Source organism: Pteropus medius, unplaced genomic scaffold (genome assembly GCF_902729225.1).
Source record: "Pteropus medius unplaced genomic scaffold, Ma_sr-lr_union100, whole genome shotgun sequence".
NCBI lineage: Eukaryota > Metazoa > Chordata > Mammalia > Chiroptera > Pteropodidae > Pteropus > Pteropus medius.
The window spans coordinates 6,703,574-6,847,752 of NW_024350926.1; the positions used below are offsets into that span (position 1 = coordinate 6,703,574).

A 144,179-nucleotide genomic window follows, 5' to 3' on the forward strand; every position below is an offset into this window, starting at 1 on the left:
CATTTGTATTTACAGAGGGAGCCGGGCAGTCTCCCCTCCCGGGTAAACAGGTATTACAGTGGCTTGTATCCAGTCATGAGGCTGGCTGTCCTCCAGGAGCAACCGACTTCGTGTCTGGGTCATGTGTGGCCATCTGTGATTGTTCAGGAGTGAGCCAAGCATCCTGTATGAACCCTAACATGCTCTTCCACCTGCAGCATTCAAAACCAAAGACACGCCCCTAAATTACGCTCACAGCCCATTTTAATAAGGGTTCTTCAAGAAGCCCATGATAGCGATCCACGAAATGAGACTCTGCCACACTGCGCTCCCTGCGGAGGTCACGTCAAGGTCGGTGGGAGCCGGCGCTCTCTTTTAATTTCATTCTAGTTATTACGATGACAGTAACCCAGGGATTGTCTCCCACCTTCTACTAATTGGTTTGCATTTCCTCATGCGTCCGGTGAAGCAGCCCCTCCCGCCCGCCTCAGAGAATCCATCCCTAATTTCCATTCGTAATGTTTACTTTTAGCAACCGAGTGCAGAGCAGCTGCTGCTCCGTCCACGTCCACGGTGACCACGCGGCCACCCAGGAATCAAAGGCTCCTGGTCCCCAGCCCTTGTGTCCTTTCTCTTCCCAAAGCGCGAGTCTCCTCAGCCCGGGGCTGTTCTGTCACATCCACTTTGTGGCACCAGCTAAAGGGAAACATCTTCTCTATTCACAATGCTTCTGACGCCAAACTTGTGAGGGTTTTGCGCACAAGAACCAATTCACCAATTCCCTGGACACTAACTGACTTTCCTACAATTCAATTCGGTTTTGACACTAGCTACCAGGAGTTAACGCAGACCCCGCAGCTTAAGGGCTCAGCCCCACAAGACTGTCCAGGCTGCAGATGCCAACCACAAGTCCCAGGCCTGCTGACCAACTTGGCTACAGATGGGGCGTTCCCATAACCTCCTCCTTGGGTTCAATAACTAATTGGAATAGGTCACCCGACTCAGAGAAACACTTCTGTTTAGCAGTTTATTATAAGGGTCCCAATGAGCCGCCCCATGAGGAGGTACCCGAGGCGAGGTCTGGAAGTGCCCTGAGCGTGGCGGTCCCTGCCCCCGTGGAGGGGGGTGTGCCACCTCCCAGCATGTGGATGAGTTCTTGTTCACCAACCCAGAATCTCTCCGGACCCCATCGGTCAGGGTTTTTAGGGACGCTTCGCTATGCAGGCATGACTGATTAAATCATTGGGCACTGGCGATTAAGTCGACCTCTCCCTTTGCCCTCCCCAGAGGTGGGGGGTGGGGGTAGAGGAGCTGACAGCGAGAGACTGAGTTCCACCCTCTAGCCTTGTCTTGGTTTTGGGGTGACCAGCCCCTGTCTTGAAGCTATCTAGGGTCCCCAGCTACCAGTCACCTCATTAGCATACAAAAGACACGCATCGCTCTGGAGATTCTAAGGACCTTAATATTATAACAAAATTATTATCTTAAATATCATGACAAAAGATGCCTCTATCTCCTCTATCGCTCAGGCAATTACAAGGATTTTAAGAGTTCTGTGTCAAAAACTGGAGGCAGAGACCAGATGTACATTTCTTACTATGTCACCAATGCATTTACGGAAAAACTTTAAATGCACCTTCTGGGCGGACACAGCTCCATAAGCCCAAGGGAAAAGGAGTGAGCGGCAGAAGCCCTCCTCACCCCTCGGAGGCGGCTTCAGGAGCCCCAGCCAGCCAGCCCCTTGTCTCTGGATAGTCCCTTAAGCCAGCTGGTGGTTGACTTAGCGCCCATGGGTCAAAAAGGCTCTCGCCACCACCGTATCCGGGCCACTCAGCCACTTCCTCACAGGGAGCGTCTGTCGCCTCCTTATCTGGTCGGGTCACAGCTTTCCCAGCATGTCCTTCAGCACCGGGCTCCCCGAATGCCGTCAGAATTATCCACACACCCCGCATTCAGAACACAGAGCCAGAGCCAGTCTCGGGCGGGACTCGCGACATCGAGCTTGGGGACTTGCCCCTGAGTATGCTCGAGGCCCAGACCGGAAATCGGGCTGACCGGAGTCTCAGCTCCTGCGATGCCACAGGATGGTTTCGACGGACATCCGCAGACAGTGTGCGAGGAAAGGATTCTTTGATCAAACCCTGAGTTCAACAAAGTTGAAGAAGCTTCTTTGCTGTGGAACTTCTCCAAGCCTCCCCTCGGCCAATACGGATGGAGTCTCCGAAAAGGGACAGGATAGGCTCGGTCCCCCAAACTCGCCTGACTATAGGCACTTTGGGGCAGGAGCACACCCTCGGCGGATGTTTTGGGATACAGTTAAGCACAGGTGGCTGTCAAGCCGAGGGACTCTGCCTGCAGATGGAGCCACAGGCTCCGATTCTCGGCCGGGAATCGAAAGATTTCCGGTAAAATAAAAACGGTCATTACGTTGCTAAATTTTCCCTATATTTTCAATCATCGCCTGATCGTTTCTTAAAATAGACTTAATTTTCAAGTAGTTTTAGGCTCACAAAAGGATAGAGTGGAAGGTACAGAGATGTCCCATATAGCCCCGGCCCCCACACACGCACAGCCTCCCCCTTGATCAGCGTCCCCCACCAGAGTGGGACACTCGTAACAACTGACAAACCTACGCTGACACGTCATGATCACCAAACGTCCAAAGTTTACAGGGTTCCCCATTTGTGTTGTAATGCTATGGGTTTGACCAAATGTATAATGACATGTATTTGTCACCAACTCATCATATTTTCATAGGCTTTAATTTCCATCCTCTGGTAGCTCTATTTTCTTAATTCTAAGACCCAAAATGCCATCTGGAAAGGGCCACTGATGTCCCAACGTCTAAAAAGATTGGTTTTAGTGCTTTAAACCCGGTTAGCAAACTGTGGCCTGTGGGTCAAAACTGGCCTGCTGGTTTTGCAAACGAAGTTTTTTTTTTTTTTTCAAACGAAGTTTTTTTGTTTTAAATACATCCACATTGTCTATGGCTGCTTTTATGAGTAACTGAAAGAGTGACTGTTGGAACCCCCAAAATCGAAAATATTTACTGTCTGGCTTTTTATAGGAAAAGTTTGCCAGTCCCTCTTTAAAAGAGAAATGAAAGGTAATCACAGTTCTCTCTCTCTCTCTCTCTCTCTAGATATATATATATATATATATATATATACACACGTATATATATATACACATATATATATAGTCTTTTCCAAGTTCAATTTCAAATAATCTTGCTAATTTAAGCTTGAAACGATGCAGTTAATTGTGTTTTGTGCCCTTTAACCGTCTGTGTTCAGATGCACCTCATCTCATTGTGCTTTGCGTCACCGCGCTTCAGATATCACGTTTTACAAATTGAAGGTGTGTGGCAACCCCGCATCAAGCAAGTCTACTGGAGCCATTTTTCCAACAGCATTTGCTCACTTTGTGTCGCATTTTGGTAATTCTTGCACTATTTCAAATCTTTTCATGGCTATTATATTTGCCTGACGTCCAGGCAAGAAACTAAAGATTCTTCTGGAGAACCCGGCTGGCTGCAAGAGAAAACGCTGTTGGAGTTACCGGCCAAGAACAGCAACGACAATGAGGCTGGCTATCACAGCACCGTACATCCCACACACCAAGCCGCCTGGGCCATGCGCCGGGACCTGGCAAATTTCAATAACATCACGTTTCCAGGGGTATCGGTGCCTCCCAGGCACAGGAATAAAGCACCTAGCGTGAAAGACAAAGACCAAAAGTGCTGTAAGCCAACTATATATATATATATACATTTTTTTTTTAAACAAAAATGAAAAAAAAAAAGGGAATGAGATGAGAGACAAACGCAAAGACTAAGCTGAGTCGACCCTAAGACGGCTGTATGAACACTGGAGCGAGGCCCACGGCTGGAGGGGAGCTGGGGTCTGGGGTCGGGAGACAGAGCAACGACTAATCTTTGCGTCCTGCCTCCAGCGACTCTGAAGCCAGTACCAACCCTCGACTCTCCGGTTTTGTAAACCAACATAGTTTGCTTGCAAACAAAAATAACCCTAATACAAGGTCCAGGTCCAGCGTCAAATGTGGAGAAATGGGAAGAATGTTTACGAACGCTAAAAATATTCTAATCTGAAATTTCTTTTTGATGACTGGGGAAATTTGTCACTGGTCTCAAAACAATTCTCTCAATTAAAATTCTATATTTTAAATAAGACTTGTATTTCCTGTTTTTAGTTATCGGTTTAAATCATTTCCCCTTTCTGCAAGAGAATAAATTTTTGTACATTTTGCTGTCATTCCCTTGCAGAATTCTCCTCTGCAAATATTTACACTCCTGGTACTGAGTTACAGCTGAGAATTACTGTCTTCCAGCCTCCTGGACTGATGTGTGAAAGCGAAACTCCATTGCTTGTAACCTAAGAAATCTGGAAGTGAGTTACAACAGCCATCCTTGAACCTGGCTCTGCGTCAGAATCATCTGGGGAAGCTTTATTCCCCTAAAGTATGAATTCTGGCTCCATTTCAGATTGTACTGTCAGGAGACTGAGCTGAATTGATTTACCACTCAGCAATGCTGCATTGAACGGCCATGTATTTTTCTTGAAAAGACAGAGATGTAAAACATTCTCTCTTTGCTTTCTGTCACCGGCACATGTAAATGAGGTCACAAGTCTCTTTTCAGCTTTGTGAATACAGGAAACAGTCTGGCCAGGTAAAAGTTTGAGCTAAAGATGTCATTTCAAGAATAGCAAAATGAGAAGTTCGGAATTTTGATTAATAACTTAACATTCACTGGATTCTTGATTTACAGCAGGCACGATGCAAGCAACTGGGATAAAGAAGTAAAAAGACATTTTTTTCTTCAAGCTCAAAGTAAATTTCAATAACCTAAAGTTTCCAGGGGTATTGTTATTTTTCTGTTCAATTGTATATGTTGACACTCAATTCTTCTTACTTACAGACGGCAGTGTTCTTCAAAAATGTTCTTCTGATATAGAAACTACACTCAGACCTAGGAATTATCACTAAAGAACTTTAATATTACATCTTGGGGAAAAATAAGCTCAAGCCGAATTAGAATGTACTCTTCCAGTCTAAATCCAGGAGACTGCTTCGAGTCTATTCAGGACTCCTGACGTGGGTATCGGCGCCGATTACTCATCAAGGTAGCCTTCTTCCCGGCCTGTCCCTGCTTACGAGGAATCCAAAATGCTAAGACAGTAGCTATAACCTGGAGTACAGTGGGACTCGTGCTTTGACCCCTGGCTGGAATGGGGTACGTGGTTTCAGGGCCCATGTAGTCTCCCTATTGGAGACAAACCCCAATATAGAGGTCTCTGTTTCAAGTGCGTGTACATCCTGGAAGATAGCACCCGCCTTTGCAGATCATAGCCTCCAAAGTGACACATCAGCTATCCCTCCAGCAGGCTGTTCTAATGCACTCTCGGGCCTATTACTGTTGGGCGGTGTATACATGAGATGGCCAGCTGACCCCTCGGTCATGGGCCCAATCCCACACCTCCTTTGTTGTGACGTGGCCAGATAGTCAGGCACTCCATGAGACCCCAGACAGCGATGCTAGCTAACTGACTCAGTCGGCATAAAAGGGAAACCAATACCCAGAATGCGTGCTATTCCAGTGAGAACAAATTGCTTACCCTTTGTATTAGTTTGCCAGGGTTGCCAGAAAAAAGCACTATCGACTGGGTAGCTCAAGTAAGACATTTATTCTCTCACTGTTCTGGAGCCACAAGTCTAAGATCAGGTGTCAGCAGAATCATGCCCGCTCTCTCCGCAGGTCCTGGGGAAGGACTCTTCCTTGTCGCGTCCAGCTCCTGGTGGCTCCCGGCAATGCTTGGTGTCACCTGGCTTGTAAGATGGCTCCACTGTTGCACAGTGTCCTCCCCTCATGCACCTGTCTCTGTGTCTTCTCCAACTCTTAGAAGGCAAGGCCGCCACTCACGTTGGACTGAGATCCATGCTACTCCAGTATGACCTCACCTCAACTAGCCACATCTTCTGTCTCTATTTCTAAATACAGCCACCTTCTGAGGTACTGGAGGTTAGGACTTCAACAGATCTTTTTAAGGGACACAATTCAATCCATAACGTTTCAGGTCGAAGAAATAACTTTATGATAGCAAGATTTATTCAAAAGTGCAACAATTTTCTCTCTGAGTTAGGTTAATTCCCCCCATTAGTGAAGGTGGTCAGGGGTGATCACTTCGAAGATGTTGAAAAATAATCAATCCAGTGGTGAGGTTATTGGACAAGAAGACATAAAATTTCTTTCCAACTGTTAGTCAAGAGGCAATAAGCTCATGAGCTAAGTAAAATTACATCACACTAAATATTTCATTACCGTGGCCACCTAAAAGCTTCAGCTCACATCTCCACTGACTGACTACACAGCTTGGTGCTATGGGGGAGTACAACCCATCTCCTCTCCCCAATCCGCTTCTCTTTCGTTTTGGTGAGTCATCATTCTCCACTTGCTCGTCCGGTCAAAAATATGGACATCATCCTGAGTATAAGCATATTGACTTTGAGTACAGATTTTGGAGTCAGTCACACTCAAGTTTAAATTCCAGCTCCGTCACTTTTAAGCTGTGATTACTTTTAAGCAACTTGATTACGGCTGAATTTGTCCACTTCAGGTCATTATCATCCCTTGTCTTTATTACTGAAAGCCTCTTCATTCAGTTTGAGGCATGATGCTCAATAAATTACAAATATTTAAAGTGTGCAATTTAATGAGTTCTGATATATATGTACATCTGTGAAACCAAGATAAAGAACATATCTGCTACCTCCAAAAGTTTATTCGTGCCTTTTTCCACCACCCCGTAACCTCAGGTAAACACATCTGATTTTTGTCACTATAACCAAGTTTGCATTTTCTAGAATTTTACATAGATAAAGCCGCTAGTTTGTGCTATCGTCGCCTTGGTATTCAGCAGAATAAAAATTTATCATTGTTTTGTAGCAATGACATGGTTCGTTCCTTTTTTATCGCTGAGTAGTATTCCATTGTATGGATATTCCGGTGTGATCCAATCACCTACTGATAAATATTGGGATGTTTCCAGTTTGGGCATTTTATAAACAAACTTGATAAAGCGTTTTTGTATAAGGCTTTGTGTGGACACATGCTTTCTTTTCTCTTGGGAAAATACCTATGAGTGAAATGGCTAATTTGTACAGTAGGTATGTTTTACTTCTTAAGAAGCTGCTAAACTGTTTCCCAAATTGGTTAAACGAGTCTACATCCCCATCAGTAGCGTGACAAGTTCTCGCTGCTCCACATCCCTGCCAGACCTCGGTGTGGTCAGTGCAGAGGGTGTGCAGTGCTCTCTCAAGGTTTTATGTTCTTGACAAGTAATGATGTTGGGCAGCTTTTCATGCACTTATTTGCCATCCTCGTATTTCCTTAAGTATCAGTTCAAGTCAAAAAATTCGTAAAATTTGCCCATTTTTAAATTGGGTTTTGTTTTCGTTATTGAACTTTACGTTTCAAAAACATATTCTAAATACAAGTCCTTGTTGATCAGATATATATTTTACAAATGTCTTGCCTTTTCAGTCTAAGTGTATTTTCCAAAGCCTGAGTTAAATTTCGAGTCCAGTTTATCAATTGTTCTTGTGTCACAGCTATCTTTGACAAATCCAAGATCTCAAATTTTCTCCTGTTTTAAGTTGTATAGATTTTGCTGTCAATTTAGGTCTAGGATTCATTTGGGTTAATTTTTTGATGTGAGGTACAATTTCTTTTTTACAGATGGCTTTCCAAATGCTCCAGTCTCATTTGTTGAATAGACTATTCTTTTCCCCTACAAGTGTCTTGGCATCTTTTTTGAAAATCAATTGACTCTATTTTTGGACTCTCCCTTCTGTTCCATTGATGTATATGGATATCTTTATGCCAATACTTTATAATAAATTCAAGTCACTATCTTTGTATGAAATACCAATAAAACCTTTCTTCCTTCCTCCATATTTGACCCTTCCAACAGGCTCTCCAGACCACAGCCAAGTTCATTTTTCTTCAAAGCAAATCTGATTCCAATAGCCCCTATTGCCCAGGAGATAAAATCACAACTCTATAACCTGGACTTTTGTGTTCTAGCTCCAGTTTTCTCTTTTGACTTTTTTTTTGACCTTTTATCTTTTTACCACCCAAATTCGATGCTACACACACACCGTTGTCTCACTGCAGCTTCGCACCTGCTCCGTGCGCCCTCCCGCTCACTCTCCCGGTGTCTGGCGAATACTCGTCCCTTACTCTGGACTTCTTCCTGGACTCCCTTTGATTGTTCCTGCCTTGATGCCGCTCGCTCAGTGCTCTGGAGTTACGCAACCCCACCAAGTGTCACACTATTTCGATTACCCACTTGTCTTCCTTGCCAGACCGTAAGCTACTTGGGATCCAGAAGGCACTCAACATTCGATGCGATATAAACGAGACAGACTCTGTTCCTCAGCAGCTCCGGTGTGGCACGCAGGGCAGTAAACTGCATCGGATCACATCACTTCCATCCCAAAACTCCAGGTCTGCTGTTTCTGCTGGTTCTTTATCATGCTTTCTTGCTTAGAGTTATTTCCTTTGTGTACTGGCCACTATTGAAATAAATCACTTGCACAGATTATTTGAGGCCAAGAAGTAGCTTCTTCCAGAGAGGGCTTTCATTAGCTTCTGGTCACCTCCTGAGGGCAGTGCCAGTCAGGGACCTCACCTTAATCCAAGTCCAAAGCTTGACATCCCCCAAAACACTGGAGGGTGCAAGTCTGCATTAGGGCTGTTTCCTTCAATAGAGCGCTACTGGACTCATTTTAAACCAGTTTTGATGGGTGGGATGTTGGCATAGTGGCTGACTCATTCGGGGCATATCCCGCCCAGGCTTTGTTTTCTGGGCAATCTTCCCTGTGATGCTGCCCACAGTGGCGCAGTTTCATAATATCCTATTGATAAACGTCCTCAGATCAAAGCAGCTTTGACTGCTAGGCTCACCTCTGAGTTTAGGGAAAACCGAAAGACTCACTTCTTGCCCTGACTCAGGAGGCCTTGCATCATTTGGCCTTTGGCAGCTGTGCCCCCGCTGGCCACCTCTGAACCAGCCACACCGTCCTCTGGGCCGACCTCACCCAAGTGCTCCCCAAGGGCTTTTGTACTTGTGATCCTTCTTGCCTAGAACTCATCCACAGAGTTCGTAGCTTCTGAGCCATGACAGTACTTTCTTCAAACTCATTTCTGTGATTTTGAGGAACTGTCATTTATCTGCACCTGTTAGGGCTCATCACTTTTTATACTGTAATCTCATCTTCTTTATTACATGGACACTTTGAAGATGTTTCATCTGCTATCCTTCACACAGGAGAGGTACCAAGTACAGATGCTCCCTTATGACTGGGTGACACCCCAATAAAACCCTACGAATTGGAAATCTCGAAAAGTAGAAAATGCATTTAATGCATCTCCCCTACCAAGTCACAGCTCAGTCCAGGACACCTTACCTGCCCTCGGGGAGCGCACCTTAGCCTCATCAGACAAGGTCATCTTGCTGCCGCCGCCCAGCATCAAACACTGTACTGTGTATCGCTAGCCCAGGAAGAGATCAAAATTTGAAGTATGGTTTCTACTGAATGTTTTTTCACACCCTCAAGTTGAAAAATTTAAGTTAGAAACTGTACTTTTTCAATGTCCATTTTTAACTTTAATGAGTGTTAGGTTTATCTTCATGATCTCGGAGTTCCTCAGATGTTTTTAGTTTAAAACAATTATATTCTTGATCTGTAAATAAATTCAAGACAAGCAATTTACCTCAGAGATAAAGCAAGGGTATGAGAAACATCTTTTAATATAAAGAGCAAAACCAGTGAAGAATTTACTTGAATATTTTCTAACTCACTGGGACAGGAAGGGTAAGGTGTTCTGCTATAACATGTCACAGATGGTGATTTAGATGTTTCAAAACCGCTGGAACCTGAATAACATTCTTTGTAAAAGCTAGGATAAAAGACAAATGCAATCCAGTTAATTCAACAAACATTTATTATTAAAAGCTGTTATCACAGGACCATGTGCTCCAGAGTTCAGGATGGGAGACTGACATGGGGGAGGACAAAGACGGTAACTTTGTAGCTACTTAACGGTAGCTATTTAACTGGATCTTTCTGCTAGAAAAGCAGATGGAATGTTCTAGAAACAGGGAAGAACATCAGCAAAAAAGGTTCCCCCGTTTTGCTACTACTTACGGAACAAGGTGTGTGGATAGTGGAAGAGCCGCCTCACAACACCAGGACCAAGCAGTGAAAAGCCACCATGGCAAGGGGACTGGAGAAAAGGGACATTTTAAAAACAGGCCCAACAGGACTTAACCATGTCAGAAAAGGCCGGTCAATAGTGGCAGACACTTCATCGGGATAACTAGTTGCAAAGAACGCCATGATGACAGGGAAGATAAGAGAAAGACATTTTGGGGATGAGCTTGAAGATAAAAAATGTTCCTGTCAGGCTGGAGACCTTTTCCGCAGGGTAGAGCCATCTGCATCGGGTTCTCGCCTGAGGCTCCGTATGCACGCACACTAGGTCACTGAAAGCTATAGTTAAGAGAAGATACTTTCTACCTTAGTTTCTCATTTTGACTTTTCTTATTAAAATATTTTCATACTCCACTGGACTGGAAAGGGCACAAAGGTACTCTCCCACTTAGAGAGTCTGCCTTAAGCAAATATTAAAAGGAATCTCATAAGCAATTTAAAAGATGTGTTGACGGATTCCCAACAGGACAGATACAGGACCATTACGGCTTTGGACTATATTATACAAGCACAGAAAACTCTTAGCTGCGTCATGTGACCCTGCAACTCAGTTCATGTTTAATTCTGCTACGTGTTACATCGGTGTGAAGAGTGCTAAGCATGCAGGGCAGGCTCCAACAGAAGCACGTATCCAAGTGCTTAAACTAGTGGAGAACGTCGTACCTGCTACGAGAGGTAGAAATTATTTGAAGGATTATCATAAAAAGAGAGAATGCCACCAAAGTACAAAGGAAGATGGATCTTTTATTTGCCCAGCCAGCTATGAATCGAGCTGGTTAGGGGTTAGGGCTGCAGAAACGGCTTTGTGGCAGTATGGCCACCCCAGTAAGACGCTCCTGGGGCGAGCCGACCCTCTGTGGAAGGAAGCCAGAGTACCAGCAGAGCACACTGAACCCCTTCCTGCCGGAGAAACTGAGGTGTGGAGATGTCCCCTTCTTCTGCTACGTCCTTCCCTCTTCTCACAAGTCCCTCGCTAGGTCAGTCAGCTGATGGGTCTGTGCACTCAGAGAGGCACCCGCAGGCTCTCTGCAGTACATCCTGACTGAAGCGCAGCACCAGGCTCAGGTGACTAAGCCAGTGCCCAGGTCCCAACGTCCACGGTTTCGGAAAACGCCGTCTCTAACCAGACTCACTGAGTGAAAGCATGAGAACCAGGACACCAGGCTACACTCCTACATCAGGCGACCCGCCGCACGAGCGAGCGAGCGGCCCTGGCGGCTTCTTTCCGCTGCGCTCATTTTTGGAAATGGCAGCTGGCTGTTCCCACAACCTTTTAAAGACCAGTCTTTTGAAAAGAGAAACTGCTATTTAAAGAAATTTTTACATTATTATGGGGTTTAATATCCGATTCAGTATTCAAGTCTACAGAAAAAACGTCAAGGACAACTGCTTTATTAAAAGTTACTAAATTCCATAAAGCACACAATGTAATTTATATTCAACTAACAAAAGTTTGGTACATGTATTTAAAAATATATAATATATAGATTTATGTCTTAACATTTATATTCGATTTAAAAAGCAGTAGCTTTACATATTTTACAAGTTGAATTTATAAAATATATACATCTACCCTATTCAAATCCTCAAGCACGAACTTCCATTCCTATTAATAAAATGCACAATCTTTAATTCTGAATATTGAGAGAAAAATGGTACCAACTAAAAATAACAAATCCATTTTGACTTAAACATGCACTTAGTTCTTGGCTACGAGATAATGAATCTAATAATCTATTAAAATTATTTTACCTCAAGCCTGACAATCAATTTGCACTTTATATAAATAATCTATGGTTAACTATGAAGACTTGCATTTTCATGGTTATCTGACACAATCTACCAAATTCCTTACTAGTCCTGCTTCAGGCTTTAAAATGAGAGGCAGGATTATTTAATCTTTCCATGTACCAGGAAAGCTGACAAGTGACGTCACACTTTACAAGCCAGGCCCAGTCAGTGTGAAGCCACGCTCTGCCTTTCAGAAGACAGCTTACAAGTACTGTAGGAGCACTTTCTTCAAAACCCTGACACTGTATGTGCCAAGGAAGAGAACAAGAGCTGTTTTTCTTTTTCCCAGTCAACTGTACTCAACTTGCAAAACTGGAGATCTTTAGGTATGCTAAGATATGCCAGCTTCTGTTCTGGCATTCTTTCCATACATTCAAAATGACTCTGGATATATTTTTTAATCGACAAAACATTTTTCATAAAAAAGATATTTGTATAATCATTCTGGAGATTCATCCCCAAATATAAGTCCCAACACGAACATTTGAGAATTAAAATCACAATAAACACCTCAATTAACCAGTACCATTGTCAGAACCAGAACTTCAACTTGCAGGAGATCTAAGTTTGAAGGACATGTTTAGATTCCATGGGCCTCAAATGATAATGATGTAAAAAAGCCCATCTTTAAATGAATGCATGATTTATGCTGAGAAAGCAAGTCTCCCATAAATTATTTCTGAAAGAGTTCCAAATCTCAAAAAGGCTTAGAAACTTAAATGAAAATAAGTGAAAATAAATGAAAATTAATTTACCAAGTAATTTAATTCAGCTGGCCAATAATTAGGTTTTGGGAGAGTCACCACCCAAAAAGTAAACAAAATTCTCTTAATATTAGTAGTTAAGAACTAAATTATAGTTAACAGCTCATTTAGCCAATTTAACAAATTTTGCCACCTGCTGATGGACTGAAATTATGTATCTGAAATTATGTATTTTATTTGTAGGCAGAAGTCTTTTTATTAAAAAAAAATTCTGATGAGAGGTAGAAATTTTAAAAATCTTCCTTCCTCTGGATTCCCTAACCCCAAGAAAAGGAAAAGGAAGGAAGGGGAATGGGAGAAAGAAGAAAGAAAGGGAGGGAGGGAGAAAAACTGAGAAGTCAGTCAGAAATAAAATGCTGAAGGCTGATACACTGTACATGTGTAAGAAGACAGACAGGAAAACAAATAAAAGAGGGATAAAAACAAACACAAACAACAAAAAAGGACTGCGAAGAGGATTAGATTAGGGCTGGTTGGTGCGGCTTAAGACACTTCACAGATCTCAATCATGCAAAGGTATTAACATAACACAGAACAGTGCAGCAGCTGGTTTTGAAAATGAATCCTCAGAAGAGAAACATATGGTGAAGCCTCAGTTCTTCATAAAAAACCAACTTATATACACAATTATCAATCTGAAGCATTCAGCTAAAATATGTACAAAAAACTAAATAAAAGTGAGATCAAGAAATATAAGCAGCAGTAACCATAAAGGCCTAGTGACACCGAAATCTTTATTTAAAAAAATTTTTTGAACACACAGTACCTCCTCTTCTCTTCTATTTTTAGGAAGAAGCTTTAACAAGTTTTAAATATCTCAATTCTCAAAAACAATAGGCTTTTTAAAAAATAAGACTCAAGTACCAGAAACAAGTAATATGTGGTTACATACCATTTTCATATCACTAGTCATTTCCATTATTTGTCAATTCATCTTTGATGCAATCTGGGAACAATCAAGCAGTCACTAGAGACCTGTTTTAGAATCTGAAAAAATTATTATCCACCACAGGAATCTAAATATGCATATATTTAAAATTTCAGAAGGGAAAAGTAATAAACTATTCTAGTTACTTTATACCAAATATTTGTGTACCTAATCAAAACAACAGAGATTAAGAGCTTTCTCCAGAAGAACTGTATAGAAAAGCGATTTTTAGCATTTGTTCCCTAGGGATTAAAAAAGGCTTTATTTCCCTGCTAGCTTAAAAGGAGGAATTTACACATTACAAGTGAAGTCCTTTAGAAGTGAATATTAAATTCCTTAAGAGAACATCCATAAAATTTATTTTTAAAAATTTATCTTAAAAAAACTGAAAACCATTTAAAATCTATGGCATTAATACCTACTTGACATAAGTTTTTTTGAAAGGGCACCAAGTTCCTGATCTAAGCATGCAAAATAAGGACTTGAACGTATCAATGTCAACGGAATTTGGCAAACCAGAAGAATGGCCTTAAAATAAATAAATAAATAAATAAAAAAGGAAGTTCTGCTGTCTAAATACAAGAGTATAATTCGCAGGCCTACGCAGCAGAGCGCGCCCCACAGAGGGAATGCAGGCAGGAGGGAAGCAGCGTGTTCCTATGTACATTTTCTTGGCATTCTGGTTGTCATCCAACATGATTACAGAGAAATATTTTTTTTATTATTACAAAGCCACTAATTGCCCTCTCTAGAACAATGACTCAGGTAAACGTCTTATGTCTTTTAATCATGTAATTTACATTAAAATTAACTTATTAAATCCAAGTGCAAGGAGTTTTCAGAGATTCCTAAGTTCAAGGGAGTAATGAAGAGGTGTTATCTGATTGCAAACTTTGAATGGTTGGTATGTCTATCTTATAGGATATTTCATCTTAATTTCTTCTCTTTAAACCATAAAATGTACCAAAATTATTTGGTTTTCCTTTACTTTCCTCCACTTCATTTTAATTTATTTTACGATATCTCTATGTAGAGAGAGAGAGGTATGTTAAAATACTGTTTATATTAAAAAACTCAACCGAGGTTATATATGAGCTATTAATCTATAGTATAGCATCGTTAATCTTTGACCTGGTATATCGATTCCTTTGGTGAATAAACGTCACAGGTCATTTTCTTATAAAAGGATATCGGTGAGAGGACCAGCGGTATGAAGACTCCCCCACCCCAACTCCAGAAAATGGTCAAGTCAGTCAGGAGGTTAGAGCCATTATGTAAAATATGGGGGGGAAAAAAAAACCCACATAATTTACAGCTACAATTTTCAAATTAAAAAGCACTTAAAAACTAAGAGTAATTCAAAGCATTCCAAACAACATTTTCTGTCTTGGTTAAACAGACCAATTAAGACGGATAGAGACTAGTGTGAAAACTTAGGTGTATCTAGTAAAGACAGAACGAAAATGTTTTTAATTTTCAAAAGTGGCAGTTGCTAACTAGCCATATGAACAGTGTCCACAATTTGGTAGCTGGCCGTAGTTTTAATTTTTTTCAAGTTATTTCTAAAGCAGACATATTTTGAAGTCTACCCACCCTGAGTTCAGCAATTATACTTTAGAGTGTAAAATGACATGCCCTTAATTAACATGTACAAAGCTACAAAATGTCATCTATACAGAGATTAAAAACAATTTTTAAAATAGTCTTTGCCAATTATTGATTGGATGGTTTTGCTGGGGTACATATTTCAAACCTTTGAGCCAACTGGCTTTCATTTTTAAGTTCAAATTGATTCATAAATTCATTGTAGGATATGTCAAAAAGAGTGCAACAATAGACATTAGTAAAAATAACATTGTAGTAGAAACAGATTTTGCATATGTGAAAAGGTAATTTATAAAATACAGTAATCACTTTTTAAAAAGAGAATCTACTTGCAGTTATCATTAACTTACACGGTACTGAGAACTGGACCTTTCAACAATTTTTTTTTTCTGTAGAAAAATTTTTATCTAGCTGGAAGCAAAGTCTTTTAAACAACAAGAAAACAAGACAAATCCCTCAGAAGTAACTGCATGGTTGTGTGAGACAAGTAAGCAAACATACCATTCTACGGTGTACTTTTGCCTAAATTTTAAAATAAAAATGTCCACACTCTTTGTTAAAACATTAAGCCTCTGTCAAAAATGTATTTCTTATTTTAGGGTACAGGATTGAAGGACAAGATGATACTTACAAGTAAAGAAAATTTACAAGAAAAAACTTGACAAAAGTTCTTCAATTAAAGTATTGTAACATTCAAACTTGACTTAAAACATAAAAGAAACAAAATTGCAAACAAAAATGTTTATGGATTTTCCAAACATAAATAAATGAATAGTGTTTAGGCAGTAGGGCTCATGCTGATGGCTAGCAGGAAGTAACAGAGTGTAATCTACTTGGAAAAACCGTTAATGTACAAATAATAAGCCCAAGTCATGGACTGCAGCAGTTTAATCATCACTGCCATTTTTCTTACTTCCAATATAAAGCCTTGATTAAACCACTCATACCCTATATTAATCATACCTTTACTTCAGAGATCGAGGAACTATATACAACAAATGAATTTATTTTCACCATAGGGATAACGTATTGTACCTCTCTGCCAATGTTACTTGAAAACCTTTCATGTCAAAACAATTTGACAGCAGATATAAACAATTCAATAAATACGCAATGATCTTTCATTACAGTCCTTTAAAGATGCATGTTAATTCATGCTGTTAAACCTTAGGATCACAGTGCATAGAATCCAAATATAAACAGTTGGGGTGACCTTCAAAGTAATGTTGGATCCCTCACTTTATTTATAATCCCACGATAACCTGTAAATTCATTTCATAGGCCCTATCATGCATTAATCACTGGGTGGCAGGAGTTAATGAAAATTTTTCCTATTATAACGTCCATTGCCGGCAATGAACGTCCCCAAACCGTCAAGGAAGTCATTGTTATTGCACAATACATGAGGACCTGGAACTTTTCCAAAAGCTTAAAAAAATAAAAATAAAAAATGGAATTATATTTGACATTTCCTGACACCTGCATTAATACTGTATGACTAATAAAAGCATGTCAGTTGCCCGGACTGAACCAGCGATCAACATGCGCCCAGAATGCACACGAGTAAAAATGCAGTAAAGGAAGTAGTCTTCATTGCCTATAGGTCACTTCCAGTCAAAGGTTAAAGTTCAAAGACTGAATGATCAAAGTGCTCATTTCTCAGTAGGACTATCTTCTGCTAGGAGGATGATAACAGTGGCATCAACAAGTATCATCTTTAAGAAAAGGAGAAAAAAGAGAAAAGTCACGCATGTGTAAGTCATCTGTGAGTCAGTCTAACACAGAAACAATCCCAAGCAGCAAGAACGGGGTTTACATGTCTGACCTGCCTCCCCCAGTCCCTGCAAATAAAAGGTGACAGACAAATCAAGCCAAGTCCTAGTCTTTCAGGGAAATGGTAGTTCACACAAGTCTTAAAATGAAGAATTGTTAATATGTTAGTTCTATTTAAAATAATTAATTGATACATGTTAGCGTACATCCAGGATTTATCAGTCTTAAGAGAATTCTTTTATGGGCAATAATTTTAAATGGTAATGAGACAGGAATTAAACTCTTGACCAACACTGTCATGCTACTTAATACAGAATAATACAAGTCATGTTTCTAATCTATGAAGGAAATCACTTTGCAAATGAGGTACAACCTCCAAGTCAATCAAATAATGTCATTTTCTTTAGAAAATGAGTTTTTCAGTAAGTATAGATATATATATGCAAAAGAGGTAATTAAAAAAAAAACAGAATTATTTAGTGACGTCTTCTGGTAGCCTCAACACATAACATTTACATAACACACAGTATAATCTTTTGGGTTCATGACTTATTTTACAGAAATTATTTCACAAAACATATCTGAAGGATTCATTCTGAAGACCAGTTATTCTTCAGAAAGAAGTCAGACTAGTGGCAACTACCCAAAAAAGTTGTGAAAGCTCTCAAGGAGAAAATTCTGAAAAATTGCCCAAAATATTTTACATCCATCCCATGTTAGGATCGATGTATTGCTTATAAAATTCCCGTTCATAAAGGCTCAATGAGAGCTAAAAAACAGTAAACTGACTTCTGCTCCGGGCAAACTAGTAGAATAGTCCATGATCCTACACTTTAAGAGTAATCTAACGGGTGAAATAGACTAGATTTTAAAAATAAGTCATAACTGAATCATCAGAATCCTTTAAATAAATAAGAATATCTTTAAGAAAACAAGTAGATAGTTTATAGCCTTAAGTGTCATGTGACACTATGTTTCTTAAATCACTGTGGAAACTGAAATAAAGAAGATATACAAGAATATGAATAAGTTCTTTAAAATATCACTTCTCTAGCAAAGTATTTTGTAACACTAAGGTCCTTGAAATTAAGACTAAAACTAATCAATACTAAAACTTAAATCTCTATGCTAAGAGATGGCATTAAACTCTACTTAATATGTCAAACTACTGGAGATAAAGTTTAGTACCATACCGACAATGTATACACTAAGTGACAGATAAAATTCAAACTGAACACAATGTTAACCAGGAATAAGCTTTTATCTCCAAAGACATTATCATCTTTGATAAATGGTACCATCAATACATCTTTATCAGGTTGTTCATTCTGGAAGTTTCCAGTACAGCAGGCTCTTGTAGAATGTGCTACCAACCTCCAAAAGGGTTGGAGACCCACGTAAAGCTGTTCTTCCTATCTCAGCTCCCATCTTGGGTCGGATGTTAAAGGAAATTTAGGACTAATATGATACCACCTGCTTTGAATATGTACTCTTGAAGAAATAAGCATACTATAAGTTCTGAAGAGTTCGATTATCTCGGCTAGGTGAACCCACAGGAAATTAAACATTACAAATCTGTGATGGCTATCTGCATATAATCAAGAGTCTATGAGCAAACACTTGTGTATGAAGACAGGACAGGTATGAGCCAAAGCCATGGCCTCCTTTTCCCTAAAACAGAAGGCCATCATTAAGAAGCAAAAAATACATCTGTTAGCAGGAACAGCTTCCTGGCTCTACGAAAGGATTCTTGGATACTAGGAACGGCTTACAAAAAAAAAAGTTTTACAGTAAACTCATCTTGAACCAAGACGAATACAGGTCTATGAAAGGAGCTGTAATAATACAATGAATTTAATCTCTTGGCTCAATTATTTGTGGCAAGATGATGGCCTGAAAAAAAAAATATCTGTTAACTATTTAAATTTTTTTCTGGAACTGCAAAAGCCCCTATTAAAATTATACCCTCAAAGATAATATACAAATTACCAGTTCCAAAGAGGTGACACCTACCATGGCTAACTTCACGGGGCATCTGGGAAACGTGAATGAGAGAGAGCTACATTAGAAGAAGGTCACTTAGCATAAGAACCATCACATTACATGGGAAATCATCTCCCTGGATAGTCCCAGGGACAGAAGACTAGAAGAAAAGGAACACAGTAATAGGTCAGCAGATACGAAGTGGGATGCTACCTCGAGAAAGAAAAAAACCCCATCTTTACAGTTAGTTTTGTCTCTCAACAGTTTAGGGAATTAAAGTTTTCCTTTGATAAACCGATTCGAGAAAGATCTCAGAGTAGACAATGGAACTGTTATCCAGCAGGAAATAAAGGGCAAAGATCGAGTAAAAGTTTGGACTCATGAATTTAGAAAATGGTTTTGTAACCCTAAAAGGCAGCGCAAATAAAAGGTTCACAACTAATGTAGATAAATCTATGTATTTAAAAGGCAAGGAGAAAAGAAGTTTGTCAATACTAGTCTGAGATAATTTTATGTTCCTATCCTCTTACAATCCTTATAATTCTATAGGAAATGTTTCAGCTAAATGGAACCAGAATATAGTCTGCAGTTTTGTAAAAAAGGGATTCCTCCTCCCAAAATTACAAACTCATCAGTTTACTGGATATAACATGTAAACATTATGCCATTCCAATAAGCCGATACTCAACAGCAGTCGTAAGCTACATTGCTCAATTCTCCACCACTTTAAGGAAAATGCTTCAGGAACCACTGATCTGTACTCCCATCTGTGGAAAGCAATCATTTCTGAAACTAAGTTGTAAATGTTTAATATTGGTCCCAAAAAACAGATGGATATTATTAATGGATTCTAGTTGGCTATCTCATTGAAATAGTTTTTATAATCTCAAAAAAGTTCATCTTTTTCAAGAACAATTATGTCTGTTTTATGATACAGAACTCTGAGGCTCATTCATTCATTTGTAAATGAACTGGATATGGATCCGTTTTCAAAGGAAGATTCTAGCGCTGAACCAAAGGTAAATCCCTCAGCTCTTGTGTATGCTGAGATGAACTGTTTTTTCAAAGATCTATTTTGGTTAGGTCTCTTTTTATTTTTTTAATTCTATTCTCTCAACTCAATTGATTTTTCAAAGCATGTGGATCACAGCCTTAGTTGGCAACACAGAATACTTGCATTCCAATGCAGTATGACCTCAGTTAACTTCAAGTAAACCACAATAAGGAGTACATATTCACAAATCAATGACTTGCACGATATACACCTAGGCTATATGGTACAGACCATTGCTCCTGGGCTACAAACCTGTACAGCATGTTACTGTACTGAATACTGTAGGCAAAAATAACATAATGGTATTTGTGTATCCAAACATAGAAGAGGTACAGTAAAAACATGGTATAACAGATTATGAGGCTATAACCTTATGGGAACACTGTCATACATATACAGTTCATCAGTGACCGAAATATCATTATATGGCACGAGACTGTTAAGGTATGACGGACACAAAGACAATTAACAGCAGGTAGCAGTGACTGCCTACTTTCCAAGATATACTAAACTAATAATGTGGAAGATCACAAATTTAATATGAGAAAATCTTTTTTCCAAAAATCCAACCCTGGTATCTGGCAGCTCAATTTTGGAGTCAGCTGAGTTCTCTTCTAAAAGCAGGAGATGAACTATATTGCAGATCTGTTGTTTCTCTTGAACAGTGCCTCCACCCTGCACCCAGAAGCCCCTTGAAGTACACAGGTATCACTCACCTAAACCCCGAACCTCTCCTGCCTCTCCGATTACACCTGACGAACACCCTGGCCCAAGCGTGTCAGCTGGCACCATAAGGACGGACTTGATACCTGAGACCTACGATTCTGCCTGGTTCTAGAAACTGAAACATTGAGTGTTTCGGAGAGTTCTTCCAACCCCAAGCAAGTCTCTGTTCAGTTTCTGATCTTTTTGTTTAGCTTTGCAGGTCACACTTCATGATCCTTTCAGAATTAGATGACAAGATGACACTAAGAAATAACAAAAGACCATATTCCTTGGTAACTTGGTGTTATAAAGAGAACATGACCAGTGAAGACCTTCTGAAACTAAAGCAGCTAAGCAGAAAAACATTAACATCTGGAAAACTCTAAAACAAAGCTGATGTGTTCTACTTTGTATTACTTTTTTGATAAGATTTTCCAAATTCAACTACAACACCAAGGTGGGCTATTTTGCGTATCGCCTATAACCGTTATTCTAAAATGTATAAAGAAGGCAACATATGCTACACAGCTGAAATGCTTTAGCTTTTTAAAGGTGGAGGAAAAGTTCGAGGAAGATTCTCTGCATGAACCCATCCGTATTTATGATGGATCATCTGCTCTATTGTCTCAAAGTATAAACTATTATTATTCTGTCTTAATTTCATATGAGGCTCACTCATAGAGCAAAATGGATGACTTAAGGGAAAATGTGGGAAGGAAATGATTTAACCAGGCAGGGTTCAAACAGGAGCAGAAAACACTGAGGTAAGAATGGTTTTTAAGTCAATGAACTGAGGATGTTTTCAACAGAATTACCAGTAAAAACAAATAAAAAACTTGTACCTGGAACAAGAATACTGTCCAAGGATTAAAATTGTACTAGGCTAGTCATGATTTAGTTGAATCAGAATCCAGTGCATTTTATCAAAAAAAAAGGCTAATTTGTATGGAGGGGGATACTTTTAATCTGTTTATTGGGAAAATTCCTACACAAACCTTGGACCACTTTATATTAAGATGTTTTGTTTGAAAAGCCTCTTTTCTGGCAAACTTGGAGATGACCCATCCTCAAACTATTAAAAGACCTTTCCAGTTCAGTTACGAAAGTATGATTTCTCAGTAACGTAACTATTAACTAGCAAAAATGACTTCTATGAAATGTATTTTATTTTAAAGAATTTTTATATTTCTAGTATCACTATGTGACTTTTCTTTCTTATTCAAAAGCAGGTCATAAGAAATTCTGGAAGTATTCTTAGATAAAGGACTTCTCATTAAGTCCCTTCAACTATATAAGGTAGCACAGAGGACTTGAAAGATGATTACCTTTTTGAAATATCCCCAGGAGGGAACAAGAAAGGGAAAAATAGGAACATACTGTCAAACACTAGGGTGGGGTACAGGGGTAGAGAGGGTTATACTTTCAAAATAGATGTATTTTTAAAATTTATCAGACAATTTCTTCTCAAATTTTAAAATTTGGTTTAAAAGCGCTATAGAGAAGACAATGGAAGTTTTCTATTATTAGTGAGGTTGAGTGTGAAACAGAATGCCCACTATCTTAGGATCTTAGACACTTTTAAAAAGTGTTTGACTTAGCTGTGTTTGTCAATATTCTTGATCGACTAATCTTAATTTTTGGTGAATTTGAGAACTTACTATATAAGGTCTGTGACACTTATTGAATTATTTTTTTAAAGGCTCTTTGTAAAAACAGCAAGAGGATGTAAAAGAAAGAGAAGCCAGCAATGTAAACTGAAGTAAAGGGCCGTTTAACTAGAGTACGGTCTTGTTAACATTTAAGTGGAGTCTCAGTGCTCAGAAAGGACTCCTTCCGTCTTTATCAGCACATCCTATTTGGAAAGCTGTCCTTTTATATCTAAGAATCCGTGAAACAGAAGTTCTCACATGACCAGCTATATAGCATTACCTGGGAATATCCGAAAAACTAAAACAAAGCCAGCATTCTAGACACAGTACTAAAGTTTCCTAAAGGAAAGAGTGCTCAGCAAGGCTCTGATGGGAGTTCCCGAGACAGGAGGGTGTGTGTGGAAGGCTCTGCTGCAGGCACATGGCACATGCAGAGCCAACACCACAGCACAGAGGACAGGACTGGAGTGCGCATTACAGTAACGCTCCCCTGAGCACTTCGTGCATAAAATGTTTCTCGTTATTAAGCATGATTTTCTTAGGAGGAATTCTTGGAAGTTTAGTAACTGAGACAAAAGGTCAATCTTGAACTTTAAGCTTACTAAATACTGCTGAACTGCTTCCTTAAAAAACTACACCAAGTATGAAAATACTTTTTTTCCTACCTTTTACTCTCCTCTAGCAATGCATTCATTTTATAAAACTGCCATTTCACTGTTTCAAAACATCACATATGTAAATATTTGTGTGTTGTTTTCCAGCCCATGCTCTTAATTGTATTTGTTCTTAAGCAACTTTTATAAATGGTTTTTATTTTTAATAAGCTATGTTTCTCACAATTTTATTTTTTTAATTTTATAGTGACTGTGATTTGAGGGTTTCTGGTGCTTTTATAAAAGGTTTAAATTTTATAATTAAATGTTTAATTTGCGATTTCTGTTTAATTTTAGAAATTTTTCCTTCCTCCAGAGTTAATACCCAACTTTTTAACACTTTTTCTATTGTTCGATTTTTTAAAACTACTTAATTCAATCTACAGGAAATATTTTACATATGAAATAAAAATGTAAATGTCTCTTTCGCAAAATGATTACCAATTTTCTAAGAGGATCAGGTAGGTACTAATTTTTCCCTTCCCCCTGGTTTGTGTGTGACACCTTATTTGCCACATATTCAAATCTTATATACAAAGCAGCCTAGAGAAGAGGAATTCTATTTTAATGTCTTTTCTAACATTAATGTTTTGGTGTCTGGTAGACTAATTCTTCTTCATTTTCTTTAGTTCAAAGTTCAAATTGATCTTCTCACCTGTTATTTTTTCCCAAAATCTTTCAAGCAGCCACCCCATCATTCCACTGGATTTTTACTGAATTACATTAAAACTACAATTTGTAAAGAATATACATATTTTAATAATACTAATTTCTCATCAAGTATCTACTTTTCACAGCTCATAAGTTTTGTTATCTCTTCTCCTAGGTCATCTATATTTCTCACTAATATTATCCCAAATATCCATATTTCTGTGGCTCCAGGAATTCTTCTTTCTCTGTTTACAAATTGTAACTGCTGGTACAGTGCTACTTATTGACTCTACACACCTTTTATCTCGACACTTACAGAACTCCTAGAATTAATTTAAAAAATTTTAACTGGCTCAAATTAACTGAGGTAACAGGTTTCAAACTGGATAGAAAGGTAAGGGGATAAAAGGCCATATTCCTATTAGTTTTGTCAGTTCTAATTTCTTACTAGGTTAACATTAAAAAAAGCGCAAAACAAAGAAAATGCTCCTATGTATACAAAATCACAGGGGGTGGTTTTTGTTCTCTTGCTTTAAATGTACACCGAGGAATATAAGCTTTTTGTTTTTAATTTCAAACATCTCTTGGCAAAGCAGTAAGGTCAGTTTAGAAAGACAGCAGCTTTCATTTATAAAAGCTACTATCACCCTCTCAACAAGAATAGAAACTTAAAATTATTGAGAGTGCTGTATTCATAAAGCTACAATCAAAAGAACCTCAAATTGTTTGAGGAACAACTATTAGGATAGGAAAAGTTTTCTTTAATGGGTCACCTCTAACCATGCGATCTACTCCTCCCCTACCGGACAGGATGAGAACTAAATGAGTCCACAAGGCATCAAAGCTTCTATTTAAATAACAGGTTTCCCAGTAACTCATTCTAATCTGACTTAAAGATTATTAAGGACTTCTTCATTGTAATGAAATGGTAGAATTGCAGAATGTTAAAGCAATTTTAGATTTTATTTGTATGTTTTCTGTGCCCCATTAAAAAGCCATTCTAACTTATCTGTTAAAATACCTTAAAATATTTAAAAATTTTCTCCATGTTACAAAAATACAACATCAATTACATAGGCCCTTCTTTTTCTCAAGCAGATATGTAATCTTTCAAACCAAAATGCTAAAAACTGTTATTATTCTAAAATAAAACTGCTTACCATGATACCACCATTTTGTTTTCTTTGGATTCTTGTTACATGTTCGAACATAAAAAGAATTATCTGGTGGTCGTCTCTGAAACCAAAAAGAGTTTAAATAGATAAGAAGTTGTAAAACAGAAAAACATAAGGGAGAAATAGTTTTAATAAAAGCTTTAGCAAAACTATTACAGGATGCACAAAAATCAATATAAATGCTAATGGCATAACTTAATATAGTCAAGGAAATATAGACTCTTGACACTGAAATTGTTTTGTAAACATAAAGGGGCATGCCTGTGTGGTTTGGGCAGATTCTAGTAAGATTACTAGAGTGTGCCTAGCAACCAAAAGTGCGAGCATTAGGTTGTAAAGAATTTTGGTTTCATTTATCTTATCTCCCTGGAAATAATTTAGTTATTACTGTTGAAAGCTAATTTAAAACAGAAAAGTCAACCTAATTAAGTTTGTCTGAGAAATTACAGCAACTTATAAACCTCCACAAAGAATTAGGTTTTCTGTAAGATAGTATCATCAAGGACAGACCAAAGGATTAAGTTTCCAAACAACATATAAGAGGAAAAAAGGGGGAAAGATATATTGGCACTTCTGCCATACACGTGCCCTAACCAGCACCACATTAAAAACACGTGGCCGGTCTGTGAGGGAAATGCATCGCCAGCACTGATGCCAACAACATCAGAGGGAGGTAACAGAGAATTTTCCTGAAAACTGGTGGATATTAATCAGATACATGAAATGGGTGATACTACAAAGATCTGGAAACATGTCAAAACTGTATTAAAGCTCCTGAGGGCAGGTTTGTAGATAATATGATAGGTCAAACCAAAATGCAAAGGTGAACAGGACACATAGATAGCAGGAAGGAAAACAGACACTCCGCTTGGTCCTTCTAAAGCTCACATACATAACCATGATCTCAGGGGAGCTTCACAATGCCCCCATGGGTTAATGTTAATAACTAAACAAAAGGAAAGAGTAAAGGATTCGACATTAAACAAATATCCTGATTATGCTGTTAATACAGTGAGAAAATTTCTGAGAAATTAATATTATGAAATTAGATGCCTGACTACATCACAGAACAGATGATCTGCTGTTGTCTGTCTCACAAAGTCATAACTGGTGTTCATGCAGAATAAACTGCTACTACTATGGCAAATAACTTCATAAACTCGTTTTATCTGTATATTTATTAGAAACCAATTTTCAAAAACAATTATTTAAGAAAGAAAAAACCTTAGAGAACTTCTATAATTAATTTTTCAAAGTTTTCAATTGACTCAAACTATGTGCTTAAGTCAAGAATATAACCAAACTGGTAAGTGACCAAGGAGACATGATCATTAGAAAAATAATTATACAAAAAGATGGATTACCAAATATGCTTTAGAAATGGAATACAAGCTAAGCAGGGTAGGGCCTGGTTAGTACTTGGATGGGAGACCACCTAGGAAGACCAGGTGCTGCGGGCATAAAAAATAAAAAAAGAATAAGGGATTGTAAGCTGACAAGGTCCTTGCGATCTGTGAGGTCAACCAAGGGTTGCCTTGCCTAGAAAAGAAAAAAAAGAAAAAAAAAAAAGGAACACAAACTGGAAAGTTTGGATTATCTATATTATAAGGGCACTGAAAATAAAGGGACATTACTGAAAGGCCTCTGGCATCAATATTAGAAATTATCTCTATTAAAATCTACTGACGTGATAAATTTAAATACCTTCAGTTTAGGGAACTATTCCCGACCGTGAAAAAGAACACTGGAACAAAAGAATTGTGACTAAATCAAAGACCCCAAATGCCTACAGTAAAAATTAAAATTTGTATTCAAAGAGAGTTGAATTAAAGTGAAACTCAGACAACCATGTCCACCACAGAATAAAATTCACCTGTTTTAACATGAGTTTTCAGTGAGAATCTGAAACTTTTTAAAGCTTATCTGTATGTAGCCAGATTCCCCTCAATGCCAAAGCAAGTTTCCTCCTTATCTCTATAACCCAGTACTTAGCACAGTAAAAATAAATGTTTGCAGAATTTTATCATATGTTATAGAACTAATGCTGCCAGAATTGTGACTTCCAGATTATTACCTTTGTTAAATGTTATAATTTATATTAATACTGTAGTTTATCAATTCAAATGGAATGATTGGTCTTACACTAAGTATGTTAAGAAACATTAGTAGCAGACAACTAGAATGTGAAGGGAATGGCGAGGGTTAGAAAAGGATGAAGAATGTAAAGAACACAGTCATTTTCTAGTTTTTAATAGCAAATCATTACATTTAAATGTAAACAAAGTTAATCGACAGGCATAGTCAAGAACCATGTGCAGACATCACTGGTGGTCATAACTTTTCTTATTAAATCCTGCATTACTGCCTCACCTTTCTCTAGACATTAAACATTAGCAGAGACACAGAAGCCCTTGTAACTGCAAACCGCACAGCTCCACGCTTAGAAATTTGAGACTTGTATGTGTGCTGGGAGTGGCAGTGGCAGAGGAGAAAACATGGAAGCAATAAGACTTGATTCCAAGGCCCTTGGGGTTAATAAAAGCTCAAGCGTAGCTTAAAATGCAACTCAGAAAAGCCAACGGCAAAGAGGAAACTGAAGTTAAAAAGTGATATTAATGTTAATAACATGGACCCTATTTCATCTCTTCTAAGGTGTACATTTTTTCCTGCACATTTTAATACTCATGAATGGGGATACGTGTCTTTTAACTAACAGTGAGTCAGTTTATCTGTCAAAGTTAATTTTCTTTCTTATAAAGATAGTATATAAAATTGCATATTAAGGTCTCTTAATGAAACAATTAAAAAATACAATTTAACCCGTTATTTCTCATGCTTATTTGAACAAGAAAAATTTTAAAAACCTAACACCAAGAAACATGTTAGGGAATAACATTCCAATAAGTGTACTTTACAAGCTGGCTTACAGTTTGTAAATACAATAAAAATGATAGTTCAATTTGGAGAACACAGAAAAAGGCCTGCTAGAATAAATAACCCCACAGCCCTCTAATCTCTAGAAGTTTGTTTCTCCTTTCACAGAGTACCAGAGGAAACGCTCATGGAGAGAGGCTTTTAAAGTGTAGAAACACGGGCACAGGGTGCTGCAGGCACCCCCAAGCGGGCATGACGAGAGGGCCAGACATGCAGAGGACTTGGGTACTCTAAAAGGGGACCCTAAATTTAACTCATGTGATTTTTCTTTCTGGTTATTCTCTCCTCTCCATCGGACACAGAATCTGTGGACTGGTGAAGGAGAGGAAAAGTCCTAAACCCTGCTGGCACCCAGCCTTCCCGCTGCGGCCTCATCTTGTCACTGTGACGGGAGGCTCTGGTTCCCGGAAGAGCCCTGGCGGAGCCGCGAAGGTCCGGCCGGCACAGGGGAGCCGGGGTGGCAGAGGGGAGCCGGGGCCAGCAGAGTGGAGCCGGGCAGCAGAGGGGAGATGGGGCTGGCTGCCTATGACGCCGGCTCCGGGGCTTTCCGCTGGGGAATCTAGAAAGAATTTCTTGTACACCTTTGCCCTTTTGTGTTTACAAAAAAAAAAATTCAGATTACTTAAGAACATCTGCAGAAATTTCCTGTTTAAGAAATAGAAAACAATGTCTAACTTCTATACGGAATCAAAGATTATCAAACTAATTTCCCAATCTATTACTAAACATGACATTCCCTATAAAACTTTATCATAAAAAGCATTATGTCCTTCCTACAAATCAAATGAGTATTAAAATAGTTTCTACCTAACTAGAAGGAGAGAGATTACCTGGAAGAATTCTGAGAAGTCCTACCTTTTCCTTGCAGCTGGAAAGCATGCTAATAATGCTAAGACAGACTGACTGGACTGAGAGCGCTGGGGACCAGTCTTCTGTTAGAATGGACAGACAGATATGACCATTGCTATACACATGAGGATGAACGGGGATATTCTCACCAGTAAACATGACCTGAGAAAGAATAAAATTCCATTAACACTCAAATATTCTGTATTACCAAGGACACAAAATATTCTCTACATAACTTAATATTTTTAAAACCAAATCAAAAACAAATAAAATCAGTGCCAAGAACAAGATTAACGACTGCTTGTTGTTTATTGTCATAACTCAGTAAGCGCTGGCTTTACTGTACTGTAACCAATGCCCGCATCACAGTGGGGAAAACCCAGATTATCTATTTTATATTTCAGCTATTTTTCACAAATCCCCTATAAAACTTTCCAAATTACCATGTATTTTTAGACTAGTGAAAGACAACTCCATTTATAACAATAGTTTTTCAAATTCTATTCATTGCTCTCTGCATACAGAAATCGGTATACTAAAATTCCAAACATTCAATGTTGAGACAGTGTGAGTAACGTAGTGGCGACACCCCTTCTACCTGTTAACAATGCTATCATCTCAGGTGCTATAAGCAAAAGGAAATAACTACTACGTTACCCGCCTCCTCTAAACTCACACCTCCCTTATGATAGGCACGAATTACTATTTTTTAATCAGCAAATAACTACGTGCCTAGACAAAAAACAAAGATTGAATGAGTCTCCCAATTACTTGCTGTTTTTGTTTTATCTTTTACTCAACTCTTCTAACAGTTTTTCTTTTCTCCATCTTGTCTCACCACTATTATTTCCTTCCTTTGCCCTAATAATTTAACAAGTATCCCAATAGGAGTGTTTCTTAAACACAGCTACTCAAGCATCTGAATAGGAAAGAGAGTAAATTCATATACCCTGAGGAATCTGTAAGCATAGCCAAAAATAGGTCAAAGAAATTAGAAGTCTTATACTTAAGAATATTTTCATATGTCACTTCATAATATTTATTTTGATATAAAAAGTAATCCACCAATCTTTATGTGATTTTACATTGCAGTGAGATGTACCACTTTTATTGTTTAGTATTAATTCCTAATTCCTGACCTGGCCTTTAAAAAAATTACTTGAAGTCTACAGCCATACCACCCTGAACAAGCCCGTTCCCGTCTGATCTCGGAAGCTAAGCAGGGTCGGGCCTGGTTAGTACCTGGATGGGAGACCACTTAGGAAGACCAAATACTATAGGTGTAAAAAATAAAAAGTGAGGGATTGTAAGCTGACAATCTGTGAGGTCAACTAAGGGTTGCCTCACTTAAAAAAAAAAAAAATTACTTGAAGATCTTGCTAAAAATACAAATTTAAGAACCCCACTTCCATAGATTCTGACACAGTAGATAGTTATGTCGGGATTTTTATAAAGCCCAACCAGTAGTTCCCAAACCAGACTTAATAGTAGCTTTCTCAGCCCTGCAAACTGCCCTCACATTTGAACATAGCAGAATCTTAGTAAAGAGAAACCCTATTGTAAGTTATGACAGAAACTGACAGAATACATTTATTGCTCCAGGCACACCTCTTTCCCCACTTTATAGAAGAGAAAGGAGAGACAGTGAAATAAATGTGGCCACAGTAAGGTGTGCCATCTGGGATATGTTATAGGAAATTACCATCAGCTAGGTTTTTGCTTTTAAAAATCTAGCTACACATCTAATTTTATTTCAATTTTACAAATATTTACATTTTAACAAAGCACTCTTTCATAGAAGCAGGAGTCCTCTAATATTCCAAATACAATAACATATGGGACTCATTTCTTTGGTTGAAGCATATTTTTTTGTTCTTTAAATGGTGGACATCTACTCTCCATTCCCACTAAAGAGAGCTAAAATAAAGCTGAAAAATAAAGTCTCAAAACAAGAGATATCAAGTTGCTTTCCCTGTCCGATTGCAGAAGATCGGGAAGACTTTCACACAGCTGTGTTAGAAGCATACCATTTATCTCAATTTTATCTATCAGTGCTTTTGCCTTTTTCATCACTTTTTGCTAAAAAAAAAAACCGCTCTGCAAAAAGAAATGACTTGCTTCGATGGTCTTGCGGTTCCATCCTTTGAGTTTATCTACAATTACTTTAATTAAATTTTATTTTTTATAAATAGGAACTATAGTTTATTACACGATATGCATTTCTATTCCCACAATGTGTTACAGACTTCCAGGGAGGCACTTTATACATCACATAACATGCATCTGCCTTAGGGTATTCATTTTGCCACAAAATGCCACTGGACCAGTAAGATATATTCATTAAGAATGCAAGCAATGCCCAAATGGCTTATTCTCTGACCACAATTATTTTTTAAAGGATATTTCTTTTCCAGTAACATCTCTTTTTTGAGACGTCAAGTAGACTAGCGTCTGAACGCGCCAAAAAAAAAAGATGCCAAGTTATCTTCTTTGGCAAAAAAGAATCAATGTATCAGCAACCATCAAGGAAAATAGAGAGACAGCTAAATACAAAAATGACCATAGCATTCTTTAACTAGGAAATTCACAGAGCAGAAAGAAAGCAGTATTATTGGAGAGAAATGATATAAACTAAATCACTTGGCCTGGGAGCCAAGAAGTATGCTTGAACCAACAGGAAATCAGGAGAGAAGAGAAAGAAAAGGGAAGAGTAGCAATAAAAGACACCGACAGCAGAAGCAGCAGACATTCTACTAGCAGAGAAAAGAGCCAGAAATCAAGACAGAAACGGCTTTGAAGCCTGAGGAGACTGAAATAAAAATAAATCAAATCTCAGTAACCCTTAAAAAAAAAAAAAAAAAAAAGGAGTCTTTTTAATATGCTGCATGCAGGGCAAATGCAGCCAGCCTGAAACTTTTTGCAACCATAAAAACAAGTGAATGAATTAGTTGCACATAACATATTTAAGTAATCCCTAGGGCTTAACCCGCTAGATACAGAATTTTAGAAGTTTGTCTAAACATGGAAAGGCTGAGTTTACATGCCAGAGATGAATTCCTGAAATAAAAGAAAAAACTTTTTTCAACAGTTTATTCATATAAAAGGCTGGTAAGCAGTTTCCACAGACTTTTAATGGAAACTGTGCTACTCTGGTTCTCTGCATGTGATGGGGAGAGTAACCAAGGCTGAATTTCTTTAAGATCACTCTCTTAACCATTTCGTTTACTTAATACACAGCACAAGCCAAAGGAGGACATGGACAGTTCAATTATTTTAATGCAGCAAAGTAGGATCTGAAAACCTGAGGTGATTAAGCTATTTTTGGAGTTCAAAAACTTTTTATTTGGAGTCTCAAGTAACTGATAAGCTATCTAAAACATCTGACAACTGAATACAATGACTCTGAAACCAAAGGGAATAAATAAGAATGTTGCTAATTTATTAATTCTTAAAATAACTTATTCAGATTCAAACTAGTCATATAGATCCAATAGTCAGCAATGAAGACTGCACACATTCTCTATGCTATAAACTGAGTAAAATGAAATTACAAATTTTTAAGAATAAGCTGTTCGATGGAAAAAAAAAAATCACAATTTTAGAAAAGGATCTTAGACCTAACGCATGTGAACCACAGCCAAAGTCGAGTCTGCATCAGAAGCGGTCCTCACATGTCTCTAAATTCTCAAACATCCATCAGTGTGGCTCATTTTCAAGAGCAGGATCTATGCTTAGGATCGGTATAATTTTGTATGTATGCATATCCCACATCCAACCTAAAATTTTAAGCAAGCCAACCTCTTGGTAACTTTTGGGTACTAGACTATATACTATCTTTCATAAAAATTACTAAAATTTAAACTGAAAGCTACCAATAGTGACAAAATAAGGGATGCAGATTTGAATTCTAATTCAAATTGGAATTTCTAACGTGAAATTCATGGTACATACACAAGATTTCCAAACATCAAGCTCAACATCACAGTACTAAGATCTTATCACAAGGAAAGCATACTACTGTGTTCAGATTAGTGCACTCTAGAATTACAAAGTCAGACACCTGATGTGGTGTCAGGCTAGGTCAAAACACAGTATACACACAATGAGCAGTACAAAACACACTATAATTATAAAAGCATAGATAATATGGATATCAAGATTTCTCCAGAGACAATATAAATGTTTTTTTCTGATTAAAATTGTATATTGATGACAATACTTAATGTGCAACTATATAACTGAACATACAGGCAGAAAATTTATTGTAATTTAGCAGAAAGTCTAAATTAGGTAGCTATGAACAATGTATATGATATACGGTCTAGTGTAAATCACAAATTTTTGACAAAAGTGACTGGGGTTAGAACTTTAACATAGTTTTCAATTCAATTCTTTCCTTTCAGTCATCTAACATGTATCATCAGTGTCAATACTAACAGTTTTCCTGATCTTCCATAATTACCACTACCATGCAGCTATAGGTATACTACAAAGACAAAATTCCTGGATACAATGAAACAACCTGGGTTCCCTTAGAGGGTGCTTCTCTCTCCTCCACGCCCTGTGTTCCTCTAGCCTACCTCCTGCACCTCCCCTCTGCTTTACCTCTGAGGCTCCAATGAATGGGGTTGGTCACTGTTCACTTTCTCCTTGTCAGGTGTCCTAGATGCTAAACAATTTAAGGCAATAAAAATTGTTATTTAAGACTTTAGAAAGTTTAACCAACATCCCATAAAAGAGCAGGGAGAATCATACCACAAATAAAGGATGAGAACACGATGAAAATAGGTTCTGGATCTCTGCAATGAGGGAATTTTAAGCAACAGAACGAAATGGTCCATGTTAAGGGGGCATGCACAGAAGGGGGAACAGGATGGGAGAAATGATTACTCTTTGCCCTAGTGTTTCTAGAGCTTTATAACCAAGGCAAGTTTATTTTCAGCATCGCTCTCAGCATAATATGGTTTCAGGACAAAACAGTGTCCTCTTCTCCCTAAAAAAAAATATCTCCCCTCCTAACTAAATTTTCAACAAAAACTAGAATTGAAAAGCTTAAAAATAAGTATAACTAGGATGTTTACAAAATAATATAGATGTGTTTTAGATTTGTTTCACTGAAATAGGATGTTCTCACAGAGGAAGCGGGTGTTAAGAGTGGTCATTCGCAGGAAGAACTGCTAATGTGAAGGAGGTGGCAGGAAGAAAGAGAAGCAAAGCGGTTCAAGGTAAAGTTTGAAGACTTAGTTTTGATGGAGACTGACCACACCTCCCAGTTCCTTTGGGATACATTTTCAGCTCCCTCACATTGCAAGACCTTCTTTGACAAGCCCCAAAATATCCTTCCCCTTTCATCTTCTGTAGCCCCCTATGTACCTACACATAAAACTAGAACAGCATATGCTCACAAATCTCAGAAGAGGCCATGTCCTCTCGTGCCTTGTCCCACTTTTGACATAAATTCCTCTTACCCCTTAAATCCCAGTGCAAACAGGTTTTTCTTTGCTCCCTCATTCTATTCTAAATCCCTCATTTCTATTCTAAAAGAGAAAGTTGATGCTTTCTCTTTTGCTTCTAAGGCACACAATTCATACTTCCAGTTGCAGAGGCCAAAGATTGTGCAGTCTTCCTTGACTCCTTTCCTTCATTCGTATTTCACATTTACCCATCAGCAAATCCTGCTAGCTCAATGTTTAAAATAGTTCCAAAATATGGCCACCTTCCAAGACCTCCACTGCCACCCTTATGGTGCAAATCATCTCTCACCTAGATTACTGCAATAGCTTATCTGGTCTCCCTGCACCCTATGCCCCCAATAGTCAGTTGCCACACAGCAGCCAGATTTTATCTTAATTTTCAGTAGGACCATGTCAAAATCCTCAAAAGTTTCCCATCTCATTCACAGTAAAAGTCAAAATTCTTACAATGGGCTATAAACATCCCATACAATCTGTGATGAATTCTCCAGCCCAAATTATCTCTACCCTATGACCTACAACTCCCCTCTTGCTTATCTACAACTCCAGGGACCACCACACGAGCAATAGACTCCAGGCCTTTGCTCTGTCTTCACTGATCTTTCCCTCATCTTCCTCCTGGCTCACTCACTCACCGCTTTTAAGAGCTCCGCTCCAACGTCACCTGCTCAGTGAAATCTTTACTAATCACTCTTTCCAAAGATACAAACCCTCATTCCACTTTTTCACTTTTTCCCACCATCTTCCATACTGTTATGTATTTAACTTATGGCTTATTGTCTGTCTCTTTGTACAAGAATGTAAACTACACACATATAAAGTTTTTTGCTGTTCTGTTCACCACTGAATCTCTAATAGTAAAGTGTCTGTCTTATGCTCTGTACTCAATACTCACAAAATGAATAATGAATATCTACCTATCCAAATACTAAACAGATTATAAGCTGCTTAAAGGCAGGACGAATGTTTTTAATTTCTGTAGTCTTTCCTATCTCTAAAGTACACAGGAGAGTATTTGGCACACAATTCAAGCTCAGTATATGTTAAATTAGCCAACTATTTACCTGTATCCTAGGAGAGGAAAATAGAATGTATATTTTATTTTCTGTATGGCTGATGGTAAGCACATATTAGAAAACATTGATGAAAAGATGCTTCACCTTTGCTTCCATATTAACAAAAAGTTTTTTGTGGTTGTTATTGTTCCCTTTAAATCAAATGACTGGGTCAAACACTGTTTTTTAGATAAGTAGCCTTTTTCACTATAAAGTGAGACAGTGTGAGAAATTAATTATAACAATTAGGAGAAAAACACAGCAAACTATAAAGTTTATGTATGGTCTTACAGAGCTCACTCACAGATAAAAAGGTAATAATTTCATAATGAGATTGGTTTACTCAAGAGATATTTTCCCAAATTCTACTCTTGTAAGTAGTGGTAAATTCAGTAGTGCTTAGGAAAATGAAAGGTGTTATAACTGTCTAACAAGTGCCAGTGCTGCCAGGTCTCAACAAATAAAATCTGTGATGACTGGAGACTGTTATTGCCCTAGAGAGGTTCCGTTTCCTGGAGCAAGAGACCTCTGGGAAGTTCGTTAATGAAAAAATCTTGAAATCTATATGCACGTCAAGCATCTATTGTTAGACCCATTATCATTATTTGATAACCATACAGATGACGTGATTAATAAAATTTTTAAAATAATTTTGTATTACTGGACTCAGAGTAGCTATACCATTTTCTTAATCATGGATGTTAGAATATGTAACTTCTATGGCATGGGAGAGACTACAAAATTAACGTGAAAAAAGGAATCCTCGCATTCCAAAAGACTGGGAACAAGTGCCCTAGAACAGCAGTCTCCAATTTGTTTAGCACCAGGGACCGGTGCTCCTATGAGAATCTAATGCCTGATGATCTGAGATGGAGCAGAGGTGGTGATGCCAGCGCTGGAGAGTGGCTGCAAATACAGATGGAGCTTCATTCACTTGCCTGCCACTTACCTCCTGCTGTGTGACAGTTCCTAATAGGCCACGGATCGGTACCAGTCCGCGACCCAGTAAATGGCACCCCTGCTCTACAGCTTTCAAAGGTATCATTCCACATATAATTATTCACTTCTAGAGATTACATTACTGCATGGATAAATAAGCATTTTTCTCATGCTGGTACTCCTAATTGGCAATATGATATAGAAGTAAGTTGAGTTTGAGTCTTGACTGTTCTACTAGCTAGCTTTTAAACCATGAACAATAATTCCACAAGCTTCGATTCCTTCACTTATAAAATAGGGGTGAACCCATCTCCCCTAACCACTTCATTAAGAGCTGTGACAAGATAAAAGCAGAATGGATGTTACATCATAAAGTATGATATAAATATTACTATATAGAAGAATGCATGGAGGTAATGTGTGGCTGAAATGATTAAGTTTAGACTTGACCATAAAAGGACCTTACTGCTAAGCTAAAGAGTTTTTAGACCTGACCTCGAATAAAAAACCATTAGAGATTTTACTGAGGAGGGTGGGGATGGTGGCTGTGTGTATATGTGTGAAGATCAATGAGATAATTGCGCCGTCAAAGAAATCTAGTGGCTCTGTGAAAGGACGGCTAACAGTGGAAAGAACTAGTGGCTATTTATGATAGTCCACACGCAAGATAAAAGCTTGGACTATAGCACTGACAGTAAGATAAGAGTGGATCGACTTCAGCACTGCAAAAGGCTCTACATTTAAGAGAAAAGGAAGAATTTTAATACAAGCAGATAGGTGGACAATCACCCCCCCCCAAAAAAAAATCCCCCTAATTTTGTTATTGGAAAAGACTGAGTTTAGATGTGTTAAATTTGAGATGTCTGGGGGTATTCAAGTAGAGATGTCCAAGAAGGTATGCAATTAAACATCAGAAAGAATAGGTTGTATAAAGAGCTATAGATCTAGGAGTCAGCTGCTTGAGATGGCTGAAGACGTTAGAGAAAAGAATGAGAAGAGCAAGGGAGTGCTGAATAAAGAACCCGGAGAACATCAAAACCAGAGGAGTGGACAGAAGTATAACCAGAGAAGGAGAATAAAAAGAATATGAGATAAGACGGTAGAGGGAATTTATCACAAATGCTCCAACTTGCAGAAATATTAAAGATGAAATTCAAAGGATGCTTAAGTTTGATGTTTTAGAATTAAATACTAAGGATCAGAGGACACTTCTGACTTAGTTCCATGTTTACAGAAATATTCATTTCCTCTGAGGAAAAATTTGTGAGCTCCCAGAATAAGCCTCCACTATACTCCTAGGCAAAAGTTTCCTAATTGGTCAGCCCTATTCTTCCTTCACATACCTGAGACCCCACCGCCTTCAAGCACTAACAGTCAGAAATGATGCTGATAAGCCAAAGGGCAACGATAGAACGTGAAGATCATTTTCTGGAGAGAAAGAAGTCATTTGCTTTTGTTTTGGATTATAGCCAACAGATGCTTTTTATTAGAGGCCTTGAGGTCCTTATAACACATACCCCTTTGCTTTACTCTTGTGAAAATGATAAAAATTTGCCCTCCAAATCTTAATTTTCTGCTCAAATGAAAACTTAAGAACTCAAGGAGTCATTTTCCATTTAACCCGAGGCCTTAAAACAATTCTCTCTTTATCTATAGCACAATAAATGACTTCCAACTATACTCCTACATGGCCAAGAGAAGATTAAGCTATGTTTGAGATATTCTATTTCAAATGGCAATGAGATATGATTTTTCGTAAAAACAGCCTATTTTAGGACCTAACAAGTCGAATTTCAGATATTTGGGAAATTTCATCATCCAGAACACCTCATTACCTAGCAATACTAGAGACAGCTGGCATTAGCCTTATCATTTTGCCACCACTAGTAATTCATTTACCCATCTGACCAAGCCAGAAATCTGGAAGTCATCTTAGTCTCCCTTTCTCTAACCTCCAACGATTAATCATTCTCCAGTTAAACAGTTCTTAAAAATGGTCCTCTACCAGCACTATCCCTTGTCCAAGTATGAAGCCATTAACTAAACTGACAGTGCCTCAAATTATATTGGTCAGATTTGGGGCTGATGTCTTGATATTTAACATCTTGTAATAAATTCCTTCCTTGCATGTCAATGCAAAAATCAATGAAGTGACCTTTGAACACCAAACTCAACTCCTCGCAATGTTGCCCCATCACCTTACCTGGGAACGCGTGCCTAGTACTTCCAAAATGCTAGATTCTCCTACAACCACGGGCCTGGGTTAGATTTCCATCCCTTTATTTACTACCATCTATGAACAAGAAAGTCTTAAGTTCTTGGAAGTACAAAAGCAAGAAAGTCCTAATCTCAATAATGTAAATGTTGATGAGATCTTGATTATACTACAGGAAGATAAAGGAATAAATCTATTTGCATAATTATAATAAATTTACAAATTTTTACAGTCAAAAATCACTAATTTAGCATTCTGCTATGATCTAAAAATACAACAAAAGTTTTAAAAGTAAGGCAGTTACCTGAGGAGAGTCAAAAGGATATCGACTACTAAACTTAAATAGAAGTTGAAATTTTTCCCCTTCATATAAGGTACCTGGTGCACCTTCCATGTCTACAATCCACCTAGAACAGAAAAAAACAAATTTAAAACTTGAGATAAAAGGAAGTGGGGTGAGAAGGAGAAAATGGAACACCAAGTACTTCCTCTACACCAGGCACTGGCACAGGGATCATTCATATGTAACAGCACACTTTATCCTCCCAGCAACTATAAAAGTCGGTATATTAACATTCCTGGCCCTACTCCCTTCTCTGCCGCTCAAGGATAAAATAACTAGATCAAGGTCAGACGGCCAGTAAAGGACAGAGCCAAATTTTAACCTGGGTCTGGGGAAAAAAAAAAACCCCAAAACAAAAACCCAACTCAGGTGTGCTAATACCAAAGCTTGTACTTTTCCTACTCAATTTATGCTATCTTATTTTTTCAAGACTATTTTTACAATAACTAAAAAGATTTTATAGACAACATCAAACTAATCAACTGCCATTCTGATAGCAATTATTTTAGAACTGGGGAAGTAGGTATCAGTAATGACTACAGAGAATTGCAGCAGTCACTCTGCCTTTCTCATCAGTATTCTAGAGAAGACTAAAAACGGAAAAGGAAGTAAGCTGACATCAGTCCACTTCTCTGATGGGTATTCAAGGCTCTATATGGCCTTGCCTTTGTCTCTCAGTATGTTTCAATTGTTTAATAAAAACCAGAATAGATTTCTATGGCATCTATGCAAGCTGACTTTGTTTCCAAATATAACAATCATGAAAATAAATTTGCTTCTAAGTATATTTTGTACACTACTTCTTGTTCTCTTCTTTAAAAAAAAGGCGAGGGGAGCAGGGATTATGATAGCAAAAATGATGGGGCAGCATTTAGAAGTAAAAGTGGACCAAAGTCATAAGATTTGAGTTCCTCATTATAGCTCTGCCACTTATAGTTATTATTGTACATCTGGCCAATGTCTTTCATCTTATACTCTTCCAGTATAAAAATTTATCATTTTAAATACTGGGAAACAAAAAGAAGATTGAGAATACAGTTTTAGGGTTCTATTCATCACCTCACATATCTGCCCCTTAACTAGCTGTGTGACCATGAATAAGCTTTTTTACTTCTCCCGTTTTAACTACTTCAATTGTAAAATAGATATTAAAAAAAAAAAGATATTCAATTCAAAGTATTGTTGGAAAGACAAATGACATTACATATGCAAAAGACAGCACATTCCTGACATCAGAGCCAGAAGCAGTAAATTATGTACAAAGCAAAAGCTGCACTAAAAAAAACCCCAGAAAACTAAAACCTGTTCTCTCTGTAAACTAGGTAGGCCCTCCCTAGCCATCAGAACCCCTTTATCCTCCCTCCCTGACACCCACTACAGAGAGCAAAAGCGATATTCTGAGAAAAAAGCAGGATTCTCTGGTGCCCTTTCATTCTGTTTATAAGGTAATTTTTAGGGCACTCAATGTACCATAAATTTACATGCAATCTATCCAAACAGTTTTTAAACAATAGCAAAGCAAATATCTCAGTAATTCTTCAAATAGCTAGCTGTGTGAGAGACAGGTCAAAGGTGGCATAATTTTCAATATTGTGTAGGATAACCTTAAAAAACATTTTACTATTTAGAAAATAATGTATGTTCACTATAAAAAATTAAGAAAAAGTATAAAAAAAAAATCACCCAAAGATAACCACTATTAAAGTAAGTTCTTTGGGTACATTTCATTCTAGTCATTTTGCGGTTTCTATCAATGGTATCGAAGTCCAGTGAAATGCATTATGTGCTAACTTAAATTTACATAAATTCAGATCATCAGTGTTTATGATCCTAATCACGAGCACACACCCCAGAGTAAGAATGAGGTGGGAGCAGTCTCAGTTCTTAACTTCTTGTGAGTAGCTATTGCTCTGTGATTCTAATATTTAAACAGTATTTTTCAAACATTCATGTCTCCTAATCAAAGAAACAGCCATCTATTCTCCTTTGAAGGGAAAACTAGCTTAGTTGGGTTTATTAAGACAGGATACACACCAATATGGCCTCTCTAAGGGATTTTCAAAGGTAATTATGACTACACATAATTTTTGCCTTACCAGCTGACTACAGACTATAATTCAAGGGATGACATTTCCCAATACTACCTAGTGAAATCATTTCTCTATTACTGACATTTACATTGTTTCCAAAATGTCCCTAGAAATAGTAATGTTGAAATGAGTTCACAGTTGACCCTAGAGCAACATGAGTTTAAACTGTGCAGGTCCACTTACATGTGAATTTTTTTCGATAAATATATACAGTATTATAAATATTATAGTCTCTTCCCTATGATTCTAATAACATTGTCTTTTCTCTAGCTTAAGAATACAGCATAAAAATACATAAAACACTCAAAATCTGTGTTAATCTACTAATGTTATTGGTAAGGCTTTAGGTCAACAATAGGTTAAGTTTTTAAGGAGTCAAAAGTTATTTGTGAATTTCTGACTACATGGCGGGGGTGGGGGTCTGCGTCACTAACCCCACATTGTTCAAGGGTCAACTGTAGTTAGTTCTAAAATCAATCTTTCTATGTCTTTTTTCATTCCTTAGGATAGCACACGGGTTTATTAGCTCAAAAGATATGATAATCATATTTTTAAAGGTCTTAATATACATGCCACTGAACTCTTCCAGAAAGCCTGAGGTGCTTTCATCATCTTCCTTATCCATATCCACATCCCAGAGAATTCCACTTAAAACTATTTTAAGATCTGATATTTACAGGACTATTTTTATATCCTGAATGATGGTCCAAATATAATTAAACATTTATGACTTATAATAAATTATTTTAAAAGAAAAATTATTGCCTGACAAACATCTCTAAATGACAGATTTATTCTGCAACACAGATAATGTTGTTTACAAAAGAAACTATCAACAAAACAAAAAGGCATCTGACTGGATACGAGGAGATATTTACAAACAATTCCTTTGATAAGGCGCTAATATACAAAACATAAAGAACTCATACAACTCAATGACAAAAAAAAACTCAAACAACTCAATTAAAAAACGGGCAGAGGACCTGAACAGATACCTTTTCCAAGACATACACAGATGGGCAACAGATATAAGATGCTCAGCTTCATTAGTTATAAGGGAAATGCAAATCAAAACCACAATGAGAAACCACTTCGTACCTGTTAGAATGGCTATTATCAATAACAAGAGGTTAACAAGTATCGGAGATGTGAAGAAAAGAACCTCACACACTGCTGGTGGGAATGTAAATTGGTGCAGCCACTATAGAAAACAGAATGGAGGTTCCTCAAAAAATTAAGAACAGAGCTATCACATGACCCAGAAAGTCCTCTTCTGGGTATCTACCCCAAAAATTTGAACACTTACTCGTAAAGATATATGTACCCCTGCGTTTATTGCATCATTATTCACAATAGCCAAGACATGGAAACAACCCAAGTGTTCTTCGAATGATGATTAGGTATAGAAGAGGTGGTACATATATACAATGGAATACTACTAAGTCATAAAAAGATGAAATATTGCCATATCAGACAACATGGATGGATTGAGAGTATCATTACAAGTGAATTAATTCAGATGGAAAAGGACAAGAACCATATAACTTCACTCATATGTGTGATATAAAACAAAAAGCAACAAAAGAACAAACTCAGACACAGACAATAGTATGGTGGTTAGTGGGCAGGGGGGACAGTGAAGAGGGTAAAGGGGGTCAGATATCTGGTGACAGAAGACTAGACTTTGGGTGGTGAGCACACAATGGAATATACAAATGATGTATTATGAAGTTGCATACCTAAAATTTATGTTACTAACCAATGTTACCCCAACAAATTTAAAAATAAAGATAATGCTGTTTAGGGAGTTATTATTTGTGGTATCACTACTTATTTGTAAAAATGTAAAAAATTCCTTTAACAGTTTATAAATCACTGTGCTGTATGGTTCTCCCTGAATCCCTAAAAAGTAAAGGTTGAAAGAGGGAGCAACAATTACCAATTTCCTTGAAAACTGTAGGGCTAGCTGTTACAGAATATTCTGAGGTAGGTTAACAAAGAAAGAGAGGAAAAAGCCTACAGGGCTCTTTCCTCTCTTATTTTATAATTAAACAGGGCTTGCTGTTTTATTATACTGAACAAAAACAGGTCACTTGTTTAATTGTATAGAACAAATAACACTCTAAATGTGTGCTCCATTTTTAAATTCTGATATAAATGAAAAATCAATTGAGAGCCAAGAAAAGACATGGAAGAACCTTAAATGCATATTACTAAGTGAAAGAAGTCAATCTAAAAGGGCTACATACCATACAATTCCAACTATGTGACATTCTGGAAAAGGGAAAACTATGGAGACAGTAAAAGGACCAGTGGTTGGGGCAGGGAGAGAAAGATGAACAGGTGGAGCACAGAGGATTTTTATGGCAGTGAAAATACTCTGTATGATACTGTAATGACAGAAAATGTTATTATACATGTGTACGAATACACAGAATATGCAACATCAGTAGTGAACCCTAATGCAAACTACAGACTTCAGGTGATTATGATGTGTCAATGTAGGTTCACCAATTGCCACAAATGTCCCACTCTGGTGGGGGATGCTGGTAATGGAGGAGGCTGTGTGCGTGTGGGAGCAGCGAGTATATGGGAAATCTCTATACCTTCTACTCAATTTTGCAGTGGAGCTAAAAATAAAAATGCTCAATTGAGAACCAGCAATGTTTAAAGAGACTGCTACAGAGCTGGAGATGTGTACTATATTTTCAAACATTAATATATCCATCCAAACATCAATATATCTATGCTTAAAACTTGACTCCTGTCAAGTACTAACTCAAATGGCAAAGTCAAAAGTAACCAAAACTGTTTCTTCTGAAAAGAGGTTGTGTGAATTTTGGTCACTTTTGCTCTCTGGACCTAGAAAAATCACTAAATATTTGAATTGTCCTATTTGTGCTACAAGTTGGTCTACAGTAAACTTTCATCTTGTTGGTTCCTATTCTTTTTATGCTTTTGGAGATTTTTTACAAGGGTCAATTATTTTAAATTTCCGCCCTATTTCAAAACATTTACCCTGTCTAACGGGATTAGTAAATCAAAGAAGTGATAAGAATAGATCATACTGTGTTGTTAAGACCTTAGTATGATACTCTTGAAAACACTTCACGCTCATTTAAAAGCTCCTTTTTTAAGAGAGGGGACACCTGCATCTCTCTGCTCTTTTGGTGTCCTAGCTGGAAAGAGACTTCTGCTCCACTCCCAAAGAAGGATCTGAATTAGAATGCCTGTGTCCTCCTTCCACTCTTCACTTTTTCATGCACAGAATAAGCTCTGCTTACTGTATTTACCTCTTACTAGAAGAGAATGTGATGAATACAAAATTCTGCATTTAAAAAAATGAGTATATATTCAAACATTAATAATAAAAGAAACAAATAAGCACTTTAAAAATTAAATACTTACTGTGTAATTGAATTTTGAACACTCTTTTCATTTAAAGTCATCCCAGGAGGTGGGTCATTTTGCAAAGCCAACAGTTCTTTCTGCAGTCGTTTCTAGAATATCAAAAAAATTTGCATTTTTTTTTTTGGTTATGACATAATATATCCTACTAGTTATACAGTCGGAAAGCCTTGATTAAATTTCCTTCAAATGCTCCCACATTTTCCTTTACAAACCCCTTACTTCTATATAAGCCTAACTCTCAAATTTTTAATTGCCTGTCCTATAAATCACAATCTATTGTTAAAATATTTCTAAATGTATTTGTAAACACTGACACTGTAGAGTGGTTATAAAGAGCAGCCAGCTACCTCAAGAACTTCATAGCCACTCCACTGAGGTTTATAAGATCTCAGCCTAGGTTGTAAGTGCTTAAAGTTTTAGCAGTGCTTCCTTTACTGCCTTGTCAATTATAAAAACCATATTCCTCCATAATCCTTAAAGAATGTGTCATTTCAGACAGACAAGTGTTCCAGAGGAACTACACAAGTAACCAACCTGTCATGCAAAAGTATTTTGAAAAAGTTCTAAATAATTTTAGTTTACAATTTATAGCTCATATTTCTGTTTTCTTAAATAGTATCATCTGCACACGATTTAATATTTCGGCACCAGAATATAACATATCAGGGCCTGAGATATGTAAACTTACTTTTCCACATACTAGATGCCCCCAAAAGGATGTGTATTTTGCAATCTTGTTTATACAGCTTTTATTGTTCAACTTTTCTCTTATTATCATCATTAGTGGAGACATACTTTTTCAGGACAAAACAAAAACCACAGCAGCCAACAATTTATGGGTTTAAAAACCAAATAACCAATGTTTAATTAGAATTGCAAGCAACATTATAAAGATTCTTAATGTGCATCTTTTTTTGGATTAGACAAGCATGGAATTATCTGCTCAGAACTCAAGAATTCACTGCTTAAAAGCTAGTTTCTGCTTTTTCTGGACAATGAAACTTTACTATAAACACAGCAATGTTTCCAGATCATTTCAGTTTACAACACTTTTAAATAGGCTTAACATCATCAAACACCACTACAGATTAGAAAACTCTTCTCAAACACCACTACAGATTAGTGATTAGAGAATCACTAATATAACTTTAATAAATGGTTCTTTAAGTTGCCAAGAATGAAAACTTTTCCACAGATCTTGCAGTATTATAATTGCTAGTAACAATGAAAATAAGGTATCAACTTCTTGCAATTTCTGACCCCCCACGTTCTAACCCCAACTCTCATTACCCAGCAAAAGGGTTTATTTATTTTGGCGAATATATCACATCATTTTGGTGTAACAAATCACAACTCATCTTCAGTGCTGGCATTAATACTGCTAACATTTATTGCTTCACGTGCTCTTAAACTATATTATATATTGCCTCACTGTAACTAAAGAAATTAGGAACTATTTCTCCAAGTCCTCGTAAAATAAAAGCATATGACTCAAAACCTCATCCACAGATCACAATTTGTGAAGCACAGTGCTAAACCATGGAGTTTTATCCCAATGATGTGAGCTTTGCTTTTCTGGCTCCTGATCATTTTCACCAATGCCCATGCTTACATATCAGTTTTTTGCTTTTTCGGACAGCTAAGGATGATAGGGATGATTGTATAAAAAAGTATTTAGATGGCTGTTTTATCATGAACATTACTGTTTAAGTTGCTGACTACCAATTGTATCAAATGAAATGCTCCCAGTAAAAAATAAAATAAGTATTTTAAATAGCATCCTAAAAGGTCATTCATATACAAACCAGTTCAGCGCCTCAACTAATACATTTCTATAAGTATTATCTCACACTAATGTATATTGAAAGCAAGACACAAAAAATTTATACTCTTGTGGTTATAAATCAAAATCAGAATATATCCCTCTTAGGTACTAATAGTAACAATACAACAAGGAACAAAGTGACAAGATTTGTGGCCCCGTAAAGATTAAATTCTAGTGGAGGAAGAGATGGTCAATAAATAATAACAAAACAAATAAGTATATGGTACTTTAAAATGAGATGAAAGATGGAGCAAGTTAAGGTGACAGGGAGTTAGGTCTTCCATCTTAAGTTTTATCTCAAACTGACAGTTTGAGGAACTATTCTAAAGAGTAGAAATCTTTACTAAGCATCGGGAGAAATATCAGTGAGAGAGGGAAAAAACATTAAAAATGTAGAGATATATGACAATAGCGGCTAACGTAACAGTACATAAAATAGCTAACAATGTTTTCTCCAATTTCATCTAACAACCAACTAAAGATGGAAGGTTAACAATAAGGGTGCATAATAGAAAAAAAAGAATCCCATACACATTAACATCATGACACTAACAAATAACCACTATTTCCTCCCAACAATATTAAGAAACAATTATAACAAAAGCCATTTCTCTTCAGGGTGAAATGCTAGACCATGAAATTTTAGTTTAAAATACCGATACAGTAGGAAACATTTTCTTTCCTGCTGAATTCTAAGTACTTCTACAAACCTTAATTCCTAACAGTTACTTTTTGAAACTTATCCCCCTTTTAGAAAATGGAAAGCCTTCGACAAATGGAGGTATTCATTCTTATTTTAAACGAACATCTTCAACAATCAGGCTGGGATGCAAAAAGTGACAAGACTAAAAGATTCTTATTTTTAAAGAGCCTATAACCTAAAAAGAAAGACAAATACGTAAATAATTTCTACCTGTTTTCAGTGGAAGGAAAGAGTGGTCACAAAGGAGAACAACCAGGACTGTGGTATACTGAAGCCAAAGGAAGAATGTGTTTCAAAGACTGAACGGAATTTCATTTGCAGCACAAGGGCAGAGTAGATACTTTAAGTAATTCTAGAGAAAACAAAAATAAAGTGAATGCAGGAACTCTGAAACTTCACCTTGGGGGTTCCTACCAAACGAAAAAAGAGAAAGACCAAAAAGTGAAGAATCTAACAGAAGACCTACATAAAATAAAACTATGACCCCTCAGTGTAAGGGTGAACAAGGTAAGGACGTAAAAGGAAAGAACAATGAAATCTGCCAGTTTTTAACTTAGCAAATGGGTAGAAGGGAGAAAAAACTCTCCGTGAAATGTCATAACCTCAAGTGGACACCTACTGGATTTGCAGCCTGAATTCTTGCTACCTGAGAATCTTAGGCAAGAATTGAATCAAAAGTAGTCCATGAAGTAATGCCCCAGGCAACTGAGAGAAGCAAACAGAAACCCTGCAGGAATACAAGTTCTATTCTTTGAGGTAACAATTTCACTTTTCAGATTCTAGGAAGATACATAAAAAATGAATAAGGACCAAAAGAGAAATTATTCAGAAGACGACAGCATTCAATGCCTGATGTGACAAAAATCTATCTTTCCTAGCTGGAAAAACACCAGATCCTCAATTAATTCACTTTATGTTCTTGTCGCATTTATATAACTAAGAGTAACTCTAGGAGGAAATTATGGTCTATTTATCTTTGTATTCATAACATTCGAAACTGGGTCTGGGGCATAACAGTTTTTTGCCTCAGTAAATGGTTTTTAAAAAATTAATAGAGATATTGACTGGTCCACTATTTGCAAGAGAAAAATTCAGAAACAAAATATGTGTCTATCAACGGGTAAGTTACACAAATTATGGCATAGGAAAATAAAACTATCGCAGCCATTAAGAATTACGTGAATCTCTGTATACTGACAAAAGAACTCAAAACATACTGAAATGAAGAAAAAGCCTCAATTTCATTTGAACATAAAGGGAATATATATATATATATATTCCCTTTATGTTCAAATGAAAGCAAGAGATTTATTTACAAGCATTATGTAAGGAAGGAGACCAGGACACAGCCAACTATTCACAGCAGTCCCCTCCTAGCGGTGGAGGGGGAGAAAGAGCACAGCCCTATTTGCATTACATACTTTTATGTTACAAGTCTTTTACAAGCAAGTAGAAGTGTATTTCTTGCATAATTAAAAGACAGATTTAAGGGATCAATGGATAATAAAAACATGTCCACATAAAAACATGTCCACAAATGTTCACAGCACCGTTATTCACAACAGCCAAACTGTGGAAGCAACCCAAATAGCCATTAACTGATGAATGGGTAAACAAGATGTGTTATATCTATAAAACAGAAAGTCATTTGGCCATAAAAAAGAATGAGGTACTAATATATGCTGCAACACGGATGGACCTCAAAAACATTAAGTGAAAGAAGTGAGTCACAAAGCATGACACATATGATACCATATAAATGAAATGTCCAGAAGAGGCAAATCTAGAGATACAGAAAGTAGACTGGTATCTGCCAGGGGATGAGGGGAATGAGGAGAGCAGTGATGGAGAAAGCATGTTTACGGGCACAAGGTTTCTTCTGGGGATGATGAAAATATTCTAATATTTCTGGGATTACTGCACACCTGATTTACACTTTAAATGGGGGAACTGTATGGCATATATATCTAAATAATACTTTTCTAAAAATTCAATGATAATCAGCAGATTAAACATAGGTGAAGAGATCATTAGTACCTAGGAAGATGATCTGAAGAATTTACCCAAGATATAACAGAGAAACAGAGATGAAAATAAGACAGAGAGAACACAAAAGGGAATGAGAGGCAACATTTAAAGAGAGAATGCTTGAGAACGTCCCAGAATTGCTGAAGACATCAATCCTCACATCCAAAAGCCCGATGAATTCCAAAAAGCACAAATAAAAAGAATTCCAAACTTAAACACATCACTGTGAAAGTACAGAACACCAACTAAAACAGTGCTCACTCTAAAACTAGAGAGAAAACATAGATTACTTACAAAGATATAGAAATTAGACTAATGGCTATCATTTTTAAAAACTAAAAAAAAAATTTTCAATTACAGTTGACAATAGCATGTGTACAGCATAGTGATTAGACATCTATATAACTTAGGAAGAGATCATCCTGATAAGTCTAGTACTCACCTGACACCATACAGTTTATTACAATATTATTGACTGTATTTCCTATGCTGTACTGTACGTTCCCCTGTCTTTATATCTGGCAATCTGTATATCTAAATCCCTTTCCTTTTTTCACCCAATCCTATGAAAGAGGTAAAACATGCTGAGGGCATACAAGGTTAAGAAAAAATGCGTACAGCTTTCAGGACTAAGGCTATGGTGGACTCATGATCTCAGGTATAAAGTTGGAAAGAAATGAAGTGGATTTTGAGTAAAATATGAATTCAGAAAGTACAAAGAGTGGAAGGGCTAACTAACCTGCTAGATAGGATTTTTTTAAATATCCCAGGAACAATGAAAAGATGGGGGAGCTGTCAAAACTAGCCAGAATTCAAAATAGAATTTCAATATAAAAAGTGACTGAAAAGTGTTGCTAAGTGTTCCTAGCAAGTAAAGGATACTGACAGATTGCACATTTGCAGTAATGTCCACTTCAACCTAAGGACAAGCAAAGCAGAGGACCCAGAATCATAATAAACAACCTAACTCTCAGGGATTTTAATGGACTGAAAAAAGTTCAGCATAGGCCTTAGAAAAGGGAGATGCAGGGCTAGCAACGATGATTCTACGGAAGGCCAAGAGACTAAAAACAAGGGCTATTCATATTTTAATACAAGGCTCCTAAAACAAAGAGGACAACAGAAATCTCAGAGTTGTTAATTATTCATATCCATTTCCTGATGGTAGCTTTTATTCCAAAGATTCATGATATAAAAGTTTTAAGTTTGTCTAGGTACACAACTGGCATAGAGAGTCAGCTAATAACTGAGCCTAGAGAACCACCCAGCAGCCATATCTTAATGTAGTTTGTTCTTTAAGCCTCCGGCATAAAGAACTCTCGTGGCAGATACTTTCTTCGTGTAAAAGAGCCATGAAACAAGAGATTTCACTAAAACTGATAAGGCAGTCAACATTCGTACAAGAAATGGATGTTCTCCGAAAGAAATGTAATTATGGAGACAGCCAGGAACATAAATATAAACATTTTCATAGTCTCAAATTTGGTTCTTAAAGACCTCTTCAGAGGTATCCACTTTGGTATGTCTACATCTCCTGAATTCTAAATCTGGTACAAAGAGCGGTATTACATCTTATCGACTTACATAATGTGCACACCTGAATCTCCCCCTTGTAGTGAAGGTGAGCTCTCAAGTTGGGCTACACAGTAGAATTACCTAGGAGCTGAGAAAAATTCCAATACCCAAGGTGCATGTCAGACCAATAAAATGCCACTGGGGACAGTTTTGTTCTGTTTGTTTTTTTTTTTTTTTAAGATTCCCAGGTGATTCCCAGTATAATGACAAAATTGAAAACCACTAACTTGAATTTTCTAACTCCAAAAAAAAAACCAACATAAAACAAACAAACAAAAAAACTGGGGGAAGGTATTGATCTACAGTAGAAAATGGAAAAAAGAAACAAGGAACCTGGAGGTAGCAACAACATCACATTTTACCAATTTTAACATGGCTTCAATACATTTCAAATCCATGGTGGACTGATATTTAAATTAAAATAGTCAATTCCCAATATTCACAGCAGCTATGTTCTAAAAAGTCACAGCAAATTCCAAAACACTGTTCCTAGGGGAAATATAGGGTTAGGCTGCTGCGATCCCTTGGCCACATTCAATCAGTAATGTTGGTGGTTGTGTGTTTCTGTTTAAAGACTCTTTAAGGTAGACTGGTGATTCATTAATATTGAATCCAAGGCCAAGAGCACAGGCCTGAATGAAGGTTATCTAACATACATTTTTTGCATATGGCACATCACAGTCTTCTTGCAATTAGAAACACTAGACAGCGCTTCAGTACTCTGCTTTGAGGCCATTTTAAACAGTGAAATCACCAAAAACATAGAAGTGCAAAAAAAGTGGCCCTAAATAGACAGAGAAAAAGACACCTGTTGACAGCATGACAGCTGAAACAAGGCAAAGCATGACCTTGTTTGACCTTGGCTGGGACCGTGAACATTCAGCAACTCACATTTTTTTGTTTTTCACTGCTCTGCTGCACAGATCACCACAAAAGCATCACAAATATCAATTTTTAGAGTTACAAATAAAGTTTGCTGAGAGGCCGATTCACAAGTGCGGAATCCATGAATAATGAAGATGGACTGTAGAAGTATCAAATCAAAATTGTTCAAAATGTTATAAAGAAATGACTTCTATGAGGGTTCTACTAAGCAACACCAAGCAAACGCGGCACCTGTACGCCTAGCTATGTAGTTTTCTCCACCAGAACCCTTAAGCTGGTCTCCCTAGGAACGGAACAGTTTTTCTCATATCAAAATCTATATACTAAAAGACATCTATATACTCAATTTTTTCAATATATCTGCCTTTTATGCAGTAAAAAAGTAAACAAATTATATTTTATCAACTCCCTCTAATCACAAAATGCGGCAATGGTTTAAAGAAAAGGTATGGTGGGTGGACAACATAAGCTCTAAAATGCCCTATGGCTCAAAGTTTTTCTAAGTCTAAAAATTAAAGTTCATATGCCTATTTTATTACAGTAAAAGTCAATGTATGAATACATAAATATTCTCAGTTAACAGTTTATAGGCTTACAATCATATTTTATTTTTAGCAGTAGGGCTGCAACATAAATTCCCATTTGAAAAAACAGCTAACAGCTCCACTCACCTAGAGAAATAACTTGAATTCAGCAGGATACTATCAAACATGATGGACTCTCAGCTTGGACCCATATAACTTCAAAAAGAAAACAAGCTGACATATTAATGCTATAAAACTAAAAATATCTCACACCATATACAAAAGTTAATTCAAAATGAATCAAAGACCTAAGTGTAACATCTAAAACTATAACACTCTCAGAAGAAAGCACAAGTATAGTAAAGTGTAAATCTTCATGATCTTGGATTAGGTAATAATTTTTTAGATATGACACCCAAAGTACAAATGATAAAAGAAAAAACAAAGATAAATTGAACTTCATCAAAATTAAAAAATGTTGCGCTCCAAAGGATACCTCAAGAATGTGCAAACACAGCTCCCAGACTACGAGAAAATATCTGCAAATCACTCCAAGCAGAGGAAATAATAAAAGCAAAGGCATAAATAAATAGCAAGGAAGCCATTAAGGGGATAGGGGTGGAGGCAGGGGTGGGTGTGGGGGGATGCAGATGACACAAGATAGATGACTTAAGGCTTTTTAGGCCCTAATAGGGATTCTGGATTATATTCTGAGTAAAACAGGGAGACCACAGAAGAAATGTGAGTAAAGTGACAACTGACTTTTGTTTTGAAAGAAATCTAAGTAATGAGTTCACGAAAGACAGTAAGGGAACAAGGGCAGAAGCTGTTGATATAATCCAGATGAGAAATGATTATTTATATCAGGGAGTAATTCAGAAGAGTAGAAAAAGTTGGATTCTGGAAATATTTTGCAGGTGGAGCTGGAGAGAATTTGCTGATGGTATGACTGTGGGGTAGAATGAAACCAAGGTCTCTGGTCCAACAAAAGAATTAAGTTGCCAGGTACCATCATGGGGAATATTATAGAAAGAACAGGTTTCAGGAAGGAAAATCAGAAAAGCAATTTTATACATGTTTACCTTTCTGTTAATTTGCTTTTGTCTTGACCACTACACACTGATTTTTGTACAACACAGCTGTTAAGTCGTGAAACAGAACCTGAATTCAGGTCTTTTGATTCAAGATCCAGTGCTTTTTTTCCTGAAGTTTTACAAAAGCAACCAAATGAGATTAGTTTCTCAGAATCAAATGAGGAAAATTTTAAAACATCTGACAAATATGAACAAGTGCTTTTTTGATAAAATTAATAATAAAGCAGACAGCAATGATACAAAAATGCAATAAAATTCATCTAGCAAATGCTCAACTTAGATAAATATTACACAGTCTATTTTCAGGAAGATTTTCACTCCTACTTTAAAAACTCCTTGCTAATATTATTTTTGAATAGTAAAGATTTGTCATTATTTTACTCAGTGCACAAGTATATAAAGAAACTTTTTAAAATCTGATGCATAAAGTAACTTTATATTGTAAAGTATAACGCATATATTTTCCTCTAATTTTCTTAGCAACAGAAGCTACATTTCAGTAAATGCTTAATTCTTGACTGAAAGTTAAATAATTATCCCAATGATTTCTCTATGCCAAACTTGTTCATTACCTACAACTTTCCGGCATCAATAGATTTCAGAGCTTGGTTTCTAATCGCACCTTCAGTTGCTATGTAATCCTGGGTAAGTCACTTTCCAAATAAGTGATTACTTACCAAAAGTTTGCATTTTACAGGGTTGGAATAAAAATTCAGGGAGAAGGAATATGAAATATATTAAAGGTATGACAAACACAGAAATCAAAAAAATGAGCTCATTTTGGAGAGAATATACATAAACATAAATTTATATTATTCCTGTACAGGTACTCAACTTTACCATTAAAGAACTGCTTAACAGATTTCTCCAGAATAGAATTAAACTGTTGCAGAATCTGCTATTTAGAAATGCTTTTTGAAGTGCCAAGTGATGTACATTTACTGTGATCATTATAAGCACATTTAAGGGAAAGTATTTTTTCTTATTCTCAATTTTTCCTATTCTCATGAAATCTATGGCCCAGAGGAACAGAAGAGCTAAATAAGATAAAAACAAACACTTTGGGACAAAAAATAGAAGACATCTCGCAAAGTGGTTAATTGATCAATAGCAAAAAAATAGCACAATGACTGCTTTGAGAGTTAAAATGATTACCCTAGCTTTATGCCTTTGCTTTTGTTCACCTATATATGAATCTACTATCTACTTATGTTTCTCATTCACATAGAGCACCTTCGATTCTATCGTATGCTGTTCTCCTTTTCCGCTGGCACCTGCTCCAACAGCTCCCTGACAGCCCTATTCCTAACCAGAGCATCCATCCAGTCAACCTTTCAAATACAATAATTCTAGCTATACTAAAAGTTTCCAGTGCTCAGTAAGCCTCAGGATGCAAGACAGCCCATTTTTAAACTTTTGATTATGACATAACCCTTTATGAGATCAAACAGTCATATGGAATCTAATTGTCAAGGCAACATGACTACAACAGTGTTGGTAAGAGCCCATAGTCCACTTCTCTCAATCACTACAGCCAATTACTTGAGTAAAGAGCAATGCAAAGTTGAAAATAATCCAAAATTATTTATTATTTCTAAATCACCTGAACATTAGCACACATTCATAATCCATCTTTTGTTACTAAATCTCAGTCTCCTTCCAGCTAGCCCAATCAACAGTCAATAGTCTAAGACCCAATCAGGTAAGAGAAAGGAAGAAAACACAGAAAACCCACAAGAGTAATTCGATGGGCCAATTTTTCTCAATTACATCAGTTTTTAGAGTTGACAAACATCAACTATTATGCCCTGACTTTCTAAGATCTTAAGAGATAACGTAAGGAGAGTTCACACCTTAAGTTAATAAATGAATCTAGATGGTCAAATTAGAAAGGTATATCAAATATACTTAAAACTTGCAAAGTGAGAGAAGTCTGAATGAAACAACTAAATTCTAAAATCAGAAAATAAACCAAGGAGGCCAATTAGTTAAATATTTCATAATACATTCTTATGAATGAAATGAGCCAATAGGGAAAGAAAAAAAAAGATTAAATACAAAATGAAAATGAAATAACACACAAAATATAATTTTATGGTTTAGCTGAAAACAGAATACCCCAATAATGCTACACTAGCCCACTATTCTCAAGAGCCCACTATTCTCTAAGAATGGTTTTCTTAAAACATAATCTAACCATAACCTTACTTGGTGATTTTTGACTGTTCCAGGAAGAAAAAAAAGAAAAAGTGGGAAAGAATGTCTCAAAGGGCTCACATAAGCTTGAAAACGACAATCTTAAACTGCATCTTAAAGAGCAGAGCTTCCGCCAACATTACAGGTGTGCCAGAATACTGATCTCCCCCAACCTTTCACAAAGAGCTGCTAAGCCAGGTGCTTCCAACCTCCAACAGCCTCATCCACCTTAGTGTGTGATTCAAAAACTATTTTCTACATGTGCCACAACCTGAAAAAAAATGGTTGGGAGGCACTAATAAAGTACACTAAAGCAGTTACAACTTCAACTTTAAAATACACATTCTCCAACAAGAAATTCAAAGTCTATCATTAGCTGATGTCATTGATCCCAAAGACAAATTTATTTCATTTTTATCAGTCCAAGGAATCAAATCCTACATTTGTATAATATGTATTTTTTAAAATTACAGTTTTTCTTATGGTTTAAGTAACCTCTTCAGCAGCAGTACTATCCTGGTGTGAGTAGGATAAAGAAACCTGAAAACTTTTTAGGTAAGAACATGGTCAGAGCAGCGTTCATGCATGGCACTTTTTCCTAATCGCTCTAACTGAAATCCCAAAAATATCCATTTTCCTAACCTCCTTCCACACTTTTTCTTTACAGCACTATCACCTTCTAATATAACATACAATTAACTTAAATATTTGATTCTTATCTGCTTCCCCCAACTAGACTATTATATCCAGAAAGAAAGGAGTCATGCTTCTGTTCACTGCTCTAACCCTCGTACCTAGATGGGTACCTGACAGTGAGCCCTCAAAAAAAACCCTCAAAACTGATGAGTGAATAAACAAATGTCGTAATTTGGTTGCAGTTTATGTATAATTTAATTGTTCTTAAGAAAATTAAACTTTGCTATTAAGATGGTCAGGAAAAAAATTTGTTCACCAAAGACACAGAACCACAGTGTTTCAAAAAGCTTGATTTATCTACATTAAAATATTTTTCAAGATATTACCAGAAAATGTGTATGAGACGTTTTAAAACACAGATAAAAGGAAAGATTTTAATTAAAATGAGGAACATCAGTTTTCCATTCCTCTCATCAGAAGACACAAAGGAAAGAAGTGAAGTGCGGTAAGACAAAGGTAGTATTTGGGACACAGAAAAATGCAGTGTAACACTGGTAAGTATTTTTTTCGGTTGCCACGTAAAATTCAAGATTGCCAATATTAAATTCAAGATTATCAATATTAAGTTCCATACTGACTCATTTTTCTCTTTAAAAACTGAAATCTGCCTTTTCCAGACACTTGAAGCCTAAATCTAACCAGCTAATTAGTTATCCTCAGAATTTTCTTATGAAATATAATCACAAATATTGTGGATTTTAATCTTTGGTCTTAAATAGTTTTAATCTTAATACGAAGAATCTTAAATTGGTCATATAGCCCACCTACTGTTCAACTAGTGTTCCACAGTTCCTTTTTTGGCCTCGAATGACGAAACTTCCCTAATGTCTCTGGGGAGATTAGTGTAAAGTATAATGTAATGACGAAACTTCCCTAACGTCTCTGGGGAGATTAGTGTAAAGTATACTGTTTCCTGAAATTGTTCTGGTTTTTTCCCTGCACCATTTTGTGACATTTTTTCAACTAGAAATGTTACATTTTTTTAATTCTGCAGGAAAAGTCCGGAGGGAGAAGCAAAGGTGAAAAGAATACTGTATGGAAAACAGGTTGAAAGGGGATTACACAAAAGTACAGAAGTAAATATGAAGCAAATATGTGCACGAAAAAGATGGGAAAAAAAAAAGAGAGAGAGAGAGATGAAAGAAAACCTCTGTTCTCTCCTAGAAAGGAGGAAAAAACCGGAGGTGGGGATACGGAGACTTGCTTATTCTTCTAGAAACAAAAGCACAAAATCCTTCTAAGAAAAACGTGGTCTCTTTCTTTGAGGAAACGCTGTTAAAACTCTAAAAAGCGCCTAGCTGACACTCCAAATGAGAGTTCTACCTTCTCTTCCTAAGTGCTTTGATACAAGTATTTTTCATCTGTAAATTAAACGCAGGCTATAGATAACGCGGAGTCAGTCTACAAAACTGCAATTGTGGTTGCCATCTTTGCCAGAAAAAAAAACAAACTCCTTGGATTTCGGGGGGAAAAAAAGGACTGTATTAAGTTGGAAAGCCAGACATCCACGCATTGCCGAGTCAGGTAGCTATGACACGGGTTAACAAACACCTCCTACCAAACTAAGGTTCCGCTAAAGATAAGGGGCAAAGGGCTGTAGTCCGACCGCGACTGCAAGGGTGGGGCACCGGAGGAAAAAAAGATTTGAGGGCGAGCTATCCCGAGAGGTCTAAAGGGGCTGGTGACTTGGCTCTCGGGGACACTGCATATTAGGCGGCAAGTGATGGTTATGGACTAAGGGCGGATTCGGGGAGAGTGGGACGGTGGGCCGCTGTTCGTTGGGAGTGCGGAGGCTGAGAGAGGAAGGTACCCAAGAGGCAAAGGATTGAGAGTCAAAGGAGGAGAAGCGAAGGGCCGAGCAGTCAGGGAGGCCGGGGATGGGAGGCCCGCGCCGAGGCCGCGAAGGGCCCTTGCAGCCGGCCGCCTTCTCCGGGAACGCCTTTCGTGCTCCTCCACACCGAGCCCCTCTCCGGGCCGCCCCTGCCCCGGCGACGACGGCGACAGCAGCTGTTTCCGCCTGGCCCGGGACTGCGAAGGGAAAGGCATCCCGGGGGCGGGCGGGCAGCAGCCGTCCGTGCGAGCGGGAGCTGACTCCGAGACGACTGCCGCCGAGGCAACGCCAAACTTCGCCCTCCCCTCCCCTTAGCCTTCTTTATCCCCCAACTTCCCGGCCGCCGGGTGTCCGCTTCGACCGACCGAGCCCGCCCCATGCCGTTCTTCTCGCCCCTCCCCAACGCCCTAAAGCTGGAGAAGGACTGGCCGCCACGGCCGCTCCCGAGCCCGCCCGAGCGCCCTAGAGTCCCAGACGCCGCCCCCGACGAAACGCTCGCATCCTCTCGGCGGCTCCCTCGCCCGCCCAGATACTGCAAACTCCTCTCACCTGCATTGACGCCATGATGGAACCATCCCCCCTAGGCCGGCGAGGCCAGAGACGCAGGGGGCGGAGCTGCCGTGCTCGCGTCACGCCGCGGGCGCCCCGCATCCTGGGCGCGGGGGCGGGGCCTCGGCGGGCGGGAGCGGCGCGACGGATTGGCTGGCGGGAGCGCGCCGCGGGGCGGGGCGGGGCGGGGCGCGCGGGGAAGCGCGCTGTCAGTGCCCTGGGTCTCCGCCGCGAGCCCGCCCGCCTCCCGGTCGCCGGGGAGGTGCCGCTCCGCTTCGGACCTGGCCACGCTCGTTTTTATCCTGACGATGTCCGGCCCCGCGGCTTGGTTTTCTGTTTTGTTTTCACACACTGCTGTGCCCACTTTCACACCCTTGGGGCCAAATAAAACTTTCCGCCGGCTGCTTTTTTGGTCTTTTCGAACCTGAAAGTCTCTTCATAGTCCTATTTTGAGAAGAGAGACAGAGTTCCCGTACGACAGGATGAGAATTGACAGCAGAACAGCACTTTGCTTTAAAGGCAAGGGCACATTTGTAGAGCTGAAACATGTCCAAAAGGGAAGACGAAGTTTTGAAATTTTTTATGTCTGTGTGCGATTTCCGCCCCTTCACCCCAGCCCCTCGATTTAAAACCTCATCTGTATCACTGATAGTTAGGGTTGTGACGCCACTGACATTTGCCTCTAGACATGACTTACTTTTTTTAATGTACCAGTGTCATGTTATAATATACAAATATCTTCTATCGCATCCAGATTTTTCGACTTGTTCCGTGGCGGGCAGTTTTGTGGCCAGTGGACCTAGGGATGTATTTGAGTAAGGAAAGCTGAGCATACAGAATTTATTTTGGGAATGCACCAGTTCTGCCAACATTTATCAGAAGCCACGTTTTAAAAAGCTGCAACCGAACTGAAGATGTCGTTGGTTTATAAAATAGAAGCCGAAGCTTCTCGTGTTCTTTCACTAAAAAATGAAGGAAGCCGATACAGTGAATAGAAAGCTTTTACTTTATCACAATAAAAGCTTAAAATCTGTCATTTTATTAACTCAGATCTTTTAGAAATTTCTAAAAGTTAAGATTTAAGTATAAGATCAATTAAGATATCATCCATTCCACTCTTAAGATAATGTTCTCTGGGAAATTTCCTAATGTAAAATGTGTTCACAAAGGAAAAAGATCTTTAAAATACACTATTCTATGGTTTAATAATAAACACACTATTCTTCATCACTAGAGAGGAAGTTATATTGGTAAACTTTTTTTTTTCCTCAGACTTCCACCCTCATTGCTAGAAATGTTTTTCCCTTTGCTGTGCAAAATGACCATGTCCTTAAGGATGTTTGCAGGGTCTTGCAACTAAGAATCATCCAGAAACATATCGGGTGTTAACCCAGTGTGTTGTCAACATTTCAACTGTGAGTAAAAACCATATATCCTGATGAAAGAGGAAAGCTTTTCCAGAGTCATTTTCTTCTGGAGATCTTTATCCCTATGATCTCAGAAAATTACTCCAGAAGATCAGATTTTACGATCTAAGGTTCACTTTGTTTAAAAGTTGATTATTCCTAAGGTATAAGTGACATCAGATGACCCCATAAACAAAGCATTATGACATCATCAGAGCCAACAACCTGCCATGACACATACTAACAGGGAAGAAGAAGGTCTACAAGAATCTTGACACTCCTTACAAGAAAGTCAACACCTGGTCCCTTGGGTTTTATGTGTTTAAAAAGGTCTTTGTAGGAGGGAAAAGTCAGTACCAGTCATATCTTTCCTAGGAAATATTAAATAGTACAAAATCACCTCACTGTCTTCTTCATTCTTTCATTAATATATAATAGAAAGAGCCCAATGTATTCAGGAACTAAAACAGTGACTTTCAGATGGCATGGGGGCATATAATTATCTCCAGGGAGCTTGAAATTTTTATATCTAAAACACTTGATTACACAATGTTTAAAAACTAGGCCCACAGCCCATTTCTTTACAGAGTGGGGCTTACTATAGACAGGCAAAAGGTTAATGTCTGACAATCTGAAAAGTGAGAGAGGAAGTGGACATTTCATAAACCCTCTAGGAGTGAAATTGGTGCCTTCACTTTGTAAACAGTTCAGCAATAGTGAATCTCAAGTGTTCCATACTCTTAAAGAATCTTTTTGCTAGCATAATTTGCAATAAAAGGTATTTAAGGGATATATTAAACAAATGCTAATCTTGTTTGGATACTGATTCAAACAAAATGTAAATTCAAAAAAATGTAAAAAAGATTTTTGAGACAACTGGACAAATTTAAACATAAAATAGATATTAGATGATATACAAAGGAATAATTATTTTTGTTAGATTTGATCATGATATTCATTTTTGAATTGACACAGCAATTAGAAATGACCATCAGGTTCAAGGAAGTGATTTTCCTTTGTCTCAGAAAATACCCCACCACCTGCCACCGCTTCCCTGGAAGAAAAAAAAACAGGACAGATTCAAGCTGTGTATGTGCCTGATGTCTTCTCTTCCAAGGAAAAGGCAGAGCCTATGACAGAGAGGACTAAAAGCAGCTGGATTTTCTGGCAGAAAAAGAAAGGAAATATGGGAAACCAAATAGCCTTGTAACTTGAAGGACCGATGTGTTAAAAAGGCACCATACTAGGAATCGAAAGGCCTCAATCTGAATCCTAACTCACCTGCTTCCTAGTTGTGACCTGGAGTGGGTCACTTAAACTTCTCTGGACCTTAGTTTCATCATCTGTAAAATGGGGATTAAATTGTCAGCATATAGTTTGTGGTGGAGTTGCTATGGGATTGTGATCCGAAGGAGCTTTATACCGGCACAGCACCACATGGATGAGAGGCAATATCTACTTTTTCTGCCAAATTACTCTCTGTTCTCTCCAGTGAGCAGATAAGATGCTAGCTACAGATAAGAAGTGGGGTATATGGCAGTGACTGCGACTCATATTAAGATCCCCAAATTTCATATCACTGTGAACATAGAAGAGTCTTGGTAGACACTGTTCTTAACTGAGCTTGCCAAAGACAAACTTCAAGGTTGGGATGTTGCCTCTCCTTCACACAGTGTCCTTGCCCACATGTGGCATCCTCCCAGACCTGCTCTTATTAATGAGTACAGTGATAAGAGCTACCTGGGATTGAATATTTACATGTGCCACATAGGCACTCTGAGAGGCACTTGCATTTCCTGTATTATTCAATCTTTAAAACAGCACTATGAGGTACATAAACCAATTCCCATTTTCCAGGTAAAAAAAACAAGCTTAGAAAGGCTAGGTAATTTGCCAGGGTCACGCAGATTATGAACAGCAGAGTCAGAATTCTACCTTGGGAACTCTGAACTCCATGAATCTACAGACCGAATTACTTATTATACAACGTTGTCCTCCTGATTCCATTCTCTTAATGACCCAGATCAGTGAGGTTTTAACTAATCAGACTGATTCATTTTAAACTATGAAATGTAATAGGCAAGGTGGGTTTTACATTTCAACGAGAATATCTGAGGACCCCAACTATATCTAATTGGTGAATTTTCACACAATTTGACAAAAAAAAAAAAATTATGTGGCATTTTTGACCAAAAAGCGTATATTGAATGACAGGCACTGGGGATATAAAGATGAGTAAGATACAGTTCCCGTATTCGCATTGCTTACAATCATGGAAACAGATAAAGAAAGGATTTTAATAGCATATGGGAAAAGCTACTTTACTGGTTATGATAGGATCATAAGCGAGGATCCCATGGTCTTGCCTAGGAGCTGAAGACGGCTTCCTGGAAGAGCTGAAGCCTGAGCAGAAGTGAAAGGGGTAGAAGACAGGCATCTAGGCCTAGTGAGCATGAACCAGGTAATTGATGACTACAGGGAATGACAAACAGTTTGGTATTGCCCAACGCGAACTGATGGAAGGAGGTGGAAGACGAGTGGCAGGCAAGACCTGGTCACAAAACACTTTGTCAGCTGACAAGGAGGTTGGACCTTATCTTCGAAATTATTTGGCAAATGTGAAGTATTTTCCGATGGGAAGTGGTGAGGCCAGATTTGTGTTTTGGGATGACTGCTCTAGTGGCCAAACAGATTTGATCAGGTAAGATCAGAAAACAAAAATCAGAAAGGGGAAGCTATTGTAAGAGTTTGACAGATGGAGGATGAGGGCTTGGACCGGGGCATGCACAGGAAAGAAAAGAAGAACTCTAGAGATATTTAGGAAGGAGACCACAGGACTGAAATTTGTTATATGTAGGGAGGGGGCAAGGCAAGAATCGAATGCCAGGTTTCTGGTTTGAAAATATAGGAGTTGGTAGAAATGAAAGTTAGTAGGAACGAAAGTAAAGAGAGAAAAAATAATTCATTTTGGATATGTTTGAGGATTTTAAGCTTATGATAGGACATCTGTCATACCAATCTCAAGTAGAGATTGCAAAAATCTATTTTGAATGAATTCAGTAAAAATCCTGGGAGCAGGGGACTCTTTTCTGTCAGTCTCTGTGGTGAGCAAGATGGCCTCTAGCCTCCAGACTCATAGAAATCCTACTCACATCCAGCTCAGTAACTCCAGTAGACAGTACCAGCAGCAGAGATCTGGGAGGGGCTCTGGTTGGCTTAGCTTTAATCAGCTGCAGCTCTCAACCAAGCAGTGATGAAAGAGGTGAGGTTGTCTCATTGGTTGGGCCTGGGCTGACTCTTGTAGCATAGGTGGGAGTGGGGTCAGCCCCACTCAAATCACATGTAATGAGACCTCTTATGAGAAAGAAGCTGATTATACCAGAATGAAGGGAGATATGAGGAGAGATGCCAGAGAGACAGAAAGGGTAGAAGTCCACTATTACATCTAAAGGGAACATATTCAGTAGGCAATTCTACATCACAGGCCTTAACCTAGAGAAGATAGGGAGAAATTTTCATTTAAGTGACGTTTTGGATTATAACATTGGATGGCCTGAAAATTTTAATGCCTGATAAAAGACTGTTCTTGTGACAGACGGCCTGGAGAAGTTCTGGCGCCTTCCTGAGATTTCCTCCAGGGCAAGGAAAGCCCATGGAACAGTTTGAAAACACAGTGGGAGACAGCCTCACATAGACTTCAGCTCATTCAGCAAAATGATTACACTTGGAAGCATGAGAATAAAGAGATCGCCCCTGGAGAGTTTCGGAGAAAACGTGATGCTGAGATCAGAGGCTAAGGGAACACCGACATTTAAAAGGAGAGTGGCCGAGATGCCAAGTCTTGAGGAAGGAGGAATGTATCAGTCATGTAAATTCATCCAAGAGGATTCGTAAAAAACAAATAAACAAATAAACCTGACTGAACTGGCAATGTGGAGGAGATCAGGAATCTGCATCAGATCTTGAATTGTGGAGCGAACTGGTAAGTGGAGATACAGAGACATTGAGAGGCTTAGCTGAGAAGAGAAAGAGGGAGATCAGACTGTACTACAGAGGAAATGCAAAGTCAAGAGTAGGGGAAAGTTTTGTTTGTTTTCAGAAAGAGACTTACAAATTTTCCTAAGCTGAAGGGAACAAATAGAGAGAGAGATGGGAGTTTGAAGAGGGCATGTGTGGGTCATATATATATATTTAGATGTCGAGGAATGCTCCTGATAGCTTCTTAAATCAGACTATCATAGGCCTGGGGGAAATAGGATATGACGGGGTGTATGAAACTGCAAGATAAACTTGGTATGTCTTCCTAGAGCATGACTTCTACTGTTTGCTAAGTTATTTAAAATAGAATGTTCTTCAGACTCCTTGACACGCAAGTGCACACTTTGGATTACTTAAGTGGAAACTTAGAGAATCACTGAGGTAAATATTAAACTTTATCCTGTTTCTGGCTTCTTTGGCTTCATTGGTTTTGTCAAATGAAATTTGAAAGAACAAAGAGTTTTAAATTATTAGAGAAGCCAACTTTGAAGGGACTCTTCTGGCCAAAGATAAGATGGTTTGAGGAACAAAACAAGTAAGGACTGCAATAAACTGAAGCACATAATTATATACATGGAAATATGTGTGTTATATCTATATATACACACGATCATATTATGTCATAAATTCATAATGACACTAAAAAAACACATTGGTCACTTTTGGAGTTTGCTAGGTCATCAACTCATTTGAGGAAAAGGGGAAATATTCATCTTTTTCTACCTTTCCTATAAAAATGGTATTTCAAAGTAGCCAAGCGGTTGATAAAGGGGAGTTTTATAGAAAATTTTCAGCTATTGCACATGGAAGCTGTGAAGAAAGAATAATAATAATTGTGCAAACCTTAGTGAAATAACGAAGCCCGGCATCAATCATCAATGGGCGCTAAAACGATCAGATGCAAAGTTGAGGAGGAACTTTGTAATGGACAGATCATGCTGACACACCTGAACCAACTGGTCCAGTTTAATATCGGTGAAAGTGCAGCAACCAGATATAATGTGCCTCTTGAAGATGGTACAATAAGAAGTAACATGACATGCTCTTGCCGAAAAAATCAAAGTAAGACTACATCTCCGGATCAGTTTATAGGAAATAAGGGGGAGAGACGTACAAAACAGAGCAACCTGTTAAACCGTATCATCAAACGGCTGGTCAGACAGGATTTTCTACAGGACAAATGATGCAGTTTCTTCAATAAATGGTTACCTAAGGGGGAAAAAAGAGAGAGGACACAAATTTCTAGTAACAGAAATAGAAGAATGTATAGACATAAGAAGATAAAGGAGTGTTATGAACAACTCTATGCTAAGATCAAATGGACCAAATTCTTGAAAAACACAATCGGCCAAAACTCTCACATAAGAAGTAATAGATATATAAATAGGCCAATATCTATTACATTGAATCAATAATCAATAACCTTCCAAAACAGAAAATATCAGGCCCCGATCGGTTCGCTGGTGAATTATACCAAGTATTTAAGGAAGAAATGATATCAATTCTGTACAACCTCCAGAAGACAGAAGCAGAGGGATTCATCCCAACTCCGTGTATAAGGCCAACAAAATGCTAAAAACAAAATGAGACTGAGACATTACAAGAAAATTACAGACCGATATCTCTCATGAATACTGATGCACAAATCCTCAACAAAATATTAGCATACCTAGTCTAACAATGTATAAAAAGAGTTACACACCATGATCAAGTGGAAATTTTCCCAAGTATGCAAGGCTATGCGACATTCAAAATCAATTAATGTAATCCATCCTATCAGTAGACTAAACATGAAAATCACATGGTCATATCAATAGCTACAGAAAAAGCATCTGACAAAAGTCAACACCTGTTCATGATGAAAGCTCTCAGTAAACTAGGAATAGAGGGGCATTTCCTCAACTTGATAAAAATTATCCTTAAGAAAACCTACAGCTAACATGGATGCCCCTTTTCGCCATTGCTTTCCTGGGAGGGTATGTCCATGTATGAGAGTCTCTGCTCCTTTACGTCTAGGAGATGGTGGCAGCTAATTTAGCAGTTGAGGAGGGTCATGAGGGGTTCAAAATGATCCCTGTTTAATTTTGGGGGTTCCCACTCTTTCCTCAATCAATATTCTAAGCTTTAAATGGCAGATGTGTAACCACCAGCTGCCAACTCAACTGACATTTTAACTCAGCAACTTCCTGCATCGATCTTCAAGTTTGTTTTTACAGTTGTTGGAAAGCTGTCTGTGGCTGAAGAATAAAATACTAGATGTTTCCTAGGATTCTAATTATGCCTGGAAAAGAAACAGGACCTGAAGTTGTCCTCTTTCTTCAAGCTGTCCAGTATCATTAAAAGCAACCATTCCACTTCTCCCGCTATAAATTCTCACTGCTCATTCTTCATGTCTTCCATCCTGTTCTTTGATAGCTGCATTGCAAGCATCCAAAGCTCTGCCCTCAATGGGCAAGCAGTCACTCCAACAGCTTTTTAACCCCGCTGAGCTCTTGGCTTTCAGATCCCCTTTTAAGAATACTATGGGATTGCCACTGCCTTTGGCCCCAGCTGGACAAGGTAATCGAAATCAGATCCCCCTTCTCCTTAAGGTTTGTTGCAACCTACCCTCAATATCAATTTCTATAAGAGTCATAGTTCTTAACTGAAAGCGACTGAAATCAACTAGAACTGCCTAGGTAGGAAAGAAAAGGCAATTCCTGGAAGAAAGTGAAGGGCTCCCTGGTCATGTGTCTGTGCCCTGGTAGTCAGGGGGCAGGAAGAAGCCTCTTTTTTGTCTTTCATAGGAGGATATTGGGACATCTTTTTTGCCTTTTGTAGTAGGATATCAGGACATCTTCATGGATGTCCTAATTCTCAATGGCCCCTTTTCCTTTTTGTTTGTGAAAGACAGGGAAATGCCTTCATTGTCATGCTCCCACGACACGAAAGCCAACGCGGGCCCCTAGGGTGCTGCAGTCCACCATTAGACACCAAGGTCTCCCTGCCTGCATGATCGCAGTCACGGCCACCGCCAAATTACTACAGCATGTGGGAGGTAATGTGCTCGCCACCGACTCTATGTGCCTCGTGCTGTAGAAGCCCTACTCAGCGCTCGTCACACTCGGCACCACTCTGCTGGCAGACGGACCTCCTGCGAAGGGCTTTGCTATCTTCATCTAGTGGGACTACATTGCTCGCTATAATACTCCGAACCCTGCCACTCTTCCTTCTCTCCCCTCGCGACTGCCTGACGTTAGCAGACCAGTAACTCCCTGCATTGACTTACAGGAAATACCTCTTGAAAATGCTGAATTAGTTTGGTTTACGATGGTTCTTACCTAAAAGGTGAAATAGGCCACTATCAAGCAGGCTACGTAATTATCTCTATAATGAAATCACTGAGGCCAGTCCAATGCCTCAGGAAACTTGCGCCTGATAAGCAGAGCTCTGCGCACTAACCTGAGCTTGCAATGTGGTCAAAGGTAAAACAGCTAACATTTATACTGACAGCAGGTATGCCTTTGGTTTTACCCATGACTTTGGTATGTTCTGGAAACAAAGAATTCTTGACTTCTTCCAGACGAAAGATGAAAAACAGTTCCTACGTTTTAGAACTCTTGGAGGCTATCAAATTACCTACAATTTTAGCAATCATAAAAATTCCTGGACGCTCAGTGGCAAACACAAAGGAAAGTAGAGGCGATCACGTGGCTGGCACTCCTGCTAAGTTAGCAGCATTAAAACAATCTCCCGATACTGCCCTTTCCAGTGGGCTAAAGGAAGCATCTGTGCTACCGGCAGAAGCAACTGGGGATTTAAAAAATAACATTATGGAAGCACAGCATTCAGCTGTTTGACAAAATAGAAATGGTTAGAACAGGGCTGTAAGCATGACCCTAAAAAAACTATGAATAGGTCCAAACTCTCGCCCACTCTTCCCTGACTGCATACATCGTATAACGTGTATGTGACTTAACTCACTGGAGCCCTAGCAAAATGGTTTTATTGAGAAAACAACACTACTGGAAGCCATCTCCAAAGATAGCTTCCCAGGTATACCCAAAATGCCAAACCTGCCCAAAGCACTACCCCAGAAAGCCAGTCATACCTCCGTGGGGCGTTTCCCTGCCTCTAGTACCCTCTGAGGTCTGGCTATCGGACTTTACTCAGCTGCCCCATCTCGGGAATACAAATCTGTTTGTGATGATCTGTACGTTTTCCCACCGGGGTGGATGCATTCCCATGCAGTGAGGCGCTCCTACATCCTCCTACCTGGGGAGCCCCTCGGAGCTCCAGAGCGACCCAGGAACTCATTTCATAGGACAAACGATACAATCTGTAAGAGCCGGCTGATTTCACATTTCCACTGTGCTTCCCATCCGTGGTCCTCTTGTCTCCAGAAGGAACTAATGGGCCAATCAAAACTCAATTACAAAACGCACAAAGCCTTGTCATCTGCCTTGGCCTAAGCCTCTTCCTTTGTTATCACTCAGCCTAAGATCTACTCCCTTCCCCAAGCATAGACTGCCTCCTTTGGGAATCACTACCGGCAGAGGGATGGAATTAGATGGAGGGATGTACGAACCTGCACTGCTGAAAGGAGGCCTTCTGATTAACTGTACGGAACAACCTGTACGGAACTCACCAGGGCCCCCAAGATGAACTCAGTTCACAGAGCAAGCACTGCACAGTGCGCCCCCCGGGAGAAGCCTTCCACCACAATCTCCATCTGGATTCCGTCTCCAGGAAATGCCAGCTCCATGAAGATGCCCTTCTGCCCACTGGAAGGGCCGTATCAGGTATGATTTACCAACCCTTGTACTGCTACTTAAGGGTGACCCACAGATTCATGTTTCTCATATAAAAAGGACACCCACCCCTGAATGGTCTTCTCCACTTGTTGGAGATCTTAAGCTGAAAATCTCTAAATCACCCAAGACCACCAGTAGAACTCTCACTCCAGGATCAAATCAGATGGTGCCTGATGAAGGAGGCTCTCGCAAGACCCCAGACCAGGCCCGTAACACCTGATTCCACTCAGCGACCCTCACCTCTGGTTCCCCTTTGACCACCTTTGTTTCGTTTACTGATTATAAAAACGTGCAACTATACTCTTGTATGATTCAGACCATGAGTTCACACCTCGATGGGCCTTAAGGGGCTATAACGTTACTTCTTACAATGTTTCCTTCATGTGGGGAAATTTAGGGAATACCACTCAGTCCTGGAAAGCAGATAGATATCCTCCTGCTCTCCACTACGACTTAGGGACTAGACCAAAAATCTGGTATTTGGTGAAAACCCAAATAAAAGCTCTTTTAAGGAATTCCAGCCCCCAAACTTGGAACAACCTAACCCATACTAATCTCTCAATCTAGACCCAAACATATAGAACCCTCAGGTGCTCTTTAATCATGATAAATCACACGATGACTTGAATGCCTGGTGTTGACTATTATGATCATCCAACATATGAAGGACATGAAGTCCCTGCCTCAGAAACAGGACTTTAGCCTTCCCTCAGTCTGGGTCGAAGGGCCTAATAACATGCTCTCACTTGAGGGCGCTGGGTGTTTCTTATGTGGGACCCAAATACATCGCCTTGCCAACCCAACAACGAGGCAGATACGCCACTGTTGTTACCGGATGCCATGCCCAGGCTCGCCCTTCCTCCGCCATTGCCCCTAACCCAGGAGCTTTTGTCTATAATTTGAGCCAAAACAAGGAAACTGGGATTTCAGATATGGTCTTTTCTCAGTCCTCTCTCCACCAAAAAAATCCCATAATCCATTTCCCATTTGCCCTGAGAATACTCACCTGCAGTGCTTGGGGTTGAGCGTTTACCCCGAGATAACTCACAGAATAGTCCTAACCTTACTCCCCAAATTTGCCACGAAATATCCCGTTTTTATTATTTTCGCATTGCTCTAGTATACAGTCTTTGGAAACAAATGACATCATTCTATTCGTAGCATTCTGTTTTTAGTAGTGGTATTTCCATTTCCAAGATACAGTAATTGTCGATTGCCGAAAATGTCAAATCCTAGAAAACACAGCATGCCTACGTGTGATGTTAATGCTGGGAGCGAGCTGTACTTTTTTCTAATCGGGAAAAGGGATAATAGACGAGTGAGGCTTTGGCTTGACTTCGCTTGCGCTTTCTTTCCTTGGTGATGAAATAGTTAAACTGGAAAAGCCGATCGGCAATCCTTCTGTTCTGGTAGCAATCATAGAATGCTACACCTGCGCTTGAAGAACTAGGAGTAACTGAGGTAGCGCTACAAAACCGCAGGGCTCCAGTGTGTCAGCGCCTAGCAAGGCGGTACTTGTGCGCTGCTCAGAGGAATGTTGTTTCTACATCAGCAAACCACGTAAAGCGATATAACAGCTTGAGTTTCTGAAACATTAAAATCCTTGAATAGAGAGAACATCATCCCCTAAATTGGGAGTGGACAGACTTGTTTAGCTGGTTGCCTTGCAGGAATACGGAATTGGCTTCATTCTATATTACAGGCCTTAAGTATATTAGTTTTTATGATTATACTGTTTGCTACTTAATCAGGTGTCTCACCAGGTGCATTGAACAAGCAACCATGAACAGCCACTACCAGAATCATGGTAGTCCAATGCCCAGAGAAATTACAACGAACTGAGACCCTCTACCAAAGAACTTTCGGTGTGTGGAATAAGAGATTTAGTTCTGCTTCCAACAAGCCTCCCTGCATCTCAGATGTGGCCATAAGGTCGCCCACTATGCATTCAGGTTTTCCCTCCTATGTGGACACGACACACCAGAAATGAGCCTCCCTGGGGGTGAGGGAGCACTGTTACTTTTCAGTGACAGACCAATGATACGTCCTAATGGTTGATTGTCAATGCTTCCCAAGGAAAGATTGATAGAAAGGGGGAAATGTGAAAGAAAATACAGAAAAAAAACAAAGTTGGTATTGTCAAGAGAGTAATTTAAAATGGAGCCAGAAGGCCTCCAGGAAGCTGAGCTAACACACCCCACCTTTAAATACTCGAGGTTCTCTCCAATGAAAACCTCCCTGATCTGCTGAGACTATTCCACATCTACTGGTGGAACGGCTATGAGTTATAAAAGGCCGAACTTCAATGCAGCCACTTTCTCAGATTTGGTTTTGTGGCACACCATGCTACCCGAGCCAAGTTACTGGCTACTTGAGAGAGCTACTCTAATTTCCTTAGTTACGTACCTTCTCCTTGACACAGCCTGGCTACTCATCTTTGCCTATCGGGTTTGGATCAAAACATTTATTGCAAGACATTTAAAGAAAAGCATCTCCCCCTACTGAAACTATTCAAAAGAACGTTTATTATAAGCTCTAAACCCAGTTCCAGAAACATTTTGAGAAACAACAGCCCTACTAAGCGAAGGATGATGTTCACTACATAGGACAGTTATATATTTTTCAAGCTATTTATTACTTTATAGGTACACCTCAAGCATTAACTCCCCACCACAATCCATTTTAATATTCTGTATATTGTTTATTTCAATATTCTAACATGACTTCATAGGTTATCTCTAGAAACTAATGGTTGATCATCAGTGCTTGCCATGTTTGTTCTAATTCTTTTTTTTTTTTTTAGGCGAGGCAACCTTTGGTTGACCTCACAGATTGCAAGGACCTTGTCAGCTTACAATCCCTTATTTTTTGTTTTTTACACCTACAGCACCCGGTCTTCCTAGGTGATCTCCCATCCAAGTACTAACCAGGCCCAACCCTGCTTAGCTTCCAAGATCAGATGGGATAGGGTTGTTCAGGGTGGTATGGCCATAGACATGTTTGTTCTAATTTGAACCACAATCTGGATCTGTAATCTCACTGCAGTTAGCTTTGTGACTTTGGACTATCATGTTTTGTCTTGGATCCTCATTAAAACAAAAAAATAAAATATATTGGCTGATTCAAACGGCAGCTGTTAAGAAACTAACGAAATATGTATGCATTTGCAAAAATAGCTGAAATCATAGAAAGACAAAAATTGTCTTTGATGGTCTGAAAATTACTTTCCAATTCAAAATTATACTTGAGATAGATGCAGAGATGACGTTTTCTAGAGCAGAAATGATACTACACAGATTCTAAAGCAAAAAATATAAATCTGCATCAAATTTAATATACCTAGAGTTAAGATCCTACTAATGTATTAAAAAAATTCTAACATTAGATCTAGGCCAGCTGGTATACATAGGCAGAATTAATCCCTTTATTTCACGATGTAAAAAGAAGGCTCTGATTAAAAGATTTTAGACAATTCTGGTTGTATAAAAATTCATGAAGTTTGAATTATTTTTTATTCTTAGCTGTCATCTTCTACATGCTTCTCTAAATATGAAGCAATAGATCCTATCACAAATAAAGGTCTTAGCATATAAATACATATCTAGGTAAATGTAACAAAACATTTCCTATTAAAAATGACTGTAAGCATTTAGTACTATAGAGGGGAAAAAAATCTAATTCTGACACATCTGTGTCCTATAAGGAATAAACACAAAACTTATAGAACAATTTGATGATTAAGACTAAGTTCTATCTCAAAGCAACTTTAAAATTTCCCAATTTAAAAAAAACTTGGAGGGGGGGTAATCGACTAGGGAATGTGGGAAAGGAAACTGAATATTCCTCAAGGCATTAAAAAAAGTCTTGTTTTCAGCTAGAGATACATTAAGTAGATAAATTACTAAATTAAAGCATGACTTTCTAGTTGATCTGGCATTGCTTCTGCTGTTATAAAAACAGCACATAAATTTCCCTTTATATTACAATTACTGATAACCAGAGCTGCAATTGAATTTTCTTTATATGGCAGGCAATAGAAAACTACAAGGATCATGAAGTAATCTAGTTAATCTATTTAGTACTGATGTGTCATATTTAATGCCTAGTCAAAAGTAGCAAAAAATGAAATTTATAGATTATTTTAGAGATGCAGCAAGAAAGCCATTTTCTTATAATTCTTCTAATCTAATCATCTGTAATGTTACAATCTTGGATTTAAGCAACATCCATAAATACAATCTTGTTTGCTCATAAAAAAAAGGTAAACATCACTCTATAGATACGCAATTTCCTAATTTTCTAGATGTGAAATTAAGGCCCAGTGATTCGTTCAAGATCATGTGGCTGATTAGCACAAGATTTCACACTCCTACTTCCAGCCGGTGCTCTAATACACCAAAATACTTCTGGGCTAATAAATATTCGTTTAAATCAACAAACCATTAGGTACAAATAAGAGTTTAGCCAATAGGAATATAAAATCTTAGCACAAATATGACTGGCTTGAAATTAAACCAGATGTATATATTGTTAATAAAACCATATATAAAAAAATCAATGACATCTATTGATTTCCAGATCATGTTTTATGAAACTTCAATATAACTAATCAGAAGCTCAACTTAGCATTGCTAAGTCTGGATACATCCAAGCTTTGTTAATTTGCATGATATTTCCTCTATATAGACAGGAATTCCTAGGGTTAATTCAAACAGTCTTCAATGTTGAACAGGAATTTCAGATTATTTCTCAGAATATTTACACTAATTTGAAAGAATAATTGATAAACTTAGCAAAATGACTAAGATGACAGCTCTATGAATAGCAAGATGTCTCTAAATGTATTTTTCTTTTAACATGTGCTGAATTGGCTGCTTATAGTAAATAGCATTTCTCAATAGCAACAAGGTTCTTCAAAAGGAAACTGTTATCCATCAATAACAACTGCATGAAAGATAAGCAATCTAAAAGGCATAAAAGAATCTAGATGGTACAAAAATGAAATATTAGCTGAATAAAACAAAGGATTTGGTGGTAATATTTTCTATGCAGAAAAAAATAGAGATTTGCACATAATTTAAAAAGTAAACTAATTACCAAGTATCGGTGTCAAGGTTTCAATGCTATATAAGATTCTCTCTTAAATTTAACCAAATAAAAATCCCTGCTATTCAATTATATGGCAAGATGTCCTGAAGCAAAGTTTCATGAATCTTCAGAAAAAGAGAAAATTAAGGCTAAAAAGATCAAACACCAAGTGTTCATCAAACCTTTCAGTCAATAGAGCCTTTATTAACATGCAAGTATCATTTGCCACAAGATATACAAGTTTTCCTAATCTTTCAGTTCTTTTTCAATATTTTAACTTAAGGTTACTTGCGGATCTAACATATAAAGTAACCTATAAAATCCGTCAAAGTTAAACTTTATTCTAGTTATCACCTTAACCTTTAAGATCATTATTTAGGTTTATAAATTGGCATTGTCACCAAGTAGAATAAAATTCTTGTACTTGATAATCTTCTATACTAAAATATGTACCAGTATGTCTTAAGTTACTAAAATATATGCAATTAACATATTTAACTGCTTTCGATCAGCTAGAAAGTACAATGTTAGGTCTTCTAAGAGGAAAATGATTTGTTGAACTTGGTTATTTATGGTTTTTGCAGTTTCCAGAAAAACTGGTCCCTATTAAACCAGTCTTGAAGAACTAAGCTGAAGACCTAATTCATAGACCCTGTATGACAACTTTGTTTTACCCCCAAGATAGAGACGATAGTAAACCAAACCACGGTGCTGCTTTTCCCACACCTCAGTAGAGATGCTGTCATAGTTTTCCAAACTTTTTGTCTGCTTAGTATAAAAGCTGAATGACCTCTTTATAAGTTAGACTTCAATAGAAGACCCACAGATTATGGGTATCAGATTTTTTGGGACATATTTTAATGACTAGAAGATAATGTATATACTATATCAAAGTGCATTATAAGATCTGCACTGCATCTCTCCATATATTTTTCATATTTTGTATCATTTCAGTTGGATGCAGGAAGATTGGAAGAGTTCAGAAAAGTCTAGCTTTTAAGATCTGGATAAAGTTCATGGTGAGTCTTCTAAAACATATTTAAATATCCAGAAATATAATCATAACAAGAGACTATGTAAGAAGAATGAATATTGCAAAGGAAGCTTTATAGTCAGTGTAAGTACAGTACTTTGGATTGGCTAAAATGCACAGTGCACATGAAACCAAGGTCATGTAGTTTACTTGTTGACCATGTGGCTACAGTTCAAAAAGTCAGTGCTCCAAAAGCTGTACCTAGTAATCTTCCAAAATTGCTTTTAAATAAAGTTCTTAAATTGTAGCAATAAACAAAAAGACAAGATACACTTAAACAATACTGCAGTTTATCAAAAGACGCATAAGAAATTTCAACTCTTATGTCTTCTTCGACAGTTATAAAAATCAATATTTGGCTAAGTTATAAACATGTTTATAATGCAATTATTTGCATAATTCCAGTAATGCTAACGACGGCTATAAGATCAGAATAGTTTTTTTAAAAAAACACTAAAAACATAAAAATACATAGCCCCATTATTTACCTGTAGAACGTGTTCATTATGCCTAAATTTCAGCATTTACTGTATCATCGCTCTAATTTTAAAAATCATATCCAAAGGATAAGGCCAAACTACCTACGAACTGGCATATTAGTTTATTTCTCAATTTGTGAAAATGTCCTTAATTTGTTGATGTAGCAAACAAATTTCAAGTGATTGCTATGCAAAAGAACATAAGATAATCTGCTTTGCAATGAACTGGAGAGTTCAACTGCGCACAGGCAACATGCTCTATATGAAAAAATTACTAACTGAACTACAGGTATTAAATACTGAAAAAAGTTAACAGTTTATTATAATTTACTTTATTTAACAATCTAGGAAGTTCGCAGCCATCAGCAGTTCCAGTGCAATTTCAGGTGCAATGGGGAATTCAGGAATCTCCGTGGAGCTGTTAGTGTAGCGAACCTTGTAAGTAAAATACATGCATACTTTTGATAGCACATGTGAAGGGATCTCTCTAAAATTGACTTCATTAGTTTCGTTCTCAGCAAACTGACCTGGAAAAGAAAAGAAGTACGTTTGTTATGGGCTGAGCTGTGTCCTAACCCCCCAGTGCTTTGGAATGTGAACTGCATTTGGAGAAGGGTCTTTTATTTTCTGGTCAGGAAGCATTTTAAAAAGCGCTTCCCATATTTGCATGGCATCCTTGAGCAGGTGCCATGCAGATCTTCTCTGTATCATTCCAATTTTTGTATACGTCTTGCCAAGACGAGCATGGAGACAGTCCTTAAAGAGGTCATTAGGGTGGGCTCCGACCTAATACGACGGTGTCCTTATAAGAAGAGATTGGGTCACAGACAGAGAGATCGGACAATGTGAAGACACAGGGAGAAGATGGCCATCTAGTAAAGGGAAATCGACCAACAACTTGATCTGGAATTTCTACCCTCCAGAACTACATGAGAATTAATGCGCTGTTTAAATCACCAGTCTACAGGACTTTCTTATGGCAGCCCTAGAAAGCTAATACAATGTGAAAAGAATAAACTAACTAGCATCAAATGAAATATCTAATTCTGATTTCTGAGTATAAACATAAAAAAAAAATCTTTATTAAGACAGCATTTGAGATTCATCGATATTGAATTTTAAAATTCTAATTCTCTCCTAAAAGTCTGGACACTTAAGTACCTTGTCCTAAGACTCTTGTTGGCAGGATTACTGAAAGATGAGTAGGACATAAAAAAGCCAAATCTTTCAGAAGATTCAGTCTACGGAATCAAGTCTTTTTGGACCATTGGCAGCCCTGTGCTGTACTGAATTGGCATCCAAAAATAAGTTAGTGAAATACTACTTTAAAATCTTTTCGGGAAGGTAAATCTACTGACCTCCCGTTTAGTTTTTAAAAATATGATCATGTTAATGAGGTCTCCTTATAAGCCACTTCCCTTTAATAACATTTCATAAATAGTTTCTAGTGATTTCTCGAAGTTTCTTCTGCTAGGTACAGGTTTTATCGTTTAGCTTTTATTATAGGGATAAAATTATTTTCCTAGCAGTCAAGCACTAGCAACGTGACCTGAATACAAAAGGCAGAAAAATATACTTTCTGAGATGTAGTATTTTTAGAGCTTTTTAATAATTGTGTGTTGGTTCGGGGTGAGGTGAGTGGGGAGAAAGGAGATCGGGATTCAGCAAATAATTCAAAGGCATAAGGTAACTTTTGGTTTACCAATAATTAAAATTCTCTTTCTTGAATATATGCATGAAATATTACCAACAAGCACTTAAGCCTTTGAGACTAGACACACATTAAGATCTTTTTTTTTGAGGTGAAATTCATATCACAAAAAATTAACCATTTTAAAGTGTACAATTCAGTATAGATCCACAATGTTGTGCAACCACCCCTCAATCTAGTTCCGAAACATTTTTATCACCCCAAATTGAGCCCTGTGCCCAAATTGAGCCCTGTGCCTTTAAGCAATTACTCCCATTTCCTTACCCCCCAGCCTTGGGACTTTCTATCTATTCTGGGTATTTCATACAAATGGAATCACATGACATGCGACCTTTTGTGTCTGACTTCTTCCACTTAGCATTATGTTTTGAAGGTGCATCCACTTTCAAATATACTTTGTAGCATGGATCACTACTTCATTCCTTTTTATGCAAACATTAATTTGGGGCTGAAGTTTGATCTTCAGGACAAAGCTCTTATTTTTAAATTTTAAAGGAGATCAAGTTTACAATGAGCAAAAATCCTTTCATTTGGATTTTAATTAAAACTTTCTCAGCGTCCATGATTTTCCCCCTAAAGTACATTGAAGCTCTGTTTGGGAGAAAAGACTAAAAGCAACTCGACTCAGGAACAATGAGTCCTGCTCGTACCCAGACTGGGTCCCTAAGTACCACTTCTCACTAAAAGAAAACAGCGTTCTTTGGGAAAATGGCTGTTTTCTGGATTGACAAAAAATGTACAAAATGAGCCTGAGAAAGCTTGTTATTACAGGAAGCAGTATAGCTGTACAACAGCGATGGTGAAGCCATGTCAAAAAGACACAGGAGCCATAAAATGGAGCATATTTTTGGCATAAAAATGGAGCAAATGGAGCAATTTGAGCAATCAGTGAGAATGACTACATCGGATTGAAAACCACCAAAAATATATAGTGATGAGCTGATAATGACATGCAAAACCGAACGGAACGAAACAAAACAAAATAAAACACTCTTTATTATTGGAGAATGCTGGCGAACCAATTCATTACTCTGAAAAATTATATGTAAAGGGAAAAATCAAGCATTTATCTTCTTTTTCCTGTACAGACTATATTTCAGGGCAACCAAATAGAATTTAAGAGAATTCTAATAAATAAATGCAGAAAAAACATACAGAATTAGAAAATCACTGTTTTGTAATTCCAAATGAAGTACATCTCAACAGTAATCACAGTGAGTGCTAAAATAATTATATGAAAGTCTGACTAGGGAACTGTTCACGACGAATCAACTTGATAACCCTGGGCCCCCTAATCAATCTGGACATAGCTAAAACATGTGTTACAATAGTATATGACAGTACTATAAAGTATTCTTGCCTAGTAAAATGAACCAGATTCTAATCAAGCCTCTAGAGTTCTAATTATGAGTTTACAGGATGAAACATTAAGTCTAATCAAGATATGGACATTACATAAATAACCTTGTTTCTTTGTAAAATTGATGGTCTGGAAAAAAGGGAAGGTGCAGGGGGACTAGCACAGATTTTCTAAGTGAAATGACACAATGTCAGGGATTCGCTTGAAATACTCTTTAAAAAACGAGAACAGATGAAACAAGACCGGCAAGATGTTGATAACTGCTGACGTGGATTGACATGCACATGACACTGTATTATACCATTCTCTCTACTTCTGTGTATGTTTTAAAATCTCCATAATAAAAAATATAGAAAAGGAATTGTAAGGGATCTAAAATAGCCAAAACAATCTTAAAAAAGAAAAAAAAGTTGGAGGCCTCACACCTCCCAATTTTAAAACTTATGAAAAAGCTACAGTAATCAAAACTGTGTGGTACTGGCATAAAGAACAGAGCGCAGGAGAAACACTGAGAGTCCACAAATAAGCCTGCACATCTACAGTCAACTGATGTTCAAGAAGGGTGCCATGACCAATCAGTGGGGTAAAGAAAGGCCTCTTCGACAAATGGTGCCGGTATGTCCACATGCAAAAGAACAGCTAAATCATCACCTCACACCGTATACAAAAACTAACTTAAAATCGAAGACCTAAATGTGAGAACTAAAGCCAATCAAACTCTTATGAGAAAACATAAAGGTAAATCTTTACGATATTGGATTTAGCAATGGATTTTTAGACAGGACTCCAAAAAATACAAACACCAGCAAAAGGGAAAAAGAGATAAAGTGAGCTTCACCAAAATAAAAAACTCTTGTCCATCAAAAGACACTGTTAAGAAAAAGACAACCTACAGGACGCGAATCATATATCTGGTTAGAATATAGTGTCCAGAACTTATAAAGAACTCTTACAACTGAACAACAAAAAGACACACAACCCAATTAAGAAATGGGCAACGAACTAAAATAGACATTTCTCCATAGAGAATATATAAATTGCCAGCAAGCACCTGAAGAGATAGTCAACATCATCAGCCATTAGGGAAATGCTAATCCAAAACACAATGGGATACCTACTTGACACGAGCATGGCTAGAATAAAAAAACTGCATCGCGTCAGTGAGGGTGTGAAGAAAGCCACGCGAGGAACCCTCGCACTGCTGGAGGGGTGTAAGATGTGCAGTCTGGCGTTTCCTCCGAAAGTTAAACATAGAATTACCATATGCTCCATAAATTCCAATACTCAAGAAAAAATTTTTCTTGAGGTAAAAAAAAAAAATTACCTCTAAAGAAAAAGGAAAATGTTAAGAAAAGACGTTTGGGAGGTGGTAGCTTCTACAAACTTTATGCATAACTAGGAACACAAATCACCAGAGTCCTGTGCTGAAGAAGCTGACCACGGAAACCAACCAAGGGAAATGGTCCTTCCAAAGAATCAGCGTGGTCTTATTGAAACTAGAGCAAACAGCTAAACACAGCGAATGGCAGAAACCAACTTTCTCCCAATGCAACATAATCATGCAAATGTTCAAACGGTTACCGCTTCTCTTTGTTTTTAAATGTTATGAGTCATTTAATTTGACTTAAAAATACATTCATCAAACATTATAAGTGAAGCTCTATTAAGAGAAAGTAAAGAAATGTTCCCACCTGGGCCACTCAACATGGCTTTTATTGTTCCTGATGTTAACGCATGTTCTCTTTTTACAATGAATTCATGACCATCCGAAGATATCAATTTAACATACATAGCATCAGGGCCTTCACAGCCACCATAGGTCTTTTCTTCTCCATCTAAAGTAAGTAGTAAAATGATTTTTGAATCGCATTTATTAAAAATAAGCAGGTTAACCAAGGTTAGTATTTGAGGAACTCAAACCAGAAACACTTCTGGAGGGCAAGAGCCACTAAGATTTTAAAGTTTTTAATTTCTTGTCTATTATTTTCTACACATTTTCCAATGTCAGAATAACCTCTATATTCGAGGACGTTACTCTGGATGAAATTTACCAGTATTTTCCAAGGAAGTATTAACTTTTTTATGATCACAGCAGCCCGTCAAATTTGAAGATTAAGACAAAATATTCAAATAGTAAAACTTCAATTTTACCACCTGAAATACTCGTTTTAAAAATAAGATGCATAGTGTGTTTATCAATTATTTAAATTTATACTTCTAGTACTCTTTGTAAGCTAAACCGTTCATGTCTGTTGGGAAAGTTTCTAATATCTTAAGGTACAAGTGCTCATTAAGAATCACAAATTATATTTCACACAATAACGTTACTGATCTGTCTTCCCAGAATATATAGTAGACATAAGCTGTTGATTTCAACAACTCCTTTTGGTCCACGCTGACTGTTTTCTTACTTACATTCACTGACATCAAAAGTCTACCTTGAGAAGAAAAACCAGCATTTTACTGGTTGAAATACTTACCCGTTATTTTCTTATGAAACTTACCCATTATGTTCTTATGAAATTCTACTTTGCTTCCACAGGAAGTTTAGTAGTTTCCTGAAAATATAACAATGCTATATTAAGACTAATGCTGAAATAACATGTTTTCACCCATTATTATTTAACACGTCCTTGGTGTTACAAGTTTAGGACTCTCTCTCTCTCTTTGCTATGCAAGAGTTTCCCAGCCACCGCAATATAAAATAGTATCAAGTTTCTGGACATCTGACGAAAGATGATCACTTCTAGGACAATAAAGTGTAAATAAAGATTTGTTCTTTTTCTTTTTTCCTTTAAGGCAAATTTTCTGACAATAGTTTAAAAATACAGATGCTGTTCCTTAGGACCTCACCTGAACTGAACTTGAACGAGATCCCTGGCCTTAATCATCTTTCTATATGCACTAAAGCAAATATTTGCTGAATGAATGACAACAAGATAAATCTAAGGACATGAAGTACTGAGAATTAAAAGGACAAGGCCTGCCCTCTTCTTATATAAATGTACACATCTTTAATACATTTTATTGTTCCATCCCTTCTGCATGCAGGTTGCCAAAGTTCTGAAATTTAACAGTAGAGTGGTAAAAAATTTATAATTTTTAAAGAAATCTTAAATTTTACAAAATAAAATGAATGCTAAAGGATTCATGTTTTCAGTACTTTATATTTTAACATTTCTTCAAAAGAGGATTTTCTTAGTATCAATATTATTTTTTGTGTGTGTCAGGAAAACAACATATCCTAACTATCTTATTCTCTAAGAAATTGTAGCCCAATATTTTAATTCTAACCTTACGGGAAGGGTCAAGAAAATGAACCATAACGTTTTAAAGCAAGAAAGGCACTTGGAGATAACCTATATAATCCCTCCACTTAAAAAACAAAACAAAAACAACCTCCCCCACCCCGACTCCCGATAACATCACTGATGTAAAGAGAGGCTGAATGATTTGTTCCAGGAGTGACAGACTGGGAGCAGAGATCAAATCTTTCGGTCTAGAACACTGGCTAAGCATGGAAGGAGATTTAAAGTTCCATTTCTAATGTGAGATAAGGGCAGCTGTGCCAGTGCAGTGTTATTACCAACCATTTGAGGGCCTTACAAGGGGCAAACATTGCACTAAATGCCTTATATACATTTTATTTTAAAATGATACTTTCACAAGGGAATTATTATTCCCATCATAAAGATGTGCAGATGCTAAGAGGCTGCTACTTGCTTAAGGGTTCTACAGCTTAAGTGACAGCATGAGGATTTAAACCTAGGTAGTTTTGTTTTACAGCCCATATTCTCTTCCGTTATTCCGCACTGCCATGGTATAAAATTCTGGCTCGTTAAAACTTCTTTTCCACTACTGCTGAGAGCTCCTTAGATCATTCTCTAAAATGTAAAAATGTCATTTTATGATAATAGTAGTAGGCAATTAAAAATTCATCAGCCATTATTTTCTTCTGTTCATACTGCTTTCTAATCATTCTTCTAAAAAACAAAAAAACAAAGCAAAACGAAAAGAACAAACTGCTAGAAAAGCTAGAAGAACAAGAATTTCAAGTGCCAACTTGTCTATCTGGAAAATTTCCAGAGCAAAACATCTAGAATGTTTACTTAAGTAGCAGTAGCTAAGCAACCATGCTAAGTCACATTTTAGCAGCCCTTTGGGTAGCAACACTTTCTCTACAGACTTCCTAATACAGTAAACCAATTCCACCCTTTCTCCAGCAAGGGTTAAATGGTGGCGGGGGGCGGGGGGAGACTCCCCATCACTAACAAAGAAAGTAAATCAACAGTAAGACTTAAGAGCAAACCTCGTTTCTAGGTAGAAACTAAAAATATTTTAAATAAGATGAAATCTGGACTTAAACAACAAATTACCTATAGATATCTAAGTCTGGGGTGGCAAAAATCTCAGCTTGAACATCTGAAGATCTATTCCATAACTGAGCTGAGTTCCGGAAACACGAATTAGGAAGGTAAAAGCAAGCAGTTGAGGAGCAGTGCTTGAGTCAGTCTAGGCAGAAGACAAGGGCATGAACAAAGGCCTGCACGTCACTGTGCTTTCATAGTAGTATATAGGAACATTATTCTTTTATGGTTTTTCATTTTTTGGTAACAAATGGAAATCCTACTTGAGCCAAGGGCCACATTGAAATCAGTTTTGAATCTAGGATTGAACACTGAAAACATCTTTGAACAGCCCATCCTATTTCTGATTTGAAACGTTACCTTTATCGTATACTATACAGTACCTGGATTTCTAGACTATATTCAGTTCCATCAGTCTGTTTATACCTGACTGATACCCCTGTTTTAACTACGATAGTGATAAACATGTTTTGCTAAATGGTTGGGCAAGTCCCCATTTTGTTATTACACATTTCTTGCTAGATCTACTTTTGGGTAGTTTCTATTATGAATGGGGTATGTTTTCCAATTATACTTTCTGAAAGGTTATTGCTAGTATTTTAAAGAAAAACTTTTAAATTCAGGGAGTTGACCTTGTAACCCATTACCTCTGCAGAACTCTCTTAATAGTTCTAATAGTTTTCCAGTTAATGTGCTTGGATTATTTAAACAGATGATAGCATCTGCTGCAAGTCTATTCTTTGTATATTTTTGGTTTTTTACACTGGTATTTACTTGAAAAAAAAATGTTAGCTGTCTGACATCACTAACAAAATGCACTGCAGATTAAAATAAGAAATATAAAAAGCCCCACTGAACTCTGAAAAAATAGAATACAAAATACAAACAGCACATGGACCTGTAAAAAAAGTGCTTGATCCCAATGGCAAAATGCAAACGTAAACTTTAAAACTTGTTAAGACTCAGTGTTGGAGGAGAGGAGAAATGGGTGGTATCAGATAAATGGCACAAGTTTTGGAAGGCGGCAGCAGCAGAATCATTGAGGCTAGCAAGTCTCCTTCTCGAATCTACTTTAGAGAAACACTAGCACCATGAGCAAAGGCAAGATTATTTACTATAATACGTGTACAAATGAAAAACTGAAAATACCCCACAAAGTTCATCAATTAGGAATGAGCTAAATATATGTAGTATTCCATATTTATGAAATATTACAGGGCAGTAAAAAGGAATGTTAAATCTCTATTTATCATGACATGGAAATACCAAGATAAACTGTTAATTTTTTAAAAAGCAGATTAGAATGATAAGAACAGTTTGATGCCACTACGCGAAATAAGTGGCTTCTTGCCTATTAATCTCATGTTTTCTACATATAAATGAACACATAAAAATACATGTTCAGAAGTGTAAATAACTAGAAAACTATGATTTAAAACTGAGTTTTAAAAAGGAACTAATAAGTGCATGGAACCAAGGAGCTCATGAAGGGAATAATGGTCAGTCAGCCTGATGATCTGTCCTTATCTACATGTAAGAATATGATTAATTTGAGTCTAACCAATGCACTGTCTACTTGAAACTAATTTAAATAAATTTTAAAATAAAATTGACATCTAAAATTACAAAAAAAAAAAAGATTAATTTGGAAACCAGTAAATTACATTAACTAAAAATTATCTCGTGTTCAGGCCTATCTGAAGAGGCTTTGGCTATGTAATACAAATTGACAGAAGTTAAGATACAATTCCAATTTGTAATAAGACATCAAAATATCCTGCCTAGAATGTGCTTATAGTGTCGCTGAATTCATGTCTCCCAGCATGAGTTAAAATTCTCATTCTGGCCTATTCGACTTATAACAATGCTATATTTAACTCTTGTGTAGATAATCTTAATACTTTTAGCAAACAGTACCCTTCCTCATCTTTTCTTCCACTGTGGAATTTATAGTTTTCTTCACTATTAGATACAAATATTTCACAAGTGTCTTTTTAGATCTACCTGTCAGCCCAACTAGCTGTAAGTTTTCACAAGGCAGACAGGTCTCTCTCTCTCTATGACCCACATATCAGGCACAGAGGCAATCACATGGCCATTTAATGAAGCATGTGCCACAGACAAGACATAGATAGTATTATCCTGAGCTTTCCGACAAAAGTTATTCAACAGCACCACGCTTTTGAGCAAGTGATTCTTTTCATGTTTTTCCTCGGTATTGGCATCTAACAAACTTGGAACTTTTAGACAACCACAATGAAAACTGTTCTTTCCAGGAAATGTCTATTTAAGTTTATTGAAACATTCTGTGTTATATTAAGGGGAAGGAGTGACTAAGGAAGGAGATGGTATTCCGTCTTTCACAACAGAATTGAGTCAATATGAGTTCTAATTCTTAAAAAAGTTTTGTTTTAAAGATTTCCAGGGCACAGCCACATGTTTATAATATCATAACGTAAACATCAGTCTCACGATTTTGTACCCACTACCATAAACTGCTAATTATAATACAAGTTTATCAAACATGTATTCCTGTACATTTCTGGAATTTCATGTTTCCTAGAACTAATTCAATTATATTTGCATTTCTATCTCGAGACCCAGAGAGGTTAAGACATGATCAGGCTTGTTTCACCCCCCAAATGAGGAAATTGGGCTAAAATGCATCTACGAGTCCCTTCTGGCTCTACTATTTCATGGTTGAACCCATCCGCAATTCATCCTCCCTCTAAAACAAATGCTTCTAACTCTCAATTTCTCATTTTAATTAAACAAAGTCACTCTCACACAGCACAGAACTTAAAGGCTCCAGGCGCTGTGTGTTCCCAGAGTTTGTCTCACTCCTGCAAACTATCTAATCTCCCTCCTTGATAATGATCTCCAAATTCCTTTATTTTGGTTTAAAAAGTATAAGCGACGACTTCCACTATGCAGTGTGTATTTAAGTATAAGTATACATTAGGAAATAAATTTCAAAGAATCATTAGGATGGGCTAAAAAGAAATATAGAAAGAAATACAAAATAAGTTCTGACCTTGCTTCACTCCACTGTTAAGAGTTGATCGGAACTGGCGCCACGCCCGTCTTGCTGTCCTTTTATCACTAACTCCCTGCCCTCTCCTCTGATGTCCCCACCCACGCAAAGCCAACCCCGCCAAACCCAATTCTCTGCCTAGCACAGTTCTGAACCGAAGAGCGGAATGTGGCTGGACAAGAGGTACATCCACTGACTGGCCTTAACCTTACATTTATATCCACGCACTTTAAACAGACACTGGGCATTGCAGCGATCCTCCTAGTAAACTGGCTTTCCTACTCCGAGAGAATTTACAGCTTTATTCCTAAACCTCCAACACCTTGCCCTGACTTCACTTACTTCGCCAGGAAAACGGAAACAAATCACTTCAACTGCCTTGTCTTTCCTCCTTCATCCTACCTGTGTGTATATACCATATACTCTGTCCACTCTCCTGTTAGAAAAGTTAATGGAAACCACCCTTCTATCCAAGGCCAACCCGCCCACTGAAGCTCACTTACCCAAGGATTTCGTCCGCCATTATTCCCATCAACACATCAAAGTGCTGTGTCACCGTTCACTGGTTAACCGGCTCAGATCAGATTTTTGGCCCACTAGTTCATTCGAAGGGCTCTTATCAAATTTCAACTACTTTGCTTGGTCACGTGATCGATTTTTATCCTCATCTTACTCCTGGCAGGGTTTTACAGTTGACTAATTTCTCCTTCCTGAACCGTTTTCTTCTCTTAGTATTACAGACACCACGCCCTGTTTTCTGCTCCCACCGCTGTTTGCTCCTCCTCTAACCAGAGTGCTCCCTTTTCTCCATTAACTCTCTACTTGATGTCTCCCAGTCAGCCATGAGGTTCAAATATCACCTATGAAATACAACTTCCAGATTATCTCCCTAGCATCACATCTCCCCTGAGTCCCCTGAGAAACAGCTGTGGATATACAACTCGGCCACTGCACACACTGAGCTGTAAAAAAGTTATCAAACTCAGTACATTCTATACAGAACTTCTGATTTATTCCTCAGAAACCAGTGTACCCTCCCAGCCCTCCTCATTTCAGTAAATGGCACTGCTGTTCAGCCAGATGCGCAGGCAAGACACTTGATTTCTCATTTTTTTTTCTTCTACGAGTGAAGGCAAGACCCACTTGGCTCGATCTCCGAATTACATTCCAAATCAGACCACTTCTCACTAACTCCCAAGTTACCATTTCTCAACTGGACTATGCCACAAGCCTCCTCAGGAGCTGGTTTCCCCACTTTCCTCCAACGTGGTCTATTTGCCACCCAGCAATTAGTCATCGAAAGCATACATCAGATGTCATTCCACTGCACAAAATCCTCTGATGGGTTCTCATCACAGACAGAAAAATGACTATCAAGTTCCACCTTACTGAGTCCTTGTTAATCACTCTGACCTCACCTCTCATCACTCCTCACTAAGCACCAGCCACGATGGCCTTCTTAGTATGCTAATAGGTCAAGTTCTTTCCTACCTTAAGGTCTTTGCATTTGCAGTTACAGTTATCTTAAATTTCTTCCCTCACCTCTCCCTCATTTAGGTCTTCAGGCAAAACATCAACTTCAGAGGTAGGAGTTTGATCACTTCCCTATTGAGATGACATACCCCCACCCGAGTCACTCTAACTTAATCTAACTCTAATCTTGCTATGGTTTCTTTCATATTTTTCATCACCTGAAACTATGTTTGCTTATGTTTTGTAAAGCCTCTCTCCTTCCTCAGCTCCATGAGGGCAGGCCGACTATGGTGCCTAGCATATAACAGATGCTCAATAAATATTTCTTGAATGAATGGTGCTATTATTTTCTTAATCACCTAGGCTTGAAATTTCAGGCATCACGGAATGGGCTTTTTTGGTTATTATGAACAGTAAACATTAAGGACAGGTTAGCTAAAATCCATTAACACCTATCAGTGTAACTGCAGGTTTTCCAGATTATTTTCTAGTACTGAAACATCCAAACCCCCCAAACATTTTATAAGACACAAACTAATATTACTTTAGAACTTCATATGTAAGGCTGACTATAATGTCTAACTATAAACTATTGTCTAATTATATTAAAAATTACCATAAAGCAATGAAATTGGCATCCTCCATTTGAAATATATATTTTCGAATGGCAAATAACTGGATAAATCTCATGCGTAAGGATAAAAGAATATTAACTTAAAATTAAATATGGACCCCAAATCACTGGCAATAAATAATAAATATCCACGGTGCCTGGGGCCACAGCTATTTCCTTGCCGTTGCATCTCCACGATAAATAAATCCACGTGTAAACTGTGATGGTTCGACATTACGAATTATAGTTATAACGTAAATGAGATTTATCATTTTAGTCCACGAAACAGAAAAGGAAACTATTTGGGGATCAAAAAGCAAATCTGTCAGTTTGAAAATGAGGTTTTGAAACTGAAGGATTTAGGCTGCTTTCCACACTGAAGGCGATGCGGAGTAGAAATGCTCGCACTAGTGACACGAACTCCATAGCCATACGTTACTAAAAAGGTTTTGGTTCCGTAAGAGAAACTCGATGGCCACTGTAGTTGACACTAGATACCTCTTTTCAGACAAGACTGGGAGGTAGATGCACGACAGCCCCAAACCACCAGGTTGGGCAGAGATCGCTCAGTAAGTTGCCCAGAAGGTAAAGTTCCCGGAGTCCCGCAGCTGGAAAAAGCGAGGCCCTCTCCTACGACTGCGGACTGCCTCCAAGAGAAGGACGAATCTCAGTGCACACGGGGAAGGCAAAAATGAAAAGCGTCAGGGCTGCCATGCTCCTAACTCCACCCTCCCCGCGCTCAGCCCAGAGAAGGCCCCGTCTCTCCGGCCGCCGCCCCTCCTTCCACCCTTTCCCGAGCCCACCGAACGCGCCAGGAGAGGTCCCGCCGCCCTCTTCCCCCTCCCCCAAACCAGGAGCCGAGGCGGCCAGGGCAGGCTGAGGGCTTCCGCTCCTTCCCCGCCCAAATGGGAAGGGGTGGGCAGTAGGGCGGCGAGCGCGCCCACTACGAGCCCCCTTCGTCCTCCACGAGGGCCCGGAGTTCCGTCCCCACTGCAGCCCGAGACTCACTCGTCAGGCCCGCAGTCACCGCAGCCACCGCACCCGGTCCCCGCGCACCGCCACAGCCCCCAGTCCAGGGCCGCCCCCCCACCCCCAGATGCCTGCCGCCGTGGGTTCCGGGGCAGTTGGGGAATCACTTCCGCCGAGTCACCGACGCCTTCTGCGACGCGCGGGAGATTAGTACCTGGTGAGGCGGGGACGCACTGAGTTTGTCGCCCGCTTCCGTCCACGGGAACTGCGCAGCGCCCCTTTCCTTCCCCAGTCCTACAGCACCGCAGGCCAGCGTGGGGGGACAGCGAGCTCTGCAAATCTCAACCAATCCGCTGCCAGGCCTTCTGATTCCCAGCATGCAGCTCCGGCCCCAATCCAGTTTCCACGGGGACGGCGTCCTCAGCGAGCTGCTCCGGGGTCCCAGCAGCACTGCATCCTGGGACTTGTAGTTTCTCTGGAGGGTGTGTTGGGGGTTGGCCGGGGCAGCACTGCATCCTGGGACTTGTAGTTTTTCACGCTGGGTGTTAAGATTTTTGGAAATTTTAGGAGTTGTCCGTGCCTGTCCTTTGGGGGAACTCCTGGAAGTCGGAGACTGTCTGCAGAGGGAATATTGAAAAGTGGGAGTGCGGTCTCTTTGCTGACAAGATGGGCTCTTTATGAGGCAGCATCTGTCTTTTGTGAAAAGTTGCAGTACGTGTACAGGAGCATCTCAACGCCTCGCGTAATCGCCTGGCCTCATTTCCTCTCTTCCCCGTACCGTTCGAGATTTACTGAAAACTAACCACGCCCCCGCCCCCACCCCCACCCTGGGGCTCTTCCCCCACCTCTCTAGCCCTCTTCCCTGCCCAGCATTTCTAGATTCTGATTTCATTCACAGAAATTCCAGGCGTCTGCCACCAACACTCAATTCTGAGACCATCTGTCATTCGACGCCCCCTCAGCCCTTACACCTTTCCAGTCTCTTTGCTCTCTCGCTCACTTCCGCGCGCTCTCTCTCTCTCTCTCTCTCTCTCTCTCTCTCTCTCGATGCGCCTATCTTTTTTACTTGCTTTCCTGTGGTTAAATTAAGGCACTCTTCCAGGAAGGCTGAAACAGCTAAATAAAGTTCACCCACTGTTTACAGGACTGGGGCACGAAGAGAATGCAGGGCCAAGAGCTCGCCACTGCAAGTTGCTCAACCGGGCACTGTTGTGTAACAATGTCCACAAAAGGAAACACATACAAGCCATCCAAAGTTTGTAGACCTAATTAATGACTTTTGCCTGAAAGACATAGGTGATTTGGCCAATAAAAGATATTGCTTTTTACAGACAGACTGTCCTGGGTTAACTTACGAAAGCCTTTGCAAAAAGCGTTAAGGTTTTTTGGTTGCAACAGTACTCAGAGTTTGGTTTGGAGGGAGAGGCATTGGGGTGAGAGGAGGAGACCGTGGGCTCATTTTTAATCCTACGGTTCCCCCTTGACTTCAGAAGTGTCCTTTTCTCTCCTCTCTTGCCCTTTGTTTCTCACAGCATCACCCTGCGAACGCGTTAGTTGCCTAGAGAATGATAGATTTCAGGCAACCGTTCTCAGGCTAGCTAATGCCAGTTCTAGGGCTAGAATCTAGTCTAGACCCTTTTTTCCCATTGTACAAAATGTAACTTTATTTAAAATTTTTATTTTCTCAATATAATACACATTTGTTATAAAAATGCAGGAATTTGCATTTTTATAAGTTTGTTTGTTTTTCCATGTGCTTCTACATAGATCATGCACTTGATTGTCCTGATGTGTAGCCTGTATTGTCAACAGGAAGTCACTGTCAGGACAGAATATGGAGAGACAGATGCTTTCTTATAGGCAAAGGTGTCAGAGAATGGTGTATTTTATCTCCCTTTTTGTTTAATTTGTATGCACAACATATCATACAAAAAACTGGGCTAGACTTAGAGGAAGGAGGAATGAAAATTAGTTGAAGGAATATCAATAAATTAAGATATGCAGATGACACCATTGTATTGGCAGAAAGTAGCAATGATTTGAAACGATTTCTGATGAAAAATGAAAGAAGAAAATGCCAAAGCAGGACTGTGAACATCAAGAAGACAAAAATCACGACTGCAGAAGAAATACAGAACTTTAACTTAGACAATGATGACACTGAAATTGTTAAAAGATTTTGCTCACCTTGGTTCACTCGTCAATTCAGATGGAGACTGCAGCCAAGAAATCACGAGAAGACTGAGACTCTGAAGGGCAGCGATGGAAGAATTAGGAAAGATCACCAAGAGCAAAGATGTCATCAGAGACCAAGGCTGAGATTGTCCACACCCTCACATTCCCAATTCTTATGTACGGATGAGACAGTGAAGAGGCTGTTAAGAAAAAAATTGTATCTTTTGAAATAAGATGTTGAAGGAGAGCTCTATGGATACCCTGGATTGCCAGAAAGATGAGCAAGTGGGTCCTAGAACTAGAGGCAAAAGTAAAACTGAAGCTGTCCTGCTTCAGTTACATCATGAGAAGGCAGGGTTCTTTGGAAAAGATAATAATGCTGGGAAAAATAGAAGGTGGCCAGAAAAAAGGAAGACTAAATATGAGATGGATTGACTCCATGAAAGAAGCCATAGGCATGATTCTACTGGAGCTGAGCAGGGCTGTTGAGGACTGGACATTGTGGATGTCACTTATTCATAGGATCATCAGGAGTCAGAGCTGACTCAATGGCATATCACACATACATACATATACAAACTGTGTAGGTACTATAAGCAAATATAATATATATACACATATATATACATATATATGTGTATATATAGAGAGTTCTGTATACTATTTACTTTCCAACCTAATAAATCTCAAAAACTTAAATCTCTGTAACCAGAATCTCAACATTCATTATTTTAAATGATGTAATTATTTAGAATTACATTGCCTAAATGTACCATGATTCACTTAAGTATTTCCTTAATATTGGATATTTACCTTATTTCCATTTTAAAATCATTATAAGTAATACTGTATTCAGTATCTCAGCAGAAATCTTTGACTATGTTTCTGATTATTTCCTTAGAATATGAACATTTTTAAAAATCTTGATAATCTGTTGACAAACTCTTATCTGGAAAGATTCTCCCAGTATGTGCTTTAAACCAGTAGTGTAAGAAGAAGTATTTAGGATTCTTATCAACACATTAGCTTTACCAAAATTTTTCTTTTGTTTTTTCCACTATGACATTCTGCCCTTAAGCTCACCTTAAAGATGGGGAAGGGAGTTAGCTGATGGATGAGTAGAAAAGACAACTAAAAAACAAAAAAAATTACATACAATAATGGTGGTCTACAAGTGATAGATACCATTTTTAATTTTCCCATCAGCCTCCATCTTTAAAGGGAACATCTCAGATGATATGTATGGGGAACCAAAGCTTATTTTTTAACCAGCCTTAGTATCATTCTAAAATGCAGTTCAAGTAGTTTTTATTCAACAAATGTCTCTAAGAATTGAGAAATCTCTTAAACAATGAGTAAAAATTCCCTGTAATTTATAGCGGTTTTCAGAATATGATTTCATTTTAGCTATTTAGAAACTTTGAGCAGACCAAAATATTTTTTATTTGCTTATAGTACCTATAGGAAGAAACTCAGCTTAGCGGAGATAAAAAATGCAGGTTTTCTCAGCATACAGTTGAAGTAATTAAACATGAAGGGCATTAGACTGAGATTGTTCTGATAATTGGTAGCCTACTAAGCAAACCAAAATCTAAGCTAGAGTCAATTCCTGTAGTGCCTCGAGGGAAAGAACAACCAGTCTCAAACAGCCAACTAGGTTTTGTCAGATAATGCCACCGCTTCAGTTATAGCCAAATAATTTTCTTGTATTACTTGTGCTTCTTCTCTATAAAAACCTTGCAGGTGGCTTCTTTCTTAAGTTAATCCTTCCTAACCACTTCCAGTTTGCCACTGCCTGATTTGAATACATTTTTGCTCAAATAAACTCAAAATGTTTATTATGCCTTGATTTACTTTTTGAACAATATTAAAAAACTATATGAACAGCAAAATTTTAATGTGTCAGTAAAATAATGGATAATCGATGTTGTTTGCAGTATGAATTACACTATTTAGAAGAGTTTTTAAAATGTAAGTGGAAGATAACTTTCAGAATGAGGTTATTCACAAAGAAAAATTTTGTTTTCTGACACCCAGAAAAAAGTATATAGGATTTGGAGTTGCCAAGGCGATTTATTTTAGACTGTTTGTTCCTCTCCTATGCAAATGTGTGGAGTAAAAATATAGTTCTCAGATAGTAAACAAAAGTGTATCTCTACTAGTTGGTTGCTCATCCTTCAAGGCTGTTGAATCTAAAGCCTTTAGATATTCTGAGGCCAGATTAATCATGCTGCCTTTTGGGTTTCTGCAGCATTTTACAAATTGGTATAATTCAATTCTATCAGAGCATTATATTTTAGTTTATTTTTAGGTGTTTCCTCCACTGTGTGAGAACTGTGGATTCCCGTTTTTATCAAGTATCTTTGTGTCCTCTCTCCTAATTTAGTCCTGGCCGATGTTTAATACTTTAATAAGTAGCGAACAAATGTGTATACGGATGTGAATGATTCCCGAAGACAGATTTAACAAGTATCAACACTACCTGAATGAGTTTCATTTATTTTCCATCAACCCAATGGTTGCATTAAATTATCATTCATTTTCGTGCAAATCGTATAAAGTATTATTCCTCTGTACCAAGAGGCTAGAATCATTTTCCGCAACGAAAATAGTTTCCGGAGCCTACAAAACGACCACGAAAAAGAAAGGTTTAAGTCTGGCTTCCAGGCTTTGTCCTTCGCGCACGGCTCTCCCCTCAGCCCCCGCGCACTGTCACACGGAACCGCGGACGCCGCGCGCAGGCCGGGAGTTTGCGCCTTTCGCGGGGCGGGGGGCCGGTGCAGCGCCTAGGTGCTCCCCCGACCGGAACGCGAGCGCGGCGGCGGAGGTTGCAGGCGGGCCGCTTATCCCGCGCAAGCGCGGCGGCCAATCCGGCCCGGCGGGCCTCTGGCGGGGCGTGGCGAGCGCGGCGGTCCGGCCGTGGTCGGGGCAAGAGCCGGCGGTCAGGGTTCCCGGCTGCTTCCGCGGCGCTGTTCGCCGCCCCTTATCGCGCGCGGGATGCTCCTTCTGGCTTTGGGCGGCCCGCGGGCGGCCGGATTGCGGCTCCGCGGGCAGAGGGCGGCGCTGTGGGCGGCCACCGCGCTGCGAGGCCCCAGGGCGGCCGTCTCGCGGGCGGCCTCCTGCAGCGGCTCCTGGGGGCCTGTCGGCCGCAGGAGTACGGGACTGCGCGCGACCGCGCCGCTTCTCCCTTGTCCCGTGCGAGCGCAGGTGGGCCGTCCCAGGGCTGGCAGATCCGAGAAAGGGTGGGAGTCGGTGGGTGTAGTCGGCACCCGGGAGCCCCCGCTCTCTGACAGCTCTCCCCGCGCCTCCGGCTGGGAATCCCCTGCGGGGCTGGCGGGAGTAGCAGGCCTCGGCGTTAGGTGCACCACCTGGAGACCGAAATGAAAGACCTTGGATAACATGACATTGAGTTTGTTCTATTTTTCATTAGGTGGCCCTAATTTTAGGAATTTCTTTGCTCCCTGGAAAAAGGGAATGGAGACGTTAATCTTCTGATTTTAGTCTGAATAAATTGTCTCCTAATCCTGCCCTGTAAAGTATCAAAATTAGCAAATGTGCTTGAAACGTGGAAGAAATGCCTAACATGGGAATTGACATCTAATTAAATTTCAGCATAAAGGGATTAGGCATGCCTTTTGAAGTCTGTGTGCTGTGAAATTCATTTTCAGACTTTCAGGGGACTCTCGTGTTCCCGTGAAATTTGATGTACGGTTTCAAGTAAAATATTCGTTAGGAGGAATAAGAGATGCAAATGGATGGCCTTTAGGGAAAGAGTGACCTCTTTTTATTTTTTGTTTTTTAAAGTTTTTATACTAGCTATTGGTATAAATATTTTAGAAGTAATAAAAACGGTCTGGACTTTATACAATCTGAATTTGCAGTGTTTTACTTACGTTATTGTATTAAAACTTTATTTTTTGAAAAGCTAATGCATTTAACTCTGACCACAAAGCAAGAGTGAAGTTCTCATTAACAGTAGAAGAAAAGAAACCATTCCACTAAACTTTTTACACGTTCAAGGTCACACTTTATCTAAAAAGCTTGGAGCTGGGGTTGCTCCCTTGGACCCAGGTTCTTCAAACTCCAACTCAGCACGTGTCTACTTATGACTGGAATTAAGGAAAGTCATTCTGTTAGCCAGTTTGATTTCTCTACCTCTGTATATATTTTGAGAGAATTCTTTAAATCATCTCATGTGACAAGGTCTCTTCATTGTCTTAAATTTTTTTTTCAATTTAAAAGTTTTAAAATGCAATTTATTATGTACTTACATTATAATAGTCTCTGTCTCTGTTTCATTAGATACCTGTGTGTTGGGAAAGATGTATTCGATGCTTACATACACAAGTTGAAAAATCAGAAGATGGAAGGCTGATTTATACTGGGAATCTGGCCCGAGCAGTATTTGGTGGGTAATCAGAAAGGAAGATATTTACTTTTATTTTTCCCTTTTGATCGTAAAAAGTGTTCTTAGCATATGTTATGTATTATTTTAATCCTCTTAATTGCAAGACATAAGGAAAAATTAGGTTGTAATTTTTTCTTGTGTCCTGTTGATAAAAAGATTTAGAGGTTGAGACCTTTGCATTTTCAGATTTAAAAAAGGTTTTTGAAGATTATTATGACTTTGTGATCTGATGGTTAAAGCTTCTTTTGGTCACCTGTTGAGATATTTAACAACAAAATAAAACAGCAAAAAGTGTATATTTGTAATGGTTGAATATACAGAGAAAAAATGTGGAATACCTCTTAGGAGTAGTTATATTGGGGGAATAGACATTTACTTCAGGTGTTTTTAAATTTGGTGTTTACATGAACATGTAATACTTTTATAATTAAAAAATATACTAATTTTACATTTTTTCAGGTCATTTTAGAATTTTCAACAAAATGTTTACTTAGCGGCTTTTCCAGGTGATAGACAGCTATGGAGAGTTATGGACAGTGTGCTAGATAGCTACAAGTTTAGAGCTCTTTCCTTAGATCGTAATTTAGGATTTTGTATGGAACAATTTAGTAGGGAAGGCCAAAGAACTGAGGTATGTGATTTGTTTAATTTTCTCGGGTTGTATTTCATTGTAATAATCTTTTTTTTTTTTTTAAAAAAAAGTATGACGTGAAACATCTGGAGGATTACTTTATAGCCAGGTGGGCCCAAGATTTCAGCACACATTTGCATTTGTGTTTTTGATCACGCTGGTATCAACTGATCACCTAAAATTTACTCAGGAAATCTAAGTTCTCAAGCGTGTGACATTGAAATAGAGTATGTTTAGAGTATAATTTTAGCTGTTTAAAACTTTTTAGGGATAAGGACTGATTATAATCACCATTGAGTGGAGTTCTGAAGTTATTGGAATAATCAATTCTGGATCGTTATAAATTTCTTCACAAGTCAATGCATGAGTAGGCCATTGAGCCTCTGTCACATCTCTGGCCTGGGCTACCTGGATTGGATCCATTGAGATGTGTTAACAGTGACCCCCATTTCCTTCTGAACATAGACACCGTTCCTTCAAATGCAGGGAAGTCTTACCAATTTATTTCATGTCCTATAAATAGGAATTAATTTTGGTGTGGGTAGGATATAATATTTGTGGAAGAGCATGGCTGTTCATGCTCTTCAAAGTTCTAGAATTATAAAGGAATTTAATGTTTGACTTCTTTTAATATCATGAAAGTAGACAGTCACTCTGTATACTTATCAGGGATTGATACTTTTTCTAAGTAGAAACTGAGGGAGAAACATTTTTTTCTATGTGAAACTGAGTGAGAGACAGTAAGACCTAGAGGTACCATTCCTGGAGGTTCTTTACTAAATGAGTCCTACTTTAAAGACATTTGAAGGTCCTTTTAGTCGACAGTTCTTGTTAATTCAGCAACATGTAATTCCTGATGTCACAGGATTCTCGTTTTAAGATGAGTAGAATTTGAACATGAAGAAGTGTGAAAGAAGGGGCACCCTAGGCACAGAAGTGGTGTGAGCAAAGTCAGGAAGATGGGAAGGCCTTGAATGTTTTAAAAATAGCAATACTTCAGTCTAGGCAAAATCAAGTATATGTGCATGTTAGTTAATTTCCTAGGGCTTTTGTAATAAATTTCCACAAACTTGGTGGCTTAAAACAACAGAAATTTATTCTCACAGTTCTGAAGCCTGGAAGTTTGAAATCAAGGTGTTGGTAGGACTGTGCTCTCTCTGAAGGCTTCAGGGAAGAATTGTTTCTTGCCTCTTCCAGCTTCTGGTGGCTCCTGGCAATGCTTTGTGTTCCTTGGCTTGTAGCTGCATAACTCATCTCTGCCTTCTACTTCACGTGGCCTTCTCTTTGTCTCTGTTTGTCCTGTTCTGTCCTTATAAGGATATTCTCATTGGATTTAGGGCCCACCCTAGTCCAGTGTGATCTCATCTGAATTTTTCATTGTCTGCATAGAGCCTATTCCAAAATAAGTTCACATTTTGAGGTTCTGAGGGGACACGAATATTTAGGGAGACAGTATTCAACCCCCTAAATGTGACAAAAGTAATGGGGAAAAAAGAAGTGGGGAGGTCTGAGGAGGCTTTCATGTAGGAGGCAGCTTGGTCTGCATTGTATCCCATGTGTACCAGTGTCATGGCAACTACCTGTGGGAGGAAGGGAGGAATTATTTTAAATTACTGATGCAATATAGTTAAGCCTTCAGCCAATAGTAGTGTATGAGTGTCTGCTTTGTTATAGCCTCACTAACAGAGTATGTTGTCAAACTTTTGTTTTTTGCCAATTTAGGGAAAAACAGTAACTCTCTGGTTTTTATTGCGTTTCGTATGATTGAGGTTTAGCATCATTTCATCTGTTCAAGGACCATGTGCATTTTCGTTTCAGTGAACTGTCTGCTTATATTTCTTGCATGTTATTTCTTCCCCCCTTATATACTAGAAACCTACATAGTGGTGATATTAACCCTTACTGATATAAGTTGTAAATATTTTTCTCATTTGTCTTTTTACATTTTTAATGTAATCAGATTTATCAGTCTTTCTCCTCAATTGCTTCAGTACTTGGAGTCACGATTAGGAAGATTTTCCTATCTCAGATTATGAAGCATTTTATGGATATTTTCTTCTTACACCTCTATGATTTTAGTTTTTACATTTAAATCTCTGGATTATTTGGAATTTCCTGGTATATGCTATGAGGAATGGATTGAATTTTTTCTTTTTCTGCATGGCTATCCAGTTGTCCCACCACCGCTTTTGCCCACTTATTTTAGATTTTATCTTTATACTAAATTTCCATATACAATTAGGTTTATTTCTGTATTTTTTATTTTGTTCTTTTGATCTGTCTGTTTATTTGTGCACCAGTGACACACTATTTTAATTATAGAGTCTTATGTTTTCGTATCTAACACCCCCTTTTATTTTTGCTTCTTTAGTTTTTCTAAATTAACTTTATAATTAACTTGTCTGAGGTCTCAACTTGTCTATTTTCCAAACAGATGGTATTTTTATTGGGATCATGTTAAAATTATACTTTCAAACTAAGAGAAATTTATATTTAAAGTAATTTATTTTCTTATTGTGGTAAAATATACATAACATAAAATTTATCATCTTAACCATTTTTAAGTATATAGTTCAGAAGTCATTGATTTTTAATCTCTCTAATATGATAGGTAAAAATATCTCATTGTTTTAACTTGCATGTCTTTCCTTGGTAAAGGAGTTGAATACCTTTCCCACGTACTTCGTAACCACTGGTGTTATTTTTGCTTTTTGGGTTATGTTTTTTTTTTTTTTTGTCATTTGTTGTTTTAACCCTGGGCACTTAGCTCGATAATGTTAGCTCCACATTTGAAGACTTTATGTTAGAGTGTGCTTGGTAACAGAGTTTTATTTGATAGTCTGCTGACTGAGTTTTTATCGTATTAATAAGGATCTTTGAATAATATTAAATCTTTTCTTGGGGAACTGAGGTCGAGGCCAGTTAACCCTAATGCAGATTTCCCATTTGAAGAGGCAATGCAGTGTAATGGCCAACGGCCTGGACTCTGGAGTCACATTGCCTGGGTTTGAATCCCAACTCTGTCACTTGATAGTTATGTGACATTGAGCAAGAGCCTCATTTTTCTTATCTCATGATAATAATTGTATATCTATGTCTTAGGGCTTTCTGTAGATTTCATGAATAAAATATGTAAAGTGCTTAAAACAGCCTGGAATGTTATAACACTTTATATGTATTTTGATTTTGTTGTTGTTATGATGATATAGTAAGAAAAGTGGAAGAATTAATTGGATAGGTTGATTCTTTTATAAAATGTAAGAGTATTAATCCTCTCCCATTTTTGTTCCTATTTAGGTGTGAAATGTTTCTCTTATTCTACAAGTATGATCAGCCTTGCAGTTCTGCCATACATTTTTGCACAAAGTAATATCATATTTGGAAGTCTGCCTTTGCAAGTCTTATTTTATGGCATCATAGGAAGCTTTACGTTGATCACTCCAGCGCTGCTTCACTTTGTTACGAAAGGCTATGTCATTCGGCTGTACCACGAGGCCACAACAGACACTTATAAAGCCATTACTTATAATGTTGTGCTTTTGGAAAAGAGTACAGTGTTTCACCAGAATGACGTGAAGATTCCAAGCAGCGCACATTTGTTTACCACATTTTATGCTAAAACGAAATCATTATTAGTTAATCCAGGTCTCTTTCCAAACCCAGAAGACTATGACCATCTGATGGGTTATGACAAACCATTCACTTTTGACATGGAAGAAACCAGTGAAAAGAAACAAGTTAAAGATGAGAAATGAGTCTTTGTTTTTATGTTTGTGCTTAAGTATGATTTATGTTCCAATGTATAATAATAAAATTGCCTTTACTTTTGTTTTTGGTCAGTGACTGATTGTGAAAAGTAATTTGAAACTGTAGCAAACAGAATTTGGAATTAATTTTCAGAGAATTGTGTTCCTTTATAATAAAATAAGCTCTTTTATTATACATGAAAAGTATGTGATTTTCCACCATTCGTGTTTTTAAAGAAGGTGTGAAAACATGTACTCGTTGGCATATGTATGGATAATTTAATAAGTGGTTTAATCTCAGCTGTGGATCAGACGTCAGAAGCAAATGGGGAAAGTATTTTTTCTTTGCGTTTGGATTTTTCTGAGTGTATAGATACTATCTCTTCTCATTAAAAACTCTTAAAAATCCATAAATTATGGAAAGCAATGTTAATCTGCTTTTTCTGGCTCTGAACACAGGTTGTTGCCTGGGTTTTCTTGTAAGGCTGCCCATAGTAAGGGTGTCCATGCGCAGCGGTAGCTATAGGGGAAATGGTGACCTGAGTAATTGTCTTCTGTGGTCCCTTTGCCACTCGTGCATTCCTCCCGTGGCGCACCCTATCAGAGTGAGGAAATCACATGCACTAAACAGGCGGACAGTACCTTTTATAAAATAGCAATCTCTGCTTACTTTATCAAGTATTGGCATTTTAAGATTTTCACCTCTAATTGTAAATTGAAAGTTGGTTCTCATGGAGGATTTTAAGCCAAGAGCAAAAGACCTCACACCATTCTATTTAGATCAGATCCTTAAGCACATAGAGTGAGCCAGGTACTGTGGTACTTGCCAGAGTCACCGTTAAGAACAAAACACCAGTCTATGGAGCTGTCTGACACCTGCCGCCTGCCCCTGCGGTCAATCTAATCTACGGCTCGCCATGTATAAGGGAGGTCGGTAGAGAAACAGCAAAAACATCACTGGTTCATGGGGAAAGGCTATTGAAGTCTGAAGCTGCTAGAAGCTCATAGGAGACAACGTAGAAAGGTGCTCACCTTTCTGAGACCGAGAGCCTGCCTTCTGCTAGGATCAGCCAGCTTGCCTAGCAGAGAGCAGGTTCTAAGCTCTTAGGAAGATGAACAAGCTGGTGCTGTCTCTGTTCATGGGTTGGGCCTCTGCCTGCCTGTTCCTCTGTCCTATGTTACCTAGATAGATATATTGCTATCCTAGTGTGATTACACCTTTATAAAAACTATTGAATTGCTCATTATCAAATATTTTTAAGTAAAAGCAAGAAAAAAGTCACTCCAAGTTCCATTCCTGAAAAGACAAAACATAACCCAGCATTGTTAACATTTTAAAGTTTTCTTCCACCAGAATAATTCAGAAGATAACTTGGTTGTTTAGGGAAAAGAAAAAAAGCTTAAAAGACTGAGAAAGATGACTTCTCAAGAGCATGGTGGAGTGAGACCAAGATGTAGAAAAGGGTCAGCATGATTCACCACTGAAATAAGTCAGCAGAAACAACACAGGCCAAGGTAAGGAGGAGAAATATAAGCACTTTGTTCCATGCTACTCACTGTCCTCACCCCAGATGGAGTGATCTTGGGAAGACTGGGAAGGTGATGTATGTATGAGAAGAACATTGAGTCAGTTTTACCTGAGTCTCAAAAAGCAGACCTGGGCTGACATGTGGGTTACATCAGATAATATACCGTGGGATGGTAAAATATAATCCTTTTCCTCAACACAGATTTTACTATACTGGAAGACTTCAGCTTTTGGAAGCAAAAGTAACAAAATGGCCATTAGATGTGAATGGGAGACAGCCTTAGCCTGGAAACAATTGTTAAAACTGCATTCTGACGTTTTCAGAATCCTTCATCCTTTTGTTGTTGCTTTTCTTTGAGAATGTCTAACATTCAAAAATATGAGTACAGTAAATTAACATGACAAATTTGTGGTCAATGTTACTTTATCTAGACTCCAACCACTTGCCCTCTACTTTTACCCTGAAGCAAATCTCAGACATCATAACCTTTCTTCCTTAAATATTTAATTTTGTAACTCTTCAAGATAAGGACTTTAAAAACATATTATTATACCATGATAATACCTAAACTGCCTCCTCCTATGTTATCAAATATCCAGTCTGTTCAAATATCCAGTTACTTCATAATATTCCCCCCACATTTCTTTGGATTAAGATCTAAATAAAGTTCACACTCCAGTCACACCAATTTTTGAAATGTCTTTAAAGACTTCAAATTACGGGGCCCTCCATTTTTCCACTTTTTTTTCCTCCTTGCAAATCATCTGTTGAAGAAACTGATTTGTTTGTCCTTTATCTGGTTTCATGGTTTAGATTTTCTGATTATATCTCTGAGGTGTAATTTAACATGTTTGTCTTCTGTATTTCCTATAAATTGGTAGTTGGACTTGAGACTGAGTTCGATTATTTTGGACAAGACTGATTCATAGATTATGTTGTTGGTATTATCTGTTGTTGTGTAACAGATTACCCCTAAAACTTAGAGATGTAAAACAACAATAAACACGTATGATGCTGCCCAACTTCTATCGGTCAGGTGTTTGGTGGTGACTTACTTGGCCGAGTGTTTCTGGCTCAGGTGTCTTGTGAGGTTGCAGTTATGGGAGCTGCTGCTGCTGTCATCTGAAGGCTGCACTGGCTCCCACACGACTGACAGACTGGTGCCGGGCTTTTGGTGGGAGGCCTCCATTTCTCACCACGTAGATCTCTCCTTAGGGCTATTTGCTTCCTCCAGAGCAGTTGATCCAGGAGAGCAAGTTGGAAGCCACAATGCTTTTTATGATCTACCTTGGAAGTTGTACATTGTCATTGTATAATATTTCGTTAGTTACACAGTCAGCTTTATTCATTGATGGAGAGAACTACACAGGATTTGCATTCCAGGAAGTGAGGATCATTGGATGTCATCTTGGAGGCCGGCTACCCCCGTGTTCACCATCAAGAGGTACATCATGTCTTTCTCTGTGATGTTAGCAACCACCGATAATACTAAGCTCACCAGTTCATTAGGTGTTGCAAAATGGTTATATTCTATCTGTTATTCCTTTTTCGTAAATAGCTGAAATACTTCTGAGAGCAGAGAAGGGAGTATGAAAAGGCAAGGGAAATTTGCCACTCTCTATGACTTGGTTACCAGTTGTTCAATTTCTATAGGAAAATCAGGACCAGTGCTTGATTCTTTTCCCTTTCATTTACCAGTTCTCAAAATAGAGTTTGTTTCCTAGCATCATCTAATGATTAATTAGATTGTAAAAAATTATTACGAGCTCATGGATTTAAATATATTTGATATATTTCAGTGCATTCCAGTTACTATCTTAATGATCATGTAATCTACAAGATGTTCACAACTGGAAGCTGCAAATGTTATATTATATGGCAAGAGGGATTTTTATAGGTGGATCTTGAGTTGGAGAGATTATCCTGGATTATCCAAATGGTTCCCTCATAATCACAGGGTCCTTGTAAGAGGAGGCAGAAGGCGATGTGATGGTGGAAGCCGAGAGCGGGTGCCGAACTTTGAAGATGAGGAATGCAAGGATTGTAGCTCTCGAAACTGAAAAAGTCAAGGAAACAGATTTTTCCCCTGGAGTCCAGAAGGAACCAACTCTGCTGACACCTTGACCGGAACTGTAAGAGAATATATTTGTATTGTTTTAAGCCACTATGTTTGTGGTTATTTGTAACAGAAGCAATAAGAAACTAATTTTTGGTCAGTCTTCAAATTGGTCATCTAACATGATAAACTATTCCAGACTCATCCTGTGTGTTTTCTGCCCCAGGCCTAGAATCAGCGATTTCTCCAGTCTTCGTTTCTTTTAGTGGGGAATGGTATTTTGAGACCACTAGGGGCATTCACGAGGCTTTTCCTCTCCAACTCCCTCTCCAATTTTTAACCACATTTTTAAATTATGGTAAAAAGACATAACAAAAACTTGCCACCTTAACCAATTTTAAGTGTGCAGTTTAGTACAGTTCAGTATTCTGTTAACTACATTTACATCACTGTGCAACCGATCTCTAGAACTTTTTCACCTTGCAATCCCGAAACTCAATATCCATTGAACAACTCCCCATGTTCCCACCCCTCCATGGATTTTTGCCCTTTAAAAAATGGGAAGTAGTACAGTTCTTTAGTGAAATCTTTTAATAACATGATTATTTTCCTCTAAACTTGTAGATTTTGGGGCCCTGCCATTTTTGGCTACTAACCCCAAACTATATCCTATAAAGGATCTCAAGAAGCAAAGCGTCTAAAGGATTAGCTGTTTTTCTAGAATGGAGTGAGAGTTTTGAAATGAAATACATGCCATACACAAAATAATAAGCGTTTTATTATCAGGGCTCAAAATAGTTCCTGGAGCTGCTGTTCACTTAAGCAGGTGCATTTTCAAGCTGGTGGGGCCCCTGCCAGCTAGCGTCCCGGGCCTGGGGTCTCATCCAGGACGGCTCTGCCCCATGGCTGACCCTGCTGCTGAGCAGAAAGGGTTTGCATAAGACTCTTCAGTTCCGATCTATAGGTCCAGCTGTCTGGGGCACGAGAAATTGTCATTTAAAGAGCCCGTGAGAGAGAGGAGCAGTGCCTGCTGGGATTCTAAAGGAGACCTATAGGTGGCTTTGTTACTGTTGACTGGGAAATACCTTGCTCTGTTCTTAAAGCTCTGTGCTCTCATTCACACCGAGTGTTGGAAAAGAGTGCACTCTAAATCATCTTCTTCTCTCCTAGCAGGAAGTGCTCAAATATTACACACACATGCACACACACACACGCATACACAAAAGAGGAAATAGTTGGATCGGAACTTAGAAATCACATGACTGATGACTAAGTTCAATTTTTCCTACTTACTGAAAAGAAAGAGTCCGGCGATGAGTTATTGATATCTCCTTTTTAGAGTTTTGGCACTATTAAATCATGTTCCCATTTATGCTCTTTTCCACCCTGTTTTCTCCCATATTTACTGAACCGGCAGAGCAACACTGGATCTGCAACTCCTCTGATACTGACATCTGGTATACATACTGTGGTAAGTAAAACGGCAACAAGGAGTTGTAGCATCAACTACTTCGAGGGTGGGTTTTCACAAGAACCTTACTCTGCTGTCGCTGGAACACAGAAAATGACCACATGTTCTAGCCGCCGCCAGCCGCCAGCAGCAAGAGTCATGGCTGATTACTTCCCCATGTGGATTTTCTGCATCCTTCACAGACCTCGCCATCCTCTGAACCGTGTTGTACTTGACCTCCAAATGTTTCTGTTGTTCCCTGTGGTCTCGACCTTGAGCCCAGTGTCCTATTCTTCCCAGTTTCGCAGAACTGTCTGCTTCTGAGCTTTTGCCTCAGCCCCAAGACTGGTTCTTCCTGAGAAGGAAGAGCGGTCCTAGCTGCCTCCTGGAACTGATTATTGCTCTAAGCTGTCATTTTTCTTTCGGCGGTGTTGGGCATATAATGGTTGTTCTCTTAAGTGTTTTGGGCTGTGATTTCTGAGGACTCTTGGAGTCACCTCCCTAATTGGATGTAAGCTGGTTCTGTCACTTACTAGCTGTGTGACCTTGAGCAACCCACATAGCTTCCCTGTGCCCCAGCTTTTTTTTTTTTAATCTGTAAATGAAAGTGATTTTAATTTCACAAGGATTGGTATGAGGTAAAATTTTTAGCACAGAGCCACACAGAAACAGTCTTGATTACTTTTTAAAAACTCAGCCAGACCCTAACGCTATTAACTGATCACATCACTGTCTGTCTCCCCGCTTTTCTCTGCGAGCGCAGCTTCGGGCCTCGACCCCTTCTTTTGTTTGGTTCTTCCCACTGCGTTGCTTCCCTTGGTTGCCTGGCCTTTTCTGCCCGCTGGTGACACCAGAAAGGAAAGGAGGCTTCCCAAAATATTAATTCTTCGAGATTCTTTTTGGGAAAGGGATTACAGTCCAATTATTAATTTATAAATGTATTTTGAGTTCCGAGAAGTCTTGAAATAAAGAAACCTTTTTAAGCCCCAGATTTTCAATTTTACTTTATTTCACTGTTTGAGTGCGTGTTGACTGTCCTGAGAAACACTCCGGCAAATGTTAATATAAAGTTATTTTCGGGGAACTGGAGGACTGCCCGGTGGCAGAACAAGTCCAGTCTCACGCGCACGGCCTCTTTTGCACTAGTGGACCGTGCCAAATCCCCTAGGTCGACAGGATCGGTGTCCATCCCCCATCTCCAGAAGGCTCCTCAGTCCCCTCTCCTTCGGCCCTTCTGCCCTCCGTGTTGTTTTTGTCACCTTCTCTGTGCTGTGTTTCGGATGGCCTTTATTTACGTGACACTTTGTATTATTATTCACTTTTAATCTCTTAATAACAACAATTTGATTTGTCTTTTGACTTGATTTTGGAGGGAGGATCTTGCCTCTTTCTCTCTAATGCTGAGAAATCTGGTGGTCATTCCCTGCCGCCCTGGGGACATCAGGACTGAGGGGCGCAAGTGGAGAGCACAGCAGCAGCGAGACTCTGCTGCCTCCCCACCGCCACGTCACTCCTGTTCCCATCTTAGAGAGTCCGGGCTGGCCGAGCCCAATGCACCCGTGTGGGGAGCACCGATTCCTCTGTATTATCGTGAGGGTGTTGGTGACAACAACTCCTGATTCAGTCCTTTCGGTGAGGTGGCTTCCATTTGGCAAAGCTACGGATCATATACAGAGTCTCAGTCTGCGAGGGCTGCTCTAACGAAACACCGCGACTGGGCGATTGGGCAACAGAAATTTATTTCTCACTGTTCTGGGGGCTGGAAGTCCAGGATCAAGGGTCAGCAAGTTTGGTTTCCTTCTGAGGCCTTGCTCCTTGGCTGGCAGATGGCCACCTCATTGCTGTGTCTTTCTATGGCCTTTCTGTCACCCCCAGACAACCTAAGTGTCCATTGATGGATGAATGGATAAGAGAATGGTGTGTGTGTGTGTGTGTGTGTGTGTGTGTGTGTGTACACAGTGAAATATTATTCATCCATGAAAAAAGAGGAAATCTTACTATTTGTGATAACATGGATAGATCTTGAAGGCATTATGCTAAATGACATAAGTCATATAAAGACAAAAACTGTATGATTTCACTTATATGCGGACTCTTAAAAAAACACAACAACAAAAACCAAACTCACAGAACAAGATAATAGAGGGGATGGGGAGGGGGAATTGGAGGAAGGTGATCAAAAGGAACAGACTTCCAGTATAAAAGAGAAATGCGAACTAAGGATGTAATATACAACACTGTGACTGTAGCCAACGTGGGTGTATGATACACGGGATAGTCACTATGAGAGTAGCTCTAAGGGTTCTCATCACGAGAAGACATTTTCTCTTTTCTCTCTTTTCTTTTTATTGTATCATATAGATGATGGATATTAGTTGAACCTATTATAGTAATCACTTTATAACATATGTAAATCAAAGCATCATGCTGTACGCCTTAAACTTATAGTGACGTGTGTCAATTATTTCTCAAACAAGAAAAATAGAGAAAAGAACAGGTAAAAAGAGTCACAAAATGGAACAAGTAATTTTATAAAAATATATTTTGGGGAGTTTTTTCCCCATACAGAGTTTAAAATAATTTAATACCTCCGGCTTCCACCTTAACAATGTAAGGACATTAAAACACTCATCTATTTACATTACGAGGAGATTTCTTTTTCGTATTCATACTGCATTTTTTATTTTCCTTCACTGTGGCAAGAACACTTTACATGAGATCTACCCTCTTAAAAATGTAAGTGTACAATACATCGTTATCGACGACAGGTGCAGTGCCACACAGCAGATCTCTAGAGCTTCTTCATCTTTCTTGAAGCTTTAAGCCCATCAGTCAGTAACTCCTCATTTCCCTCTCCCCAAGCTCCTGGCAGCCACCATTCCACTCTTTGATTCTAGGAATTTGACTATTTTAGACATGTTATATAAGTGGAATTATGCAGTATTTGTCCTGACAGGACTGGCTTATTTCTCTTTGCATAATGTACTCAAGATTCATCCATGTTGTAGCGAACTGCAAAATTTACTTATATTTTTATGGCTGAATTCCATTCTATATATGTAGCACATTTTCTTTATCTATTCACCTATAATGGACATTTGGTTTCCACGTCTTGGCTATTAGGATAGTGCTGCAATGACCATGGGAGTGCTAGTATCTCTTCGAGATCCTGATTTCAGTTCTTTTGGATAAATACTCAGGTAGGATTGCTAGATCATATGGTGGGTCTATTTTTAATTTGAATTTCCATACTGTTTCCCATAGCGGCTGCACCATTCTGCATTTCTACCAAGAGTATACAAGTGTTCTAATTTCTCTACATCTTTGCCAACACTTGTATTGTTGTTGTTTTTTTTCTTAATAATCATCCTGACAGGTGTGAGGTGATATCTCACCATTGATTTTGTAATGCCTAGTGACGTTGAGCATTTTTTCATGTGCTTGTTGCCCACTTGCATGTTTTCTTTGGAGAAATGTCTGCTCAAATCCTTAGCCTGTTTTAAAATAAGGTTATTAGTTTTTTTACAATTGAATTATTAGAATTTCTTATATATTTTGGATATCATTATCAGGTATATGGTTTGTAAATAATTCCTCCCATTCCATAGGTTACCTTTTCTCTCTGTTGGTTGTTGCCTTTGCTGTGCAGACGCTTTTTAATTTGATGTAGTCCCCCTGTTTATTTATGTTTTTGGTGCCTGTGCTTTTGGTATCACATTTATGAAAAAATCACTGTCAAGACTAACATCTTGAAACTTTCCCCGTGTGTTTTCTTCTAGGATTACAGTTTTTGAATCTTACATTTAGGTCTTTAACCCATTTGACAACTGAAATCAGGAAGTATGATGTCTCTAGATTTTTTTCCTCTTTCCCAGGATTAATTTGGCTGTTTGTAGTCTCTTGTGGTTCCATAATTTTAGAGTTGTTTTATCTATTTCTGTAAAAAATGCCATTGAGATTTTGATAGGGAATGCATTGAATCTGTAGATTGCTTTGGGTAATATGGACATTTTAATAACATTAAATCTTCTAATCAGTTAACACAGAATGTCTTTACATTTGTGTCTTGTGTAATTTCTTTTATCAATGTTTTGTAATTTTAAGGATAAAGTTTTTTACCTCTTTAGTTAAGTTTAATCCTAGGTATTTTATCTTTTTTTTGGTGCTATTGTAAATGAGATAGTTTTCCTAATTTCCTTTTCAGATAGTTCATTGTTAGTATATAAGAACACAACTTATTTTTGTATGTTGATTTTGTATCCTGAAATTTTACTAAATTCATTGATTATTTCTTTTTTTTATGGAATCTTTAAGGTTTTCTATATATAAAGTCATGTCATCAGCAAACAAAGAAATTTTACTTCTTCCTCTCCAATTTAGATGCCTTTTATTTACTTTTCTTGCCTAATTGCTCTGGCTAGGACTTCCAATACTATGTTGCAAGTAGGAATCCTTGTCTTGTTGCTGGTCTTAGAGGAAAACTTTCAGTTTTTCACCATTGAGTATGATGTTGGAAAAAAAAAAAACAACTCTGGGCTTTTTATATATGGCCTTTATTATGTTGTGAGCACTTCCTCAAATTCTTGTTTTTTGAAAGTTTTTATCACAGAAGGATGTTACATATTGTCAAATGCTTTTTCTACATCTATTGAGGTAATCATGTGATTTTTTTAAATCCTTCATTCTATTAATGTGGTATATCGCATGAATTGATTTTCATATGTCGAAACATCCTTGCATCTAAGGTGAAAAAAATCCCACTTGGTCATGGTGTATAATCCTTTTAATGTGCTGTTGAATTCAGCTTGCTAGTATTTTGTTGAGGATTTTTGCATCTCTATTTATCAGGGATATTGGCCTATAGTTTTTTTTTCTTATGGTGTCTTTGTCTGGCTTTGGTATCAGGGTGATGCTGGGCTGGCCAAATGAGTTTGGAAGTGTGTCCTCCTCTTCAGTTTTTTGCAGGAGTTGGAGAAGGGTTAGTATTAAGTCTTATTTAAATGTTTGGTAGAATTCATCTTGAAGCCATCTGGTCCTGGACTCTTCTTTTTTGGGACATTTTCGATTACTGGCTCAATCTCCATACTAGTTATAGGTCTGTTTGGATTTTCTATTTCTTCAGTTCTTTAGGGATCCCCTTGGAAAATTTGGGGATTTGCATGCATGAACCAACGTCTTCCCCCCTGAGTGAAGCTGGAGGCTAGGGGATTTTTCTCCTGTGCTGGGCCAGGTACAGGGTCCCTGTTGAGAAGGGTGTACTGAATCTCCCTACCAACTTTGGCAAGTCTGGATTCAAGTTCTCCTAAGATACAGGAAACTTTCAATTTGTCTTTAATTTTTCACAAAGGGAGTTTTTCACGAATTGTTGGTAACTTTGTGTGTCTGTGAGGGGAAGAAGGGTCTTAGACTTCCTACTCTGCCATCTTGCTGATGTCACTCCTCTGGGGTGGTGATGTTTTGAACCCCCCTCAATTTTTCTCATTACACAATTCTAATGCTAAAGGCATCTTTCAGGGACTGAATTTCAGAATACTTTACTTATTAGAAATGATTTATGATAATTTATTGACATTATCTTTGTTCTCTCTAGATAACATGAAATTCCCTATTTCGTTAAATCTTAACCCCTGTATAGAATTGAAGGGAAGCCGTGGATATTTACATATTTTCTACATTCCAAGTAAGTCCAAAGTTTTGTTTTCTATAGATCAGTTAAAAGGGTTCAAGAAATAGCAGTGATAAATGATCGTGTTCCAAATGTACATGTATTAGTTTTCTATTGTTATGTAAAAAATTACCAGAATCGTAATATCTCATATTAAGTAATACTCAATAAACAGTACGCATTTATTATCTCATTGTCTCTGTGTGTCAGCTATCTGGGCAGAGCTTAGCTGCGTCTGCTCCAGACTCTCCCACAGGGTGCAAACAAGGTGTCTGTGAAGGCTCGGGTCTCTTCTGAAGGCTTAACTGGGGCAGGATCCACTTTAATTCACATGGGATTGTTGACAGTATTCAGTTCCTGTCTGGCTGCTGGCCAGCCCTCAAGGTTTTGTGATATGGGCCTTTTCAACATAGCTTTTTGCTTTATCAAAGTCAGCAAGGAGGACAATCGGCTAACGACAGAAATCACAATCTCATGTGGCCTAGTCATGAAAGTGTCACTCTATCGACTTTGCGATAGCTATTTGTTAGAAGCAAGTCACTAGGCTCACACTCGTGGGAAGGGGTTACATAATGGCAATAGGGTAAATGGGAATGACTTTTAACAATCTAATTAGATTTTTAACAATCTAATAGGTATATCCTTTGTCAATCATTAGCTATTTAACTGATAAGTAATGTTGGGTTTCCACTAGTTAAAGATCTGAATGAGAAAGCCAGGATGTTTGTTTCTAAAGTTGACCTTTCTAAAAAAAAAATATGATGATGATGGGATGAAAGAAGACAGTGTTTTTTATTTTACATTTCATCTTATTTTTCCTGTCTATGATTTTACTGGTCATCAGCTTAGTAAAAACCAAATTGGGTGACAGTGATAGTATCGGGCTGGGTCTCAGTGTTTGTGAAATCACATACAACTTTTACCCTCTCTTACCAATCGGGTTTGCTGTATGGAAGTTTTAGGACTCCAGAAAACGTCAACTCTAATTATTCTCATTACCAATTGTTTTCATCATCGCCATCATTATTTACATCCTAGCTTATATTTGGAGCTTATACTTTACAAAATACTTTCACATAAATAAGCCTAAAGAAAGATTCTCCCCGCCCCGATTTTAATTCTCCAGTTTACAAGAAAAGAGGTAGCTGAGAACCCAGAAATAATAGACAATAAATTCGTGTTTTGATATTCCTGAATTTAATTGTTTAACCTGCACTTTGACACTTTGTTTCTGCATTTATTTATTCATCAAAACATATCTAATAAATGCATAGTGTATTTCAAATATTGTGATAGGTACTATAAATTCATTGATAAATAAGACATTCTCTTGACCTTCAAGAATCTGTCAGTGCAATAGGAGGGACAGATCTGTAGGTAATATGGTATGATAGTGAAATGATAGCAGTGAGACTTAGGTTAGTGGTAGCCCAGAAGAAAGAATGACTAACCCTGTTCACTCTACTTTCTCGGCTAAGATTAAAAGAAATAACTTTTTTTTTTCTAATTTTTGCCTGCCTAAGGCTCTACAGTTTCTTCTTCTTTTCTCAGGTTTTGTTTTCTGGTCTACTTGGTGTGCCTTATCCCTAGATGTTTGGCCGAAGCGATTATGTACATAATGAATGACCTAATTTTCCAGCAAACCCCTTCCTTGTCCTTACACACAGGAAGCAAGTTGTATCCTTCCAGGCCCAAGTAATAATAACACAATATAGTATCACTCAGAGTTTGCTGAAAAGCAGACACCAAAGAGTTAGACACACAAGAGAGTTACTGGGGGAAATGCCTGTGAACAATAAAGGGGAGAGGGCACCAGGCAGGTGAGAGAAGGGTTCAGATTGCGCTGCATGTCTGATGCCTTTGAAATGAGAGAGAGAAAGTAGGAGAATCTGGTAGGTGATCACCAGACCCAGATGCATCCTTGAGATTCTCTCAGCTAGATCAATGCGGAGCTTTAGAGCAAAGATTGGCTGTCACGAGTGTCCCATTAGAGGCGGGAGTAGGCTGGCCCTCGAGTCCTTGCAGTGCTCAGTCATTAGAGTTTGGCCCCTGGGGAGGGATGGAGGCTGTCTGCCAACCACTTCACTCCCGGCAGGTTCTTCGGAAGATGGTTCGAGGAGGGTACTCCATGGCCACCCGAGTACCTTCATTATTCACTAAATGTGGCATCTAGATGGCATATTAATGCAGTAACAGAAGAATTATTCAGTCATGTTTTTCATAGAGCTTTGCAATAATGACCTGAGTTTCCTTAGAATATAATAGAGTGTCTGTGTGAAGTGTGGGGCCATGTTATTGAAATCAAACTATTTTTATGGTTGCTATTTCTTCCTATATTCAGTAAGAGCTTTAAGTACAACCTGGAACCAAAAATGGGTTGGGAATAGAAAATATTTATTTTGATACTTTATGGCCTTCCTGGTAAGTTATTTGTATATCACTAACTGATTGACAAAGCTGGACCATAAGCCTCAAAATTATTTCTGGTAGTTTCTGGAGTTGTCTTAGGTGAGCTAGAAAACAGTCTTCTTTGTTATCACACGTCAGCCACCAGGTTTCTCATCTGTCACTTCAACACCCACATTAGTATCTCCCACCTGCTCTGCCACGCAAGGGGCACCTCACACTGACCATTGTTCACGTGACTAACGTGAGCACAGCGACGTCCTAGGTCAAAAAGCTTCTCAAGATGTAAACCGTTGAGATGTCAAGAAAGCACTTCTCTTTTTGGAGTCGTTGAAGACCAGGGACACATTGTGTTCTACATAGAAATGGAAGGTCCTTTGTCCTGTGTTGTCACTGGACACCACAGCAGTACTGCCGTGTACCTGTGTCTTGCGAAAACAGCTCTTCGGCTTCTGCACGCATCCCTGCTTTTGGAGAGGTTCAGGCCAAAGTCTGTGGAGGGGACCGTGGCTCCACCATTTGAAGCAGACCCTATGATGTTCTTCTCAATTAGACAAATTAGGAGGTTTGGTGGTACTTTAGGCTCTGAGTAATGAGGGCCCGCGTTAAGACTGTGGTAATGGCGATGAAAAGGGGTGCAGTAAGATTTCTTGGGATTGGGAATTCTAATGCCGACTTGGAGATGAGATAAGGGATCAATTTGGGATCTGTGGGGTGAGGTGATGAGCAACATTCAAATAGAGTTATTGAATGCATATGTGAGACAGGTGCTCAAAAAAAAGGTTAAGACTAAGGGCGGTGATTTGGGAAGTATCACCTTATGGGGGACTTTAGGCCGGGGAGAGTGTACAGAGTAAATATTGAGGAACACTGAGGCTAGAACCCTAAGAAAGAGAGGTCCAAGAACTAGACTTTGGGGGCGGAATCAGAGAGGTTGGAGGGGAATGAGGGGAATGAGCGAGAGCACCAACGCCAGATGGAGGAGAGCGTTTCGAGGAAGGGTCTCGCGGCTCTGTTGAGCACAGCGAAGTTCACGTTAAAGATGGAAAACTTTCCCTTTGATTGTGGCTACAGTGAGTCACGGTGACCTGATTAGGAAAATATTTGTAATGAGGCAGTGGTTACAATAACTTATTTCCATTATAAAAAAGACCGTACATCTTTTCTAGTTGGGCCAGCTGAATAACTTAGAAGAGTTGGGAAAAATGCATCATTTACCGGATTTTTCCATGTTAATTGCTAATAGGGAGAGCATGAGGAAGTAATAAACAGCTCACACATCTAATTTTTAATCAAAAAGTTTGATTTTGTTCTCCAAGAAGTCTTTTATCAAAATGATTAAAAATTGGGCAATTATCGTGACTTCGTTTTCTTTTTTTGAACTTCCTAGCAGAACTGTACCGAGAACAGAAAATTTTATACCTTTTTTGATAGTTTCCTCAAAAAGTAGGTTTCCCTATTTTTAGGCCTAGCACACAGAATTCTTCCTGTGGAATGTTCTATTTGATTTCAATCTACCAACCCCCTCATACCTTCAGTTTTCTCATCAGCAAAACAAGGATCACAATCTCCACACTGCAGGTAATAGTGATGATTGAATGAAATAACGTCGAAAGAGCACAGGGCATATTTTAAGTGTATCATAAGTGTTAATTATTATTTATAATATAACCTCTTATTTGAGGGACTAATGGGGTGTTTTTCTTTTTCAGGGAGAGACATTAAAAAATTATATTTCAATCTGTATTTATCTTTCAACTCCATGAATTTTCCAGTGCGCAAAGAGGTTATTTGCCACGGGTCTGATGATGAGTACTCGTTCTGCAGAGCCCTGAAGGGAGGTGAGCTTTCCATTTACATCACTACCCAGATAGACCATCTGAGAACGCTATTAAAAACGCTGAAAATGTCGGCTTCCTTTTCTGATAATAATTATTTCCGGTCAAAATTTTTACTTTTAGCAGCACAAAAAACATTTTACAATTATGTTACTGAGTTGTTATTAAGGTGACGCTTACCTGAGTGTGTTTGGCGGGATATTAAAATTTTTACCTTGTTCAGATTAATATTGTACATTTACTCTTGGTAATGGATCTCTTTTTCTAAACGTGATGTTTGTTACTTTTCATAGAAACTCACTAGATTTTCCTGTGCAGCTACATTGGTTTCTTCAATGTCTTCCCCTCCGTTTTTCCGCCCTGGAATTATTCACAGAATTATAAAATTTTATAGTTTAAGACGTGAAGATCACTTATTGCAAACTTATGAATTTTTCCATAACAATTTTAAACTAGTATTTTAAATAGTTTAAAAGATTATAAATATCATGCTGTCACACTACCAAAAATTGGAAAGTATAAACAACAAAAATGTCTTTGATTCGTATTTCTAAAGTTATCTGGGAGTATTTTTTCTTGTATTTTAAACTATGCATATTGTTTATGTAGTTGTAAGTATACTTTACTACAATTTCTAAAAAATTTATTTAATTCTTTGACTAGATAACCACATCCACGTGGTTCAAAAATTAGAGTACAAATATTTCACGGTGAAACATCTCCCTTAGTGCATTCTCCCTGGTTTGCTTTTTTCTTCCTCATCCTCCTTCTGGACATTCAATGTGCTTCTGGTATTTATACTATTATAAATAATCTTATGATCATTATGTTTTTGTATATAATTTTTCTCATATTTTAGATTTGAATATTCTCATGTTTGGGAGGAGTTATAGATAACTTCCAGGGATATTTCTAAGCGTAAATGGTTTTAATGCGTTTGTGGTTTTGTTTATATAAGGCCAAATTGCTTTTCTAAGGGATCGTACCAATTTATATCTGCATTACTAGCAGTGTATAAGTACAGTAGTTTAATCTCTGTCTTGTTAACATTGGGCATTATTTAAAAAACGTCTTTGAAAAAAACTATTAGAAAAAAATTTACACTTAATTGTTTTATTAACATTTTTTATTACAGTTGAACATTTTCTCATATAATTATTTACCATTAACCTGTATCTTCTCTTATTTAAAAAAAAGATTTTAGGTAGTTTACGTGTAGACATTAGACTTGGCAATATAGCACGGATTAGTTATAGATGGGCTCAAAAATGGGAAATAAGGGTAGAGAATTAATGGAATGAGAGTAATCTAAAAATTTATAACAGAAAGGCTAGTACTTACTTTGACAGAGACATCAGTTTGATTGTATGATTATATAATCGCTAGCAATCATAAAGAAAATAGTTTCTAAGTAAATCAGTGTGCTTGCTGTGTGTCTCCCAGCCAAACATCTCTTCGCATCTCTCATTTATCTGCCACCCTCACACTACATACAGGTAGGTCATGGAGCTGGTAGTGCTCATAAGTCTGAGCTCAGAGTCGCAAAGAACTGGGTCAGCGTCCCAGCTCTCCCACCTGCTAGCCATGTGGTCTGGGTGTGTTATTCAACCTCTGTCAGCCTCATTTTCCTCATCTGTAAAGTGGGGACAGTGAAACCTACTTTACATGGTTTTAAGGATTAAATTCGAGAATGTGTATAAAACAGCTTAGTATAGTGCTCAGAGTAAGAATTCAAGAACGATGGTCATTAAGTAATACATATTCATGTGGCTACTAGGACTCCCTCTTCAGTTCCCGATTCTGCAGTCCTGTCATTTTTACAAGTGAGGAAACTGCTGCTGGCAGAAATGCGCCCTTGGCCATTTGGGGACTAGAAACGGAGCAGCCCTGACCCCGGAGGCCTGCCCTTCTGTCCTGCTGGGCTTTCTCTTAGAAAACAAATCCTCTTGGCAGATTACAGTCTTCTAATACAACCGTTTGACAATGACTTCATATAATGTGTGGGATTATGATGACTTTTTATTTGAATTTTTGTGGTTTCATTTTCTTGAGATCTAAGAGGTGTCAGACTCAATCCAGCCTCCGTTCCTTCCGCAAGCATCTGCCGATCCTAATGTGAGGGAGTCATGATTAGGCTCTTGTGATCCAAAGTCGAATGATAGGATCTCTTTCCTCAGAAGATTTCTCTGTTTTGGGAAAGACAGTCATGGGAACAAAAATGACAATAAAATGTCATAAACACTAATAGAATTACGTGCTCTTAGTTTTAACTATATACACAACTATCGATTTACTGTGGCAGAAAAAGTCAGATAAGACTTCAGAGACTGTTTTATTAGAGTCTTGAATCTGAGACTATCAGAGAGTGGGGATGAAGGATGTTTCCTGGAGAGGAAACAGCACATGTGGACACATCTAGCCGTGAAAGAATATGGCTTATTTGGAGAGTAGTTTTTTTTTGTAGCTGGAGCAGAATGCGCTTGTGGGGAATTGCTAGAGATGAGCCTAGAAACGGGGAGGAGCAAACACGTAAGTCACGCACCAAATATTGTCCTGCAGCCTGTCATCAGTGGGTGGGGATGCCCCACTGAGATGTCCATTTTTGCAGATAACTGGTGTCCATATGGAAAGAGGTGGGGGTTGGCAGGGAACTTGGGTGGATGGAAGTGAGGCTGGGAGACTGCGAGAGACCATGAGGGCTGGACAAAGATGGTGGCCCTGGGAGCAAAGGGGAGGAGGTGACAGAGAGCACGTTGGGAGCACATTGGCAGTGCATACTGATTGATTGGATGTGGCGGGCAAAGGTTAGGTAAAATCAAGAACCACTTGAGGGCCAGAGGCTGGATGGATGGCAGTACCACTATCTGAAATGACGTGTGCAAAAGAAGGGACAGATTTTTAAAAGAAAGATGATGAGTTCTGATTTGGGCATGTTGAGCTCAAGGTAATTTGGGGACATTCAAATAAACATGTCCATCTGGCAGCTGACTCTCTGGGCCCAGAACTCAGGATATTCCGATTTAATAACATGGACACTATCAAGGGAAACTTGAAAGTTTGCGAATCAAGCTAGTAAGTGCCATAGATATATTTACTTTCAAAATAACTTTTCTTATTTATATTTGTTACAAACATATATTTTTAGGATATGCTATTTAGAAAATATGGGCAAGCAAAAATAAAATAAAAATTACCCATAATCTTACCACTCTTATACACACACACCTTTGTTTCTTTCAAAAACACATTTATGAACACACAAAAAACCAAAAAAACCCCACATTTATGAATAAATAAATGGATATTTCAAGGGCATCTTAAACTTAATAAATTTGCCAACCTGTTTCCAGGATCTCGCTAGGGTTTCTGTACCAAAGTGCCACGGAATAGGTGGCTTAGAACAATAGGAATTTATTGTCGAACAGTTCTGGAAGCCAGAAGACCAAGATCCAGGTGTTGGCAGGGCTGTGCTCCCTCTGAAGGTGCCAGGGAAGGACCTGTTCCAGGTTTCTCTCCTGGCTTCTGGTGGCCCCTGGCCTTGTAGATGGCCATCTTCTTCCTGTGTTCCTTCACAGTCTTCCCTCTCTGCACACCTGTCTTTGTGTCCAAATGTCCACTTCTTTTAAGGACACAGTCACATGACCTCATCTTGACCAAGTTCTATTTCCAAATAAGGCCATGTGCACAGGCGCAGGGAGCTGGGACTTCAACATCTTTTGGGGGATGTAATTCAACCTGCAGCATCCTCTGAGGCTTGGGTCCTGCATCCTGCATAGTTGCTGGGATTCCCCAGGGGAATTGTAGCCAGGATATAAGACTTATCACTTCTCTCCGGTTTTGCTTGGGACTGCTGTCACCTGTATTTAAGTGTACAGGTGCACGCCATACTACCAAAAAAAAATCACCCGGTGATGACCTATTCCTTTTTGTGTTTTGTTCACAGAGACGGTGAATACAACAATATCATTCTCCTTCAAGGGAATACGCTTCTCTAAGGTATCGTTCAAGGACCATTTTGCACCTTCTTAACCTTTTGCAGTAACAGATGTGGTAAAAATTTGAAATAAGCAATTCACAACGTCTAAAAATTGCGACTTAAGATTACCGAGTTTCAGATTTAAAAAAACTTTTTTTTATTGGTTTGGGGTATTTTACCATTTCTTCTTTTTGAAGAATATGGAAATATAAAAGAGTTACGCAGAAGAAATCTCTTTTTTACATCGTTTTCCCTCTTACATACATGGCTACAGGTGATACAGATGCTCATTATTAAACCGTTGAACGATCTGTGGGTGAAATCGCCACACGATCACTGTGTAGAACTCCGTGACTGCCTCCGTCAGTCATAACTGGAATTTTCGGCGCTTGCCTTAAATACCTAGCAACGAAATTTTGCATGTTTCACTTTTGGTGACTATTTTAGAACAAACTTTAACAATGCATATTCTTTACCCATTGTTTACGACTGATATCTAGAGTTTGAAAATCTCATAGGCTAGTTTCAAAATATTGTTTTAAAAAATCTTCTTGTAATCGGAAGGTAAATGGGTTTTATGCTTGCTGAATTCAAAGGCATACAAAATTTTATTTCATTAGAAAACAGAAAATAATAACCCATCCAATTTAAATGACTTCCTCCTAGTGAGAAAAATTCTTAAATTTCTTACAAAATAGAAGCAGCTAACATTTTATATTGTGTTTCTTATTCTTCACTTTAGGGACAGTACAGATGTATTGCAGAAGCCATCACCGGGTACACTGAAGAAAAGCTCTTTTGTTTGAATTTTACCATCATATACCACCCTGATTTCAATTAAGAATAAATCGATTTTCTTTTTCAAAGGTTTTATTTTTCACTTAAATTTTTTTTTTTTTGTACAGTGTGTTAGTTTGCTAGGGCCGTCATAACGAGCCATCACAGAACGAGTCGTCTAAATAACAGGAATTTATTTTCTCAGGGTTCCGGAGGCTAGAGACCCGAGGGAAGAGTCAGGCTGCCCTCTTCAGCTTGTAGATAACCACATTCACAGGGGCCCCCCTCTGCGTGTCCTCTCCTTATCAGGACACCAGTCAGCCGGGAGCAGGGCCCGCCCATGTGACCTCATCTCACCTTAACCGCCTCTTTAAAGACCCCACTTCCAAATCCAGCCACATCCTAGGTACCAGGTGTCAAGGCTTCAGCAGATGAATTTGCGGGGCAGGGTGAGGGGTCGGAGGAGGACACGGTTCCACCTGGAACACGCAGGTAATGAAATCTCTTGAATGGGTCAACTTTTCTCCACCTCCTGCCTCTGCCCTGGGGCAGGTTGCCAGCCCGGCTTCCTCCCCTGGGGGCCTCCGCTGCCTCCTGACTGACCTCCCCGCACCTGCTCAGGTGCCTCCGGTAAAGCGTTCTCCACACAGGCAGTTTCAGTACGGCCTTCAAAATACAGGTTCAGTCATGTCACTGCGATGCAAATGGAACAACGTGAGACAGCAACAGACAAGGCCCTTCCTGTGGCTTTTGATTTTTGGGGGAGAGGGGGGCGGGTAAAGTTGGAATCTGTTGGAGGGCCTGCTGGGCCCCGCCCATGCTGTCCCTTTCTAGCCCCTTGCTCTCTGCGTTCCAGAAAGCGCCATACTCCCTCTACTCTAGGATCTTTGTCCACACAGTCCCCTCTGCCTCATCTCCACTCCTCCACTCCACCTCACACTCACGTGTGCACCTCTGCACCTCCGGATCGTTCCTGGCTCAGGTGCTACTTAGGGAATTATCAGCAGGTGGCGTGGAGCACACTTTATATATTTCAATACTGGGCAGAGGCAGTCCGGATGAAAATCACAGAGAAATCACATAACACAGAGCTTTGCTACCAGTCTCCTGTGACTTTCTTGGTCTCTCAGATCCCTTTTTTCCCACCCACCTTCATCTCACCCAGGCAGAGCCAGCTTTGTTTGTGATGAGCTTTTGTGGACATTTCCCTTTCTTATAGCGCTAACCACTCATTTTTCATTATTTCAGTCATCCGTCACTAGACTAAGCTCTGTGAGCCCAGCAGTGAGGTCGGTCCTGTTTTGCTCAGCACCTAGCATAGCACCTCAGCTTGAATTTGCCCTGAATCCGTATTTGTTGAATGGATAGGTGAGCCTTTTCTTCTTGTAAAATATTTAAACAATACATAACTACAGAAAGCAAAATATTCATGTGATCATTTGACTAATAATTATTGAGCACCTGCTATATGTCAGGCCGTGTTCTAGATGCTGAGTATACAGAATTTAACAAGTAGGATTAAAAAAATATTCCTGACCTTTTGGAGCTTATATTTTTGTAGAATGAGACTGAAAAATAAGTAAATGATAGGGTCCTTTAGAAGCAAACGTGCTATATGATATAAAGAGCAATAAGGCGGGGAAGAGGGTTAGGGACCGGGGAGTGACAGGACTTTGGCTGTTGCTGTGAGTGAGATGGAAAGCCTCTGGAGGGTTCTGTGAAGGAGAATGACATCAGCTCCCATTTTAGAAAGGCTTGTTCTAGCGGCCATCTATCTGCTCAAGCATGAGAAAAACACGGGGATTTTTTTGCAGTCATCTAAGTAGAAGAAATAGGAGAAGGCTGGGAGGTTTACAAAGTAGTCCAGATAAAAGATAATAGAGTGAGTGGCAAGAAGTGATCTACGCTGGATGCATCCTGGAGGCACAGACAACCGCAAAAATACTTTTGCCTCTGGGATGGATGTAGGATATAAAACGAGGAGAAGAGTCAGGGCTGATATTTGCTGGAGCAAACGAAGGATGGAGTTGCCGTTACTTGAGAAGGGGAAGTCGGGAGGAACGGTTTTGGGTGGGGAATCAAGGACTCTATTCTGGACATGTTGCGATATCTATTAGACATTCAAGTGAGACTTTGAAAGGGCTGTGGATAAGTGAGTCTGAATTTCAAGAGCGAGTTCCGGGCTGGAGATAAACTTTTGGAAGATGTCAACAGATAGAAAGAGTGTAGGGAGAGGAAGTCAGAGGTCCCAGGACTGAGCTCTAGAGTGCTCTGTCATGCAGAGGTTGGAGATTTAAGAAGAGCCAGCAAAAGAGGAGTCACCAAGGAGGTAGGGAACCCAGAATACTGGTCTGTTGGGAGCCAAGTGAAGAAACCGTTCCAACTGTTTCGATCGGCTGATATGCTAAAAAAACATGAAGGTTGAGTGTTAACCTGTGCATTTAGCAATGTGGAGCTCATCTGTGATTTGATGTCACCAACAGAGATCCCTCTAAGTTTTCCAAGCATTGATTCCAACTGCGTGCCACCCAAATGTGGGGGTCGCATATTAAGCTCTGTGTGTGGCTCTGTGGAAGCCCCCTCACTAGGGTTGAGGTGAGAGTGCAGGTGCTTATCCATCTCCATTTCACCCCTTAAGCCAGCGGTCCCCAGCCTTTGTGGCACCAGGGACTGGTGCTCCTATGAGAATCTCATGCTGATGATCTGCAGTGGAGCTGAGGCGGTGATGCTGGCGCCGGGGAGCGGCTGCAAACAGATGAAGCTTCGCTCTTCACTGGCTGCTCACCTCTTGCTGTGCGGCCCGGTTCCTAACAGGCCACAAAATGGTACCTGGCCTGTGGCCTGGGGGTTGGGGACCCTTGCCTTAAGTGGGGGGTTTGGAGATGAAGCTCACAGCCAAGCTTTCTCCAAAAACACTCCACAAATCTTCTCCTGTAAGATCCTCTCTTGGATTAAAAGGTACCTTGACCTTTTTATATACTTGACGAAAATACATTTTACTACTTGATGTGAATGCTTTATATGCTTGATATAAATACATTTTATATACTTGATGTCTAATAGCTCATCTCACAATGCTTGAACCCTTGAACTCTTGAGGGGGTTCAAGTGTTGTGGGGTGGGTCATCAGACATTTCCTGTTCCCTGGTTTTGTTCTGGTGTATGCCACATCCCCAGCCCCAGGGCTGGACCCTGATTTGCTAGATCAGCCAGTGGGGCGTATTCCCCAGGGGACTATTAGTGGTCCAGGTTGGGCACGTGACTGAGGCTGGCTCAGTCAGACTGCAGCAAGGGACTGGATTTCCCCAGCTGTCTCACAACAAGGAGGGAAGTTGCCTGCATTTCTGCCGACAGGTATCAGATGACCACAGGGAAACAGGCTTGAGACGAATGATGCTGAGGACAGAAGAATGGACCATGAGAAAGAACTGAAACTACAGACACTGTGAAGTGTTCAAATCAGCTAGGCCTGGACCCTGCCACGTAGCTGGACTTTCCTGGCTTCGTGAATTGGAGTGAGGACTCTTGCAGCTAAAAGCCTTCTAGTTGAGTCACAGCTACATTGTCTGCCCCATCCCAGGATTCGGCTGATTTCAGAGTCTGGCCCTCCTTCTAGTCCCTTCTGAGCTTTTCCATTTCTTTTAACCTTTCTATTGCTGTTGCTTTCAGGACCAGCTTTCCAAGTAGGCACAGTGGGCATGATGGTTAGAGTCCTCAAAAATGTTTTCATTTTAATTTCTCTTAAAATCAGAATTTAAAAAATGAATATATTAACGATGAACATATAATAAGGAATCTACTCTGGACTATATTCATCTTTATACCAAAGCAGTTATAAAATATAATTTTTAATATGTATCTTTTTTAATGCAGGGTGGGAACCCACAAAGGCCCAAGTGCCTAACACCCATCAAAGTCATAATGAGGCCCTGGGTGCCGGGTTACCACATTCTCCACTTTGGGGACTTTTGTTAATCTTGGAAGATGGCTAGGTGAGTGGACTTCTTCAGTATTGATTCAATGCCTACTGTTTTCTAGGCACTGCGTTAGCCCTGGAGGATACTGGGGTGAACAAGAGAAACAAGAACAGTTCCGTCCTTCACAGAGTTTTCCGTCTAGTAGGAAAATCAAATAACGAAACAAGTGATAATTATAGTATGTGATGGAGGTCACTATTGGAGGGTGAGTGGAGAGAGAAGAGACTAAAGGAAATTGCATCTAGTCTAGGGGATCAGGAAAGGTCTCCTGGAGGCAGCGACATTGAGGCCGAGAGTTGGGAGGATGAGTTTGGAACTAACGAAAGTACACTCCAGGCGTAGGAAAGAGCAGGCGCCAAGTTTTAGAGGTGAGTGAGATACAGCATATCTGAGGTGTTAAAAGCATCTAATGCTACTATTAGCTAGCAGTTATTGATGCTTATCATGTCAGGTGGTGGGCACTTTTCTAGACATTTTCCACGTACAAAGCATTTAAGCCTCACAACAATCTGAGTGATAGATACTATTATGATCCCCATTTTACAGATGAGGAAGATAGAAAAGAAGCATAGAAAATTAAAATAAACTTATTCGAGATTGTACACGTAGGAAGTGGTGGAGCCGGGCTTGGATCCTGACAGTGTGGCTCTAGGCTTAGGTGTCTTATCTTTCCAGGTATAGCTGGAAGGTGAAGGTGGAAGATGAGAGAGAGAGAGTCGGAGGTGAGTCAGGGACAGCACTGCGTTGCTGGGCAGCTCTGCTCTTGACCTTCAGCCCTGAGCGCGAGCCCTGCTTCTCCTTGACCGCCATATCTGTCCCCCATCCTCCACCACCTTCTCTCTCCTGAACCACTGCTGTTGCCCTCTGAGCTGATGTCTGCTCCTCTGTTCTTGACTGTCATCCCGTCCCCCTTCGATGGCCTCTCCAATCACCCTTAGAATGAAATTCCTCGGTCTGGCTGATGAGACCTGACGTTTTCTGGTCCCCAAAGTCCTCCTTTCCCGACTTGTGACCCGTTTCTCTTGGAGTCTTTCATTCGATCCCAGCCACGTGATCTCCCTCCTTCTCCAGTATGTTTGGCACATTCTTATCTCAGACTTCTGCAGCCATCCTCCCCCGACATGGAAAGTGCGTCTTCCAGATATTTTCATTATTTATTCCTTTTTTTCCTTTCAATTTTCTCCCCAAATATAACTTCTTCAGAGAGTCCTTCCCTGAGCAGTCTGTATAAAATAGTACTCATTACTTTCCACCACTTTTCCAGCTTATATAATATATCTGTTGGTTCATTGCCTGAGTCCCTCACTCGAACGTGCTCACTGAGGGCAGGGACTTTGTTTCGTGTATTGCTCTCTGCTCTGGGACTACACCACCCAAGAAAGCCTAGCACTTTAACTTTGCCCCAGGCTCCATTTCCGAGGGGAAGACACGCCAGCGGGTGCCAGGGAGGAGGCACTGTCTTCCAAGCTCTGTGAAAATCCCGTGCGAAGGTCAGTGGAGCTGAAAACCCAGAGCCTAAGTTTAATATCGTTATACGGAGTTGGATGCTGGACCCGCTCTAGACTGCCTCCTCCTGTGTTTTCGGTTTTGAGGGAAAGCGAACCCTTATTTAGTCATCCACCTTTGTTGAGTTTCTTCTAACATGTAGCCAAACACAATCCTAAAGCATGCAGCAAATGCTTTTACAGGGGTAAGGAGAAGAATTCAAAGATAATTCTGAGATTTCAAGCCTGTGCGATGAGAAAGAATCATGGCGTCCCAAACATAAATAGGATAATCTGAAGGAGAAGCTACGTTTAAAGGAATGACGAGGGGTTTTGTTTTATTATTCTATTATTTTATAGTTGTAGATACGGAGCATATATTTTTTGAGAAATGAAAACTGAGAAGAAGACGCCACTTAACATTAGTGGTACGCCAGTAAAGGTCAGCAGGAAGAAATACTGGGATAAGCTTGTCTCTTTGACACCAAGAAGATATTTTGGTCCAAGCGTTAATATGCATCCCACGTTTTCTACTAGATGCTTCTATTCTGATGCTTTGCATCCTTTTCCATATTTCGTATATATATATATTATATATGTATAATTTCTCATTAGCTATCTTTTGGGTTAATTTAGGGATGCCAGGGAGCTACCCTGATTTTATTGACAATACGTTCACAAGCCTTTCTTGCAGTGTGGGTGATGACTTTAGAGAGAAATGTCCAAGAGGAACACCTGCTGATTGGATTGTCATGTCTTAGTGAGGTCATCATGTTCTGGGGACATTGTCTTCAGTTTTACAGGCAAAAAACCCTCAATTTTTTTCAGTTCAATCAGACTTCATTAGCACTAGTTGGGATACAAGTTTGGCTCCTGGGGCAAAAACCTTATATAACAGTAACTTAAATCGGATGGCAGCTTATTTCTCGCTCATCTAGGACTGCTGTGACACCACGAGCACCCAGGAACCTTCTACTTGGCCCTGGTCTGAGTGAGCCAAAATGGCTCTTCGGTATATCTGAGGCCTAGATAGCACCTTTCCATTAACAACCCCATTTAAAAGACAATTTTATAAAGTTATCAGACATCACTCTTTTAATTCTTATTTCTGGTCTTTCATTGCTCATAAAAGAGTTAATGACTTGTAAAAATATTACTTAGATAGTGGCCTCGTATTCTTTCTCTTGGAGTCATTTTAGGGCTTTTTGCATAACTGCCCTTTGAATTTCTTTACTGCATTTTATCGTATCCTACGAGATTTCACTTCATCCCAAATGTCCCACTATTAAGAAAAAAAAAGTTTATGGAACTGAACTTCCCCTTGCACATGAACTAGTTTTAAGATCTCATATTTCTCCCACCAACCTTCTCCCTTGCCCCCTCAAATAATTGCTTACACCTTTTGATGACTTATTCACTTGAGCTTTATAAGAATCATTCCTGGGGATTTCCTTATTGCCCATAGAAGAGTAAATTTTATTTGTGATGTTATAAAGTAATTCGTAGCTATTATATATGCTATCTTTCTGAGGTTATTTTGAAATCACATCCATTGTTATTCATTCTCATCTCTTCTCTAGTGAGTAAATATAATTGTTTTTGGAAACTTCTACTTGATCTGCAAACATAATTCAAGGAAATCCTGAACATAGCAATTATTTTATTTTGATTGGATTTTACGTCACCATCTTAAGCATGTTATGGAAAACCCCGCAGTTTGTGGAAATAGCCATTTTCCTCATATTGATTTCTTTTAGGAATTAAGAAAAGATCATGGTCATAATGGTTTGCTCAGGTGGCCTCAGTTTTACTGTCCTCATCTGCCAAGTGGAAGTTCTGGGCTGGACCATCTCTCATGGATGCGGCTAGAGGAGGAAACACCTAAAGCAGGATTTTACCCGTTTAAAGCATTCTGTCACATTCTAATTTTGTCTTGGGTGTTACATACTCTCATAGCTCAGTCAGAAAAGTTGTGTATGTGAGTTAAAATGAGAGATAAACCCAAATCCTCACTTTCCATTCTGAAGTAAAATTTTGTTCAAAGATAATAATGGATTATTAGAAATATAAAAAGAAATCCTTTGACTTGACAACCCACCAAGTACAAGATGGCTGAAATGTGTGAGAAAGAAATAATTTTTTCTTCTTTTCTTCAAAGTAAGTTAATGTGGTAAATTCATGAATGTTAAACGAGATAATTTTCTCAGAGGGAAAAGAATTGTTCGTCTTTGAGTTTTTGAGGGAGAAGGGAATTAAAAGGCAATGTAAGTGTGAAACGCCTCAGCTCCTGAGCGCTCACGACCACGCTCGACCATGCTTTGCCCCCTCCCCGGACACGCCTCTTCACCCTGGTCGCTAAGCCTCGTTTACTCTTCTCATCTTTGTCCCCTCAGAAGAATACCGTGTGATGGTCTCTGTTCCCTAATAACTGCAATCCAGAATAGATGTGATTCTCCGTTCATCCAAGCTGTCTGCCTGGAGTTCCATGCCAGGCACCGTGCTCGATGCAGAGCGTCCACACAGGAAATGTGTCCCCGCCTTCGGGGTGTCCGCAGGCTTGTGAGTCCAGAAATCAGAACTTCACTTGTTTTTGGACCGTGTGAATGGAATGGTACTTTTGTGTTCTTTTACCTCTGTCTTCTTTTTGAGCAACACGGTTTTTGCAAGGCTCCCTTATTTCGTTGCTGCAGGCGGGTTAGCTCATTGCAGTTTCCACCACAGACGCCGCCTCCGTGAACGGTCTTGTATGTGTGTCCTGGTGCTCACGAGGCTGCAGCACTTGTCAAAGGCCCCGTAATTTCCTTACTGGCTACTATGGTATTATCCAAACACCAACCGTACCCCGATTCCCACTAAAGAGACATATATGAAACGCAGGTCGACCCATCTCATTCTCCTGCTTAGAACGGTTTCATGGTTTCCCACTGTTCTTGGAGCAAAGGTCCCCATCTCTGATACGGCCTTCAAGCCCTTCAAACCATCGCCAGCTCTCCCTGCTATTCTTACCCGTCCTTTCTTGGGGTTCTACAGCTACGGCGGCCTTTCAGTTCTTTCAACAAGTCTCTTCCGGGCCCCTCCTGCCCACCCTAGCCCAGCCTGCAGCCTGTTTAAACGCACCCACCATCCACCTGAGCTCAGCTACTCAGATAAGCCCACCTCCTCCCTAGCACACACTGGAGGTCATGACCCTTTACTGCACGTTCTCCTAGAGCTCTCTTTTTAGAATATGTGTTAGTTAGGACATAGATCTGCCACTGAAATGCAGACCCTGGTGATTTTAATTAGATAGGAGCTTATTCTTTGCTTACAGTACAGTGTATGCCTAAGCCCAGGGCTTGTCTGGAGGCTCTGAGATGTTGTGAGCCCAGAACCTTTCACCTTGCTGCCAGGACATCTCTAGGTCATTGCCCCCACCGGCTTGCTCTGAGATGACTCACCACTAGATTCACATCCCAGCCAGTGGGAGGGAGAAGGAGGAAAGGGAGGACACACTCGCCCCTTTTAAGGGCACGAGGGGAATTACATTCACTACTTGTACTCACCTCTCAGTAATTAGAACTTGGTCACATGGCCACACCTAACTGTAAGGGAGGCTTTATTTTTGCTGCCTAAGCCTAGCAATGAACCTGGGGATCTGTTACTATAGATGGAGTGAATGGATATAGGGACACCTAGTGGTCACTGTGGCAGAACAGCCAACCCAAATTACAACGAAGCATTAATTAGTGTGATCATTTGATTGACACTCTGGACTGTAATCTCTGCGAGAGCAGGGACAATATCTGTTTTTGCTCACCACTGTATCCTCATCATGTGTCCCGGTGTCTGGTACAGAGTAGGACCTTGATATGTATTTGTGAAATGTATGAATGAATATATTGGGTCTCTAACTACCTCTTGCTTTTCCCGGTCTCACGTTGGACATTCCAGCTGGACCGAATCACTTGCGGTTGCCTAGTAATGTATTCGTTCTCCATTTAAAAAATCTTTGCTAATGTAGTCAGCAAAGACAGTCATCTCGCTGTTTAACTTTCTGTGATAACTTTTGAGATTATCCAAATTTTTACACATTTCCATTTCTCTTTCTTGCTTTGAGATTCGAGGTGGCTAATTCTGTAACATCTACTGAGAGCGGAACGAGATCAAAGTGGCACTCTCGGGAGGAGGAGAATGTAGAGTCATGCTGAGATGTGCCATTGCAGAAGTCTGCTGGGTGCAGTTTCTCAAACCTGAGCTTTCCACAAGAGTTGGGAAGCGAAGTGTTAAAGGTTATATTCTCTGTTTAGAATCCGGAGGTTGGGTGTGACGTTGTGATTTATAATAAGTAATACATGTATATTTGGTCTTCATCGCCGTTTCCGGCACCTACAACCTTTGGAATTTCCGAAGCGATGAGGCCTAGAACGATGTCTTGATATTCAGAGCAAACCCCTTTCAATCACACTCGAGTTCATGTTAGAGCAGTGACTTTTAGAAAGCCCCCCAGGACAGGGCTCGTTGTCCGGGGAACCAGTGCTGTGGTTAGAGGGTTGGAAATTTCACTTCTACCCCCACGCCCACCAGTGGGGAGGGGAGAGGGGCTGGAGGTTGCGCTGATCACCAATGGCCAATGATTTAATCCATCATGCCTACGTACTGAAGCCTCCATAAAAACCTAAAAGAACTGGGTTTAGAGAGTTTCCGGGTTAGAAACCAAAAGGCATCCATCTGCCAGGCCTCACGCTCCACTGGGACAGAAGGGCCTTTGTTTGCAACTTAACTCTCTGTGTCTCTTCATCTGGCTGTTGATTCATACCCTTTAATGTCCTTCGTAATGCCCTGGTCATCTAGCAGGTAAGCTGGTTTCTTGAGTTCTGTGAGCCACCTAGCAAGTAGATTGAACCCCAGGAAGGGGTTGTGGGAACTTCTGATTGTTAGACAGCTGGTCAGAAGCACAGGTAACAACCTGGACTTGTGATTGGCATCTGAAGTGGGGGCAGCCTTGTGGGACTGAGCCCTTAACCTATGGGGTCTGATGCTGTCTCCTGGTAGATAGTGTCAGAATTGAGTTAAATTTGTGGGGGCACCAGGTCCCTGTCCTTGCATAGTTAGTTGCTTGGTGGTATAGAAAAAAGTACACATATTCTAGATAGTATTTTGAATTGCTATTTACTGACATATCTGAGTTTTATCAGTCAGTAAAGATTAATGTTGTATTGATAAATAAGCTTACTGAAGACTTGGTGTGAATAGTGGCCAACTCACCTATACTCACCCAGCCACACCAGCCACCACCAGGTAGAGATGTTATGCTTATCATATATTAAGAGATAATAAGAATATAAAAAATGTAAAATAGTATATTTAATAGAGATGCACTGAATGAAGCTAAATGAAAAAATGGATATATCACATGAGGATGGTAGGATTTGGATATCACTGTTAAAGATTTTTTTCTTTAACGTTGTCATATTGTTGCTAATGAAGCTAAATCATAGTACCGTCACTTTCGCCAGGCTGTAACCACCAAAAACAATTCCATTAGCAACGCCCTTTAAAAATTCATGAGACCTGTGGGATACTACGGAGAGCAGAGAAAAGAAGAGGGGGCTGTTCGGAACGGATGGCTGTATGTGGCCTCTGTGCGGAGGACATGTTTTCCTGTCTAAGACCCGATTATAGTTCTGAAAGCTGAGAGAGGAAGCAGTAACTCAAGGTGAAGGCAGAGAAGAGCTTCTGCTTCCTTAGTGTTCGTGGCCAGGCCTGACATGGACATTACTGCTAATGAGAACAGCATCCTTTCGGACAAAAAGGGCACGCGAGACAATCGAGATCACCACAAATCCAGCCATAGAGACTCGGTGGATTTGTTCTTGGTGTAAGTTGGGCATGACTCAAAGTTGTCTCTTGGTAAATTGCTCAGTGGCTGCTCAGAAATGCCCCAAGTGCACACATAGCTGCTCTTAATCACCTAGTGTAGTAGGAAGCGTCTCTTTCGTAATGCCAAATCTTTAGCAGGGTTCAATTTTAGTCTCTTCTCAGTTCAGATCACTGAGTTTTCAAGTTGGACTACTGTCTGAGTAAGGTTTACTCAGACAGATATTTAGAGAAGCTGAATGTGCAAAAAATAAAACAGAAAGAGAAATGAAAGACTTAGTAATATGGATAGAGAGACAAGAGATTATTTGGGAGGAAGGGAGGAGATTTTGGATGGGTAATTTTGGCCAGTAGAAGGGCACCAGGTGAGCACGTGCATGTGAGTGTATGTGTGTGTTGGGGGCAGCAGGGTGGGCTGGAAACCGGGGTTGGGGTTGGTGGGGGTGGCAGCTTACAGGGGCTAATAAAGGACAGTAGATGTATGACATAACTGCCTCGATCACAATTTCAGTTAAAGTGCTGGTGGCAGCCCCGGATGAGCACATGTTCCCGAAGGCTGTAACCTTTGGCTTCCTCCAGTGTAGCCCAGTTTGTCCTAACTAGGCTGACCCGTTTCTGACCCTTTCCTGGTCTGATAGCGGCTGGACTTCCTGGTAGTGGGGGGAAGAATGGCTACAAAGACAGACGAAGGGAAAGCGCTGGATGGGAGCTCAGCACTTACGGACAGCGTATCTACCTGGAAACCAGACACTCCTTCTGGGACCGAGTGGGAGCAGCAAGAAGGGAAGAGTGACCAAGTGGTGGAGCATGGCGACTGGAGCGTTTGGTGGTAGCAGGGGCTCGAGATGCTACCGGAAATGCACCTAGAAGGTGAGGCACATGGGAGTGATGGGAACTTGATTCACAGAGTGGTGCTCCGTGACATCAACTGCATCGATATGAGGAGTTGCAAGTTCAGACCCCTAAGGAGCCGGACGGAGAGGGCTGGGTGTAAAGTCACAGGGAGGCCAGTGGTTATGGGGAATAGAATTTAAATTTACCGAGTGAGAGGACTGTCCCATTGTGGTCAGATCTCCTGATTTCAGGGGCTCGAAGATGTCACGAAAGACCCAGATTCCTCCTTTTCTGTCTTGTATTGTGTCATCTTCGTCCTGAGGCTGGCATTACAAGATGGCTGCTGACACCCCCGGGGCTACCTGCCTCCTCATCCACATCGGTGGTGAGGGTGGGGATGCCGTGCGGAGAGGAGAAAGTAGTTTCTAGAAAGTCTCTCAAAGAGCAAGAAAACCTCTTTTTTTACAATCCTTCAGTAAGTGTTGCCCCCACACTCATTGGGGGTTATGGTAACTGTGTTGAGAAGGATTAGGAGGTTAGATCGGGTGTCCTCTGCTACCTGTCTGACCCAGGGGCGCAGCTGGGCTTCACTGGGCGGTTGTGGGTGCTTGGTCTGAAACTGGGGTCATTTCCAGTAGAGGGCACTGGGCGGCGGGCAGGACACTGCGAGACCCTCAGTATTCTCTTTTTCGTCTTTCTTTCACGTACTCAAGAAACGTTCACTGAGCACCTACTCTGTGCCAGGCACTCTTTCTAGGTACTTGAGATTCCACAGTGAACAAAACAGATGAGAACAGAGAACAGTTCGAAATCAAACAAGTAATTTACCTTGTTCATGAGATAGTTTGAGTTGGAAGGGAGGATTCGTAGCCCAGTAGATTTATGATCTGGTACGAATGGCTCGACTTGACATTCCCTGGGCAGCAAACTTATGGCTCAGTAGGTGTGGACCACGTTTTTGTTTTGCTGCGTAAGGTTTGATTAGCTAGTGCCTTGTAGAGCAGAAATGAAGGCATTTTTTTTAGTGAGACTGCTAGGGAGGAGAAATGGAGATTTTACATTTTGTTTTCTCTTTATGAGAAGTTGGGGGAGAGAAAAAAAATGAAGCCACCTCTGTGAGAAGAAAGAATGAAGATATTTAAAGGAGATTTTGGGGGACGGTTTACTGTATGTTATGTATATAGACCACCCTTTTATTTCTTTAGGGAACCTTGGGTAAAATCTATATTCCATGATGAACTGGCACTTCACAAAAGAGAATAACTTAATGGCAGGCTAGAACAGGAAAAAGGACTCTGCATCATCAGGAAAAGGCAAATTAAAAGCAGAATGAGATACCACTGCACTTCCGCCAGAATGGTTCAGATGAAAAAGACTGACAATAACAAATGTTGGGGAAAGATGCGGAGCGATTGGCATTCTCGTATATCGCTGATGGGAGTGTCAATTGTTAGGACACATTTAAAGCTAATTGTGTAAAATCTATAACCCAGCAGTTCTATTCCTGGGTGTATACTCAACAGGAACGAATGTTTATTTCACCAAAAGACATGTAAAAGAATGTTCACTGCAGCTTTATAATAGTCCCAAAGTGGAAATAATCCAAATATTTATCAACAGTTAAAAGGAAGAATAAATTGTTACATATATAATCATACAATTGGATACTACACTCCAATAAAAAACAAACTACTGCTATTTGCAACAACATAGATAAATCTCTCAGACTTATAATTTAGTGAAAGAAGACATAAAACATTGCATACTGTATGATTCTATTTACATGAAGTTCAAGAACAAACAGGAAATCTAATCTGTGGTAAGACATCAGAATAGTGGTTTCTTTTTTGGGGAGGTATTAACTGGAATGTATGAAAAAGTCTGGAAATGTTCTGTATTTTGATCTCGGTAGTGGTAAACATATAAAGGGGTAAACATTTTAAAATCTTTTGAGCTTTGCAGTGAAGTTCTGTGTCCTTTATTATATCTACGTTATAACTATAAAGTATTTTTTAAAATTCTACATTACTCATCAATACATTCTTAACTGGATTTGTGTCTGTGTTTTTGATTAGGTATTTCTGAAACTAAGCAGATGTAGCCTAATAAGGCAGAGTCATATGTGAGTTTTATGTATAAATAATTACCTTTCCAGGCTTATCTTCAGCGCTCCCCAACATAAACTGTACATTCCAGCCAAATTAGATTACTCATTCTTCCTTGAACACCCCCTCCTTCTCACTTCTTTGTCTTTGCTCATGTTCTCTGTATATTAAATTTTTATAAGTTAAATCACATTTTAAATGAACCCAAAAGAGCTTTCTTTGGAAAAAAATCAAATCTTATTAGACCTTTTGCAAAATGAACCTCAAAATCTTACTATGCTATTTATGTTTTTGGAAAAAACCAGATTTTCATATATTGAGCTTGTACAAGATAAAAATCATGTGATTTAGAAAGTCACTAATAATAGCTAATAAAAATTAATAACTAATAACAACAGCTAAAAACAATAATTCTGAGAGTCAGAGTAAGGTAGAGAAGCGAGCATAGACTTTGATGTCAGATGGACATGATTTTGATTTGTTTTTGCCGCTTTCTAGATGGGAAGTCACCTAGATCAGTTAGGTTCTTGTTGATAAATAGCAGTAGCCTCCAAAAATTACTGGTAGTAGAGGTTCTACATCTCCTTTCAGTTTTTCTGTTAGTTTACAAAGATAGCAGGTTTTAGACCACTTTTTATCACACACACATATTTATGAATATTTTTATGAGACATTTATGAATAAGTGTGCTCTTTGTTCTGTTAGGGGTCCCTACAGCCTCTAGTGGTAATTGTCACAACAAAGGAACAGGATCCAATTAGCTCTAATTGGCTAATTAGAGTCAGATGACTTCTTCTGAACTGGTGGCTAAACTCGGGACTATTCCAGAATCATGCACCATTTCTACAGTCACTGGGGCTTGCTGGATTTTCATGCCCTGTTTGTGTGTAGATGGAAAAGCCTGGATCCTAGTTCTTGAACCATTAGCTTCACCAATGAGAAGCCATTCATAACCCCATTTTGCTAATAAACCAAACCTCTGTAAATGATCAGAGGAGACTACAGCAGAGGCTCCTGTCATACCTATGGGTGTACGATGCAGCTTTCCCTCCCGTGTTAGCTTACCGCCCTGCAGTCTATCTGCCTAATGAGGCGATCTACTGCTTCTTGGGTGTAGGCGAAAACTAACACTCAGACACACGAATATTTTATCATGTTTATGCCGAAGCATTTTAAAGTGAATTATAGACCACGCGGTGGTTTTAGTAAGTCACTTTTCCTCTCAGAACTTGAGACCCTGACATGGTTATCATATTTCCTTTCTCATCACTCCTACCATCCCAAACACGATGAGCTCTGATAGTGTGTGTGGCTCTGGAGAGGTGCCACGCATCACGCAGAGATTAGGAATAGGGCAGTTTGGCAATCTGTCACCTTGGTCATGACCATTTTCATTTTACACTGTGCTGTGTGCCCCTGTGCTGAGAGTATGTCAATGCTGCCCCCCACAACCGCGACAGAAAGAACAGTGTAGACACATGAATCATAGTACTAAAGTAAAATTTTTAAAAGATTAAAAACATAATTTTCATGCAAAAATAAAATAAATATGTGTCAAGATTTTCTTCAACTCAATTAATGAGAGACCCGGTAAGATGTTACAGCCCATTTCAAAGGGAATTTGAAGTATAGAGATGTATAGGCAATCAAGAATGCTGAAATAAAGTTACTAATAAATGCAAAACTGGTTAATATCTTATAGGACAATAACATGAAATATTTGGGGTCATCTTTTCTACAAGTTGGAAATCAATCGTATCTCTGTGGATAACATTTGTTTGCATTGCCATGGACAAGAACATTTGCCTTACGATCAGTTTTCTGTACCTTAACTTTTATTTCTACAGAGTCAATAGATAGACAATCACATAGGATCAAATAATTCGGGAAGGGTCCATATAGTGTTTTCAATATGCCCACAAATTCTTTGATTCTTTCCTTCAAGAGGTGGATCCTAACTCCTCTCCCTTTGAGTGTGGACTGGGTTTAGTGACCTCCTTCTAACCAACAATACGGTAGAAGCGATAGTGTGTGGTTTCTGAGATTAGGACACAAAACACTTTGCGGCTTCCTTCTCTTCCTCTTCTTTCTCCTTTCTAAAACAATAGCTTTATTTAGATATAATTATATCATTCACACATTATAGGAAATTAACCTATTTAAAGTATCCAATTCAATGGTTTTTAGAACATCCAGAATTGTGCAATCATGACTACAGTCAATTAAAAAAAATATTTCATCACCCCCTGAAAAGAAACCCCTTACCCACTATAGCAGTCATCCCCTAGTCTCCCCAGGCCCCCAAACTCCCTAGCCACGGGCAACCACTAGTTTACTTTCTGTCTCCATAGATTTGCCTGTGCTGGATGTTTATGTAATTGGAGTCATAGACTACTTCTCTCATGTAGCTGTGCTTCTTCCTTGTTCTCTCCCTCTCAGATCACTCTCTCTGGGAGAAGCCAGTTACCATGCTGTAAGGACACACAAGCCACGCTACGGAGAGGCCTCGATAGCGAGGAACGGAGGCCACCTGCAACGCCTGCTGGACGGGCCAGCTTGCAAAACGATCCCTCAGCTCCAGTCAAGCCATCAGATAACTGAAACTCAAGCTCTCACCTTGAGCGTAACCTCGTGAGAGGCTATGAGCCAGAAGCTTTCAAGTAAGCCCTCTCCTGGATTCCCGACCCACAGAAAAACTGCTTTTTTTGTTTGTTTGTTTTGTTTGGAGCTGCTAAATTTTGGGGTCATTTGTTACTCAATAATAGAGAACTAAAACAGTCTGCTATACCAGAATTCCACTGAAATGACATCTAGTAATCTCTTTTGAACACATACAAGCTTTAGATAATTTTTTCCTTGACACTAGAAACAGATTACTTAATTATGGGGAAGTCATAGTGTATATGTTTTAAAGGCCAGATTTTATAATTTCTTTATAATCAGTACAATCAAAACATATTTCTTAGGCAATTCTCTTTCATTTAAGATTAAGTAAATGGTCATTTTACTTGGTTTGATTTTTAATGAATACCTTTCTGGACAAATTGGCTATTTGAAAATGTAAGGTTAATATGGATTTAGTCAAATAACTACTATATTAAGAATAACTTTAGGGAAAATATAAGACTATATATTTTGTGTACTGTTAATCATAATATAGTAGTTATTTGACTAAATCCATATTGGTTGAGCCCAGAATGATTTCAACAATCTGAACCATTCACGTGACTCTAATATTTTGTGACAACACATGCTCTTGGATGCAGAAGCAGCCGTATAAAGAGTTGGAGGTTTCATGATAAAGAACACAGACTTTGGGGCCAGAGCCCCTGTGCTTGAAGCCCACTAGTGCCACCTATAAGCTGCGTGACCTTGGGCAATTTAACCTCTTTGCTTTGTTCCCTGACTGTAACATGGTTATGATATTCAAAGTGCCAAATCACATGATTTTTGTGGTGCTCTGATTCTTGTAAAGCACCCAGGACAGTGTGTGGGATATACATGAAACACATCAGGTATGGTGGGCCAAAGAACCCTGCAAAGATGCCCGTACTCGAACCCTTGCAACCGGTGAATAAGTTGTGTTACATGGCAAAAGAGACTTTGCAGCTATAGGCAAAGTAACAGATCTTAAAACAGGAGAAATCGCCCTGTATTGTCCAGGTGGGTCCTGGACAAGAGCCCTTAAAAGCAGAGGACTTTCTCTGTCTGGAGGTATCCAAAGACATTGTCAAGAAAGAGAAATGACAAGCTACAAAATGGGAGAAAATATTTGCAAATCATATGTAAAAGTCTACTATTCAGAATATGTAAAGAACTCCACAAGCTAAACAACAGAAAGACAAACAATCCAATTAAAAATGGGCAAAGAATTTGAAAAGACATTTCTCCAAAGAAGACATACAAATGGCCAATAAGCACGTGTAAAGATGCTCAACATCAATAATCAGTAGGGAAATGCAAATTGAAACCATAATAAGATACCATATACTATCCACTAGGATGGCAATAATTTCCAGAAAAAATGGAAAATAACAAGTGTTGGCAAGGATGCGGAGAAGTTAGAATCCTCATTCTTTGTTGGTGGGAATACAAAAATGGTGCAGCCACTGTGGAAAGAGTTTGGCCACCCCTCACAGAGCTAAATGTGGAATTGCCACCTGACCTGGCAACTCCACTCCAGGTATGTACCCCAAAGAATCGAAAATAGGGACTCGGACCGATAATCGTACACCGGTGTTCATTGAAGCATTCATTATTCACGATAGCCAAAAGGTGGAAACAACCCCAGTGTCCGTCAACACATGAGTGGATAAACAAAATGTGGTTTACACATACCATAAAATATTGTTCAGCCATAAAGAGGGATTAAGTTTTGACGCGTGCTACGACATGGATCAACCCTGAAAATATTATGCTGAGTGAAATAAGCCAGACACGAAAAGACAAACATTGTATGATTTCACTCCTACGAATTACCTAGAATAGTCAAATTTAAAAAGATGGAAACTAGAGCGGTGGTCGCTAGAGGCCGGGGCAGGGGTGGCGGGGAGAGACAGTCATTGTTTAGTGGCGATTGCTTACAAGTTCCTGGTTGGGGTGATAAAAACGTTTTGGAACTAGACAGCGGTGACTAATGCCATTGAACTGTACACATAAAAATGATTAAAATGGCAAATTTTATGTTACATATATTTTACCACAATAAAACAATTTTTAAAAAAGTGCCGGATTAATCGTAAAATAACCCTGTCTCCCATTCTCTTTGCTGCCCCTAGTATATAACTCATTCGTAATTTCTTTTTTGGGTTTGAGTCCTGCTTTTTTTCAAGTTCTGATTGCTGTTTTATCTCAGAATTCTCCTTTTCAGAGGAAGAGTGCTCAGCACGCCGGGCGTGTTTCACGTGCTGTCCCCGAGGCTGTGGGCAGAATGCTCATTTCTCTCTGTTGTGTCAGGCGTTTTAGGAGTATCAGTGCGTCCAGGGTCACAGAATTTTAGGGCTGTCGCTTGAGGCTTCCTCTCTCTCCCACCTCGATACCTTAACCGAAATGAGACTTTAAAGAAGCTACGGAAAAATGGGTGGCGTAAATCTATGTCTTTTTATTCAACTTTGCTAATATTGTGAAATTGCTCTCCAAAATAGTTGTGCCGATTTATACTCTCGTGTTCCACATCTTCTCTGACGCTGGCTGTTGACAGAGCACTTCCTGGGGTAAGAGTGGAGTGAGGGGGAGGGTCGGCTGTGTGTACTGTTATTTTTTTAAAACTTTTGAAGGGAAGTACAACACGCACACACAGAAGTGCTCATACCAGCAGTAGGCACCTTGGCGAATTACTGCCCAGCGAGCAGGCCACATTAACAACACCCGAGCTAAGAGTTCATGCTTTTTGCCAATCGTACAGGGAACTAATAGGTCTCATTGTGGTTTTCTTGTGTTTCTCTAATTTCTGGTGAGGTTGCGCATCGAATTTTACATTAAGATTTGCTCTTTTGAAAATTAACAACGGCAGCTGACGCTTATCGAATTCTTCCCGTGTGCCAGGTGCTCTCCGGTGCCTGTGTCACCTCACTCGACCCCCACAGCGGTGCTGGGAAGGCTGGTATTATTATCTCCACCTACGGATGAGTGAACTGAAGCAGTTCCATGGCTGCTCGCTTCCCGCAGTGACATGGTTAGAGGCGAAGCCAGAGTGTGAGTCCGGCCGGTTTGTGCTCTCAGTCACTGAGCTGTGATGCACAACTCACTTCCTGTGCCGTGTCCCACTGTGTAATCCACTCCCACACTGGGCGGCTGGATCACAGCAGCGTACAGTCCCATGGGAATAAGCCCCTGACTCAGGGCCTCAGTCTCATTTCTGTCATATTTAAAAGGGGGCTGATCCTAAGAGTCCTACTATATTTCATTGACTGAGAATTAGATAGTATAATTGTGTAGTAAAATGCTTGACGCTGGATGTTCAGTAAGGAAATGTTCATGTCTGGCCATGTGACATCCTGGGGACCCAGAGCAACACGTCTGCTGAAAACGAACCCGAAAGCATGCCCTATAAAATACTTAAAAATAAAAAAAAAAAAGCGTCCTTAAGCTGGCCAGAAAATAAAAATGACTCGTATCCTGATTCCGGCTCTAGTACCATTTTCCGAAAAAGAAACCTGGGCTCCTCAGAGGAAGAGCAGACTCCACAGGCGGGAGAGGAGTTAGAAGGTGAGCCTGGGACATTTTTGCAGTCCTCAACAAGGAAACGCTCAAAGATTAACGAAATCATAACGAGAGGGGTTTAGCAATGTCAGCAATAGCAAAAAACTGCCAACGACCCAGGTGACCACCAACAGGGAAACGGATAAATTGTGTTATATCCTCACAAAGCAGCCTTAGGGCCTTTCACAAAGTTGCTGTACAACAGGAAAAGCTGGGAGGCGTCGGGGGGTCCCGGGAGAAGCTGGAAGGAGATGAGGCCGTGCTCTGGACGGCTGGGGAAGGTGGGAGCAGGGTGCGTTCAGAGGTGAGAGTGTGCATGTGAGTGTGTGTGTGTGAGCCGGGGGGCAGCTCCGGGAGCTGGTGCAGTGGTGTCCGGAGAGTGGGTGTCTGGTGCCGTTGCTCACAGCCCAGGGGGCCGGCGGTCAGGAATGGGGGATAAATGGACAGTTGGGAATACAGGGGTAGGCTAGGGGCCACGGGACAGGCTGAAACCGCCATGCCTCTTCCTGCCTCTGGCCCCGACGGAGTGGGCATCCTGGGGTGGCCTAGGGCCTGTGTCAGGAACCTACACACACGCCTAGCTCAGAAGTGGGAGAGGCCGGAGGAGAAGGTGGAGCAGTTCGGCCCCGCTGCCACGTCTCACCGACCAGGTGAGTCAGCGGACGAGCTGCAGGTGCGTGAGAGCAGGCGGCCCTACAGCTGGGCGAGCACAGCTCCCCACGTGCTCCCACATAGCGTCTCGTTCAGGCCTCAGCCCAGCCACGTGAGGCTGGCAGCACAACCGTTTCTGGTTCCCAGATGAGTGCAATGAGATTTCAGAGGGCAGGTGGCTGCTCAAGGCCTTTATCCAGACATGGAGTTGAGACGGCTTTGGGTCAGCCAGTGTTTTATCCACATGACTTAGTACCGTAGGACAGGCTTTGAGTTCTAACTGGTTCACTTTCCCTACATCCTGTGCTTGCTCAAGTTGGCCTTGGCTATATTAGGGGACAAGAGATCAATGAATTTATTATAAATATGACAAGTTTTTTTGGGAATCTAGACTTCTTTGTGAAGCCAATTGTTTCGGTGAGGTCAGAAATTTAATAGGCACGTATATGAAAAAGATTAGTTGTTTTAGACAGCAAGGTGGAACTGTTAAAGTTTATTGTATTTATCTTTGATTATTTTGATTTCGGTTGAGCAGAAATTCCTTTTAGTAAAGAAAAGAATGTTCGGCTTACAATTTCTGCTCTTGAGAAATGAACGTAGGGCTGCCGAGAAGAACACTGCACGGTCAGTCCTGGCTTCGGCATGTTTCGTAAATGGCGTGAGAAGTAAGGGAAGAGGACCGTTGCACACCGTCTCCTCTGGGGGCAGATGCCAGGACAGTTCAGGAGGCAGACGGCTAAGAAGGATCCACACCTGAGAGAGGCAGGTGTCGGGGAGCGTAGGGCGAGGGGAAAGACCCACTGTCACACAGGCCTGGCAGAGCCTTGGCCAACCCAGTGGGCTCTTTGGAGCAAATATTTTCCGTCCGCGTTGTCTGTCCTGTCTCAGGCCAAAAATCTGGGCCACTGTCCCCCTGCCTTGCTCAGTCACTGAATGCGGGCTGCTCAGGTGTGACTGTGGGAGAAGCAGCTCTTGGCAGCTGACTCCAATCTCGCAGAAGCTGAGAGTGTCCAATAAGATTAACAATGCTGGGAGAGGTCCCGGGAGAGCTTTGCCACGAGATAGCAGCGAGTTGTGGGGATTCGTGTGCGTTGTGGGGAGTGAGGGGGAGCTGGACCTTCCCTACGGCCAGGACGTGGGACTTTAAGATGAGGACAGAGGAAGAACCAAGGCAGGGAGGGCAAGTGTCTTCCTCAAGTTCACACCTGATGGCATTTGCTAAGTGAAGGGGGAAGGGGCGGAGGCTGTGCACCAGAACCGAAGGGAAACCTGTCTCTGCGGACGATGCTCGAGGGGTCTGTTGTTCAGGATGCCTTTGCCTGTATGAACACAAGCCCTCTGCATGGCAGCGAGGCAGTAGAGTCGGCCGTGGGTCTGCCTGGCACCATGAGCGGGGCGTGGGAGCTGCAAGACAGTCTGGGCACCAGTGGCTCTGCATTTAGCCTGATCCACCTTGAGTTATCTGAAGTGTGTGCATCCGAAGCCCTTTTTGCTGCTCATGGCCTTGGTTGGAAAAAAACAGAAAGGAATCGGGGAGAAGGGCAACAGTAGTGACACTCAGATGATTTTGCTCTAGGGACTGAGGGAGATGCAAGGCATTAGGCTTGGAAAGGGAATGCCGGGGGTCTGCGAGTGCCCAGGAGGAAGGAGGAGCAGAGCGGAGGAACCGAGGTTTAGGTAAGTGCCGATGTCTCAGACTTGCCATGCAGTATATGCTCCCTTCTCCATTGTCACTTTGTCACAGTGATGCTTATTCCTGCCACACTGCTACTCATTTCTTGCTTTCCTACATTCTCCAAAAAGCTCCTCACACACGCTTTCTGGCTTAGAGAGAGAGGTGGATATTGATGCAAGGGATAGAAGTTGCCAGCAGGAAGCGCAGAGGTGGTTTCAGCTGCTCAGGACACCAGCTCTCTGCCGGCCCTGTGGATGAAGCTTGCTCTCCTTCGAGGCCCTTCAGTGCCCAGACTCACCTGGGGATGCACGACTCATTGCCCCCAAGAGAGACTACACCAGCTTCAAGTCTTAAACCACATCCCCAGGTCGCTGACTCGTACCTTCACTGTTGCCTGGCAAGTCCAGGCAGATGGGTCTCCGCGTCCTTCTCCCTGCTCTGGGTCTGAGAACCCCTTCTCCCATCCGCACTTTCTACGGCTTCCCTTTCTCCTCATTTGGGATGCTGCCATGTGCCCGGGCTGCATGCTAGGACCCGGGAGCCGGAAGATGAGTAAAACGCGGTTCCCTAGTTCTGAGCAGCTCACAGTGATCTGAGGCAGAAAGCCGGGAACTCGTGGTGAGTGACTCCTTCCTTCTGTCCCCCCGGCCCCCCAGCCCCAGTGCAATTAATTGCACCAGTGCTCTGGCTGAGCCTGTTCCTGGACGGGCTTTAGTCACATGTGTAGGTCATCTGTCAATGTTGGTCGTCGTCGTCATCATTGTTATCGTGTCCTATATCAAAGTCTTTTTAGTGCCTTCAACTCACGGAGCCCTTGGTCGTCAGCGAAATGTACGTAGGAAGCGCCAACCTTAAGGAAAATGATGACGTTATTTCAAAATATTTCTGATTTGATTTCAGTTTTCATTACTGTTGTTAAAAACAAAAGCACTAGCTTTTGGATTAACTTGAAGCAAATCCCAAATATTACATATTTTACATGTAAATATATATTTTATAGATATTATAAATACCTATAAACATAGATACATATAAATATTTTAGTATATGTTAAAAATAAGGACTCTTTAATAAGTAACCAGAATACAATTATTACACCTAAAAATTTAACAGTAGTTCCTTAATATTAGCAAATATCTAGTCAAGTTTCACTGACTTTATTATAAGCTTTTAATTTTATAGTCGGTTCATTTGGATTAGAATATTTTGATAGGTCCATATGTTGCAATTGGTTAGGCTGCCTCAAATCTTTTTTTTAATCTACAGATTTCCCTTTACACTCTTGATTTTTCCTTGCAATTTATTTGTGGGAGAAACTGGGTGATTTATCCAGGGGAGTTTCTTACAGTATGAATTTTGCCGATTGCTTCCCCGTGACATTCAACACATTACTCTATTCTCTGTATTTCTAAAAAAAAAAAACTGATAGTGCTAAAGATTTAGGCTTGAGTGTAGGGGGAAAATGCCTTGTAGGTGGCGACGTGTGTCCTATCAGGAGACACAAAACGTTGGGGTCTTTTTGTGAGATGAGCAGCCCTTGGTTGTGACCTCAATCCATTAGCTCCTTAAAGATTGCTCGATGGTAATATTTCAATTCTACCATTGTTTCTTGTGCCGTAAGTAGAATACTTTTCATAGAAACTTTCCTCATCAACATTTAGTTACCCTGAAATGCAGTTCGTATAGAAAAGGCAGATAAAAGCTTCACTGTTTCCCTTTAATAGTTTTCAAATAATTTGAACACCGAAGATTCCAGAGGCTATCGCTTCCTCCCGCATCTAGTTTTCTCTTCTTTGGTTCTTCTGAGAGCTGGACTTTCTTCTGTCTCTCAAATCCAACTTTTTGCAGCTCTGGAGAACAAAATTGCAGACTAATTCACACTCTAGTACAAATGACTAATAACTTACAGTGTAACTACTCCTGAGAGATTTTCTATTTACCTTGTATCAATGTCTTGAATAAGGGAAATGAAATGAAGCTTCTTGGATAAGAATAGCATTTACATTCACTTATGCGCCAGCAGCTGTCGTAAATGATTTACATATAATCTCATATAATGCCCACAACAACCCTGTGAGTAAGGTATTCAAGCTATTCCCATTCAACACGTTAAAAACAAGGTTCAGGTTGTTTAAATAACTAGCCAGCTAGAA

The 144,179-nt window shown here is 39.4% G+C and overlaps 4 protein-coding genes and 3 pseudogenes across 12 annotated transcripts; 3 read left to right on the forward strand and 4 right to left on the reverse strand.

Moving 5' to 3' along the window:
* Positions 1 to 9,988: 9,988 nt before the first annotated feature.
* Positions 9,989 to 58,343, reverse strand: UBE2W (ubiquitin conjugating enzyme E2 W). Of its 7 annotated transcripts, XM_039841885.1 has the most exons (8): positions 58,223 to 58,286; positions 52,004 to 52,072; positions 47,055 to 47,196; positions 44,314 to 44,405; positions 38,777 to 38,879; positions 28,796 to 28,951; positions 24,992 to 25,067; positions 9,989 to 10,554 (listed from the first exon to the last, which is right to left on the reverse strand). In XM_039841885.1, the coding sequence occupies exons 4-8, from the start codon at positions 44,352 to 44,354 to the stop codon at positions 10,382 to 10,384; spliced, it is 549 nt and encodes a 182-aa protein (XP_039697819.1). In that variant the 5' UTR covers positions 44,355 to 44,405; positions 47,055 to 47,196; positions 52,004 to 52,072; positions 58,223 to 58,286; the 3' UTR covers positions 9,989 to 10,381. The 7 variants fall into 7 exon arrangements, with proteins under 7 accessions (XP_039697819.1, XP_039697817.1, XP_039697820.1 ...); XM_039841883.1 differs by lacking the exon at positions 47,055 to 47,196; XM_039841886.1 differs by lacking the exon at positions 52,004 to 52,072 and having other exon boundaries at positions 58,223 to 58,273.
* On the forward strand, positions 29,954 to 30,072 carry LOC120585585 (uncharacterized; annotated as a pseudogene).
* Positions 58,344 to 71,337: 12,994 nt separating the features above from the next.
* LOC120585648 (uncharacterized) lies at positions 71,338 to 71,455 on the reverse strand (annotated as a pseudogene).
* Positions 71,456 to 73,730: 2,275 nt separating this feature from the next.
* ELOC (elongin C) lies at positions 73,731 to 88,991 on the reverse strand. Of its 2 annotated transcripts, none has more exons than XM_039841891.1 (4): positions 88,801 to 88,991; positions 80,635 to 80,688; positions 79,822 to 79,965; positions 73,731 to 75,586 (listed from the first exon to the last, which is right to left on the reverse strand). In XM_039841891.1, exons 2-4 carry the CDS (start codon positions 80,636 to 80,638, stop codon positions 75,396 to 75,398), a joined length of 339 nt encoding a protein of 112 aa, XP_039697825.1. In that variant the 5' UTR covers positions 80,639 to 80,688; positions 88,801 to 88,991; the 3' UTR covers positions 73,731 to 75,395. The 2 variants fall into 2 exon arrangements, with proteins under 2 accessions (XP_039697825.1, XP_039697824.1); XM_039841890.1 differs by having other exon boundaries at positions 88,626 to 88,803.
* Positions 75,705 to 75,799, reverse strand: LOC120585624 (uncharacterized; annotated as a pseudogene).
* A 4,695-nt stretch (positions 88,992 to 93,686) lies between the features above and the next one.
* Positions 93,687 to 99,750, forward strand: TMEM70 (transmembrane protein 70). The gene is made up of 3 exons (XM_039841892.1): positions 93,687 to 93,968; positions 95,064 to 95,169; positions 99,098 to 99,750. The coding sequence occupies exons 1-3, from the start codon at positions 93,759 to 93,761 to the stop codon at positions 99,553 to 99,555; spliced, it is 774 nt and encodes a 257-aa protein (XP_039697826.1). The 5' UTR covers positions 93,687 to 93,758; the 3' UTR covers positions 99,556 to 99,750.
* Positions 99,751 to 103,214: 3,464 nt separating this feature from the next.
* LY96 (lymphocyte antigen 96) lies at positions 103,215 to 119,337 on the forward strand. 2 transcript variants are annotated; one of them, XM_039841894.1, is made up of 5 exons: positions 103,215 to 104,602; positions 110,172 to 110,261; positions 114,428 to 114,493; positions 118,434 to 118,486; positions 119,209 to 119,337. In XM_039841894.1, the coding sequence occupies exons 1-5, from the start codon at positions 104,491 to 104,493 to the stop codon at positions 119,305 to 119,307; spliced, it is 420 nt and encodes a 139-aa protein (XP_039697828.1). In that variant the 5' UTR covers positions 103,215 to 104,490; the 3' UTR covers positions 119,308 to 119,337. The 2 variants fall into 2 exon arrangements, with proteins under 2 accessions (XP_039697828.1, XP_039697827.1); XM_039841893.1 differs by having other exon boundaries at positions 103,216 to 104,602; positions 114,365 to 114,493.
* Positions 119,338 to 144,179: the final 24,842 nt, after the last annotated feature.

Excerpts from the sequence above, each read along its gene's own strand:
- UBE2W (XM_039841882.1), bottom strand. The coding sequence starts at position 58,324 with ATGCGGGGCGCCCGCGGCGTGACGCGAGCACGGCAGCTCCGCCCCCTG. Across the intron at positions 44,406-58,222 it reads CCATCATGGCGTCAATGCAG|AAACGACTGCAGAAAGAACT; the intron begins GTGAGAGGAGTT and ends TTGATATTCTAG. Across the intron at positions 38,880-44,313 it reads GTTCAAAATTCAATTACACA|GTGGATTGTAGACATGGAAG; the intron begins GTAAGTATTTAA and ends TTTCTGTTCTAG.
- ELOC (XM_039841891.1), bottom strand. Across the intron at positions 75,587-79,821 it reads AGCCATGTTGAGTGGCCCAG|GTCAGTTTGCTGAGAACGAA; the intron begins GTGGGAACATTT and ends TTTCTTTTCCAG.
- TMEM70 (XM_039841892.1), top strand. The coding sequence starts at position 93,759 with ATGCTCCTTCTGGCTTTGGGCGGCCCGCGGGCGGCCGGATTGCGGCTC. Across the intron at positions 93,969-95,063 it reads CTTGTCCCGTGCGAGCGCAG|ATACCTGTGTGTTGGGAAAG; the intron begins GTGGGCCGTCCC and ends CTGTTTCATTAG. Across the intron at positions 95,170-99,097 it reads TCTGGCCCGAGCAGTATTTG|GTGTGAAATGTTTCTCTTAT; the intron begins GTGGGTAATCAG and ends GTTCCTATTTAG.
- LY96 (XM_039841893.1), top strand. The coding sequence starts at position 104,491 with ATGTTCCCATTTATGCTCTTTTCCACCCTGTTTTCTCCCATATTTACT. Across the intron at positions 110,262-114,364 it reads ACATATTTTCTACATTCCAA|GGAGAGACATTAAAAAATTA; the intron begins GTAAGTCCAAAG and ends TTTCTTTTTCAG. Across the intron at positions 114,494-118,433 it reads CTGCAGAGCCCTGAAGGGAG|AGACGGTGAATACAACAATA; the intron begins GTGAGCTTTCCA and ends TTTTGTTCACAG.